The following is a 115,938-nucleotide window of genomic DNA, read 5'->3' as shown; positions in this document are numbered from 1 at the left end:
GATTGGACTAGATGGTCTACAAGGTCCCTTCCAACTCTGTTAATCTGTAATCTTTTAACAACCCCATAATCCCTTGCAGGGTGGCGTCTGAGCAACTGAATGGAGCTAGCAGAGTGTTTAGTGGCCAGATGCCCTTCCTGTCACCAATGCAGAGTTTTGTTCAGCAGATGTATTTTCATTGTGCCCAGAGAGAGAAATATCTGCCTCTACTTAGGATCAAACTCACTGCCTCCTGATTGTGAGGCAAGAGCTCCACATCTAGGCTACTGCATCACTCTTTTGCCAACCACCTCACTGAAGTGACATAAATAGATAGTATGACAACATTTGTATTGGGACAAGACAATTCCTTTTTAACAGCAGACCATGTACTATGTCAGGCTGCAAATGACTTAGAGGTGATGAGATTTCTCTTTAAAAAGTCAACAAGTTATCTTCACGTCCTGGTTAGAAGGACATAAAGATTAACCCAATGCCTTAAAGTAGAATGAGCAGGTTTGCATTTGTCTGATTGTGTGAAAAACAAGAAGAACCCTGAGGAATTGCAATGAAGGAGGATTTACGAAACTATCCGGTTACTTATTTTTCTTTAAGCATTTATGAAGTGAAGGCAACATCAGCCAAAGCCCAAGAACTGGGATAAGAGCATGGGTGAGAAGAACAGGGAGGATTAGGCAAGAATTTCTGACAATAGGAAAACAGACCTTTACTGCTGCCAATAGGAAGGGTGTTTCTGTGTAATTTACAATGCTCCGCATCTAAATCAGTTATAAATAATTTCAAATATCAAACCCAGATGGTAGCATGTGAACATAAAATCTAGAGTTGATGGTAGAGAGGTGCAAGGAGACGGTAGGCAAGTATCCTCAGCGACAATGAGAATCAAGACAGCTGGTGATGAACTTTTCAATCACTGCTGCTGTTACCAACTGAGCTGGAGTGCTGCCTCTTGGCTTTGCAGAGGCCATCATTTCTTGAGAGGAAGAACAATGGAAAGATCTACATTTGTCAGGCAGATCTAGATTCAATGAACCTGACTTACATGTGCTCAAGCTCACTACTTTATTATATTCTGCCTATTATACAGCTCTGAACCTTTTGCTACTGTGCAAGGACTCAAGGCCACCTCCTGCAATGGTTCAACTCCTAAAGCTACATCTGAGGCTTATGTCTGGTCAATAAAGCTCTTTGATGGGCCTGGGTCCTGGAGAAGGGGCTGTTTAGTAAAGAACTGTTTTGGCAAAGAACTGTTGGTGGTGCAGTGATTAGAATGCAGTATTGCAGGTAAACTCTGCCTATAGCCTGGAGTTGGATCCTGATGGGGCCCAAGGTTGACTTGAGGTCTTCCATCCTTCCAAGGTCAGTAAAATGAGAACCCATTGTTGGGGCCAATATGCTGACATTGTAAACTGCCCAGAGAGTGCTGTAAAGTATTGTGAAGTAGTAATGACTACTTCAGCTTCAACTGCAATAATACACGAGCACACAATAGATACAAACTTAAGGTAAACCGCTCCACTCTTGATTGCAGAAAATACGATTTCAGCAACAGAGTGGTCAAGGCCTGGAATGCACTAGCTGACTCTGTGGTTACATCCCCAAATCCCCATAACTTTAACCTTAGACTGTCTACTGTTGACCTCACCCCATTCCTAAGAGGTCTCTAAGGGGTGTGCATAAGAGCACTAACGTGCCTACCGTCCCTGTCCTACTGTCCCCAGGGCCGGATTTTCCTATAGGCTAACTAGGCTTCAGCCTAGGGTCTCAAGATCAAGAGGGGCCTACACAGTGGTGGGATTCGGGGGGCGGGGGAGCCAGCAATTTAACAAAGGGTTCGGTGTTTTTTTTTGTAATTTTATTGGCCCACGGAGCTTCAGCATAGGCTAATTGGCCTCCCGGCTCTCAGCTGATTTGTCTCCGCTGTTTTGCTCAGGGCTCTTCTGCTTCCTTGCAAAGAAACGAAACTGAAACTGCTTTGCTGTTGCTGCAAGGTTGGAAAATTAGGCAGGCAGAATTCTTTTCTTTTTCCTCACCAAAAAAGGTACGTGCAAACAATGGGAAATTTAGGGAAAAAGAGGAGAGTTCAGGATTTTAAAACACAAAAGAAAAAAAGCTCTATTTAACTAGGGAATTGTAATAATTGAGATACTATTAATTGTATATTGTGTTGAAAGCAGAAATGGTTAAGTTGTGGTTTGGAGGAATATATGGGGGAAATTATTTGGTTTATTATTATTGGTAAATATAATTAATTGATTTGTAAGAAATTGGATTGCATGGAAACAATTGGAATATTCATGTTCATATTGATTAATATACAAAAAAGGTAGTTATATAACTAATTGATTTATATTAAAATGTTGAATTTATATTAAACAACTAATATTACATAATTAACCAATGTGAGGATGGATATAAAAATAGATGACAATGGGAAGGGGTATAATATAGAATAGAAGGGAAAAATTGAATTTGATTAAGATTAGAGATGAGGATGAAGGGTAATATTGGTTTTTTACAAAAATAGATGAGGAATAAATATGGCAAAAAGGAAATATAGAAATTGTAAATTTAATTGAAATGACTAAACACTGTTTAAATTTGTGAACCGGCCAAATACTCTGTTCAAAGAAAATACATTGTATGTTTGTATGTGTGTTTCTAATTATTGTTATTTATTCATATTTGTTCTCTTTTATTCTTTAAAGTTTAACAATTCATTCTTTATCTTAATATCTTTATATTTGTTTGGGGTTGGCTTTCTTCCCTTTCATCTTTTTTATTGTACAGCAATCTTTCTCCTCAAACCTACCACCTCTCTCTTTTCTTTCCTTCTTACTTTCTCTTCCTCCCCCTCTTCTTCTCCCTACTTCCTCTTCCTTTCTCCTTGTCCTCCTCTCTTCCTCCCTCTCTTACCCTCACTCCTACTCTAATTTCCCTTCCCTTCCTTCATCCCTCTCTATTGCTGTATCCTTTTATGCATATGGACTACTCAGAGGGCTGAAAAAGTTATTTCTGACTGGTCCTCGCACTTTTGACCAGTCCTCGAACTTACGACTGTCCTCACATTTTACGTTTTTGCCCTATCTTGTCACCATGGTGAAGAGAAGCAGTTGTGAAATGAGTGACATGGTTGTTAAGAATGCTACAATGTGCATAAATGATGACCAGTCATAAGTGCGAAGACCGGTCAAAAGTGCGAGGACCTGTCAGAAATGACTTTTTTCAGCCCTCTGGGTAGTCCTTTTGTGCATATGGACTACTCAGAGGGCTAAAAAAGTTATTTTTGACTGGTCCTCGCACTTTTGACCAGTCCTCGAACTTACGACTGTCCTCACATTTTACGTTTTTGCCCTATCTTGTCACCATGGTGAAGAGAAGCAGTTGTGAAATGAGTGACATGGTTGTTAAGAAAGCTGCACGGGCATAAATGTGAGGATGGTCATAAGTGTGAGGACCGGTCAAAAGTGCGAGGCCCAGTCAGAAATGACTTTTTTCAGCCCTCTGAGTAGTCCCTATGCACATAGCCACGCCCACCCGGTCACATGACGAGCTACCCATGCCTACACAGTCATGTGACCAGCTAGCCACGCCCACCCAGTCACATGATTGCCAAGCCGCACCCCCAACCAAGCCACGCCCACAGAACCTGTTGTTAAAAAAATTGAATCCCACCACTGGTGAAAGGGCCTCATAAGTGGAATAGCCTAGGGCCTCTTTTCATCTAAATCCGGCCCTGACTGTCCCCATTTATTTGTATTCATAATCATTTTTATACTTATATCTGTTATCTTATACATGTTTGACAAACTAACTAACTAAATAAAATATATACATTGAAGTGCTATTGCTATTTAACTTTTCAAATGAAGATTGTTCTCTTTCTGTCCAAGCAAATTTCTCTTTCTGTTTCAGCAATTGAGTTGAGAAGCTTAACTTTGTGTGCAAAGTTAGGAATGAACTACCTATAAAAGTTAGCAAAGCCTAGTAAACACTGAACCTCCTTTGCATTATAGGGGATTGCCAGGAGAGTACTGCATGCACCTTCTGGGGATTCATCTGGATCTCATCCGTGGAAATGTGAAGTAACCCCAAAAGCCCAAGTGCTTCAAGTCAAATGCACGTTTCTCCACAAGAAATGTCTCCACGAGAGCACGGCTAGCTTGAAACAAGCAAAATGTACGACTTCCTCAAGAGGATTCTTCTTTTTTAAAAAAATATATATATGGGGAAGTATTTATTTCCTTCTTGACTCATCCTCCCTCCCCCACCTCCCTCATATACTGGATGAAAGACAGAATCAACACTAACCACGACGACTGACGCCTCGATCGACGCTAGGGGGCGCTCACAGCCTCTACGCTCGAACAACCCAGATCCCCTCCCTCTCTGAGGAGCGCCAGATCCCCAACCTTCCCAGCCAGCCGGCAGCCAAGCAGGTTCTTCCCCAGCCTGAGGCAGGGCGACCGAGGCGCAGGGCAGGGGAACGCGCGTGGAGAAGCCGACCTGCACCGGCGCGCCCTGGCCATGAAGAGCTCGGGAGGGGGCGGAGGCGCGCGTCTCTTGACCGCGATCCTCTTCGCCCTGCACTTGCGGTTGGCTGTCGGCGCGTGCCCGTGTCAGGATCCCGCGCTTTGCAAGCCTATCTCGAGCCCCAGAGACTTCGAGGTGAGATCCCCCGGCCCCGCCGGCTCTCGCCTGGAGGGGAAAAAAAGAATTCCGCGAAGTGCACGGATCCGGGTGGATTATCTCGCTCGGGTCAGTCGGTCCCCAATGAAAGTGGAAGCTTACGGGGCTTTGAGGCGTGCAGCGATGGGCATTTGGCTGGGGAAAGTTAAGCAGGCGTGGCCCGCGCGCGACCGTGGGAGCCAGAAAAGGTGTTCGCTTCTTTAAAAATGTGAAGGACAGGGACCCAGTGAGATCCCCCTCAGTCAGATCCCAATTATCTGTGTTTGCTATGCATACAAATACTTCCTGAGTCAGTCTGTTCTGTCTCTTAACATTGAGCCTACTCCACCTTAATGGATCTTAGACTTCCCGAGCTGCAGGCGGCTGGAAAATTCCCCGTGATTGGTTGTCCATTCCAGGAAATGGAATGATCGATGCCCTGCATTTTGGTGTTTCTTCACGTGGGAAGAAAAACAAAGAAAGGGAGGCATCTTCTAGCCTGAGTCTTGATATGTCACTTGTCTTTCTCTTCTTCAATTTCCTGGTGCTGGGGTGAAACTCTGGGACGGTGGTTGCAAAATGAAAGCAAAGGGTGACTAATCTGAAAATATTAGCAAATATTCATAATTGCCAGAAATAACTGGAGAGGGGAGAGATCCAGCCCTCAGCCTCTGCTTTGCAGGGTGCCACGGGGCTCAAACCTCTTCCTTTTCCTATTTACTACCTAGAGAAAGGACTGGGTGATGTCATCCATCCGCACAGGTTGAAATCCCATCATTAGGCTGATGACACTCCATTGTACATCTATGCCCTGAGCCAACCAGGTAAAGCATACTTGATGTGCTTTCCTGGAGCCTGTGAAGGTCTGAATAGCTAGGAACTGCCTTGGGTTTGACCCTCGGAAGAATAAATGGCTGTGGGTTTTAATGTCCCCCATAGCCAGTGAATTTTCATCAATGACTCTGAATGGATGTAATATTCCCCAAGGCAGAGTTTGTGCACAACCTGGAGGGGGGGGGGGGTGTTTCTCCTCAAAGAACAGGTGGCAGCTATGGCTAAGAAAGTTTTTTTTTTTGTGCATAATTACATTTTGTGTAGCAGTTGTACCCATTCATAGATTGAGAAGCGTTGCTCATGGTCATTTGTACTTTAGTCACTAGACTATTGCAACATGTTTTACATGAGGCTGTTCTTGAAGAGTGTTTGGAAGCTTCAGCTGATCCTGAATGCAGTGGCTCAGGGAATACTGGGCCCTCATACTACACCCACATAAGGTTGCTGCTTTGTGAGGTGTACTGGCTCCTGGTGGGCTTCCAGAGGTAGCTTGTGGTTCTGGTTGTCAGTTTTCCAAGTCCTGCATGGCATGGAGCTAGATTACTTGTGGGACTGTCTCTCTCTGATGATCCCATCAGAAAGGATAAAGTGGGCATCCTCCAGGTCCCATCAATGAAGCTGTGTCACTTAATAGATCCTTGGAAAGTATATTTTCTATCACGGTTATTGTCCTGTGGAACAACTTCCCCTAGAGATATGGATAACCCCAACCCTAATGGCCTGGGTATTCTTCCAAAGGGGTCAGGGTCTTAATGGAGCACACACACACACCTATATAATTATTGCTATTATAGGTTCTGTTTGTTGTTTTTATTAGTTTACTGTTCAGAGTGCTTTGGAAGAGAGGCAGGCTTGACATATAAATATGGAAACAAACAAACAAATCCCAGTTTGAAGAAAATAAAGAGAGATTACATATTTTGGTTGAACTGGAAAAGCCAAGCAGGATCATGTCTGATTAATACTTGGATGGGAGCTCACGAGGAAGTAGCAGAGCTGCAGGATAATCTGGGAAATAGGAAAAAAGAAAGCACGCCAGAATGTGGCAGTGGCAAGCTATTTTGTGGTTAAGGAAACTATACAGACATTAAGAGATGTGTTGGACTCATGAAGGAGGCTTTATTTTTTTAACATAAACAATGTGCAGTTGACAATAGCGTCCGTGGTTTTTTTTTTCTAGTCAGTTAGCATATCATGGTTCTTTTGGCATTTTGTAGGAATTTGACTTTAAACCATCACCAGGATGCTTGAACCAATGTGATGGGCCTTCCTAAAAGAAAATACCACAGAGCTAAGATACACAGTCTGCCTAACATTTTCTAAAGTCTTTACTGTACAAGCTTAAATTGCAATGGCCACCTACATAAACTGAAAGACAGGACAGTGTACAAATATATAGGTAGTTCTTGATTTATGACCACAAATAGAATAGAACAGAACAGAATAGAATTCTTTATTGGACATGTGTGATTGGACACATAAGGAATTTATCTTTGGTGCACATGCTCTCAATTGACCATGACAATTGGAAACCCTGGAAAGTGGCAAGAAATGTTGCAAACATGATTACTGACAGTTGGATGCTGCAACAGGTAGTAAATGCAAGCCAGTTGCCAAGGGCCTGAAATCATATAATTATGGGAATGGCATAGCAGTCATAATTTTAAAGACATTGTAAGTAACATTTTTTGAGTCTGTTGTAACTTTGAATGGTGGTTAAGCAAGAGGTTGTAAGTAGAGGATTACCTGCAATGTTTGTTTGTTTATTTATTTATTGGATTTGTATGCCGCCCCCTCTCCCGAAGGACTCAGGACGGCTCACAACAATAAGAAACAGAAAATACAAAAGTTAAAAAACAAATTAAAGCAGCATATCCAATAAATAAGGTTAAACGTGGGAATACAAATTCAAATTTAAGATTTAAGAATTTAAAAAACTACAAAATTAGTTTAGAGTCAACCCAGGCCCACCCGTTAGAAGAGCCAGGTCTTCAAGGCCTGGCGGAAAGTTCAGAGGTCGGGGATTATCCGGAGCTCCAGGGGTAACTATTCCAGAGGGTAGGGACTCCCACAGAAAAGGCTCTCCACCTAGGGGTCACCAGTCGACATTGTCTAGCCGAAGGTACCATGAGAAGGCCAAATCTGTGGGAGCGAACCGGGCGATGGAAGGCTAACGGGGGCCGGAGGTGGTCTCGCAAGTAGTCTGGTCCTAGGCCACATAGGGCTTTAAATGTGATCACCAGCACCTTGAATTGCACTTGGAAAACAACCGGGAGCCAATGCAGACCATGATGGAGTGGTTTGACATGGGAGTACTGAGATACCCCCATGACAACCCGCGCGGCCACATTCTGCACCAGTTGAAGTCTCTGAGTGCTCCTCAAGGGCAGCCCCATGTAAAGTGCATTGCAGTAGTCCAAACGAGAGGTGATGAGGGCATGAGCAACTGTGAGTAAGGCATCTCGGTCCAGAAAGGGGCGCAATTGGCGAACCAGGTGCACCTGGACAAAGGTTCCCCTGGCTACGGCAGTCAAATGATCTTCCAAGCTAAGCCGTGGGTCTAGGACAGCGGTTCTCAACCTGGGGGTCATGACCCCTTTGGGGGTCGCACGGCCATTTCACAGGGGTCACCAAAGCCCTCTCGCCCCCCTCCCGCGCCTTCACTCACCCTCATCCTTTGCCTCTGTTGGATCGTCGGTCGCGGTCGCTTACCCTGCCCACTCCCAATCTATTGCTGCCTCCTGAGTCCCAGCTGATGGCTAGAGGGAAACAAACCGTTTAAATTCTTGCCGCAGGGCTTCAAAGGGCCGCCCTATAGCTGATCAGTGTTAAAAGAAAACAAATGAGAAGACCGGTGCCTGCAAAAATAGAAAAAACAGCCCCTTTCAGCTTCAGCATAGGTTAATTACCATAAATTTATTTGATCAGCCTCCGAACTCTCAGCTGATTTGCTCTCAGCTGTTTTGCGGAGGGCTCTGTTGCTAGCTGCAAAGAGAAGTAGATTTTTTTCCTCCCTAGCTATGCTGAAAAAACAAAACTGAAAGTAAAGCAGGGTCTTTGCTGCAACGTGACAAAATGAGGCAGAGAGAGTTTTCTTTTTCTTTTTCCTCTCCAAAAAAGGTAGGTGCAAAACTGCAAACAATGGGAAATTTAGGGCAAAAGAGGAGGTTCAAGATTTTAAAACACAAAAGAAAAAAAGCTCTATTTAACTAGGGAATTGTAATAATTGAGATACTATTAATTGTATATTGTGTTGAAAGCAGAAATGGTTAAGTTGTGGTTTGGAGGAATATATGGGGGAAATTATTTGATTTATTATTATTGGTAAATATAATTAATTGATTTGTAAGAAATTGGATTGCATGGAAATAATTGGAATATTCATGTTCATATTGATTGATATACAAAAAAGATAGTTATATAACTAATTGATTTATATTAAAATGTTGAATTTGTATTAAACAACTGTATTACATAATTACATAATTAACCAATGTGAGGATGGATATAAAAATAGATGACAATGGGAAGGGGTATAATATAGAATAGAGGGGAAAAATTGAATTTGATTAAGATTAGAGATGAGGATGAAGGGTAATATTGGTTTTTTTAAAAAAATAGATGAGGAATAAATATGGCAAAAAGAAAATATAGAAATTGTAAATTCAATTGAAATGACTAAACACTGGTTAAATTTGTGAACCGGCCAAATACTCTGTTCAAAGAAAATACATTGTATGTTTGTATGTGTGTTTCTAATTATTGTTATTTATTCATATTTGTTCTCTTTTATTCTTTAAAGTTTAACAATTCATTCTTTATCTTAATATCTTTATATTTGTTTGGGGTTGGTTTTCTTCCCTTTCATCTTTTTTATTGCACAGCAATCTTTCTCCTCAAACCTACCACCTCTCTCTTTTCTTTCCTTCTTACTTTCTCTTCCCCCCTTCTTCTACTTCCTCTTCCTTTCTCCTTCTCCTCCTCTCTTCCTCCCTCTCTTACCCTCACTCCTACTCTAATTTCCCTTCCCTTCCTTCATCCCTCTCTATTGCTGTATCCTTTTATGCATATGGACTACTCAGAGGGCTGAAAAAGTTATTTTTGACTGGTCCTCGCACTTTTGACCAGTCCTCGAACTTACAACTGTCCTCACATTTTACGTTTTTGCCCTATCTTGTCACCATGGTGAAGAGAAGCAGTTGTGAAATGAGTGACACGGTTGTTAAGAATGCTACAATGTGCATAAATGATGACCAGTCATAAGTGCGAAGACCGGTCAAAAGTGCGAGGACCTGTCAGAAATGACTTTTTTCAGCCCTCTGAGTAGTCCCTATACACATGACCAGCTAGCCACGCCCATCCAGTCACATGACCTCCAAGCTACACCCACAAAATAAGCCACGCCCAACCGATAGTAAAAAAATTTAGAACCCACCCCTGGTTTGGGGTCACCACAACATGAAGAACTGTATTAATGGGTCGCGGCATTAGGAAGGTTGAGAACCACTGGTCTAGGAGGACTCCCAAATTGCGTACCTGCTCTGAGGGGGTCAACAACCTCCCCCCCTAGGGATAGCAATGGAACATAGTGGACAAAATGGGGTGCCGGTAACCACAGCCACTCGGTCTTGTCGGGGTTGAGTCTAAGTCTGTTCGTCCCCATCCAGACCCGTACGGCCTCCAAGCACTGGGACATCACGTCAAGGGCATAGTTGGGGTGATGCGGGGTGGAGATGAAAAGTTGGGTATCATCAGCATATTGATGATACCGCACCCCGAATCCCCGGATGATCTCACCCAGCGGCTTCATGTATATGTTGAACAGGAGAGGCGAGAGAACTGACCCCTGCGACACCCCAAAAGGTAGGGGCCTAGGGGTCGACCTCTGCCCCCCTGCCAGCACAAACTGCGTACGACCTGAGAGGTAGGAGGAGAACCACTGAAAAACAGTTCCTCCCACTCCCAACCCCCTTAGCCATCGCAGTAAGATACCATGGTCGATGGTATCAAAAGCCGCTGAGAGGTCAAGTAAGACCAGGACAGAGGAGTAACCCCTATCTCGGGCACACCAGAGATCATCTATCAACACGACCAATGCCGTTTCTGTGCTGTGACCGGGCCTGAAGCCGGACTGAAATGGGTCCAGGTAATCCGTTTCATCCACGAATCGTGAGAGCTGATACACCACCGCGCTTTCAACTGCCTTCGCCATAAGGCGAAGGTTAGAAACTGGACGATAGTTCTTAAAGAGAGCCGGGTCCAAGGCAGGTTTCTTGAGGAGGGGTCTCACCACCACCTCCTTCAAGGCAGAGGGCAAGATTCCCTCTCTCAACGAAGCATTAATTACTGCCTGGAGCCAGCCTTATGTAACCTCTCGGGAGGTCGAGACCAACCAGGAGGGACACGGGTCCAGCAGACATGTGGCGGTGCTCAATCTACCCACAATCCAGTCCACATTGTCAGGAGTCACAGGCTCAAACTCATCCCAGATAACATACTCAGGACCAGTCCCCATCAACTCAACGGACCCTGCCCAGTCAGAGTCCAGGCCCACCTGAATCTGAGCGATTTTATCCTGTAAATATTGGACAAATTCCTCAGCCTTACCCTGCAAAGGATACCCAGGCTCAGGCAACGGAGCCACAACAGGATCATCCCTCACTCCCACATTAAGAAGGGAGAGAGTCACCCTAAACAGGGTGGCCTGTTAATGATTTTAGAAATCTTATGGCTGCTATTAAAAGATGGCATATGAATGTCCCCATTTTTATGGTTAAGAAAACTTTGAATTTTAATTAATCTTTTTAATATATCTGAATCAGTAAATACAAGCAGACAAAATTTAGTTATGAAACCACTTATTATACAAGAGGCTTGTAGAGACTTAAAGTCACATTCTTTATTAATTGGGGAAGGAATCTTTATGCATATGTGAGTTGCTTGTGGGGGGGGGCTTATTGAACTGAGCATTTCTATGTCATTCCAAATTATCAGAATTTATACCAAGCAAATAGCTTTTAGGCCCCTTTCCCAAATTGATGGCCTTTGAATGTGTTGAACTTTGGACAGAGGATTATGGGAATTGATTCAACATACAGAAAATTAAATAAAATCAGGCTGTAGAAAGTCCACCCCCCAGTCCTAATTAAGATGGTTTTCTTTACCAGCTAAATCAATTAAAGGACAGTGATGAGAGTGATACTTTTTTTTTTGTACTGCTCCTCTATAGGTCTTTGTATTTGATGTTGGTGGGAAGACGTGGAAAAATTATAACTGGTCACTAATTACAACAGTGGCCACATTTGGAAAATATGATCCTGAACTTATGTGTTATGCTCATTCAAAAGGATCCAGAGTAGTTTTGAAAGGTAAGTTCTAATCAGGATAAGGAAAATGTTTTCTGGGAAGAGGACTTATCTGCACAAAAATGGACAGGGTTGCCATACGCTAAGTAAATAAATACATGGTCAGGGGTAAAGCTATGCATCTAATTGCTATCAATATTGACTCAGACCTCTCTGTCCATTATTGGTCAATAGCTTCAGTGTTGCAAAAATCACAGAGCAAAACTGAAATTCTCAGGACAGAATATACTTCAAAGGAATTGTGATAAGGAAAATGTTGATCTCAAAATACTTTTTAATGCCTTAATACTGCAGCAATTTGGCAAATCATCACCATTTTTATTTCAGGAGACATATCTGTGAAGAAAATTATTGATCCTGCAATTAGGGCAGCCTGGATAAGCCAGCAGGTAGACCTGGCCAAAACACAGTACATGGACGGAATCAATATTGACATTGAGCAACATATTAACCCATTTTCAGCTGAATATTATGCATTAACAGCTTTGGTTAAAGAAACCACAGATGCTTTTCACGAAGAAATTCCAGGATCCCAGGTAAAAATAGAACAGTGACTCTTCTCATGCATGCACTAGTTCAATTTCATGCTTCTCAGCTATGTACCAGAATGCAGCAAGACTTCTGGATATGATTCACACATGCTTGTTATCACACCTAAATCCTTATATGGCACAAGGCCAGGCTATTATTTGATCGCTGACTATTTCTCCTCCTCTCACTAGAATTAACAGGAATGCCATGTTCCATGTCTTGTCTAGTATATAATGTCATTTTCCTGGACATGGGAGTCTTTACCTTTTCTGTTGCAGCCATACACTGTGCAGCAGCATTCCCTTCAGGTTCCAGCTGAACCCAGCTCTACTCGCCTTTCAGAAAAAAATAAAGTTTTCTTGCAGATCCCTTAGGAATTTTGTCCAGAAGATTAAGCTCTGCTGGTTGATTGATTTTGTTATTTTTCTCCATTGTAAACCAGGAATGATCAGATATTGTTACCTTAATGGTTGGTTTAATTTTATTACTGTTTTAATTTTAACTTATTTTATGTTGCCCATGAATGAGTCATTATTATAAGAGGTTGGCCATATAAAATGTTGAAATAAATAAATAAATAAATAAATAAATAAATAAATAAATAAATAAATAAATAAATAAATAAATGCATACATACATACATACATACATACATACATACATACATACATACATACAGTTAGTTTAAAATAATATATTATGGTCTCCCAAATATATGAATGTGATTTGAAGTCCAGGCAGATATAAATCAAGATCAGTTTGGGTTGCTCCCAGACAGTGCCATTTAAGCTGGTAGCCTGCATTCGATTGAGTGCATAAAATGTTGTGCATCTTTGCCATTAGATCAGAGATGGGATTCAAATCCCAGCGCTACCGGTTCACTATCGGTAGTGCGCGGGCTCACTTTGTGAGCGTGCTGCACTTCTGCACATGCACAGAGCTTTTTTGATGATGTCTGGGTGGGTGAGCGGAGCCTCCCGCTGCTGCTACTGTTTCGCCCTAACCGGGGTGAACCGGTAGAAACCCACCCCTAAATTAGATACATTTTAGTTTTGATTTCTAAGGGAAAAATTGTCCATTTTTTAATATTATAGTATGTTGCATGTTGCCTTGGTTCCATTATAGTGTTTGAGCCTGTTCCACTGCACTTTAATATTCTTGTTAGTAATTTTATGGTTCCTGTGCAGTCCTATGATTTGTATTGCTAGTGCAGGATCAACAGTTGGTGTATCCATAAAAAGTGGTTGAATGAAAAATGATGGGTGTGTTTCTTTCATACACAGGTAACTTTTGATGTACCTTGGTCTCCTGGATGTATAGATTGGAGATGTTACAACTATACTGGGATTGCTGACTCCTGTGATTTCCTGTTTGTGATGTCTTACGATGAACAGAGTCAAGTGTGGTCACACTGCATAGCAAGAGCCAATGCTCCCTTTAACCAAACCTTAGCAGGTATGCTATAAAGCAAGGGAAAATGTTGGAAATCTTTTTTAAAAACCTACAATATATGCAGTATTTCAGATTTGAAGAATGTAAAGTATGTTTGTTTAAAGCATTTTATTCTGCCCTATGGTAAAAATAATCCCTAGGTAGTTTACAAAATCCAGAAATTAACCAGTCTGGGCTGTGTATACAATTAATAAATAATGACAGCTAATTTTTTAAAAAATAACAATTATATCCATAGTCTTTAGAGATTTAAGTGTCATTACTGTACCTGAAGGGATCTAAACATACTATTTAAAAAAAAAGCTTTTGAGAGTAAATAAGGTAAAAGATAAGTATCATAATAAATTGTAATATTTGTAGCTAGAGTTACAAATATTCTCCTTTATTGGAATCTTCAAAATATTTGCTGAAAATTACATTGAGGGCAATTTAACATAGGAGATAGCTGATATAGATTGGATGGAAGAGCTTACTTGGCTTCCCTTGCAAAAGACAATATCTCAGTTAATTAGTAATAATTTTGGCCATGTACTCCGGCTCTAAGGCTATGTACTATTAGTTCTCTACATTTTCATAAAAGCAAAATAAATAGTAAGAAAAACTAAAGATGTTCATCTAGAAAGAGAGGACCATATCTGAGAGATCTGAAGGTTTACTTGTATCTTGAATGTTCACCTCAGTAGCCTTTAATTGCTTGATGATGCAAATATAAGTATGGAAGTATACGGTATATACAGTAAGAGCAAAAAAGGCATGTGAATAAATTCTGAATTTTATATTAAATTAGGGTATGACGATTACATTTTCATGGGCATTAACCAAAAGAAGTTGGTGATGGGGGTTCCATGGTATGGCTATGATTATACTTGTCAAAATTTATCAGAGGTAAGAATAAAACAGATGACATCAACTCTGGGGTTTACTTTACCTGAGCAGTAATCCTTCTTAAAGTGTTAATACAGATCCATAACAAAAGTTGTACTTTTTCAGACTCATGAGTGCACCATTCAGAAAATCCCTTTCCGGGGAGCTCCATGTAGCGATGCAGCAGGACGTCAGGTTCCATATAAAATAATAATGTCTCAAGTCAATAGTTCTCTTTCTGGGATTCTGTGGGATGAGGAGCAGAAAGCGCCATATTTGGAATATAAGGTAAGTCGCTTATTTATTTATTTGGAACATTATTTTAATTAGTTTACTGCATTGAACCGATAACATAGCTATGTTGATTCATTTGCGGGGGGGGGGAATCACCAAATAAAAGTACTTTTACTTAAGTAAAAGCATTACTTTTACTAGGACCAATATAACAAAGTCACAAGGAAGCTTCAAATCAAGAGTCCTGGTGGCGCAGCATACTAAAGCACTGTTAATTAACAGTGTTATTAACACCAGCTGCCTGCAAGTACTGCAAGTTCAAATCTCACCAGGCTCAAGGTTGACTCAGCCTTCCATCCTTTCTAAGGTAGGTAAAATGAGGACCCAGATTGTGGGGGCAATAAGCTGACTTTGTATAAATATACAAAAGTATGAAGGCTATTGCTTAACACATTGTAAGCCACCCTGAGTCTCCGGAGAAGGGCGGCATATAAATCAAATTTTTAAAAAAATCCAGCGGCAATATGTGTAGAAATTAAAGAGCTTACAATAAAAGAAAGAAAGGGTAAGGGGAGGGGAGGGAAGGGAAGGGAAGGGAAGGGAAAACATGAAGGAGATGATGTAAGTAATCTTTCCTGGAGTTGGGTACTGAATCCAAATTATTCAGCTTCATTAAACTCACTGGGTGACCTCATCAAATAATTTGATGCAACTATTTTAGTGACTATTGATTTTCATATCTCATTTGCAGAAATTTGCTAGTGAGTTGAAGGGCTGAGGTGAAAAGAACATAATATATTTGTTAATATTTTTGCTGTTACATTCTCCTATTTTACAGGATTCACGTGATGTTTTTCATCAAGTATGGTTTGATGATCCCAGGAGTATTTCTCAGAAAGCTGCCTATGTGAAAAAACATGGCCTGAGGGGCATCGGAATGTGGAATGCAGATTGTCTTGAATATTCTGGAAGTTTTGAAATGCAACAACAGACAGAAGCAATGTGGGACGCCTTGATGCCAAAATAATGTGTGTGTGTACACTGCCATTTTAAATTTAATGCTGTTTTAATTATGCACCATTGAGTTTTAATTACACTATATTACACTTAATCTATTCTTGTCAACAAATAAAAGTTACAGTGCATTTAGAATGTATTCAAACCCCCTTCACTTTTGTCAATTTTGTTATGCTGCAGTCTGATTCTACAGTTGTTGAAATTCATATTTTTTCTCATTAATCTACACTTAGTACCCCATAATGACCGTGAAAACAGAATTTTATAAATGTCTGTAAATTTATTAAAAAGAAAAAAACTGAAATATCACATTGGCATAAGTATTCAGACCTTTCACTCAGTACTTTGTTGAAGCACCTTTGGCAACAATACAGCCTGGTGTCTTTTTGTGTATGACACAATAAGCTTTACACACTGGATTGGGGGATTTTCTGCCATTCTTCCTTGCAAATCCTCTCAAATTCAGTCAGGTTGGATGGCAACCATCGGTGGACAACCATTTACAGGTCTCCCAAGAGATGTTCAATATGGTTCAAATCAGGGCACTGACTGGGTCACTTTAGGACAGTCACAGAGTTGTCCCTTAGCTATTCCTGTGTTGTACTGGCTGTGTGCTTAGGATCATTGTCATGTTGGAAAGTGAACCTTTGGCTCAGTCTGAGGTCCTGAGCACTGTGGAACAGGTTTTCATTGAGGATATCCCTGTACTTAGCTCCATTCAGCTTTCCCTCAACCCAGACCAGTCTCCCAGTCTCTGCTGCTGAAAAACACCCCCACACATGATGCTGTCACCTCCATGCTTCACTGTTGGGATGGTATTAGGCAGAGAATGAGCGGTGCCCAGTTTCCTCAGACATAACGTTTAGAATTTAAGCCAAACAGTTCACTCTTGGTTTTCATCAGACCAGAGAATCTTGTTCCTCACAGTCAGAGTCCTTCAGGTTCTTTCTTGTGAACTCCAAGTGGTTTTTCATGTTTTGCACTGAGGAGAGGCTTCCATCTAGTCACTCTGCCATAAAGCCCCGATTGGTGGTGGGCTGCAGTGATGGTTGTCCTTCCGGAACTCTGTCCCATCTCCACACAGGATCTCTGGAGCTCAGTCAGAGTGACCATTGGGTTCTTGGTCACCTCCCTTACTAAGGCCCTTTTCCCCAGATTGCTCAGTTTGACAGGGTAACCAGCTTTTGGAAGAGTCCTGGTTGTGCCAAACGTTTTCCATTTCAGAATTATGGACGCCACTGTGCTCTTAGGAACCTTCAGTGCAGCAGAAATTTTATTGTAGCCTTTCCCAAATCTGTGTCTTGCAATAATCCTGTCTCTGATCTCTGTAGACAGTTCCTTTGACCTCATGTTATGCTACAGTATGCATTGTCAGCTGTGAGGCCTATTATAGAGAGGTGTGTGCATTTTGAAATCATGTCCAATCAATTTAATTTTCCAAAGGTGGACTCCAATTAAGGTGGAAAAATGTGTCAGCAACTATCAAAAGAAATGGGAGGCACTGGAACTAAATTTCAACTGTTGCTGCAAAGGGTCTGAATACTTATGCCAATTTGATATTTCACTTTTTTGTTTTTAATAAATTTACAGACATTTCTAAAATTCCTTTTTTCACTTTGTCATTATGGGGTATTGAGTGTAGATTAATGAGGAAAAAATGAATTTCAACAATTGTAGAATCAGACTGCAGCATAACAAAATTGACAAAAGTGAAGGGGGGTTGAATACTTTCTGAATGCAGTGCAAATTTAACTTTCTTACAATTGTATGGTTTCTTCTCTCCAACTAGTCTGGCTTATTATAGCCAATCTATATTCTGCTCAATTAATATAACCCAAGAATTATGAAAGCTCTAGAAATAATTGAATACGTTTGAATAATTGATTTCTTATTTCTAATAAAAGACAAGGGTTCTTTTATAATCATCTTCCATCTCCATCCTAAAGTTATAGCAGAACTGAAACTAATCTTTCCTAATTTAATCTGATTTCTAATCCAAACTAGCCAAGATGTGAAGCGAGGGAGAAGACTGAATAACAAGCACCAGAAGTGTGATGGGAAACATGAACAATAAGACAAAAACTCTTCCATTGATCTTAATTTAGCCATCACTATTGTATTCTCAAAGGCCTGAATTCTACTATGTTGAAGAAAACTCAACTCTCCCAATCCAGAAGGATTTCCCAGCTAGACAAGCCCCAACCAGATCAAAAGGAATAGCAATCTAATTTCTGTAGATTTTTTATGGAGTGACTTAAACAGCTCTCTGATGCTATTTCTTTTAGTACTATTGCCTATCATATCAGTAGTCAAAAATAGTAAGCAGAGGACATCACTTTGAGGCTGTTTAGAGTCTATCATCTCCCCCCCTCTTTTTTAAAAAAAAAACTCAGATGGTAATCTGAAAGATTGGAGTGGCAAAAGATAAAAGCTTTTCTTTGAACAGATGTCCAAAATGCAAGGGAGAGAAGAATATTAATGGTTATTGTACTTCTTTATGCCTTAAAGTCAGCCTTGCTTCTGACAACTAAATGCTGGAGAAGGGTTTGAATCTCCTGATTGAGTAGGAGGTTGGACTGGAAGACATCCAAGGTCCCTTCCAACCTATTCTATTCTATTCTATTCTATTCTATTCTATTCTATTCTATTCTATTCTATTCTATTCTATTCTATTCTATTCTATTCTATTCTATTCTATTCTCCCATCCCATCCCATCCCATCCCTATCCCTATCCCTATCCCTATCCCTATCCCTATCCTCTATGTGGTGGAGAAGTCCGTGCAGGGTTTTTTGGGGGGACATTTGCCATAAATTGCTTGTCCTTTGTGCTCAAGTCCGGATTAGAACTCAGTCTCCCATTTTCTAGCCTTGTGTCTTAATCATTACACCAAATCAACTTTCATTTTTTATAATTAAAAAATAATTAAATGAACAAAAATGTTATGTTGTACTTCCTCTCAATGCCTTCTTTTACATAAGTTTACACTGAATTATAATGCAGTATAATAATATTGTATTATAGTATATATTGTATTATAAAATAATATAAAATCCTTGCAGATTAACTGAAGTACCTGATTGTATTTTCTGCAGTCTGAAGTAGAGGCTTTGTCTAAGTTTAAAGTTATATATCCCTAGAAAGCAAAAGATAGAAAGGTGTTACTTGAGGCAAATGAAGTTCACATAATAAAAAACTATATACAATTTTCTGCAAACCAAAGGAATTGCAAGATTTCTTATTTTATACAAGAATGGAAAATAGAATGGCTGGTTAATAATACTTTCCATGAAAATGATAGTTAAGATAATAATTATTTTTTTATCACATGGAGGTGATTGAATTCTAACTATAGATACCTAAACCTTTAATCTCTGTGAAGTATTAACAAACTTTGCTTCTTATGCAATTCTTGTGTTTTTTATAAATTCAGGGCCAGAGCAAATATTTGTTTAAAAAAATAGAAGCTAATGAGTTAAAGTGGTTTCACAATGTAGCAAGCAAACCATTCATGTGACAAAAGCAAAACATTAATCACATTTTAAGTCTGCTTCTTTAAAAACAAGCTTATTAGAGATTGGAGTTCATTGAGACTTGTTTGCTTTTAAATGGATCCTTTTTTCCCTGCTACTTTTCAATGGAGCTGTTGATTGTGCTATATTGATAGCTTACAAATCAGGGGTGGGTTCTAAAATTTTTTACTACCGGTTTTGTGGGTGTGGTTTATTTTGTGGGCGTGGCTTGATGGTCATGTGACAATTATTTAGGATTTAGCAGAGATAATGGTCTAGCAGCTTTTTAACTGCTTGCAGAGCTGTACCGATCTACCCATTTATTTTTGCAGGCACTGGTCTACCCATTTATTTTTGCAGGCACTGGTCTACCCATTTATTTTTGCAGGCACTGATTTACTCATGTATTTTTGCAGGCACTGATCTACTCATGTATTTTTGCAGGCACTGATCTACTCATGTATTTTTGCAGGCACCGGTCTACTCATTTGTTTTCTTTTAACACTGATCAGCTGTAGGGCGGCCCTTTGAAGCCCCACGGCAAGAGTTTAAACAGTTTTTTTCCCTCGAGCCATCAGCTGGGACTCAGGAGGCATTAATAGATTGGGGGTGGGGCCAAATAAAAGGTAAGAATAACACGGGGGGGTGGGGGGCGGGGGGGCAGAACTGGTTTTGTGATGTCAAATTGTCACCGCTACCGGCTCGGCGGAACTGGGAGGAACCCACCACTGTTATAAATAAAGTTGGACTAGATCAGTGATAGTGAACCTGACACCCTGGTCAAAAGTAACACGTCACAATGTTTTGGGGGATAAACCAGTATTCACCAACACCAACATCTATTTTCGAAATCATACCTGTTCTCACAAATTATTTGCGGCGACTGTGCAGGCCATGCAAGACAGAGATGTCCTTCACATCGTCTCTGGAAGTTGTGTGAGAAAGCTATGCTCTTGCACAGTTTCTGCAGCCACCAAAAGATACAAGAAGGGGGCATATTTTCACACAGTTTTCAGAAGCTGCGAAAGAACATTATTTGAAGCTGCTTCAAGAATACAGGCCTTGTGGGACCTGAAGCAGCCTCGGGTAGCCTGCAGGGGCCTATCAACAGAAAGAGAGCACCTCCTGAAGATAAGTGGCACATGGTAGACCCCTTGGGGAACAGCACAAGGTGGTCTTTTTGAGTGGCAGTGGTGGAGTTAGGGTGAAGCTGATACCTATAGGAAATTATTTCTCTTTTGTTCCTGGGTAGTTTTGTGTGTGTATGAGACATGCCAAAAAAGTCAAGTTAGGCATTTTCTGAATTTTTGACATGCTGAGCCCAAAAAAGTTCCCTACCACTGGACAGATTGATAAAGTTCTTTCTGTTAGCAAAGAGGCTCTGTTGTTTTCTAATAAATTTCCTCTTATTAAAAAAAAAAAATCTGTGTGATCAAAATCTACCACTACTGTACAGCACTAGAGGGAGCCCATAGACATAAGATGAACCCCTGGGTTGCAGATTAATTTCAGAATACAGTGAAGGTTCTGAAATTAATCTGGATTAGAATGACAGCAACGACATCAAGCAAGAAGTGTGGCTTTCTACACAAACTGATCAAGTGGGGATTTCCTGGTTCAGGATTGCATTGTACTGCCCAGAAATTGACATGAGATTTTATTGGAAATCCAAAACTGCCACCTGAAACCTGTAATGAGTATAATTCTATACAAAAGAATTCAGATAGAGTAGCTTTTCTCAATTGGGATTCCATGAGAGACATGATTGAAGAAAAATGAACATTTTTTGGACTTGATCTTAATGTTGAAGGTATAACCTGGAAACCAGGAGACTGTTCTACACCTCTCTTATGTATGAAAGCTGGCTGTTGACTTTGGACCAGTCACTTTGGACCTCACAGGGGGTTGTTTTTGCGAAAAAGGCAGCAGCTTTATGTATATTTGCTGCCTTGAGTTATATATAAAAGGGCAGGATACAAATAGAATAATAATTCCATGGAATTCTGACACACCACAATATAATTCCAATTTATTCCTCCATTTACATGACATAAGTAAAGCAATGGGTAATCAGGACTGTGGCAAACATATAACATCTCTTTCCTATCTTGGACTAACTTTGCACAAAATGTGATATCATACACCATAGATTACAAACCACAGTAGTTTAACCACTCAAACATAAATCTCATATTAATAGAGTAGAATGAGCTGAAACGGATCTTAGAGGTCTTCTAGTCCAGCTCCCTGCTCAGGCTGTTAACACTGGTTAATTGTCCTCACTAGTACAAAGTTTCTCCTTAATTCCAGGTTGCTTCTCTCTTTGATTAGTTTCCAACCATTAGTTCTTGTCCTGCCCTCCTGTGCTTTGGAGAATAATTTGACCCCTTCTTCTTTGTGGCAGCCCCTCAAATACTGGAATACTGCTATCATGTCACCCAATTCTTCTTTTCTTAAGACAAGCCAAACCCAAATCCTGCCACCGTTCTTCATGTGTTTTAGTCTCCAAGCCTTTGATCACCTTAGTTGCTCTTCTCTGAACTTTTTCCAAAGGCTCAACGTCTTTTTTGTAGTATGGTGACCAAAATTGGTTGCAGTATTCCAGGTGTGGTCTTACTAGGGTTTTATGAAGTGGTACTAGTACTTCATGTGAACTTGATTCTATGTCTGCTTATTAAGCTTTAGTTGTGAATTTGACTATTGCATGCAACCATAAATTGGTTTGTTTCTTTTGGGTTAGCAAGGCCTACTACATCAGGGTTCCAATATTCTAACCAGTAGCACAAAGTTTTCTGAATCAATTTGTTGCCAGCTAGCAGTGGCTCAAAATATTGGTAAAGATGCTGGTCAAGTAGCCCAGAATTCTTTTTATATTCACCAGAACCTAGGTCCAGTAAACTTCGTGAACCAAATGGGATGGTGCTGGCGGTATTTGGTTCAGAGACTATGTGAACCCCAAGATTATTTGGTTAACAATACATCAAAGCCCAGGCGCCTTTGTTACTTGTGAGCATTTATCACTTTTACTTTTTTCAAGCGATGTGGAGGGGAGGGGGGGAGTGAAAAAAAATTCCATGCAGGGTTCTCAAACGCTCGAAGCGAATAGAATTGGCCCATCCCACTTTCCATAGCTGATTTCAGAGGCGGGGGTGGGGGTGAGGAGGACAAGAATGACCACCGTAACTAAAGACGCCGATTCCAAGCGAGGGTAAATCTGGATGAAGCGGTTGCTAGGCGGCGGAGGCGCGCGCCTCTGCCTCGTGCTCCTCCTCCGCCATTGGCTCTTGGGCTCCAGCGCGTGCCCGTGCGAGCAACCTTCGCTTTGCAAAACTGTCTCGAGTCAGCGCGACTTCGAGGTGTGCAGACGGCGTGGTCTTCTCAAACGGGGCAATGGGGAATTTCAAGGGCAGGGACGGAGAGACACGTGTTACTGCGATTGCTCCCTGTCCGCTCTTCCTTCTTAAGCTCGCTAAATAGAGCGGTCCCTTAAAAATGCCGAAGTGCATCAGCGGAGACCCCCGCGACTGCTGTGTCTCTCCCCCCCGCCTCCGCCTTTTGGAGTCGGAGCACAGTACCTCGGGGTGTTCTTAACAACGTGGGTAAAGTTAGTTAAGGATCTAGCATAGCAACCTGCTGAGCTTTGTCGGCATTAAACCTGGTCAGGTATTTTGTGTTGTGGTTTAGTGAATCATGGGAGCCTGATTTCTTTGGTGGCTTCGTGGTTCCTGGCATTCTTTGAAGCTAGATAATGGTTTATGTAGCGTTTGGGTTATTTATTTCAGTGCTAAATCTCTAGATTTTGGGTAGGTGGAAAAAACTCCATACTTGAAAACTGGCAAAGGACTGAACCTGAAACCTTCTGTATTCAAAATTAGGATTAGCAGCTCTCCGACTTCATTTAGGATTGATAGATTATGAAAGGTGTAAGGGTTTTGGCTGAGGAGGAATGGAGGACAAGAGGCAATCTCAATAATGCATTATATACAACTCATATATTCCACTTGTTAAATAGATAAAGCCTCTTATAACAAAATGCTAGTGTGGTGGCAAAATTGTGGCAAAAGAAGTCATACTAAACACATTTTACAATCTTTGTTATTAAATAGCAACTTAAATCCATTTTAAAAATTGCCACTCTACATTTTATGAAAAACCCAGTTTTATATTTGATCATGATTGTTTATTATGGAATGCATTAATTAAGGGATATGCCTACCATACTAGATCTAATTCTAATGCCAAAAGATTAACATGTCAAGATTAGGGAAAGGGAGATTATTTTTTTGCTGTGCCTTTCTAGGTCTTTGCATTTGATGTTGGTGGGAAGACCTGGAAGTTTTATGACTGGACACAAATTACAACTGTGGCAACTTTTGGAGACTATGATCCCGAGCTTATATGTTATGCTCATTCAAAAGGATCCAGAGTTGTTTTAAAAGGTTTGTTTTACCCAGAATAATATAAATTGTTAACAATTACATTTTATGCAGTTTGCTGGTATGGGTCCTTTGTACTGTAGTCTTCTGACTAAAGTCAATTAACTATATTCCTTGGAAATGTGCATAATTATAACCCATAGTAATTAGTCAAGAATGATGTTATGTTTATCACAAGTTTTTAGTGACTGCCATCAGTTTCCGGATAGCTCATGTCCTCTATTATGTGAAACTCTCCCCTCCCCCCCCTCAATAAATGGATTGAAATGCGTTAGGAATATATTTTAAATAGGAGAACATCCCACTAGTTTTTGAATATGTTTTGTCAAACGTGTCAATTTGGGTTGGCTATCACCAAGCCAGTCTGTTCATAAATAATATTAAACTGCTCAGCTCAGCATGATAGTTCGAAACACAGCTAAAGTGAGACCACATTTGGAATACTGTGCCCAGTTCTGTCATCGTGATACAAAAAAGATACTGAGATACAGAAAAGCACTCAAAGAAGAGCAACAAAGGTGATAAAGAGTATGGAGGTTATGTTGTATGATGAATGGTTGAAACATAGGTATGTCTTGCCTATTGAAGAGAAGGATCATGGGGGATATAACTGTGTCCGAGTACTTGATGAGCTGTCACAAAGAAGAGGAGATTGACTTATTCTCTAGGACAGTGGTCTCCAAACTTGGCAAAGCTGGCTGAGGAATTCTGGGAGTTGAAGTCCACAAGTCTTAAAGTTACCAAGGTTGGAGACCCCTGCTCTAGGATGCCACAAGGCAGGACAAGAAGTAACGGGTGGAAGCTTGTCAAAGAGGTACAACCTAGAAGTAAGGAGAAATTCTGACAGTAAGAACAATCAGTGCTAATTTAAATGAATTAAATATATATGGGTATTGGTGATATGCATATGGTAATGAGTGTTACTATTTGGAACTTCATTGTTGAATTATAACTGTAGTAGAAACACTGTATTTATTTTATTTTGAATCATTTTTTCCCTGCTTTGCTCCGCAAAAGCAATTCCAGATACTTCATTTAGGGATAAATGGAACTGAATTATTGTAGCAGTAATCTAAAACTCACAGTCCATGTCTGTTCTCTCTCCCCTCCCCTCCCCCGGTGATCTCTTTTTAAAATTTCTTTTAGTGGTGCATACGTAGTGGCAACTAATTGTTATTTGTTGTTTAGGAAATATATCTGTGAAGAAAATTTTAAAACTTACTGTTCGAACAGCCTGGATAAAACAAAAAATCAGCCTGGCTAAAAAGCAATACATGGATGGAATCAATATAGACATTGAACAAACAGTTAAAAAGTCATCAGCTGAATATTATGCATTAACTGCTTTAGTTAAGGAAACAACAGAAATTTTTCACAAAGAAATTCCTGGTTCTCAGGTAAACTAGAAGGAAAGATTATGTTTTACATTAACACGAGTTTCTTTTGACAGTATTTACTATTAATTACGAGCACACATTTTAGTGCTGCATATTTGTTGATGCAAATATATTGTCAAACCAGTATCAGCACAACTAAGGGCTTTTCTTCACTGACACTTAACTACAGCATGGGAATCTCTTTTTTTCACTATGTTGATGTCAACTTGCAAAGCTTTCAAGTTGCCATGAGCAGGAGGAAGGGAGAACTGATAGAGCTAATTGATTTCCATAATGGAAGCTACATTCCATACATGCTTTCTTCCGCAATCAGAAGAAGGGTGTTGGATTTCACAGCCAGCCAGTGGGTAATTGGAGAATGTGATTTATGACATGGCCAGGGAGGAAGGGAGAGACAGGGTCATAGGGGAACGTAAATCTACGTGGGATTAGTTCTAACTGCATCCGAACATTGCCAAAATGGTGCTCCTAATAAATGACTGTATTTCTTTTGAAGTTTGGCTCATGGCTCATGAATTAATTAGGGCATCTTTCGGAAACTTCACAGTTGAATCTTTTTAAAGATATTATATTTTTAAATATATTTTTAGCATTTCTAGTGTTCAAGCAATGTTTTCCCCTTAAGCAGACAACAACCATACAGTTTTACCATAGGTATCATCTGTTGTGCTTCACCAGCCATTTTGTTGTTGGGATCACCATTCAGTGTCTCAATACTCAAAGGTGGCCACTTCAGACTGGAATAAGGACATTTCATCTGTATCAAGCACCTGTCTCTGTCCTGCTTTCAGCAGCAAAAGAGCCTGGTTCTTTCAGACTTGGCTCTCTCCCTATACCTGCCCGGTTCCAAGCTGATCACTGGCTCAAGACCAGCCATGGCTTCATAGTACAGTCCACCTATTGAACCTATTAGCTGTTGTTTGGAATTTTAAACATGGGTGGAGTTCTGTCTTAAATCCCACACTAGGAGCTGCTATTGGAATTATTCCAAATACGCTCATTGTTAACCATAAGGTGTGCTGCTGAATAACACCTTTAGCTGGTTTCAAAAAAGGATCAAATCAATTCTGGGAAATCATGCTGATGCATGGCTACTAGCTTTGATGGCAGTATAATTATCTCAGACAGCCATCTGCTGGGAGACTTTTGGGTTTCTTGTGCAATTGGTTGACCACTGTGAGAATAGACTGCTGGACTAGATGACCCAAGGGTCCCATCCAGCAGGGCACCACTTAGGTTCTTATGATCCAGGCCTCTGAACTGGAGATTGCCTGTTGGATAAAGATCTCCCTTCTCCCTGTCTGGTCAGTTGTTACATAAGAAAAAAGAGGTAGATAAAGCAGAAGCACGTTTTGACGGATGGCTAAACTTGCAGGCATGGCTTAACTATCAGTGAAAACCATCAACAATCACAATTGTGTTATGATTGACAGATGAATTTTCCACTGGTTTGGGAAAGGGGGGAAGGTAGAGACCAGTGCTACGTGGGAAATGTAGACACCCACCTAACGATTGCAACCCAGAACAAAAGGAATTGGGATTTGTAATAGGAACAGTACAATCTGTGCTGGTTTAGGTTTCTGCTGGCTCATCAACAGAAGGAGAGCGTTTGAACTGAGCCATGATGAAGAACGGAAAGGTGACTAATGATAGAGTCACACTAGAAACAAAATAATTATATTTGGGAGGCCACAGGAATCTGAATTTTAATTTTCAGAATGAAATATTCTACCCTTTGTAATTACACACAAGACATTTTACAAATAGTCATAAAATTAAATTAAAATTAAGCTAGTAGCAGGAAAACAATGTAAATAGCCCTGTTTTCATTAAAAATGTAAAGGAAAAAATATTTTACATGGCATTTAAAAGATACAGTTGAGATATATATTAAACCTGTCCCTTTCTTCTAATTTGGAACACCAAGCTATAGCTTGCTTTTTTTTGGCTATTCAGTGCTATTACATCATGTTGTGAGAATGGAATCCAATAAATTCACATACAGGTAGTGCTCAACATATGACTGTTCACTGAATGATCATTCGAAATTACAACAAATTCCCCCCAAAGCTATTTCTGACCTGGTTTCAAAGTTACGATGGCCACATTCCCACACAGTCATGTAATCTCATTTTGGAGGCTTGGCAATCGACTCACTTTTATGGCTATTAGCAATGTCTCACAGTCATGTGACTATGATATTTGACAGTTGTTTTGCTGGTTTACTTCTGATTTCCAGCAAAAAAAAAATCTCATTGTATAAAATGGATTTGCTTAGCAACTGCAGCAAAAAATGCAGAAAAATTGGGTCTAGTCGCATAATGCCTCATTGTATGACTGCAGTGATTTACAATTATAATTTGAAGCTCAACTGTGATTGTTAGTGAAGGACTATCTATGTGGCAACTCCAGATTAGCATATAGTTTTTCTGTACCAATCAAATAATAATGCCACTGAGTGCTCTCAACCAACCTAGAGGATTATATTTAAAGGATAACCAAGAGAAGAAAATAAATGCTATTTATTTTTTAAATTTCCATATAAACTGCCTGAAATTTGGATTGGTATCTTGAAATTAACAGATTTAAAATTGTCTGCCTTTGACTTTGAACAGCATAGAAAAAAAACAGCTGGTGAGGAGCAGAATGCAAAATTAAATTCTCAGCATCCTTTATTGCACTGATGTATAGGAATATGGTTGAAAAATATATGCCACAGTCTTTTCTGGTCAAATTGTTGGTTTGGATAACATTTTGTAACATTTATCGCTCATTGTGAACTATACTAATACCCCGTTTCCCTGAAAATAAGCCGTCTCCCGAAAATAAACCCTGGCATGATTTTAGGTGTGCGCCTAATATAAGCCCTACCTCCAAAATAAGCCCTACTTAAGAGCCTGCACAGATGGCCACCCGCCCATTCCATCTGGTTGTTCGCGGTGCTGCGGCTACGAGGCAAGATGGGGTGGTGGAGCTGCCCCACATGCCCCGCACCAGCTTACCTCAGGGCCTCTGCAGTCAGGCCATCCTCACTCCGATACCTGCCTCGTGGCAGCAGCACCAGCAGCCATGTGCAGCAGGAGCCCATGTGGCCACTGGCCCACTTCTGCTTGTTCATAGCCACAACGGAACAGGAGGCTGAGCGGTGTGCTGGTGCCATGGCTGCAATGTGTCAGAGCATGGATGGCCTGGCTGCCGGGGGCCCCTGCGGGAAGATGGTATGGCGAGTGGAGCACTGGCAGGCTGCGCAGCCTCCTGCCCCACCATGAGCAAGCAGAAGTGGGCCTCATACATGGAAAGAAAATAAGGCACCCCCAGAAAATAAGCCCTAGTGCTTATTTTGGGACCCAAAAGAAAATAAGACCCGGTCTTAATTTTGGGGAAACAGAGGTACATTGAAATTCGCAAATCAAGTGAACAATGTTAATGTAAAGGATATATAATTAAAAGTTTCTTCATATTGTATAGCAAGGCTGTACAAGTTTTGAAAAATAACAAGAAAAGATGGATCAGAATTTAATGACCAAATGTCACTTTTTTTCCCCAGATGCAGCTGCTTTAAGGAAGTGCTGGCACTTTGTTTATTATAAAGTATCTCTTCCAGTTATTTTCAAAGCATACATATCACTATTATGTAGCTTAATTAAATATGTTTAGATTTGTTTTAACCACATTTTAGGCAACTGCGTGTTTTGCAATAAACTATGGAAGAAAGGAAATTGTTCCAGCACACCTTTACTCATACTAGAACCTTTGGAGTTTACTAATTAAATCCCTGATACTCAGCCCATATTCCCAGTCTGTGTGCCAGGTGTGTACATTTTAGTCTCCCCAGAATCCTCAGTAATGACTGTGGACCAGTGTTTTTCAACTTTAGTAACTTTAAGATATGTGGATTTCAACTCCCAAAATTCCAGTTGAAGTCCACACATCTTAAAGTTACTAAGCTTGAGAAACTCTAATGTGGATTAAGGAATTTTGGCATTTGGTTCACTTGTTTACAGATTTCCCAGATTGAGGAGTACAGTTTTAGCCTAAACTACTTTGATACAATAATTCTAGAACAGATTAGTCAGATTACTACCACAAATTACTTTCCCAAGGTTAACATTATTAAAAAGAGTTTCAGTTATAAAGTTTACTAAAATTATAGGGCAGCTAGCTTCTACTAAAAGTATGTGCTGCATTTAGACTTTGTTGATGAGCCTTGCTACAACAATCTATCCCTAATGCTTTTTTACCTTGCATCTTTTCCTCACAGTATTATTTTGAATGGCTCCCAATTTAGACAACTAAGGTTTCTCTTTGTGCTGGGTTGGGAAATGCAAGCTGGAAGATCAACAGGGAGCAGACATCCACAAGACCTAAAGCAGTGTAATTGATGTGGATTATAACCCATATGTGATTCTTGATTTATTATTGGATTTATAGTCTGCCTTTGTCTTGTGAATGTATGGCAGAACTTACGGATAAACTGTGAGGTTTCCTCACATTTCATCCCTGCACTCTTATAAAATAGATTCGGTTGAGAGAAAATGACTATGTTGAACCCACTAGTGAGCCTTTGGATCAGGTAGGTTTTGGGGGTCTGTTCTGTTTAGCCCATGTTTATCACCTGTTTTCCCTCCCCACCCAAAAAAGTTTATAAAATATACACAAAAGTCAAACCTAATCCGGAGGTTTGCAAGCTATATATATAAACCTTTGTAGAGAATGCTTATTCACAGCCAAATCTGTACAGCAAGCTTGTGGGGAGGGGGGAATTCCAAATATACAGTATTCCAACTATAAAGAACTGATTTTTCAAAGAGCAGGATGTTGAGATAAAGGAATATTCTGTGAAATATAGGTTGCAGATGGAGAGTCTATGAGATTTAATTGGATATACATTTTTGAACTCTTCAAAGTTTAAGAAACACTTAGATTGTGCTATAAGACATAGAGTTTTATCCAGGGGTGAAATACTTCCGGTTCGGACCATATTGCCCGATCCGGTAGCGATGGGGGCGGGTGGTTCCAAGAACCGGTAGCAAAAATCTCTCCCCACCGCCATGCCCAGCTGAGCCACGCAATCATCAGAGGCTTTTTATTTTATTTTTAAAAGCATTTTTTCTACAACCTCTTCGGCTGAAAAAACGCTTTTAAAAGTAAAAACAAAGCCTCTGCTGATCAGGCAAGTCAGCTGGGATCGTCAGAGGCTTTTAAAAGCATTTTTTTACAACCTCTTCAGCCAAAGAGGTTGTAGAAAAAATGGTTTTAAAAGTAAAAAAAAAAAAAAAGTTGGCCACACCCACTCAGTCATATTAATCCCTCCCCCCCCCAAGCCACGCCAAATGTAACAAATTTTACATTTCACCACTGGTTTTATCACAAAATGTTTCCAAAAGAAATAGCATATCTCTATTCTTTTTAAAATACAAGTAGTTGCCAATGTGCGACCATAATTAGGATTAGAATTTCCATTACTAAGCAAGGCGTTATTAAGTGTGCCCTATTTTATCCCTTTTTTGCCGCGGTTGCTAAGTGAATCATTGTGGTTAAGTGAATCATACAGTCGTTAAGCAAATCTGACTAGTATTTATATATTGTTTATCAAGAGGCAAACTTGACTGAAAGGAAATTTTACCTAACACTTTCTTCTTTGTATACATTAGAAATGATTAGCAAGGAAAAGAGATGTACTGCTTGTGCTTTTTTAAAGACAGAAGTGCACCCATGTTGTGCTTTTCTTTCCCTGCAGGTAACTTTTGATGTACCATGGTCGCCTGAATGTGTAGACAGTAGATGTTACAACTATACTGGAATTGCTGACTCCTGTGATTTCCTGTTTGTGATGTCTTACGATGAACAGAGTCCATTGTGGTCCAGTTGCATAGCAGGCGCCAATGCCCCTTACAAACAAACTTTAGTGGGTAGGAATCAGTTTCTTCAGAATATAAAGTATAATTAGCTTCTTTAGTTGGGGGCGGGGGAATAAAGACTGGGTCTTTGTCTAAGGTGCCATAGTGGATTGAGTCAAAATCAGCCCTTAGTCCTACAAACTCTCTGCAACCAGTTTCCAAACTGGAAGGCACATTTCGCTTTTCCAAGTATTAATCACATACTGCAAAACCTGGATACAGATAGTTTCAGGCTACTTGTATAGATCTTTAATGGTATTCTGGTCCTCTTTTTACCTCCTATATGTATCCTTTTGATTTTCAAACTTGTGGTAAGCTTTTTGGATAGCCAGATTGTTTTTTTTTACGTTGGTTTTTCTCTTATCTTCCCTCCCATCCTGTAATTGTTTGCAACTCTGCTTTAATATCTCCTGTTATAGGATTGTCCACCCATTCTCAGCACCCTTTCTCCCCCTAATGCCTTCTGCCATGAAATCTTGCTTACCATTTCTATGATATTGAAATCCAAGGTATATGCTAGATTACAAATAGTTTTAGCTTTCCTAAGTATCAAGAATTACAGCTCTCTCCCGGATTTTCTACTAATTCCACTTTGTATACTTCAAGCTTCCAGTTTATTAGGATAAACTGCGGAGTGGCTTATGCCTTTTTTTCTTCTCTAATATAAAAGTTTAGCTGGCTGTAGCAGGTGTTCCATTAAAGAAACTCAGCTAATGCTTTGGGCAGAGAGGGCGTGAAAAATGAAAAATCTCATAATCTCTTATAGGACAACCAGTTGTGATTTGGGGGATCTGAATGTTTATGCCTCTTTCCTGTGAGAATTGACTATCAACTTTCTGTCCTTTAGATAATTATCAGATGAAGAGGAATTTTTATCTTATCTTCACAGCTGCTAATTTGTTAAGGAGTTTTCCTGAGGAATTTTGTCAAAGCCTTTTTGAAAATCAAAATGAACCTACCTGTTTTTAATTTTCTTGTTTATAGAATGCAAAGTACTACAATCCAAGCACTTTTTTGTAAGAGTTGGGAGGCAAGAGTTTAGTAAATGGGTTAATAGGAATTGTAATTGTGTACAATCATTCTCTGAAATCTTTAAATCTATTGACATCTCTTTCTTTCATGAATAAATATAATCATAAATAAATTATATATAAATTAAATGTAAAATTCAAAAACAAAATGCTAAATGAAAAAACCCTCTATTGGTTTAATTTTACTTTAAATGTCTATTTTAATGACTTTTTTTTGGTCTGATTGATATTACAAATGTAGATGCCTGAATGTAAATAAGCATAATGAGCATGAGAGTATATTTCTATATTAAATCAGGATATGATCATTATATTCGCATGGGCATTAATCCAAAGAAACTGGTGATGGGCGTTCCATGGTACGGCTATGATTATATATGCTCAAATTTACATAAGGTAGGAGAAAAACAGTTCATTTCTATGATTTTGTGGGCATGAATTTCACCCCAGGACTATACGTTGAACAATGTTAATAACCAGTTTGTCATTTATTAAAGTAGTTTCTCTCACTCTAAAATCTTCTTAAAGGAGCTTTTGTATTTAAGCAGAAAACCACAAGAGAAAGCTCCAGAATTAACCAATGGGGTGGAGTGGGAAAGAGAAATAAAATGTTAAAAGTAAGAAGAATGGTTAGGAGAGGACGGCATCTTCCTATTATATATTTAACAAAAAGGGCCACTACTGAAAGAAAGAAATCCTGTAAAATGAGATGTGTGGATTTCAGTTCCCAGCTGGCGGGGGAATTCAGGGAGTTAAAAGTCCACATATCTTAAAGTTGCCAAATTTGAAAAATACTGATCTAATGTCACATGGATTTTCTTCTGGAGAAAATAGGGGAAAAATCCCGGTGATGGTGGCTATATCCACATTTAGGCTGCATAAATTCCCCCATAGAAATGATTCAAACACTGCTGAATAAAAGGCTAAAGTGATTGAAGGAACCTTATCAATGTTTGAAACTCTGCTTAGATTGCAGTCTGAAGCATGTGGTTTTGAAATCAGTAAAACCCATTTCTGAGGTAATATTGAAAGACCTGAAGTTCCATTCTTGTTTTAGATAATGATTATTCTTCAAAATACCTATCTTTTTATAATAATGCACAGACTTAATCACCTAATTTTGGAAACTCAGATTTTCTCCTGCATGAGACAAATATAGAATAGAAATAGAAATAGAATAAAATTCTTTATTGGCCGAGTGTGATTGGACACACAAGGAATTTGTCTTTAGTGCATATGCTGTCAGTGTACATAAAAGGAAAAAGAGAAAAAGAAAAAATACATTCATCAAGAATCATAAGATACAACATTTAGTAATAGTCATCGGTTACTAATAAGCAATCAAATCTTACTAGGAAACAAACAGAACAATATAAATCATAAAAATACAAGCAACATGATTATAGTCATAAGTGGGAGGAGATACGTAATAGGAAGGATGAGAAAAATAATAGTAATACAGTCTTATAGTTTGACAGTGTTGTGGGAATTAGTTGTTTAGCAGAGTGATGGCATTTGGGGAAAAACTGTCCTTGTTCTAGTTGTTCTGGTGTGCAGTGCTCTATAGCGTTGTTTTGAGGGTAGAAGTTGAAACAGTTTATGTCCAGGATGCGAGGGGTCTGTAGATATTTTCTCAGCCTTCTTTTTGACTCGTGCAGTATACAGGTCCTCAATGGAAGGCAGATTGGTAGCAATTGTTTTTTCTGCAGTTCTAATTATCCGTTAAAGTCTGTGTCTGTCTTGTTTGGTTGCAGAGCCAAACCAGGCAATTATGGAGGTGCTCAGTAATTCCTTTGTAGAACAGAATCAGCAGCTCTTTGGGCAGTTTGAGCTTTCTGAGTTGGCGCAGAAAGAACATTCTTTGTTCTGCTTTTTTGATGATGTTTTTGATGTTAGGTCTTGAGATACGATAGAACCTAGAAACTTGAAGGTCTTTACTGTTGATACTGTGTTGTCTAGTACTGTAAGTGGTGGTAGTATAGGAGGCTTTCTCCTAAAATCCCCCACCATTTCTACGGTTTTGAGTGTGTTTAGTTCAAGATTGTTCCGGTTGCACCACAAAGCTAGTTGTTCAACCTCTTGTCTGTATGCAAATTCGTTGTTGTCTCAAATGAGACCAATCACTGTTGTATCATCTGCAAACTTCAGTACTTTAACAGAGGGATCTTTTGAGATATAGTCATTGGCGTATAGAGAGAAGTGGAGAGAGCACAGAGCCCTGGGGGCTCCTGTGCTAATTGTACAGGTATCTGATGTGATTTTGCCTAGCTTCACCTGCTGCTTCCTGTCTGTTAGGAAGCTTATGATCAATTTACAAGTGTGGTCAGGTACAGCCAGCTGATTTAGTTTAGTTAGAAGAATATCTGGAATGATGGTATTGAATGCTGAGCTGAAGTCTACAAAGAGGACCCTTGCATAGGTGTTTGGAGATTCAAGATGTTGTAAGATGTAGTGCAGAGTCATATTAACAGCATCATATGTCAATTGTTTTGCTTGGTAGGCAAAGAGATGGTTTGCAGTGCCCCTTATTTGAGAAATGAATGTGTGTATGAATAACAGAACCCTTTTGAAGTTTACCATAACTACATAATGGAAGTTATCCTTTTTTTCAGGATCACGTTTGCTTCTTTGCAAAGAATGTTTTCCCAGGGGCTCCATGCAATAATGTCACAATGAGACAAGCCCCATATAGAATCATTATGACATTGGAGAATACTTCTACTTCTGGGATTCTGTGGGATGAGGAACAAAAAGCTCCCTTTTTAGACTACAAGGTAAGCTGTTCTAAGGATTCCTTTGCACAGAAAATACACATTTGTAAAAAAAAAATTAAACAACAAAAACATATTAGTACAAAATTTAAATTATTTTCCCTACTGCAGCTGACTTTCTTTTGTATACTTCAAGTTTCTGTATTCAAATTTTAAAATTCCTACCAGTCTTATGGATATATATATGTGTGTGTGTGTGTGTTAGTTCACACTAAAAGGGAAAGGTTATGTATGAATTATGAACAATAGATCACAACTCAGGAAAGAAAGAGAAAGATAGAAGTGTAGGCAATAAGAAATGGATACTTTTTAATTTAAAAAATGAAGAAGACAATATAGTCATGCCAAAGTCTCCACAGTCTCTAGTATAACTACATTTTAATTCCTCTTAACAGCCAATTTTATCAGTGGCCTTAACCAAAGGAGTTAGGTTTATTAGTGAAAGGAGTATTAGTGCACCCTATTTTATACATCCTATTCAAAGACACATTCAAGTCCATATGCTTGGCTGAGTGAATTGGTTAACTGGAAAATGTATAAAAAAATAACATTCTGTGAGTTAATTAAAAATTACATTATTCTTCAGACTATAAACTGAAGCCCTTGTTCATAGATTGTTTTAATAATTTATTGTATGATTTCAGAAACTTCCTTATTTTATTCAGCCTGCCTTCAAAATGAAACTATGAAGATGCCTATTATTTTCATTTTATAGAGAATAAAACCAGACTGAAAGAAAGTGATTAAATCCAGTGTTAAAAGTGTTGCATAAGATGATTGGATGAAAATGTGTCACTATAATCAAGACATTGTGTAGCAATTCTTTTTCTCTTTTCATAGGAATATTAAAAATGAAAGACATTCCTTTCCCATGAAAGCTTTATTTTTTTACAATAATTTAACAAGTTCTCCTTCCTCCTATTTCTCCAAACCCTGTGAATTGGATTGGGCTGTGAGAGAGTAAGTGACTGGCTCAACATTATCTAGCCAGCTTTCATGCCTAAGGCAGAATCAATTAATTTCAAGATTGAAAGCTCTTTTTGCTTAGCCTGGCTTATCTTGCAAGATTCTTGAGAGTAAAACTGTGTGTGAAACATTAGCCCTATCAGCTCCATTTTAGTATATTTGGTGGCTATGTCACAAAGTGGCATTTCTCATTAGCAGCATTTCTTGACCTGGATAACCAGTTAACACGTTCTCTTTCTTTTGGCTTTTTGTAGGACTCAAAGGGTGCTTTTCACCAACTGTGGTTTGACAATGCCAAGAGCATTTCTCTGAAAGCAGCCTACGCAAAGGAACGTGGTCTGAGGGGCATTGGGATGTGGAATGCAAATTGCCTGGATTATTCGGCAAGCATTGCAGCTCAACAGCAAACAGAAGCAATGTGGAAAGCCTTGAAAGGCGCATAATTTATACAATAGCCAGACTTGAATTCAGACAGCAGTGAATGATTAATTAAGTTTTTAAATGGGTACAGTATAGTGCACAGTAAAAAGCTGTGAAGGCTACTTGCTGTTCATTTACCTTGTTTCATTAGATAAGTGCCGTGTTCCTAGGGTTGAGGTATTTTATTTCTCAATAAGAAAAAGAATTTACATCAATCATTCTAAGCCTGTCCTCTAATTCCAGGAAAGGAATGGGAAAATGCATGTCATAAATACAGCAAATAAAGGTTTTTTTTTATAATTACATAAAAGCTTTTTGCTTAACGCTTATAAAATCAATAATTGGAGGGGAAGAGAAGGGAATGAAAAATGGTTGCATTGATGAACTTTTTTTAAATTTACAGTTTGGTTGAGAATATGTTGTTCTATGTACCTAGTAAAGTAGAATGATTTTTTTTTTGAAGCAGCTTTAATTTTTCAGATTATGTATAATTGTTTTCATTTAATCCCTAGTAATTGTGGCAATTGAAAATGGCAATTATTACTTATAAAATCAATATATGTTGAGATGTAGGTAGTTTCTCAATAATGATATTGAACTGACCCAAAGCACTATGAACATATTTAGAGGAATTCCAGTGAAAATAGAATCATAGTAGTGTGAAATTTACATATAGATGGCTGTAAAGTTACTCAAAATGGCAATATCAATATTTATACATTTTATACTTATGGCTTTCATTTTAAAATTGAATTGGTTGTTTCTGTTACAGACAATATACACTGCACTTACATTGTTTTGCCTTTAAGGAGGCAAATAATTTCTGTGGATTCTGTAGCATAAGAATCAAAACTCAAACCGTTCATGGTATGAAAGAAAATTCAATTTCTTTAAAATATGTATAAACACTTAAAAAGAATGTGTCAACTTTTTAAAGAAAAAAAAATAAAATTTCAGCTTTGAATTTTTTAAAAAAATAACGATTGATTTGGCCTTTCAAATATTTTAATGTATTGAGAGTTTATTCTTTACTGGTATTTTGAGTCAGTCATTAATAAGATAAAGATTCTATCCTTTATCCATATTGTACTTCCTTACTCATAACAATACACTGATGGTACACAGCTATATGTGTCTCTTTTCTGTCCCAAGCTAGAGGCTGTCATAAGACAGAGCAGGCACAGAATGAAGAGCAGGAAGATGGAGGTGTTATTTGTTAAGGAACCCTTCAGGTTCTAGAATTTTCTCCAACTTTATCTCTGAATAATTGTATTACCGCTGGAAGAGGTAGTCTGGTTGTCTTTCAATTTGTGGCTCCTTGTATAGCAGGTGGAACTAATAGCTTTACAGAAGACAGTGACAAATTATCTCATGCCTGGATTTCTGCAATTTGCTTCATATGGGACTGCCCCTGAGGCTTCAGTTGGTCAAGAATGCTGTTGCCTACAGGCTGACTGCTTGAATAAAACCAATTTTATAGGAGCTGCCCTTGTGTACTTCCAGATCTTAATGTTTATTCATATCTCTGCCTTTCCTTCAAGAACTCAAGGTAATATATATAGCATGTGCTTCTCCACTTTTTCCCTGCAACAACACTGAGAAACATTGGCTGAGAGAGTGACTGCTCTAGTCAGTGACCTTCCGTGGCTTACGGTGGGCTTGAACTTATCTTTTTGGTTAGTCTTTCACCACTATACCAGACTAGCCTTTCATTACCTTCATAATTTAAGATTAAAATAAACACTCCCCACAATGTTATAAAACATCAACCTTTAATAAGGAATCCCTTATTGAAAGGATTTATTTGTTTTAAAATATAGTATATACCAGTACTAAAGGTATTTGGAATATAAAACTCAAGTTCCTCTGGGAAGTATTGCAAAATTTTAATATCCTTTTTCTTACCTTCTTTTGCTCAAAGTAATTAGTACTTTTCTATCAACAGCACATTGGCGCCTAATTGGTTTACAACTTGTCTTTCAGGCTGAAGAACTTGAAGAAAGAGCTTGTCTAGGTTTACCACAATGAGTTTGTATTCCAGAAACTCATTCTCTAAGGACAAGAAATGTCCCAAATCTAAGTGCCTATTTTTAAATCAAGCTATTAAATATCCTGTTATCTCTAGATCGCTTGGCCTTGTAAAATTGATCCTGTTTCAGTCTTTCCAAAGGAAAACACACTTGTTAACCACAACAGATTCTGAAGCCAAGGAATATGTGTAGACTGGTTCATAGTATCTGCTTCTTACGATTCTTCATTTCTTTGTCATAAAGAACATTAAAGTGTTTCCATACATCTATATGAACAAAGTGCCTCACCAATGACAATTCTGGTAACACAAAACCCAGACCATTTCTGATGCAATGTAAGTCATGTTGTTCTTAACAGCAATAGCAGCTTTTGTATCTTTTCAATGTGTTCTTTCTGATGATATTATAATCACTAAGAAGCTGAAAGCAACAATGCTGCTATTACGAGGACATTTGCATTGGATGGTATTTTTACCTATTCACACATGTGCTCAGTTATACCATTTTATGGTGAATTAACGCAGAGTGTCAATGATCTTGTGTTTTGGTAGTATTTCTGTAAAGCTTTGAGAGCTCATTGGCCCATATCCCTCCTTCCCTTTTTCCTGCGACATAGTCACAGCAATTCAGAAATATGTTTACCACTAGTTTATCGTTCAGCCTCCTTTAGGTAAACTTGTTCCTATATCACTTTAATGATGTAATGATTATGTATTAGCCATTAATTTTACTAATCTGTTGCAGGAGAATATAATTTTGTTAATTCAGGACTAGTAAAATCCTTGAGACGAGAACACACATTTATTAGTCAGTTTGGAAACATCAAGGGAAAGCCCTAATTTTTCTGCTACAAGCAAAAATATAGACATACTTGAACTTCAAACATTTTAATATTAGAATATAACTGAAGAAAAAATTCATTTCTCTGGCTTCATTTTATAGTAGTTGGAAACTGGCAGTCTTGATTGTCTGAAAGTGCCTTTAAGCTTGAAAGCACAAAAAGAAAAAATGTTTGGTATTATGACATAAAAGCAATCAATCTTCCCTATACCAAAATTGATCTGGATGGAGGGAATTAAATGTGGCTTTTTAAGAATCCAAATAGAATTTTGCTACATACATTAAAAGTTCATGATCCCACTCTTATCACTTTGCAGGATAACTGGCACCTACACAAACATATATGTAAAGGTCAATAAAAAAACAGGAGAGTTCTGTTTGCCCAGGTCAACTTCCCATATTCACAGATTCTGAGTAGTTAACATTTGTTCATACAGCTATACCAGGAACCAAAACAAAACACAAATTTACTGTATGTAGTTATTGGCTTTTGTACAGTAATAAAAATGTATTAGTATATATGACAATTAGCACAGTTATCAAATGAATGTGGTTTATAGTAAAAAAAAAAAAGTAACCAAAAAACCTGAAATGAGATTGAGGAATTGTAAACAAAATTATTTGCAAAACCTTAAGATTTGCAATGAGAAAAAAATATTGAGTAATAATTCTGTCTTTAACAGTTATTGTTATTGTTGTTCTCAACCCAGGTGTGCTTTAGTTATAGCGAACTATTCAGTTAAATAGACAAAAGTCATTCTACCCCAAGAGATGATAGACAATGGAGGATAAGGGCTTGAAATCAATCTAGCCATTTCTTCACCATGCCCCAAGATGTAGTCCTTCCAAATATTTAATTGTGAGGCTTTCTCCCTCCGTCAACAATGCTGTTGCAATGGATGCAACGGGGGTTATTCCCTCCAAGCTTGTTATTGCTGGTTTGCAGTGCTATTGCCACATCAGAATAGAACCAATGAGTGGTTTAGCAATGAATAGCTTTTCACTACATACAAGCTTTGCTATGTTTAATCAAAATTAGGTTTTGAATAGCTACAGACTGAAGAATTTCATTAAAAGGGTTAACTAAAATATTTGCTTTCCAGACAGAAATCTTAAAGATGACTGAACCTTCTTGTGCACCAGTTCTGCCTTCAGCGCTTGTAAATCAGAAATTGCTTGTTTTTTCATCTACAAAAGATCCAGAGATTATGACAGGAAGAATTAAATTACAGCTATTATTTTATAGATAAGCATCAACTTTTATGTGGTTTAACAAGTGCAATTTGGTCTTCAAACTTTCTAGCCTAACCAGTTATAGTGCAATGCATTCTGAGACATGTTAATGCCTCAAGTGATGGTGGATCTTAATATACATAAGACATGTTTGATTTAACATAAATGGGAAATTGGCTAAAGAAACATGCAACTATGATTATAAAGAATTTTTTGGTGTATTGTTATGACATGACAGGAATTCTGGGAGATGAAATCCACACATCTTGAAGTTGCTACAGTTGAGAAACACTGCTGTAGATTGTATTACATATTTCCAATACAGATTTCTATTCATATCATTTTTCTATCTATGGCAAATGCCTAAAATTATTATGATTATATAATTTGTACAGTAGCATCAATGTATAACATACTAAAAAGAGTATAGAGAAGAGCAACAAAGATTAAGGGACTGGAGCAGGGGTGAAATCCAGCAGGTTCTGACAGGTTCTGGAGAACCGGTAGTGGAAATTTTGAGCATTTCGGAGAACCGGTAGCAGAAATTTTGAGTAGTTTGGAGAATTGGCAAATACTACCTCTGGCTGGCCCCAGAGTGGGATGGGAATGGGGATTTTGCAGTATCCTTCCCCTGGAGTGGGGTGGGAATGGAGATTTTGCAGTATCCTTCCCGTGGAGTGGGGTGGGAATGGAGATTTTGCAGTATCCTTCCCTTGCCATACCCACCAAGCCACACCATGCCCATTAAGCCATGCCCACAGAACAAGTAGTAAAAAAAATTGGATTTCACCACTGGACTGGAAGCTAAACATAAAGAACGGTTGCTGGAATTGGGTATGTCTAGTTTAATGAAAAGAAGGACTAGGGGTGACATGATAGTGTTCCAATATCTAAGGGGTTGCTGTAAAGAAGAGGGAGGCAACCTATTCTCCAAAGCACTTGAAGGCAACACAAGAAGCAATGGATGGAAACTAATCAAGGAAAAAATCAACCTAGAACTAAGGAGAAATTTCCTGACAGAACAATTAATCAGTGGAACGAATTCTGGACCTGCCTCCAGAAGTTGTGGGTGCTTCAACCCTGGAAGTTTTTAAGAGGTTGGACAATCATCTGTCTGAAATGGTATAGGGCCGTGATGGCGAACCTATGGCACACGTGCCAGAGGTGGCATGCAGAGCCCTCTCGGTGAGCATGTGCACTGTCGCCAGCTGCTCTTCTGGTTTCCAGTGCATATGCTGGTCTTCGCAGGTGCCGGAAAATGACTTGAAAATGGTCAAAAAACCAGGCCAAAAACATCCCGAAAAACATCCTGAAAATGGCCCAAAAAACAGCCAAAAACGTCTGTGCGCCGACTAGCTGATCATCGGGTTTCTGGCACTCCGGTGTGTGCACATGCACATGCGTTCCAGTTTGGGCACTCGGTGCTGAAAAGGTTCACCATCACTGGTATAGGGTTTCCTGCCTGACCAGTGGGTTGAACTAGGAGACTTCCAAAGTCCCTTCCAACTAGTGTTAGATGAAAATATTTCTTCTGAGAACCAAAACAAAGTATCTAGTGTGGAACAGTGATAGTCACCTAAAGGAACATTGTTAAATGTAGCCAAAGAAGTGTGCATGTGCACAGAGTCTATCACTTTGATAACCAAAACAAACAAGCAATCCTCCTCCCCACAACTATAATGAAGATTTCTTAACTGAACAGGAGTATGTACACCTTGGAAATCAGCCTATGATTCATTTTCAAATATGTCTCAAAGACTACTAATATTTTCCTTGATTTCCAATTGGGTTACGTGGCGTGTTAAAGACCAGTCTTTAAAAAACCTTTGATTTGTTACTGGCTTCACTGATTATATGCGTGTATATGTATATGTGTACAAATGCAAGCACACATGTAATAAATTAGTACAGTACCTTGATTTCTATGACAAGCTTCATTTTGGCGTTGTCTAACTTTCTCTTTAGCTGGTCAATTTCCCGCTCCAGGGTTGTAATCTGGATTATTACATTATTCTGTCAAACAAACAACCTCCCAAATTAATTTAGAATATAACTACATATATAAACAACTCACACATTCCATAATATAATTACTACTCAATAATATTAAGTTAAACTGATGCCTAGAGGCTCTCCAGGAGTTTCTTTTTAAATATATTTTAAGTTCTTTAGCACTCTGGACACCTGTACGTTGTCCTTCTTCAGAAGAATATAACTACTATGATGGTATCTCTCACATAACTGGTCAGATGATGGGATTGACCATAGAGCAAAGCAATGCTTTCACACATTGGCTACAATAAACTAGGTCAGTATTTGAATGTTTGTTTTGCTATGGCCAGCCTAGATTTACCCAGCCAAAAATGGATTTGACTGTCCCTTGTGAAATTGCCATTATTTAAAAATTGAGAGATTTTCTTTAATAAGAGAAAATGTAATCCTGCAAAGATGAGGTATAGCCTCTGGGTTGCCTCCAAAAACTGCCCCAAGTAGTGTGCATTATAACAATCCAACTAGATGATGATTAAGGCAGGGGTGGGTTGTAAATTTTTTTACTACTGGTTCTGTGGGTGTGGCTTATTTTGTGGGCGTGGTTTGATGGTCATGTGACAATTCTTTAGGATTTAGCAGAGGTACTGGTCTACCAGGCTTTTAACTGCTTGCAGAGCTGTACCGATCTACCCATTTGTTTTTGGAGTGTTCTGGTCTACTCATTTGTTTTTGGAGGCACTGGTCTACCCATTTGTTTTTGGAGGCACGGGTCTACCCATTTGTTTTTGGAGGCACCAGTCTACCCATTTGTTTTTGGAGGCACCGGTCTACCACCACACTGCCTTTTAACACTGATCAGCTGTAGGGTGGCCCTTTGAAGCCCCGCAGCAAGAGTTTAAACAGTTTTTTTTCCTTCTAGCCGATCAGCTGGGACTTGGGAGGCCGTGAATAGATTGGGGGCGGGGCCAAATAAAAGGTAAGAATAACGTGGGGGGTGGAGGTGGGAGGGCCCAGCTCCCGAACAAAGAGAACCGGTTTGGTGATGTCATATCGTCACTGCTACCGGCTCGGCCGAACTGGGCCAAACCGGGAGGAACCCACCACTGGATTAAGGCATGAATTACTAACCTCGGTGTTTTGGTGCAGATACGGATATAAAAGATGCGCCAGCCAAAGCTGGGCAAAGACAATCCTGTCCACAGTCCCATTTTCTGTTTAAGGAGAAGCTGAAGTCCAGGCAGAACTCAAGTTGTACACCAATGTCTTTACATGCAGCACAACCTCAACTAGGATAACCCCCAAGATCAATGTTTCTAGAAATTTATTTTCGTATAGCACTTTATTTAATCTGAGTTTAGTTTGCTTCTTCCAGACTGTAAGTCTCTAGGTATCAGTTTAAACTTTCAACAATACCCCTGGCTTGACTTGCGATGGCAATGTACAGTAACATCAGCATACTGATGACAATTTACTACAAACCAATAAATGATCCCTCCTCCCCAAGTTCATATAGTTATTAAATAGAATGGGGGAAAGCAGCCCATTCTGAGGTACCACAGAGTCAACCAATGCCCTGAATGCTGCTCCCCCATATCTATAAATTGAAACTGTCCATTCAGGTAAGAGTGGAATTATTGCAAAACAGTGCTTCCTTCTCCCAGCCCTTGCAGGCAGTCTATAGTCAAGGGTATTGAAGGCTATTGAGAAGTTCTATTGTCCCAGGAGAGGTACCTCCTTCATTGTTAGTTTCTGACAATGCTATCAATTGGTATGTCACAACTGAGTCTGAATCTTAATTCATAGGAGACTAGATAATGTCTTCCCTGAAGATTCTCTGAAGCTGAGCCACATCTTTCTGAACAACTTTTCAAAAAACAAAAATAATTGTTCTTGTTTAATTATTATTGTACAATGATATTTTTGTTCTCTTATTTATTTGGACATGGTGTGCAAATAAACACACCATGGTGTGGTGTTTCCTTTAAAAGTTATACTAGCTCTGGTAAGTATGTGCTTTAGACTTCTGTGATTGTTGTGTCTGTGATCTTAATATTTATTGAAGATATTAATCTTTGTTTTGGATGAAATCTTTGTCTTTGGATGAAAGATGTAACAAATACCTTTGCCAAGGATAACTGATGTCCTTTCCTCCTTTTTTATTCCTATCTGAATTTGTTTTCTTTACCATCATTATTCTTTTGTCTTGTTTTAGTTTTTAAATGTTTATAACAAATGCAAACCACCCAGAGTTCTTGGGATTCAGTAGCATATAAAATTAATAAATGTTTATTATTATTATTAATAAATTACAATGCTAAAAATGATCCTAGGTCAAAATAATGTAGTGATCTTTGAGATGACCCTGTTGCTATTAGTACTATTAGTCTTCTTAAATAACCCTTTTTTCCCTACTTAACATGGTCTTAAAAAATAGCTATAAGGAGACCATTGTATACTTGAGCTACTTAAGTTAAAGCTACCAAAGAGAAACAGATACAGATATTTAAAACATAGCAATTGCATTTTTTAAAAATAATTTTATAGCACCATTTTTTTGTGAAACATTGGACACAAACTAAAAAAAATCAGAATTGGAAAATTTCAACTTCTTCCCCCTCCAAAATATAGTGAGAACTTCACTGCATTCTATGTTCTTTTTCATGTTGTGATCAAAACAAAACAAAAATGGAATTCACATTTATCCTTAGTCAGAGAACTTTGCTTCTTTATCAGAGAAACAGTAAATGAATTATTGTGAATCTTAATTAAACCTTCAGAATGTTCTACAGTGTAATGCAGATATTTAATTCAACTGTGGGACTGAGTAGACACCACAAAGTAGATTTTCAGTATCTTCCTTAGAAATAAACATAAGAATAAGCATAAGGTATTCAGCCAGAATATATGAAATTGTGATTTAGCTGGAAAATAACCTTAACATTAGGAGAAAGTTTACTATGTGGGGAAAAAAACATAATAGAACATTTCTTAGACTAATTAACCAAATTGTTTTGATATTAGGAGGTCATGATTCATATGGGAAGTATTTAATTAATTTTAAACTTCATTCTCATGAATTTTAATGTTGAACTAGGAAGAAAATCTTATGTATACCATATTATAATGAGAGAATGAGGATTTAAATCATTTTAGCAACTTGTAACATTAATTCAACTCAAGGGAAAAGAACCTGCAAAATATTCTTCTTCATTCTTGCCAATAGTACTTTCTTTTTATTAATTAGAATCATGACATATTTATAGTAATTTATGTTAAATCATTATTAGAACATAAATATTGTTGTAATATGAGTTGAGTTAAATTTTTGAACAGCTTCAGCTTTAGGCATTTTTAATATATATCAGCAATCAGTCTGATTAAAACTGCATTAAGATTCCAAGATTTGCTGTACTGATGAACAAAATTTAGTTTTTATGGGCAAGGAAAGTTTAAAAAAAAATACTTACTTTTGAATTGGTGGTTTGGGTTAAATTATTTCGTTTTTTCTTGGTATCTCTAGCTTCCAGCTGCCTCATTAATTGTTGATGGTGTAATTCTAATTTTTCCTGTAATTTATTTAAAGTTTCCTCTGAGAAAACTGTGACTTTCTTCATTTCAAAATATTTTTTTTTCCAGGAATCACGGACTGCAAGATTAAAACAACAAAACATACATCATATATTCCTCAGAAAAAGATTCCATGCAGTTCAATAGCAGTTCAATAATTTATTCTAAACGAATGCATATAAATTACAGCTAAAGAATCAGGGAAGTATATATTTGATTCAACAAGTTAAAAAAAATATTTTTATAAAACTCAAATCTGTTGTTGGACAATATTTTTTATAGTTGTTGGTCAATGAAAAAATTGGATGTATCAACCTTGAACATACCATGGCATCTCCTGAGCTTGTGCTGTTCAATCAGGTTTTTCACTTTTTTAACCAATTCCTCTCTAGTTTTTTCCAGATGTCTTCTTTCTATCTTAATATGTTTCAGTTGCTTATGTAATTGATTGCCTGAGGAAGAAGAAATCCCATATTTATCATATTTGTAAAAGTTAATAATGAGAACAATTCTGAATAAAATTAGAGTAAAAATGTGCCATTCTTCTATTGGTTAACACAGGGTTGATCCACTACAATAAAATAAAATGAATCTAACCAAAGAGTGATTTAGTGGTTAGTGCTGGGTTGAAAAGGTTTATCTGTGTATTTACATTTGAAGCAATTGTCTGGTATGTGGGATCTACAAAAACAGATTACAGTACTCAGGAGATAATATGAAGGAACAATGACAGTGTCCAAACCTCTGTACTTTTATCAAAAAATTTTCCCCATACTTTGAATCATGACTTAAAGATGAAAATATATATATATTGACCTCTGCAAGAACGAATGGCAGAACACTGGAAAAAGTAAACTTTGGACATGTTACACGTTGCGCTGGCCCTCCAAGCCCATCGTACTACGTAGTTATGATGTTATTTTGCATTCAGGAGTCTGACAGCCCATGGATAAAAGCTGTTCTTCAGCCTGGTTGTGTGGCTGGCTATGCTTCTATTTCTCCTTCCCAATGGTAGGAAGGTAAAGAAGTGGTGACCAGGATGAGAGTTGTCCCCGAGAATTTTCCTCACTCTTCTAAGGTAGCGAGCCCTAGCGATCTCATCTAGTGGTATCAGGGGTCAGCCCACAATGTTTCTCTGTAATGTCTGTTTTTCTATCCACGGCTGTCAGGTTTATAGAACTTAAACAGAAGCTAACAACAATGTTTTAGTGTAAAATATAGATATCTGAACTATGGTCAGCATTTGGGGACACAAGGGGAAGGATAGGGAAGAATATATTACTAGCAACTACTTTTATTTTTTAATATGTAAATAGTTATTCTTCAGTTTTCTCCTATTTTGTCTTTCCCTTTTATTCATTTTTAGTAAATATTGTTAAAAAACTAAAAATGATGAAAAATTCATACACATACATACTAAATATATATACTTCTGTAGCTAAACTGTAAGTAAAGAAATGAAGACTTGAAAAACACTTTAAAGGATGCCTAAACTGATAAAAACAATAATACTCCTAGAATGTGTCTTGGACACACTTTTATTTTTGAAAGAAAATAATAGAAACTATGTAAGAGTCATTTATTGCTAATCTTATTTAGATCATGATCTGAATGTAAACACAAGGAATGCAAAATGCTACCCATTCACAAGAGGTAATTACTGTTAGGCTTGGAGAAGGAAGAGGACGCAACAACAACTTCAGGGAGAAAAACAAACAACCCAGTTAATGGTGATTGTCATCAGTGGACACAGAATGAGGACCAGTTGGTGGGGGAAAGAAAGAGAGGGTAAAGAAAAACAACAACTGAGTAGACCGAGTACAATGCTTCCATTCCTGAATAGAACTACTCCAAGTAATATGCTTTTTAGAGCAATAGTATGTGGGTTGCAAAAGTCCAGAGCACCACAAGAGGGCAGCAAACTCTTTCTCATATAGTTCTCATCAAAATTTTTACATTCGAATATCCTGTGCTTGGTAGATATGGAGATAGTGGCTAGACCAGTGATGGCTAACCTTTTTGCCATTGCGTGCCAAAAGCGTGGGGGGGTTGTGTGCGCGTGTGCCCACACCCATAATTCAATGACACCTCTCACCCCCGCACATGTGCACGTGACCCCCTGTGCTACCTCCGCTTTTGGCACATGATGGCAAAAAAGGTTAACGGTGGGCCCAATAGGCCTGGTAGGCCCATTATTTGCCCTCCCCAGACTCCAGAGGCTTTCTTGGAGCCTGGGGAGGGTGAAAACAGCCTTCCTCACCCCCTCCCCCGAGGCCCTCCGGAAGCCGGAAACGGCCCATTTCCTGACTTCCAGTGGGCCTGGAAGGCCCAAAAATCAGCTGGCCGGTGCGCACATGCACGCTGGAGCTGAGCTAGGGCAACGCTCACGTGCCCACAGGTATGGCTCCGCGTGCCACCTGTGGCACCCGTGTCATAGGTTCGCCATCACGGGGCTAGACAAATTCTATACCTGGAAAAAAAACCCATTTAGCCTTTTCCAGAAGTCACTTAGACAAAAAGAAGACATGAATGACACTGTCTGAATTATTGCCTTAAGAAAACGGTTGACAATCACAAATGACCCTTTAGAGGCTTTTCGATTATGTTTAGTAGACAAGTGAATACTGTACACACCATTGCTTTTGTTGCCTTCAAGCAAACCTGATCTCTTTCTTTAAAGGTAAGAGGGCAAAATCTCTACGATCCCTGCTGCTGAAACCTTTTGTGAAACCCCTAATCTCATGAGAGGTCTTGGACAGATTTCCTCACCTTCTGTTGGAAAATCTTTGTGAGGAAGTTGAGCTCTATTTACTGAGACAGCCAGAAGAGGTGGAGTAGGAGGGGAAAGATAGTGACTAGGATATGCGGAGTCATTTAGGTTATTCCCATCAGCCTAGGATCAAATAAAAATGTGTCAATGTTCAGTGTTATTTTTAGGATATAAGAACTCCAGGGCTGTAAAATCATACATGTAAAGTTCAAAAAGTCAAAGAAAAAAAAAGAAACAAGAGGGGCCTTTATGACATCTTAACAGAAGATGAGCCAAACCACAGGAAGCATTAGAAAACGACTTTGCCTGAAGTCAAAATGTCTAGAGCCAGCCCTGAGATCATGTGTAAGTGCATCTTGCATTACAGCAAATTTTTTCATTTGAATCATCTCTCAAACGTTAAGAGTGCCTAATCTACTTTAGATTTTGAATGTAGTCCAAAGGGTTTTACTCCTAAACAAACAGGCATAGGCTCATTCTGTCCCTATCTGTTACTTTATTATATCTATATTGTATACCTCTATTATATATAGAAAGAGAGAGGCAGAAAGTACTCACTGCTTGTAATGTATGTCCTACTTCAAAAACACTGCTTTCAAAATACAAAATTGGCTAGATATGATTAATCACAAGAATTATATGTAATTATAGTAAACCTTAATAAATCTTAAGTCAAAATTAATTCAACCCAAGAGACAGAAATGTGTTAACAAATCATTTTAACCAACTCAGTTGTGGTGCTAGACTCCCCTGGGAACATACCTGATTATTCTGCACATTACCAGGGTCAGTAGCAGTCTTGGTAATTCCAGGATGTTGTTGGCTACAGATGAAATTAAGGTAACAGCTACATTAGAAATAAGCCTCTGATTAAACTTGTTGGGGTTACAAGTTGTTTTGATTGAGCTATTAATCTGGAAATTAGCATAGTGAAATCAGACTGGAAGAGCCTTTTGGTGACAAACTAGATTAACAGCAAGTATTCTAAAGGTGCACTAACCTCACGCACAGGAAATTAAGCTAGATGAACTAGTTCTCATGCTTAATTATATTTATCTGAAAGCTAATTAAAGAGCTAGCTTTTTCCATTATTGAATATGTTAGAAGTTCTTAAGATGACTTCAATGACTGACATTGAATACTGTCAGCAGAAATGGCATATTTATTTCCGTACCTCCTCTTCTTGGGTGAGTATGTTATGTCTCGGTTTTCCAAGGATTTTGGGATTCCAGAATCAGCAGTAGTAGTATGCCTTCCATTTCCAATCCCTGTCAAATTCCCTCCATTTTCTGCATTTGTGTCCAACATGAGAGAAACCTCTTCTGCATCAAAAGTCAAAATATTACCTGCCTGTACATGAACGTATATGCACATATACAAATAGAGGAACACAGAACTTTTATTTTTGTCAATTGCCAACTAACAGCCTTAATACAGAGCAAAATTAGCTACTTTTTCATAGTCATCAAAACAAAAATACTTCCAATATTTTGAATAAATGAGAGTTCTCCAAACTCCACATATTTTCTGAATTAGTTAAGATACAGTTAAGATCTCATCAGATAAATGCTATCCACACCTGGATTTAAAAGATCACAAACATACTGTGGTGTTATACAGTATGCTCCCTTCCTAATTTCATCGATTGTCTTATAGTTTTCTGTCTATCCTTAGCCTTATTTGTTGTGATATGAACCAAACAGCTCTGGTTATTTCCAAACCCCAAACTACAGACACCATTCCATTTCAAAACAATCTCATGTCACAGATTGAAAGTTAAATGTAATCACATTTTTGCTCTGTTTTGATATCACTGCAAGCAATTATTGGAGAAGAGAGAACTGTGGCTAAGCAGAAATGATTTTAATTAGATGTGGTATTTTACAGGCATTTTACAAGAGAACTAAACTAACTTTAATATTTTCCTCTGATGTTGCTCTCAGCTTATCCCCGGTTCATGATTTAAGCAATCATCTATAATTAGTTTGTGTACCAGTAGTTGTCCCCCTTAATTTAACACTCCTGCAGCGCAACTTCAAAATGTGTAATATAATACTTCGCTCTCTATTAATTTACAGATGAAGTCAAATGAAATGACACAAAGCATGTTTGGGGCAAACTGGAAGGTGCTGGCATAGCCCCTCCATTCTGGTCTTCAGTCAGACAATCATATGACCATTTCCACCCCTAGATTCTGCCTTCCAATAAGTGCTTTGTAACCTTTTTCAAAAGCCTATTTTTTAAATCAAATCTTTATAAGCTTCCAGCCAGAGGGGAAGGGGAAGGGAGATGTCTCCCATTTGAGGAAGAGGACACATATTTTGTTCTTGAATTAATGGGATTTCTACATTCCCCCTTGACCCCTTTTTTATGGCAGTGTTTGCTTTCCTTCTTTCCAAACTATTTCTGCCCTGTATTTTTCTAACGTAATGTAAAAAAAACAAAAAAAACAACAACCCAACCACCCCTAATAGAAGAAAATTGCAAAGATGCATTTATAATTGGGATTCCCCAATTATAAATGCATTCTCCCCCCCCCCCCCCATGTTTCTTTAGTTCACTTTCTTTTGAACTAGAAGGATACCCAAATGAGATACAGGAACAGAGGCAGGCAAACCAGCCTATGGAAGCCAACAGGAAATCCCCAAACTGTGAAACTGGTAATAACAATGAACCAACCCCATTTATACTATAGTATTCCAATTGATGGATATTTTCCTAATATTAGTGATAAGTTGAAAGGAGTAGTAGCAAAGCCAGAGGAGAAAACAACGTTATATATCATATCTAATAGACCTAAAAAATTAGACATGGTTTGGCAGAGAGTTACAATAAGCACAATGAAGGCAGGATAGAATGATCTGGACAACCACTTTTATGATGGCATTGTTTTCTGTAAAGTCAAGGAAGGATGAATAGTGGTTTAACTCAAAGGCACATAAAATAAACATTAAGTATGAACTTTATCCCCCAACCTGGTATAAAATGAGGTTTTATAGTCCCTCCAAAAAGCATCTACTAACTGCAATGCACTTATCCATCTGAAGTAAAAAATTAAAATTATTAAAGTACAGAAAAGTACTAGAACAGGGATAGACAAATGGTTCCCAACCACAATCCAAGTGCAAGACACAATCCTGAGATGAAGAAGTGTTAAAAACTAGTGAAAGCATGTAAAGGAATACAGCCCTGTAGCACAGGAGGCGGCAAAAACCAAGAAATGGGATGCAGGCTGGATTTAAGCCATCAATTTACTATTTCCTGGATTGCATTTTCCTCATTTGTACACAACTGTCATCTACAGAATCTGAATGTAAAATTACAAAATGTAATTTTTCAATTACATCAAGAGCAGAAATGGTCACTTCAGGTTTCTAACGTGGTCTCATTTTAGGTCACCTAAGTATATTTCCAATACAGGTATCCTTGTATGAAACCTAGATCTACACCACCATTCATTCAAATAATTTATTGTAATCAACATATTAATGAAATGTTCTTCCACTTGAAATATCAGTATTCTCTATCATCAGGTCTTAGAAATGCCAGCTCCTTACAAAATGTATAAATTAGGAGAACAGCAGATAAAGTTATAACTGAATAAGTTCCTTACACTGCTAATAGCAGATACAAATGCAAATAAACATTATACGTGATACTTTATGCAATAAGGTATACCTTTTGTCTTCTGTGAGGTGTGACTTAGTGGAAACTGGTTGTTTTCCTCCTTTTCATGGTTCTGATCTATCTTTGGAGATGCAACTGTCTTTCTGTATTTTTCATCCTTTCCTGGAATATTATGCCTTTCTGGGATTGAAAAATCAGTCTTTTTCTGATATATTTTCACTGGTGCAGATTTCTTTGCAGAGTGCTGTTTTGATGATTCTATTTTGTTGATGTTACAATTGATTTTGCCTGAAAATGACACAATGATAAATTAATATACGTAGTTTGACATAGACAGTATTGTAAACTTCAGAAATCACTTTTTACTTTCTAATATAGAAAGTATATATATTTATATTTATTTATAATGTAAAGACGACATAATGTTAATAAAATATAAGACAAATCTTTTAGATATCCTATTTTCTAGAATATATATGAGAAACAACAATCAGATCAGATTAACAAACAAATATATGTTTACAAATATATGTATATATGTTTGTTTCTTCTGTCATGTTCTCATCATACACTAAATAGTAAACAGACGAAAAAGACCAAAATCCAAGATGCTTCTGTAACATGGCAGAGATGTCGGACACTGTCATAAATTATTATAAACTATATAAACATAAGGCAACCCAAAAGTTCCATTGCTCACTAATTGACATGTTTCTAGAATATCCTTAGGTACCCAATGTTCCAAGAGCTCATCTTAATCAATTATCTCCATGCTATAAATGTAACAATACAGAATTTTAGGAATTGAAACCAAAGAAAGCAGAAGAGGAAATATTTAAATTCTAAAGTCTCACCTTTCCTTTGATGTGAACTACTTTTTCCTTGAATACTTTCATTCTTTTCTTGCTCAGAGCTTTGCTTTTTATGTAGAACTGGAAGAGTTTCCTTTTCATTCCACTCACCAAAATCAGCTTTTTCCCGAGTTTGACTGAGATTGTTTTTGAAGGAGCTATCCAACATTATTGAGTTTGGATAACTATCAGGATTTGGTGAAATTAAACTATGTGGCCTTTCATATGATGCAGATGTAAGCACATATTCTGGATTATTATGGCGTTTCTCTGGAGTGGATGACAAAGATGAATAAATACTTTCTATTCCTGATAACAAATACAGTTCTGGATGAAATGCCTGCAGTATGGAACATGGTAGAAAATAAACTAAGAACTAAGAATGTTAGCTTTGTTCTTAAAATTGAAATAATAATATACTATACATACATATGGAGGAGCAAATGATTTCAGCTTCAGTTCCATCTCTTGTTTTGCTTTCACCTTGGAACATTACAACAAAGGCAATATTATCAAAATGCTTTCAATCATCCCATCACCTTTATTTATAGAAATTGGGCAAGATTCCAATTTCACATGAATAAAAAGACAATTTTGTCTCATTCTCCTGAAGTTCTATATAACTCAAAAATTTACCAGGAACAAGGGTTTTGAGCAGACACCTTTTCTTCTCCAGTAAATTATGTCCCAATCATAAAATATTACAGTGGTTTAAATGTCATATTCAAGAGTTATCAGAAAATTATAGATGATAATTGTAAAGAGTATTTGTATAAGATTTTATTTGTTTGCTTAGAGAAACTTTTTTGTGTTAATCCATTATTTTATTGATTTTTAATTTTAATTTTCATATCATTTTTTCTTCTCAATGTGATTGTCTTATACACTGTTTTGTGTAACCTTTATCCTTTTTTTAAAAAAAAAGTATTTCATAACACTTATTAAAAGAAAAAAAAATACTTTGGAAAACTTTAAAGCCCAGAATAATTAGAATTAAACAAATGTGATATAGATATAGCTACAGAGTTGCTTTGCAAATTATGCAGCAATTTCAACATTCTCAGAAATATGCTTATATTTGTAAAGGCCCAAATTGAAATGTATAAAAATAAATGACACCTGCAGAGAATACACCTAAGGCATGTGTTTTCAGCAAATTATAGTTTGCAGATTGGGACATATCTTTCGAATTTGCAAATGTCTATTCCCAACTCTTTCCCCCTCCCTTGCAAATTTTTTTTTATACAGTTTAGTTTGCCTTTAGTTTGTATAGTTTAGTTGAAATATTTAATGAAAAGAAGGATAGGGGTGACATGATAACAGTGTTCTGATATCTCAGAGAAGAGGGAGTCAAGCTATTCTCTGAAGCACCTGGTGACAGGACAAGCAATGGATGGAAATTAATCAAGGAGAGAAGCAACCTAGTACAAAGGAGAAATTTCCTGACAGTTAGAACAATTAATTAGTGGAACAACTTGCCTCCAGAAGTTGTGAAATCTCCAATACTTGAAGTTTTTAAGAAGAGATTGGACAACCATTTGTCTGAAGTGGTGTAGGGTTTCCTGTCTGAGCAGGGGGTTGGACTAGAAGACCTCCAAGGTCCCTTCCAACTGTGTTATTCTATTCTATTCTATTCTATTCTATTCTATTCTATTCTATTCTATTCTATTCTATTCTATTCTATTCTATTCTATTCTATCGTCCCCAATTTAGTGCTGTCAGATATGCTTCACTTCAATATCTAAATTGTCCTGACCACTTGAAATTACAAGATATGCAGTTCAATATATCTGGATATATAAAATATGATTTATGTATTATATTTACAGACATAAAACATGATCAACAGTAACTAGTTTCAGCATAAGGTAGGAGTTTAAAATGTAATTTTAAGTGTGTTTTGAATATTAATTAATGTCAATTGTAATTAACACTAGATACAATTGACATCAATAAAGATGCTGCATTGTATTACTAAATACAAACATCTCTGTTCATGAGGCTAACTGCAAAGCCGTAACAATTATTCCTGAGAAGTCTGAGGTAATACACAAGTTAGAAATGATTTCATTGCTGCTATTGCAGTGAATAAGATTGCAACTGGATTCCCTTCCTCATATAATAAAGTGTGTACCAGTAACCAGTGTCACTTCTGTACTTGTTTTGAACTTGTTACCATAAATCACACACACCATACTTAGGCAAATGAAAATTTAGTCAAATTTATAATGGAGGCAAGTGAAAAGGAGAACTAAGAGTAAATATGATTTGTTGTGACAGTTTTATCGATTATTACCAGGACCATCATCAGAGTCAGATTTTTCAAGCAGTTTTCAAGGGAGATGGATAAAATATGATTACACATTTATTGTCCATGTGGAATAACCTGAAAAGCATGTGGCAGATCAGGCAATTTAAGGAAACATGTTGTATTTCGCACAGCTAAGATCAGAAAAAGAACTGAAAAAAAAAAGCAAAGGTGGCAGGAAATAGCAAAAGCAACCCAAATGTCCTTACCAGTGAGCGTTCTAGACACTCAAAAGAGAAGTAACATTTAACTTTTCGGTTTCAGAATTATTACCACTACTGCATCAGTAACTAAAAACAAAACACCACCCATATGTTTTTAGAATCTCTTGGCATCTTAATTAAATTAAGTGAAATGTATATACCACCCAACTCCCAGTTTGGAAGTTTAAATAACCTTTCAGCCTCTTTCATGGTACTTAAGGAAGTTTTTACTATTCCCAGAAAAGCAGCCTTTTAAATGAGAACAAATCTTTAGCTCGCTTAGCTTTTTCATTTCCTCTGCAAACTAGTTAGAACTTCTTAACTGATAGATTGCTCTTGGAGTTATATTATGCAACCTTATAGAATTTTAGCAAATAAGCTTTGAAAGTCATTGTGAAGAGAGATGCCGAATGCGCAGTTCTTTTCCCCAAGCAGTAGTGCATCAGGCTTATTCTGGATCTCCTTTTAAAACATTATTCATTGTTTTAAAACATCATTCCATTATGGAACATAGATATTTTCTTTAAAATCCATGAAAAGGGCTACCCTTCAGAAATCCCTCATTTCTTAAGACTTCTCTGAACTATTAGGAAAGAAATATGGTGCACCCTATCTATAAAATAGAGCGTTCCAAATTATATTGGCATCTCCATTGCTCCTGCTGCTTTGTTGTATAGTTTCATTTGGAAATGCTTATTTTCCCAACGATTATTATAGGCCACAGAAATACATAAATATTTAAATATTTCAAATAGAGAAAAAGCTATAGATTTGTTATTTACAAAGTGGCTAGAAATTGCCTGTGGACATTCTAATCCATGAAATTCAGGCAGAATACAAGGACTTGTCATTTGCTGCCAAGATTAGTTTCAGATGTCCTTTACAGGAGGCCTGCACCGTGGTTAATAAAATGTCAGAATATATTAATTGTGTCACACAGTGCTATTCAGAAGTCATTACCCCAATATCATATTATTAATTTTGTTCCTAGGTGAGATTCTTGGTTATATTATATATGTTGATAATCCTGTAGGGTAATCAGCAAGAAACATGAAGTACTTACCACCACAAGTTTCTCTCCAATGCATTTTAGAAAGACATACTTATCTATAACTGCATCTTCATCTAGGTACTCTCCAAGGTTTTCTCTTAATGTTTTCAATGTCATATGAGGTGACACCCTAGAACATCAGATTTTATTGTTGCATTAATATGGATATAAGATAATGCTTATATTGTACAGTATTTAGTTTTAGAGAAGTAGGAATATAAAGGGAATAAAACATAGATAGAAGGCACTTGAATGCTTTCTTAGAATTGAGATATTAACCCCTACCCAGTGGTGAAATCTGGCTGGATCTATCTGGCTTGTGTGAACCGGTACTGCCGGCGGTGGGAGGTTCCGCCACCCACTGGGACGTCATTACATCCCATTTTTGACCCTCTGTGCATGTGCAGAAGGCTCTGCACATTTCCAGGAGAAGCGCACATGTGCATAGCACGCATGCACTCCGTTCCCGAACTGGTAGCAAAGGTAAGTGGATTTCACCGCTGCCCCTACCTGTATTATGGAACTGGTACTTTTAGCAGCATTCAAGATTGCAGTGCAATTTCATTAAATCTTCACTTTTATTGAAATAATGAAAAGGAAATCTAAAATTTAAAGGAGCGTGTAGGGCATAATAAGGTATAATACTCTTTGTATGAATAGCTTACAGCTATCACCCACTCTAAGACTAAATGTACATGTATGGTCTCTGTGGTTTGATATGATAAGATAGAAAACCAGTTTGGTATAATGTTTAAAGTGCTGATACAAACCAGGAAACTGTGAGTTCTGGGCTGCCTGGGGCAAGCTGGCTGAGTAACTGGAAGAAAATCACCCACTATTATTCTGTTGCATCTCACCTTATAAATCCAGCTGAAAAGAATTTGCTAATAACTTCTATAGAAACTGTATTCAATTTGAAATTCCACACTTCTTCTGGAACATAAAATACATGCAGCTCTAAAAGCTAAAAAATATATAAAAAGAAATTGTTTAGTAATTAGCATGGCCAATTTTAATAATGGATTTTATATCTGACAATATATGTCAGTGATTTCTTCTTAGGCAAAATGGTGCAAATTATGAGAATGCAATCCATCATGCCATAAATGGACATGTAATTTTTAAAACTTACTGTTTACATATTTCTCTCAGTCCAAAAATCATATGCACAAATGAATACTTTTGACAAGTTGCATATAAAAAGTGTACCTCTTGAAAAACTTGTAAAAGAGGGTTACATGTTGAAACTATACAGAGATGTATATTGTATATTGTGCAAATGAAAATATGGGCCACATGATACTGTTGTGAGCAACTTGGAACTAGAATCACTTGCATTCATTTTACTTTGGATGTCATAATGTTTACAGACCTTGTGGATGAATATTTGATCTCTTTTGTCCAATTAGAAAATATAATTTAAACCTGAAATAGGGCAAGATCTTTGACAAGATGAGATCTATTTGATCCTTCCATTTCTAGGTTATAAAAGAAGCAAAAGGTGAATGATATGAATAGACCACCTATAAAACACTTTCCAACAAAATAGATACTTGCGCAACTTTATCAAAAAGTTCCTGATCACTAAACCCTGGTAGGATGACCAGCACAACCTACACAAGCTATGAAAAGGATGACACTACCATAGGCAGAATTATAACCACATGTCATCACCGTAGCACATAAACCAACTAAAACTCTCCAATCAGGTGTGAAATGCTACCAGTTCGCTGCAGTTCGAGTGAACCGGTAGTAAAAAAAAATGCTTTAAAAGTTTTTTAAAAAGGTTCCAACAACCTTTTTTTTTTTACTTGTTTAAAGCATTTTTTTTTTACTACTGGTTCTAGCGAATAGGTAGTAAAAAATGCTTTAAAAACGGTTCAGACTCTGAAAGAATATTTTTATTTCCTTTTCTAACATCAAATTAAATTCTTTTTCTTTACATATTTTTTGATTCATCGTCCATCTCTTACGTCTTCTTTCCCCTTTCCAGTTTATGAATAGTGGATTGTGGTCTGCCCATTGGTTTGTGCCTATCTCAGTTTTTTCTACCTCTATTTTGATATTTGGGGTCATCCATGCCATGTCCAATCTTGATCAGGAATTATGCGTATGGTAGTAAAAAGTGTATTGGGCCTCTTCTTCATACATCTTCATACATCTTCATACATCTGCCAAGTTTAGTTCTTCAGCCATAGTAAAGAATTCTTTTGGAAGTATTTCTTTTTTCCTTTGTTTGTTTTTTTTGTCAGTTTTGTAGTCCTTATTTGCATTTACTATTGCATTATAATCCCCTATTACACAAATATCATCATATTCTAATTCTGCTAATTTTATGTGTAGATCTTTAAAAAAAATCTTGTAGTTTTTGGTTAGGTGCATAAATCACTACAATTAACATTTTCCTCTTTCCTATTTCTAATTATACCATCACCACTCTACCTTGCTCATCGGTATAAACTAATTTAGATTGTATTTTTTCTTTTACATAAATCACTACTCCTTTTTTCTTTTTTTGGGCCAGAGATGAGTATAGTTTTCCTAGTTTGGGGTTTTCTAGGATTTTCTGATAGTCTTTTGGAATGTGTACTTCTTGCAGACATATCTGCTTCTAGTTTTCGTAATTTTGTGAAAATTTGATTCCTTTTCTTTGGAGCATTTAAGCCATTAATATTTAGCGAAAAGAGTTTGATCGGTTCATCCATTGTCTATCGTATCTGTCTTTTTGTGTTTCTTGTTTCCATCCGTGCCTTTGCTTTTGCACCTTCTCTCTCTTCTCTCTCTTTTTCTTGCCTCTGTCTTATTTCTTTTTCTTGATTTGTTTCTATTGGTTCTTCTTCTTGACTTCTACTATCTGATTCCTCCTTGCTTTCCTGTTCTTCTTCTAGTCTAAAGTGTGTGTTATGAAATTCTCTTGCCTTTTCTAAAGTGTCTATTTTATATTTTTTGTCTTCCCACGTAATTAAGATCCCCTCTATTGGCAGCCATCTGTATATTATTTTATACTTGATCAATAATTGTGTTAAGAACTGATATTGTTGTCGTAGATTTCTTATTCTTCGGGGTATCTGTTTTAGAATTATAATTTCTTTATCATTATAGGTCATTGTTTCTTCTTTAGATTTCTTATAGACTTCATCTCGAATAGATTTTTTTGAGAATTTGACATGGACTTCTCTCGCCAGTCTGCGTCTTCTTATATAGTTTGTTTGTACATGGTAGGTTTCTTCCAATTGTCCTTTTATTTCTTTTGGCTCTTTTTGTGTCATTCCTGCAATAATTTCCACCATCTTCCCTTCTAAATCCTCATTTTTTTCTTCTGGTATGTTTTGAAATCGCAGAAAGTATGAGGCCTTTTCCATTTCGAGCATGGCCAAGGAGTTTGACATTTCTTTATTTAGTTGTAAAGTTTTTTGTTCCATTGCTTCTACTTTTAATTCCACATGATTTATTTTCGTTTCCATTTTCCTAATTCTCTGTTCATTTTCTGCTATAGAATTTTGAATACCCCCAATTTTATCCTTCATGGTCTTAATATCCTCCCTAACTTCTCCTATTTCATTCTAATCTCTGCGTGGAACGTTCTCATTTCTTCCTGATTTTCAGCTATTTTTTCTTGTGTTTGGAGCAATGTTTCCTGGATCTTTTGAAACATGTCTTGTATTACATTTGGTGCCATTTCCAGTTTTTCGTTTTCTTTTTCTTTCCCCGTCATGCTATCTATTGTTTTTTATTGTGAGGAGGAAGGAGTCATTACTATCGTATTGGTTGTAGGTTTTTTCCCTGTTTTTGTTATGGTGGATGTTGTTGACATTTTCAATATTCGTGTAAAGCTTTCCAACCTTAACATCAATTTTTAGGTTATTCCTTAGTATCTCTTTTCCCCTCCAAACACCGCTTATACTCTACACAACTTATATATATTATATTATATTATATTATATTATATTATATTATATTATATTATATTATATTATATTATATTATATTATATTATATTGCCAATTATCCCAGTTGAGCAATTAATTCTTACTTACAATATAAATCAATTTACTTATGGTTATTTCATCAGTCAAGGTTTGGTTTTCTTAATTTTCTAATTAGCAATCTTTTCACTTACTCCCTTTTCCAATCAGTCTATCTCAAACATACAGTCAGCTCATTTGCTATTTTGTATTAAAGTTCCAATCTTTCACTTTAACAATAATTCCTTATCTCTCTCTTTTTTTTAACCACCGTTCGTAATTTCAGAATACAATTAATAGCTATAAAAATATTATTACTTATATATTTCTTTTAAATGTTAAACGTATTGGCTAATTAAACAGTTCAAAATTAATAATTCACTTTCCTCTTAACTTAATTTTTATTTCTTTGGTCTTTTGTTATCTTCTTCTTTTACCTCAGATAAATAAATAGAGGAAACCTCTTTACAAAACACATGGGATACTTTAAAAGCATATATAAAGGGCCTAGTAATAGCATATACGAGGAAAAAGAATAAAGAGAAGAAAAAACAATTAGAGAAATTAGAGAAAGACCTAAAACAAATAGGACAAAAACTCCAGGAAAAGCCCCAGGACAAAATAATAAGAGAAGAATGGAAAATGACTAAGCATAAATTGAATTTGATAAACCAAACAGAACTATCCCAAAAAATAAAAATGGCGAAACAAAACTATTTCGAACACGCAAATAAAACGGGCAGATAGCTAGCCTATAAACTGAAGAAAGAACAGAAAAAAAGAACGATATGCCAACTGAAAGATGATAAAGGGGAAACTCAACATAGTAAAGAGGCCAAAAAAGAAATCATTAAGAAATTTTATGCGAATTTATATAATCAAGAAGAAATAGAGGAAGACAAGATAAAACAGTACATAGGAAAATCAGGAATGCCAAAAATCACAGAAGAACAAAGAGCAATTCTCAATAGGCCAATAACTAAATTAGAATTAGATGAAGTACTGAAAAAGCAAAAAACAATGAAACACCGGGACCTGATGGGCTACCGGTAGAATTATATAAAACAATGCAAGAAGCACTGGGAGAGAATATGTTGCGATTATACAATGAAGCCATGGAGAAAGCCAAAATACCAAAATCATGGACAGAAGCGATAATAACAATCATTCCGAAAGAAGATACAGACCTCCAGTTAATTCAAGACTACAGACCTATTTCATTACTGAATGCCGATTATAAAATATTTGCAGCAATCTTGGCCGAAAGGATTAAATCAGTACTAAATACATATGGATGGATTTCTGCCGGGACGCCAAATAAAGAACAACATGAGAATAGTACTTAATACTCTAGAATATTATGAATCACATCCAGAGAAGCAGGCTGTGTTGGTTTTTCTTGACGCCCAAAAAGCTTTTGATAATCAAAATTGGAAATTTATGATTGAACAACTACAAAATATGCAAATTGGGGAAAAATTTGGAAAAATTATAGCAGAAATCTATACCAATCAATCAGCAAAGATAATTATGAATGATGATATAACAGATAAATTTAATATAACAAAAGGAGTCAGACAAGGCTGCCCACTTTCTCCCTTACTGTATATTCTATCATTGGAAATCCTGTTGAAAAAAATTAGAGAAGATCAAGGAATTGAAGGTTTAAAGATCAATAGAGAAGAATACAAAGCTCAGGCCTTTGCTGATGACCTAGTATTTTTGATAGAAAATTCTATGGAATCGATACCTAATCTGTTCCAAAAAATAGAAGAATTTGGAGAAGTGGCCGGACTAAAAATCAATAAAAGTAAATCGAAACTAATTGTAAAAAACCTTACAGAAACTCAAATAAAAGAATTGACAGATAATATACAAATCCAAACAACGAAAAAAATAAAATATCTAGGAATCTGGTTATCTACAAGAACATCAGCAATTAAAGAAAATAATTATGACAAATTACTAGAACAAACAAAGAAAGATTTAGAAAAATGGGAAAATTTACATATCTCACTCCTAGGAAGAATTTCGGCCATCAAAATGACTATTCTACCTAAATTTTTATATTTGTTTCAGGTTACTCCAATAAAAATAGATAAATCGTTTTTTGAAAAGCTGAATAAAATAACATCTAAATTTATATGGCAAGGGAAAAGGCCACGAATAAAATTTAAGCTGCTTCAGAATACAAAAGATAGAGGAGAAGCTGCACTCCCTGACTGGGAGATATACTATCAAGCAGCAGTACTATCGTGGGTCAAAGATTGGATAGAACTAAAGGACTCTAGAACTTTAACAATTGAGGGACACGAACTCCAAATTGGCTGGCGCTCCTTTATGTGGGATGAAAAATACAAAACACACTCATATTTTAAAAGACACACAATAAGAAACTCATTACTACAAATTTGGCTTAAAATTAAAAAACAACATTATATGAAGATACCAAATTGGTTAGCACCGGTAGAATCAATTAGACACACAAATTTAACAGAGAAGACAAAAATAATTAGATATAAAGATATAATTGACTATCAAGGCAAATTAAAGACAAAACAACAATTGGAGACAGATTTACACAGAGAAATAGACTGGTGGACTTACACTCAAATACAATCTAAATACAGAGAACATATAAAAACATATGAAATTCATAATCAAAAGCAAGAAATAAATAAAATTATATTAGATTCAGAAAATAAATTAATTAGTAGAATCTACAAATTTCTTCTACGCTATAAATTTGCTGAGCACATTGTAAGCCGCCCTGAGTCTCCGGAGAAGGGCGGCATATAAATCAAATTAAAAAAAAAAAAATTGGAAGAAGAGACAGTCAAAGAAACGATGATTAAGTGGGCTCAAAACATCAAACACACAATACCTTTGGAAAAATGGGAAAAGTTCTGGCAGGTAAATCTAAAATTAACGAAAGTAACAGTGTACAAGGAAAACCAACTGAAAATGTTTTATAGGTGGCACATGTCTCCAACCAGACTGGCAAAAATGCAGCCTAAAAATAGCCCGATCTGTTGGAAGTGTAAAAAGACACAAGGGACTTTTTATCATTTATGGTGGACTTGCCCGGCAGCAAAGAAATTTTGGTCTAACATTAAAAAATGGTTGGAACAAATAACAGGAACACAGATAGAAAAAGAACCAGAAACATTTTTATTAGGAATCTTTAACAAATCATACCCTAAAGATATTAAATATCTCACAATTCACATATTAACTGCTGCAAGAATAACTTACGCAAAAAATTGGAAGCAAGAAAGAACACCAAATTAAACAGAAGTAATAGAAAAAATCTTAGAATGTGCTGAAATGGATAGGTTAACCAAAGAATTACAAGAAAGAGAAGAATCAGAATATTATAAAATATGGAATAATTGATATAATTGGTTAAAAATGAGAAATAAACAAAAAAATATAGGGCGAAATATTACTGATTTAAATATATATAAAAAAATGTTATTAGATTAAGGAGAGGTGAAGGAATATATTATAAGTAGAATTGTAGAATGTCACTTTGAAAAAATGCTTAAGAAGAAATCATAATCTTTTTGTGTATATGTTGTATAAATGTTTGTTGTGTATATGTTATGTTCTGTCCTTTTTAATATTTATACTCAATAAAAATTATTTTTTTAAAAAAGGTTCAGACAATCACAGCTATGCCATGCGATTGTCGGAACCTTTTTTTTTTTTTTTTTTTACTTTTTTAAAGCATTTTTTAACTACCAGTTCAGGCAAATAGGTAGTGAAAAATGTTTTTAAAAAGTAAAAAAAAAAAATTGGTTCCGACGATCGCGTAGCACAGCTGTGATCGTTGGAACCTTTAAAGCATTGTTTAACTACCTATTCGCCCGAACCGGTAGTAAAAAAATGCTTTAAAAGTAAAAAAAAAAAAAGTTGGCCACACCCATCGTCACATGACCCCCCCCAAGCCACACCCACAAAACCGGTAGCAACAAATTTTACATTTCACACTGTCTCCAATGTATCTTAAGTAAACCAAAAGACCCAGCAGCCCAAGAACAAAAACCAGGAGTCATTTACAACATACAGTGTAAGGACTGTAACAGCCGCTATGTAGGACAGACAGAGCACATTCATGAACATCAAATAATACTCAGAAGACAAACTGAAAACTTAATTTTTCAATACCTGGATAGATTCAGCCACAGTTTCAAGTAAAATCCAAAAGTGTTAGGGAATTCCTGGAAGCTTGGCACTGAGACACATCAGCCATCAATTCACACATAAAATAAACTACATTTATATGCCATTCAAGAGATAACAAAAAGAGAAGGAAAGAAAAAAGACCAGAACACATCCCCTCCAGAGACCAACACCCATATAAACAGGGACCATTAAACAATCAAGCAAACAAAAACAAAACTCTTAATCAAGGAACTACCAAGGAGAAAAGCACATGCCCACCAAAACTGGCAGGGCAAGCTACTATATATAAATAGGGAGGAAACTCCCTCATATTCACTAGCACTGATGTTGTCACCTTATTGAGTAATGAAATGTCTGCAAGGAAATAACCAGGCTCAGAGACCACCAAAGACTCTAGAGGTATCTTTTAAAAATAATATACTATTAAAAAATAAAAATATTTTTTAAAAAATCTCTCGTTCTGTCCCCCTTCCTTACACAGGCAAACGTAATACCAAGCACGCCTGCCAATATTTTATTAGGTAAACAGATTAGAATTCTTGGCAGACCAAGGTTTTGGCAGCAAACTGCCGAATGCCTGCCAAGACCGTTTTCACTCCCATAAAGTAGAAGAGGACTTATCTTCAGTCCGTTCCAGGAGCAACAAATTATCCACGAGATAAGAGTTCAGTCAACGTTCAGTCCAAAATATATCCAAGACGAATTTCAGAGATCATGATGTGACTTTCAGGGTTTAACTTTGTCCGTCACAAAGCCTGAAGAGCAATCCCACCCACTTTTATTCCTGGTGGGGCGTGACTCAATGACTCAGCTCAATCTCTGGCCCTCCCACGCATCTTCCATTGCTGCGCACGCTTCTCCCTCTGACGCTGCCTGGGATCAAACCAGGATTCATCATCCTTGCTCCCTATCAATTGGTGCTCCGATATGCCTTCCTCCTGGCACATCCCAGGCTGTTCCTCCTGGCCTTCAGATGGAACCTGAGGCATTGCCAGAAAGGAGGGTCCTGGAGAGGGAGGCCTTGTCAGTTCCTCCCCATCACCTTCTAAGTCCTCTTCCTCTGTTAGGACAGGCTCGGGAGTCGGGGTCACAACACTCCTTGAGCTCTGTCAAGTTGTCCCTATATTACATTTTTGGACAAAGTGCTATAATTTTGCTGATGTTCAAGGTTCATTTTAATCTTTCTGGATTATCTCAATTGCCGACCTAAATTCAATCTATCTTTTGTCTTCATGCCAGAAAAGTGACAAGGAAAAAGCATCCAAGATGGTTTTGACTGATTTCTTAGCAACTTTCCTAATGGTATGAAGTTCCACAGGTATAGGGAATAAAAAATTATTAATAATTGATAATTAGTTTATTTTATCCTTCATGTTTCCCAGGTACAAACTGTGTAAGGGTTTGAACTTCAGAACCACTACTTTCATATAGATTCTTACCAGCAATCAAAGATGCTGATTTAAAAGTAATGCTTATACTCCTGAAGCTATACAAGCAATAGTAACTGCTGCATTTTGGTCTGAAATTTCAGAATTGTCTCTGTGGCAGACACATGAGACTGGACTGGACTACATTACATCTCTAATAAAGTGATACCACTGCCCTCTGATCAGATGTGATTATATCTCTGTAAAGGAGGTGCAGTTATTCCTGAGACAAATAATTCCTAAATATGCTAAGCATAACTGAAGTATTTTGATATCATACAGAAGATGATAAAGGGAAAGAGATAAGAACTCCATTCTTCAATTCATTCAATCCTTTAAAAATATGTATTTTCCTTAGACTTTAATCTGGTATCACTAGAAATTTTATTGCCTATATTTAGGTCCCTGTATTATCAGGGATAAGAAATCTGTGGTCAAGGTGTTGATGAATATCAACTCTAAGAATCCTTTCACTGATCATGCTAGCATGGAGTATTGCAAATTGTGGATCAACCACATTAGAACAATCATACAATCCCTATTCCTTATGTAGGTGTTACTTTTCCTGCATAATTTCTTTACTTAATATTAAATTAAGAAAACACAGATTTGACATTCCCGAGAAGCTATTCCTCTTTTTAGTATATTTATAATTACTGCTACTAGTGCTGGGTCAAACCCAGCAATAGGGTAACTGTTCAGTGTGGTACTAGAGAACCTGATACTTATGACATTCTGTTATTAATATATTTTTGTCTCTATTAGTCAAAGAGCACTGGAATCATTCCTGTGTGTACCTAGTAGCAGGTGCAACCATATTAATTTAATTATTTCTGATTGCAGGACCATGACCCTGTGCTTAAAGTTAAAATGGCACCAAATAAAAGAATAGCTATGAAACCAATTGTTCTTGCAATCTCGATGGAAGAAAATTATGGTAATCACGTGAGTAAAAACGATTAAATCTTAATCACTGCCTTTGTAATTAGTATAACTATATACTAATAATGTTTTCAAATATTATACTTTAAAATTATAGCCTATATGTAACTGCATTATTGACAATAAGAAAGGATTAGAAAGATCTAACAAGTTTTAAAATATATTTTTATTCTTATCAACCAACAACAGAAAATATTGCACTATAGCATACATAAAATTTATCAGTGATTATTACAATCCATTATTTCTTACCTCTGAAGTGTGTGGTCTGTTTTGATTGGATAGCATATTCCTTGATGTCATTTCTGATTTATACAGAATTCTGGATATTGTTTTTTTAAATCACATATTGAATTCCAAGTATTATTTAACACTGTAATGATAAATCCTATAGGTATTTAAGTTGCAATATTCCACATTTTAGAATTGTTTCCATATCCTGCAAATTTGGACATAAAACAGGGACAGCTTCAGGGCAGAATTTTTTTTTGTTTCTTGCTAACTAAAAGGAGCCAAACATTTGCTAATGTAGGAACTGAACCACCTTTGAGGTGACCACTCCCTCTGTGTAAGTAAAATCACCTTAGTAACACGATAAAGTACCTAGCCAGGACTGTGCACCTGTGATTTGTTGCAGTAATCCAAGTCTGCTTTACTTGTACTGCTTACATCAAGGTATGTGTTTCAACAAGTATTCCATAATCTGGGCAGTGCACTTTAGGAAATGAAAAGGCTTGATCAGAACTCTTATGTAAATATTTACTCAGTACTATGAAGAATTAAGGGTATTACTGCTTCTTTTCTGTTCTTTCCCTTCAATGGCAACAGTAATTATATCTAGTTTAATTCACGCTGATTAAAATGGATCTTATATCTCCCTTAAAATGTATACTTGACCAGACAGGAATGAATACCAACCAATTTTAAACACAATATTCTGGTTCATTACAGCATCCTCAGTGTGTATTTATTTATTTAATACCCGACCAAAATCTTGCAGAACTCTTATCGGTGTTGGAAGGAAAATCCATCTGCTTCAGTTCCAAGCTGGGAGAATGACGCTGGAAACAATATGGATGGTGATTGGAAAGAAAGTTTATTGATGAACAGAACCACACACAAAGACAGCCTGCAGTTCTGGATCAGCTGAACAAATGGCTGAATAGGTGGATGGATCTTTATAGTTTCTGTAACTTTGAAGTTTGGGCTTTGTACAAAATGGGCTTTGTTTCTATAAGTGTGTTGGGCAATTCCTATTGTGGCTAATGGCTTTCATCCTTTGTTGGATCTTGGGTGAGGGGCTGCTTGTTCTAATCCTACCATTCTGCTTTTGTTAGCTGTCAAAGTTTGCTCAAAGAAGTTTTGAAATATCCTGTGTTGAAATGGCATGTTTTTCCATTTCTCCTTTAGGGAAATATGATATCCTACTTTTTCAAATATTTACCAAAATGTTTCATTCTTCGGGGGGCCTTCCCATAATAGCTTTCAGGAATACAATAACAATTAAAATATCATGGGCAGTATTCAGATGCATGCATACATATATTACTAAAAACATATGCAGTAAACAAAAATCCCGAACACTCTCTGGCCTCTCTTTTCAAATGATTTGAGGAAGCAGTTGGGTAGGAACTAAGCCAATCTCTTTATGAGAGGACATTCTAAACTAGAGGACTGGTGTTCCTACTGGGAAAATTACAGTGGCAATTCTAAGTCCAGCCTCCCTCATCACCACATGAAAATGGGAATCTACCACCTGTTTACCCAGCAAGACTGAATTCATGAGGCCAATTCTAGTGGGCAAATGCAGTCCTGAAAAATAACTTGGTGCTAAAGCTTGGGCTTTATAGGTTAGAAACAAGACCTTTAAATTGAAAGTCTATGATGGAAGCCAGTGCAGGATTCAAAGTGAAGGTATAATATATGCTACTTGTAGAACCACCAAGCCAATCTTTCCTCTCTTATCACCAGGTAGAACCATTCATTGAAGGAGCAGAACCACTGCATAACAGTACTTCCAATTCCCAACTACTGAAGTCAGTCAAGAAGTGTACCAAGGTCACTAATAATGAAGGCCGCTGAAAGATCTAAAAGAACTAAGAGAGGCATATTATCCCATCTAGGTCCCAACAATTATAAACTGGATCAACCAAAATTATCTGTTCCATGCCCTGACTGACAAGGGTCCAGAAAATCTGTTTCATTTAGGCTTTGAGGTTGATTTCTTCTCATTGTCTCAAAACCCTTTGTTAGTAAAGAAATGAGGAAACCAGGAAGTAGTTGTCTAATCTCTTTTGAACTAGATTCTAGAATATGTCTTAAAACTACTGGCAGTGGTTTCTCCTAAAATAAGGCACCAACAATTTCCCAAATATAGGAACTATCCCCCCTCCAAATGCTTGAAAAAGCCAAGAGGGGCAACAAATCTGCCTCCATGTAGCAGAGGATATCCTAGAGAGCATCCAATCTACTTTCTCAAATCACAAACCAAAAAGGAATACCAGATAACATGGAAGACAATTCCCTATTCACTGGTGCTGCATTCTTCAGGGACCAGGCCAGTGATGGCTAACCTTTTTGGCACCGAGTGTCGAAACTGGAGTGCATTTGCGCGCATGTGTGCCAGAGCCTGGAAGACAGCAGCTGGCTGGTATACATGTGTGCGCTGGAACCTGGAAGAGTGCAGCTTGCAACAGTGCACGTGCCCACAGAGAGGGCTCTGTATGCCACTTCTGGCACGCGTGCCATAGGTTCACCATCACTGGACTAGGCTATGAACGGTTTGAAATGGGTATAGAACTTGGTAGTAAGGCAAATATTCTAACTCCAAATTAGCCACTAACTGGACCATTCCTGAGAGATGTTAACAATGGCTACTATTTATTTGTTGATTTGTAACAAATAAATATTTTTTTTTACTGCTCAAGATGATGTCCATAATGTTCAGTAAGCAGAATGTAGATTACATCCAATGTAGATTAGAACATTACAGTAGAACCTCTGGTCACGAATGCTTCTGACCACGACCAAATCGGGTTCTGACCAAAAAATTCACAATTTTTTTTCCACGCCCAATTTCCCCTTCCACGTCATTTTTTTTGTAAGTGCCAAATTTCCAAAATTAGGTTCGGGTCACGACCAAATCAGGTTGCGACCAAAGTTATGGAACGAATTATGGTCATAACCAGATGTTCTACTGTATATGGAAAAGGAAATTAGTGACAGACACTGGATAATTGAGAAAGCCAAAGTATACCATAGGTAAACATAAAGGTTCCCCTCACACATAAGTGCTAGTGATTCCTGACTCTAGGGGGCGGTGCTCATCTGTTTCAAAGCCGAAGAGCCAGCGCTGTCCGAAGAAGTCTCCGTGGACATGTGGCTGGCATGACTAAACAGCGAAGGCGCATGGAATGCTGTTACCTTCCCACCAAAGGTGGTCCCTATTTTTCTACTTGCACTTTTTACATGCTTTTGAACTGCTAGGTTGGCAGAAGCTGGGACAAGTAACGGGAGCTCACTCCGTTACGTGGTGCTAGGGATTCAAACCGCCGAACTGCCAACCTTTCTGATCGACAAGCTCAGCATCTTAGCCATTGAGCCACCACATCCCTATTAAAGAATACCATATTGAAGCTATTAAGTGACACAAATGACACAAGGCAGAACAGGATAAAAAAAGTATTGATGCATTTGAACTTTGGTGTTTGAGAAGATTCCTAATACTGAGAACAGCCTAGAAAAGAATTCAGTGGCTCATCAAACAAATTAATTGAGTTCTCACTGAAGGTCCAAGTAAAGACTTAATTTAGAGAAGGCTGTAATGCTGGGAAAGCTGGAAGGAAAGAGGACAACCAATAGCAAAGTTGATAGACATAGTTACAGTGGCAATCAGTGCAGATTTAGAAGAGCTAAAATACCAGTTTATGGACAGGTTGATATGGAAAAAATCTATGTGATCACTAAGAGTGAACACTGACTTGATAGCACATAATATATTACATACGTGTTGCAGTGGTTAGAATGCAGTCAACTTTGCAGTTTGACTCTCACTAGGCTCAAGGTTGACTCAGCCTTCCATCCTTCAGGGGTCGCTAAAATGAGGACCCAGATTGTTGGTGGCAATATGCAGACTCTGTAAACCACTTAGAGAGGGCTGTAAAGCACTGTGAAGCAGTATATAAGTGCTATTGCTATTGCTATTTGATACCAGAATTCTCAGTAAAAGTAGTTAAGAAATACAAATAGGAGAATTCAACCACATACATTCCCAGCTTATAGGCTTTTCATAGCCATATGACTGGTCGATGAAGAGCCAATATATTTTAATTAAACAGCTTGGCATGGCTCTTATTATGAACTTAATCCTAATAATATACAGGCTAGATTTGCTGTGCTAGCTGTAGATTAACTATAATCTTCTGATTAAATCTCAATTACCTAGGTTTGTACAATACACTTAAGCTATTAATTGTATTTACAAGCAACATGGCAACATTCATGCAATTTCCAGTAAGCCAAAGCCAACTCCATTATGACTTAGCATGTTTTGTGAACCATGCTACGTATTTGTTTAAAGCCTGAACTGAATGAAGCTCACAATCTATTGACATAATATACTTCTGGTCACACGCACGTTTTCTTCATTTTAAAAATTCAATTTAGGGCAGTGGAGATCATGTTTATTAATACTATTGTTTAGTATTTTTGTTATTGCCATTTCTGTCAGTTGAGCTGTTTGTTTTCTCTCAATAAATCCAGAGATGTATTGTTGGTATTATGATGAATAGTACCAGGAAGGATTTATTCCAGCAAACGAGGCTATTATTAAAACTGCCACTTAATCTTAAATGTCTGAGATTAAAAAAAAGTGCATAATTAAGGTGTTTTACTTTTGCATAAATGTGCACAAGATTATACTGGGCAACAGAAGAGAAATAAATCATAGTTTTGGCATTCGTGAATTCTTTTAACCTGAAATTGGTAAACGTTTAAGCAATTTGCACTGAAACAAAAAAAGTGTGCTGACTAAAGAGAGGGAGAGGAAAAAAATGAAGCTTATTTCTTGAAGTTGTTCCTTATTGAGGAAGCAAAACCTTCCTCAAAATCTTGGGCAGTCCATGCAGAGAGAAATTGTGGTTTACCAATATCTGGTTCTGACCCTAAATGTTACAACGTGTGGAAGGATGTACGTATGACTCTTATCTATTAGCAGTTGCTTATTGCCTTTAAACTCCATCTCGATGATTTGAAGAAGAGTCCAGACTTCCTCCTTTTAAAAGCCGGCTTCACAACTGCTCACCCATCAGGGTAGCATGACAGCTTCCCACGTAACAGGAAGTTGGTTTGTATCTTCGCTTCACTCTGCTCGCGCCCGAGAGCCGTTGAAAGTGGCGGGAGACCACCTCTCCCCCCCCCCAACTAGAACGGGGTGGGGGAATTAAACAGAGGTCCCGTTTTACGGTGAAGCTCAGCTATGTGTCGTTTTACGATTAAGCTCACCTATGCGCGGCCTCCGCTGCGACGGGTAGCAGGGGGTAAAAAAGTGGATCATTACACAGCTGGTTCCGCCTCGCCTCTGTGTTACAGATCAAGCGTTAAGTTTAATGTTTAATAAATGTGTTTAGGGAAATCTTGCTTTTCCCTTGCAGGACAGACTTTAACACCGCGGGCCCGTTGGAAATGCAAGTGCAGAGATTATAATAAAACAATTACAATATTTGCAGTGGAGCTAACTAACCATCTTAACCTTGCCTATCTCCCGGCTGCGTAGACATCTGTAGTTCTGAAAGGTGGGGGAAGTTTACAACAAACCTATAAATGTAGCCATTTGCAGATTATCGGTGACGGGGTTGTAATTTTCCAGTCCCAAATCTCGGGATTTTTGCAGTTATTAAAACGCGCTTTCCCGCTTTTTCTCGGTCCCAATCCAGCACTCGATCGTATATATATACAAAACCAGCCTTGTGCGACCTAATTGGCGCGCAAATAGAACAGCCAGCTGGTTATTTGCACTTGACTGCCGAAGAGGCTGGGGAGAGAAACCATGCACAACGTTTAAATATATACGGTAGGGTTGCTTGAACGTGAACGAATGTACAGGCTTGCTCATAGGCGCCAACACTAGTGCGATAATATAAAGAAGGGAGCCGACTCCATGCAACTTTTTTGCAACAGTTCCGTCCATCATTATTCTGGCAGTACAAAGCCCGCCTTTATGGGCGAGGACCGCCCGGGCGACGCTCCAAAGTTACTAGCAAGGAAGCCGGAGAAAAGCACGTCGCGCGGCTGCCTCCCACCAGCAACAAAGGCGCGGCAACTCCTTTTCCGCCGCTCGAGACGGGACTCGAAGCCCCGCCCCGTTCAAGCTTCTCAAACTTAAAAAGTTTTCAACGGGCGACTTCGACTTCCGCTTCGGGGGAGAGGTGGGCAGCGGGAGGCCGAGTTTGCGCAGGGAGCTTGCCAGCGCGCGCTGATCGCGAGCCTCTCTCTTCCCCCCCCCACCTTCTCTCGAGAGTCTATGGGCGGGGGAGTTTTCCAAGCGCCGGAAACTTGCCCGAAAGTTCCGAGAAACCCCCCCCGCCCCCCCACAGCGACCCGCCCGTTTGCCACAGCAGCAGCAGCAGCAGCAACAGCGGCTCTTTTACGGGTTCGACGTCGCGCGGAGTTGAAGTTGAGTGAGGGAGGGGGCCATGTCCGGCGCCTCCAACGTCGCCGCTATGAAGAAAGTGGTGCAACAGCTGCGGCTCGAGGCCAGCGTGAGCCGCGTGAAGGTGAGCCCCGGAGTGGGGCGGAGACCAGGCCCGTCCGCCCGCTCGGCCGCCATTAACGCACCTCGGGAAAGGCTGCGTGGGCGGCTCGGTCGCCTCAGAGACTTTTTACGTCCTTTCTCGGGCCTGAGGAGCCGTGAAGAAGAATGCTCCGGAGCTTGTACAGAGTGCTTTTTCTTTTAAAGTACTTATTAAAGGGTGACCCTAGGATTCCTGAGGGACCCCCCCCCACCCACCGAGACCCTCTTAGAGGGGTCCACGAAATCGAAATTATTCATCAAAGTTAGGTTGAAAAATAATACAGTATTGAAATCGGGCAACTTAGGAAAGTAAATGTGCCAGTTTTAAAATTTAATGCGGTAAACATCGATTAAAAAATAACCCACGCAAGCAAAAGTTCTTTGGGGCTTCTTAATTTTTAAAGGTGGGAAAGGAACCCTAGAGACAAAAGTTGAAGAAACACTGGCCTATGAAACGCCGTACAATTTAACTCCGGTTTAAGCAGCCCTAACCACAGTGTGTGCGGCCCCTCCCTGGCGAGCCAGATTTAGCCCGACAGCTCTTGATTTTATCATACATTTATCATAAATGTATTTATGATTAAAAATACATTTTAATGTATGGAACCAAGCCCCCCCCCCAAATAGCATTTTCCTCAAAGCTGTGGGAGTTGGAGGGAGGGCACCGTGCCGGTCCCAGTCGCATTGGATCCCACTTGGATCAAGTTTTGCTGATTCTGATCCTTTTGCGGGTTCGTTCAGGGTTTCCCCGTTTAGGTTCGGGATCGCTGTGAAAGAAAGGACGCAATTTATCATCTCGATCTAGAGCTTTCTTGTTCTTCAGAGGAAAAAGAAAAGAATAAACGCCATCTGGCAAACCAACTTGGGACTCCACCCTTGTTGCAAAATGGGGAGTGAGTTATTGGCCAGGAAAAGCTTTTCGAAAGGAAGAATTCTTTGCTGGGTTTTGTTTTTCAAACCTGATTCAAAACATTTGCTGTCTTCGTTAATTAAAACGATTGTAATAATGCTGCTTGCCACCATCTTCATCATCTTCAAAACCTGAATTGTAACACATTTGCTTTCTCCATTAATAAGGAAGACTCACAATAAAATATTTGCTAACGCACATTTCTTAAGCATTTGAGACCCTTCAATTCTTTTACAAGAATTCTGAAGAGCAAAAAATGTATTGTCATATTTGACAATAGCCTAACATGAATTTTAACATTGAAAGTTAGCTTGTTGAGCAGTTACTGAACTTTTAATATACTTTAGTAAACTGACTAAATTTTCATTTGATGTTCTATCAAAAACAATATGCTCTGAAACAAATATTGCAGTCTCTGATTATTACTTTGAGATAGTCAGGAAATGACATAGAACACCTGCAACTGATTTAAAAGCTGGTGATTTTAAAAGGCTGAATCTGGGACTTATACCAATTGGCAGGAATTTTATGAGATTTTGGGGAATTCCTGCCATTGACAATAAACATAGTCTGGTTGTGAAGATGTTTTTGTATGAAGATAGGGTATGCATTTGACAATCCCAAATGTTCTTATAGACTGTTGATGGGATAATTTTGGACAATATTGTAATTAATCTACTGTACACATAGTCTTTGATTTATGATCATAATGAGCCTGGAATTAGACTCATAAATTGTTGCAGTCATAAATTGAGGTATCGTGACTAGATTTGAAGTTGCAATCATTTTTCCGATAGTTGTTAAGCAGAGGCAGCAGTTAACTTAGAGGTGTCAAACTGGATTTCTTCGAGGGCCAGATCAGCATTGTAGTTGTCCTTGGCTGGCCGGGGTGGGGTGGGGGACGATTGGGGGAGACAGGATGGATGCCTCCAGCACTCTGCTGGCCAAAATCCCTGCACCCCATTTTGGCTGCCAGAGTGCTGCAGGAGGCTGTCCAAACCCAAAACAGGGTGTGTGGGGCGCAAAAGGCCCTCCATGCCCTGTTTTGGCTGCTAGAGTGATGGAGGCTGTTCAGGCCCAAAATGGGGCATGGGGAGGCAGCGTGCAGCCATTTTGGCCGCCAGAGGTACCGCGGACCGGTCCTTTACTTTTTCCAGGCCAGCCCCATAGGCCAGATCTAACCACCCTTGAGTTTGACACCCTTGAGTTAACTGAACCCATTTTTCCCAATCAGTTTTTTATGTCACTATCTGGAAATAAACATGAGAAACTGGCAAAAAAAAAAAAAAAATTATGGTCACATGATCATATACTGCAGATGATTGTCAAGAATACTGCAGATGATTGTCAAGGTGAGCTAGTTGGCCAAGTGCTCAAAATGTGATTACATGACATGAGTGTGTCTGCAGCTGCTGTAACTTCAAAAAATTTAGTAGCTCTAGGTAGGTCAGTTGTAATTTTGAATGGTATTAAATTATTGGTTATAAGTTGAGGCACACCTGTATAGTCAATTGGGGAAGCAAAACACTTTTTTGATGTCCAGCCAGTTTCAACATTAGTTATTAATTATATTACTAAAATCCATTATTGCATTATGTAAATGTGGTTTTCTGTTCATAGGTTTCACAAGCTGCAGCTGATCTGAAGCAGTTTTGCCTTCAAAATGCACATCATGATCCTTTATTAACAGGAGTTTCATCAAGTACAAATCCATTCAGACCACAGAAAGTCTGTTCCTTTCTCTGATTTGGTGAGCCACTGGAATCTTTCACTTGTAAAGCTTTAAAGTTAACTATGACTTCACTTTACCTAAAGCAGGGGTGGTGATCTCTGGACTTTTTTTGCAACCTTACACAATGTGTGCTTGGTCACAGTTGTAAAAGTAATCAGAAATTCTGTTTCTGGAAACAGGAAATAAACACAAAATAAATAGAGGCTTATTTTTAAAAAATAAATTTTCCCCTTATCTCCTTTAAAACCTAGAGAACCATAGCCTGATTTATGTGTCTCCTAAAAGGCATTAAGTGTCCGTCTCTATCCATCCAAAAATTGCTACCCTTATCCTCAGGTATAGTAGTTCATGACTTATCCTTCAAAATATGTCACATGCTTTCCTATAAGCTAATTTTATACAGAATAGTACAACTTTTTTGTACAGAACTGGTACAATCTGAAGGAAGTAAGTGCTGAATAAAGGGGGACTTCCTTCCTTCAGATTGTACCATAAGTTTTTACTTAAAATTTGTAGTTTTAACAAAATATCATTTTTATTGAAAGATACATGACCAATATTTCACAATTTATTATGATTTTGAATACTGAAATACAGTCTTTCACAGCAAAGTTCGTTCTTATTAAAAGAGGTAAAAGAATCCTGAATGTTCATCTTGGACTTCCAATAACTACATACCAAATACTTGTAATATTTTATAATAAGTAGTTGGACATTGCATTCTACTAGGATGGTTTTTTCCTAGACATTCTGAAACTCTGGGATTTCCTATGGTTTTCCAATGAGGTGGTATCCAGATTTAACTGTTTCAGCATCCATCATGCTTGGCTAGATGCCATCCCCTGATCTCTTTTATGGAAATAGGATATAGGTAGTCCTTGACTATGACTATTTGTTTAGAATCATAACTTCGATGATGGCACTGAAGAAATGGTAGTTATGACCAGGTTCTTGGACATCTGGCTATCTCAGTACCCCCATGGTCATGGGATTGTAATTTGGATACACGGTAACAGGTTCATACTGAAGCAGGAGCTGTTGGAGCTCCCTGCAATCATGATTGTCATTTGCAACCTTTACTGCCAGCTTCCCCAGAAAGACAATGAGGAAGCTAATAGGGAAGGTCACAAGTCACTGAGGTCAGTCTCCTCCATCTGCGCATCCTCCCTCAGCCCCTCTGCTTGCACTGACCACTTGTGCACCTTCCACACTTCCCAACCCATGCTGCACTTTATTCACTCCTTGCATTCTGCCTGACCTGTGCTCTTCTCCCTGTCCAACCCACAAAACACCTCCATGCACCCTTCCCAACCTGCACCTCTCACACAAGCCTAGTCCACCTTCCTTGATCTGCATTGTCTCTGTCATGGGTCCCCTTATGTCTTCCCTGACCCTCCTTCCCCCACTCAGCAGCTTATTCGCCACTTATCTGCCTGCTGGCCTGGTTGATCTTGTAGGTCCACTGATGTTAGCTGTGGGAAGTCAAAATATTTGCCTCAACTAACGACTGTGGGATTCAGTTAACCATAGCAAACTAGACTGCAGCGATTGCCATCATTAAGTGATGCAGGTGTTTTACGGCATTACTTAGCAATGGAAATTCCAGTCCCAATAACCATTGAAAGTCCAGGATTATTGGTAGTTTGAACCCCAATAGTGGTTTTTGTACTATGTGCCCATTTTGTTTTTCATGATTCATTGATTTTCTTTTATTGTCCTTTTATGCCATCAATTAACAGTTTTCTGGATGGTATTTTGTCACCTCTATTAACCTCTACTTCTAAGTTTTCTGGCAGACCAAACATATCCTATGGTCCATTTTTTCTCAGACATATCTTTAAAAGTCTGACAATTTCTTTCAGACTTTGCATTATTGGGAAACATAATGAAAGGTGACTATTATATCTAAATCTACTTAGAAACAAATGATGTAATTCAGCAATTTTATAAAATATTGCATATTATAGTTATAATATACTTTATAATATTTTAAATGGATTTTAAATATTCATTTTATATGAATATCATTTTTAACTGAAAGTTTTTCCTTTAGCTTTTTAAGTTAACAATTTAAACTTCAGTAAATAACATCTTGGCTTTCTTGTATTTCATTGCTACCTTTATTGTTCCTAATTACTGGTTTTCCATGTAATCCTATTACAAAACTGTTATTCTGGTCAATGATTAGAATAGAGATGTTCTGTTCTTGCAATCATCTCAATCATACAAAATCACAAAATCTCATGTTTGTGGGTTTTTTTTTTTTTAAATAAGTCCTTCCTGAATATTCTTAAAGATTAGAATTACATATGAGGGTGTTCTGTTAATAACTCTTTATGGGATTTTGTTAACAGCAGTTTAAAAATTATGTGGTCATTACATAAGACATAACTACCGAGTATGCTCAGCCTGACCTAAAGTAGCATTGGACAACCCAACAAACCGGTTTGCTGAAAAGGAACCATCTTGGCTGGTACTTTGATCATCTTTACCATATGGACTGTCTTCCCTTTCTAATTTGTTCCTTGGTGAAGTAAAAATGAGTATTTCTGTAACAAAGCACGGAATAACTCGTTTTCTGTCCCCATCTGTCTCTGAAATACACATGTACAAAATAATGGAAACAAATCTTAGGGGAATTAGGAGCCCCATTTTGTGCTGTTTTAGTGTCCTCTCTCTTGGTTTGGAAGCCAATAAAGGGAGTAAATAAGTTTAACCACAAAGTAATGTTCACTTCTGTTAGCTTACATTATAAATGAACATGGCCAGCATCTGATTTCTGTGGCTTATTTTGATTTGTTCTATTGTATTGCAGACTATTAAAATTGTCATATTTAAACATTTGAATGTAAGTAACATCCAATTTAAATATTATGGTTAGCTTTGTTCAATGAGTTTATGTATTCTATTTCTTGCAGATCTAACAACTTTTCCTAGCTGATTATGTTGAATATGGAAATGAAACAAGATGGCTTGGAACCTGTACAGAAACTTTGTATTAATGTGCCAACTTTGAGCTTGTAAGATTGCTACTGTTTCAAACCCCCTTAAAATCTACCTCTCTAACAAGCTGTATGCTAGTTGCTATTACTCTGTATCGTGAGGGAATCAATTTTATATTCAAGCAATAAAGAGTTGACATGATTTTGAATGTTAGCGTTAAGCATTTGAACTTGTCCTAATACATTGAACTGTGTATTCAAAGCTTCACTATTCTAAAAATACTATAAAAGTTAGTGCATTTTGTAAAAATATTCCTGCTTTTCTGAAACAAAATAGCATCTTCAAACAAATTAATGGTTTACAATGAGTATAGTTCTTGTTCTTTCTACTTTAGTTGTTATATAGTCATAACTAATTTGGAGTAAACTGTATTTTCCTCTAGAAGCATCCTAAATTGTGAATATCCTTCTATAAAGTTAAAATAAACAAATAAATGCCTTGTTATATACTATTTACCAATCTAATACAATTTCGTTTCTTTTCTGTTTTACATCAAGCTAGAGTGGCATAAATTAGTCAAAAAAGGAAACCAAAAGATTAAAATTGATTACTAAATACATAACATAGAACAAAAATAAATTTATAAAATAGTTTCGGAACAAACTCTGTATAATCTTAAATAACTGGCTGCATATAGTTTTTCTCATTTACAGGTGCATAATTATCATGCCTGACAGGTCAAAGCAAGATCTGAGTTAACTAAGCGATCAGTTTATATTAAGTGCAGAGGTGATTAGTTGAGTATCACATTCATTTGAAACAATTTTTCCATGGAGACCATTGATTAAATTTTCTGACCTACTTGAACAGTGACTTTTAAGGTGTAGTTCAGTTTCATATCTTCTTGTGCCATGTCATCAGACGTTGGCTATCATGTTGGCGATCCTATTTTTATCAACAGCTGCACAAAAAGATGCTGTTTTGTCCAAACCAGTCCCTTAGATTTTAAAGCCATGGTCTTTTTCTTCTGCCTGGACCTCGTTTACCTTCAATCTTTCCTTGGAAGATTAAGTGAAGTATGCCGTATTTTTCTGGGTGTCATATCACATGTCCAAAATATTCTAACACTCGCTTTTTTATGGTTTTGATTATTTCCCTTGGCTTTTCCAGGTGGCTTATGACCTCATTTCTGATTTTATCAACCCAATTTATACATAACAGCCGCCTGTAAATCCATATTTCAAATGCTTCTAGACTCTTCAAGTGGCTTTCTGCCAGAGACCAACTCTCCACGTCATAGAGCAGGATAGAAAAGCTATAGCATATGACAAACCTGATTTTCAATCTTAGGCTTATGTCGTGACTGCAAGACCTTTTTTCATTTTGAAGAATGCTGTTCGAGCTTTCTCCATCCTTGTTTTTACTTCAGTGATCATGTTCTAGCTTTCATGTAAATTAGAACCAAGGTACATGATCCTTTCAACTTTTTCTAATGGTATTCCTTCCAAAGTTATCGGTGGTAAATTAATGATTTTGCTGATGACCAGGATCTTGGTTTTTGAGATGTTAAACTTCAAGACGTATTTTTCAGATATTTCTGTGACCATTGATGAGGAACTGAAGTTTTATATCTAAAATCCTTTGTTTTTCTTCGTATATCTGGGGGACAATTAGTGAAAAATGGGGAGTATAGTTTACCATTGTGTCCAAACTGGGAACTGATTTGTAGTACCTACATGTATGTAAATAAATATTAATGCATTTAAGGTTACTCTGTAGATTAGAATTACATATGAATTAAGTAATATTGATCAGATTATATTCAAGAGAACTTTGGTTTTCTTTCAGTCCATAAGGAAGCCCTGTGATTATAGATAACAGAATTTCCATTATCTCAAGTTTCATTAAGATGGGCAGAGAAAATGGGGTATTACCTAATTTCTTCTTCCTGTTAAAAAAAAATCATTTCCCATTTATTCTTTGGATAGGTACTTGGCAGAATATTTCAGTTCCTTATTTAATTTTAAAATAACTTTAATTTAGCTTACTGAAGGCCAATTTTGTATAGCCACTATATCTGAAATTGTACTGTTCTGCATTAATGAACTATATCACCAATACACGGTAATAGTATTTGACATGTAGAATGTTTATTTTGGCAAATAATATATTCAACACAAAACCTTATTTTAAGATCCAGAACTAGATATACTTTAATTCAGGATAAGATATGAAAGAATTAAATTACAAAACATTATTTCTGAGAAGGATCCATGACTTAACAAAAGGAGATAGTGACTGATGCAGTCTTTTTCCTCTTACTTGAAGTTTTCTATTATTTATAAAAAGTAACTGAATTTTCAACCCTGAAGAGAATAGGGTTATGGTCATGTTCGCAGGGGTGGTGGTGGTGATGGTCCATTTGTAACTTGAATATCTTCAAGGATATTTCAGAAGCTTTTGTTGGTGTGAAAAATACAAAAATGGCATTTCTGTGTTCATTCTTATAAATGAAATTTTCTTCGGCTTGTGTCCATTTCACGACGCTGAAAAACAGCAATGTTCATTATGGTTTGCTACAAAAATATAAATATTTGTAAATTCCTGTAATACAATTCAGATTATGGAGCAATAAGATAATACCAAATTACAAGATTTTTAAGGCATGCCTGAAATGAAAGTAATTACAGGTTAATATATCACAACAAATTTAAGCCTGCCTAGGTTTAGTCTTCACCTTTAGATTTCTTACTGCCAAACAATGTCCGTTAATAAAGGTTTATTGGACATGATCTTAAACACACAGGAAGTCATCAGATTACATTCCCATTTTCTGACAACCTTAAAGCCCTGAACTCAAATAGAAATCTTTTTAGTATGTAATATAAGTGCAAAAGCTTCATTTATTTCTGTCCTCACCACCAGCTTGTGTATTAACACAGAATTCCTATTTATTTGATCTGCTTTCAATAACCTGTTTTTGAAACCTTGTTTTTCTAAATAATTTTAAATAAGTAATCTTAAAATGCATTGATATGAGGATACTCCCTTGAAACAGTACTGTTGTAAATAGGCAAGGCTCTCTGACTGTATTAAAGGCCATCTAAACATTCACAGCACTCTGACCTCTGTTCCTTTTCAATTATATTTTGAATACTTTTGAAGACTAGTGTCTCTAATATGGGTGGGGCATGTGCCAAAAATAACTTATACTGGTTTTCAAAATTATTCTATTCTTTAGAATGCAATTATTGTAATCTAAGTTTACCATTTTTGAGTGACTTTTTATTAATGAAATCATGGAAATCTTGATGTGTCTCAAGTATTTAAAAATATCTCAATTATAATCATAGGTAGTGAGAACATGAGAATAATTGTGGATAAGACTGAAGGCCAGCTAGTCAATATTCCATTTCACTGAATGTCCACCAAATACAATTATAGATAGTACTTGATTTACAGCCATTTGTTTAGTGACCGTTTGAAGTTATGAAGGCACTGCAAAAAGTGACTTATGATTGGTTCTCACATTAACAACTATTGCAGTATTCCTACAGTAACAGGATCAAAATTTAGTCACTTAGTGACCGTGTATACAGCAGTTGCAGTGCAGTGGTGTCCAGTGATTGCTATTTATGGCCTTCCCAGCCAGCTTTCAACAAGCAGACTCAACGGGGGAAGCTGAATTCACTTAACTGTGATGTTAATGATCATACCAAAAAAAGATTGCAAAACTGGGTGCAACTTTTTAATGATCACCTTAGCAACAAACATTCTGATTCCAATTATAAGTTGAGGACTACCTTGGAATGGAATGTATTGATGACCTTGGAGAATGAGAGGAAGAGACGCTGCCTAGGAAACAACCAGACAAGAGATGCAGGAGCTCCCTGTAGCTTAATGGTCAGAAAATGAAATTTAAGAAGAACCTGCCCTACTTGATCAAGCACAACTGGTGGTAGGAAGTGTGTACTTTCAGACTAAAAAGGTTCCGTTAATGTAGCCTTAAAATAAATTATAATTAGTTAATCTAGTTGTGTTTCCTATGCGGTTTACTTGAGAGGGCTGACAATATCTGTTAACTTGCAAATAGGAAATCAAGCAGCCCTCAATTGCCACTCACATGCACCTAGTGTATATAGGCAGACTGCATCCATGTCTGCAAGCATGTGTGACCACTATTGGTCACACACAAAACACTTGGTAAGAAATTCTTTAACTGCAAAATTTAGCCAAATAGCAGTATATAAAATTCTGCAATGCTTTGTTGAGGGATACTACCTTGTGAATCCATTCATATTCCCCAAACTTGGAGTCAAAAGTTCCTTTTTGAAGAGACCTTAATTTTAGGGTAAAACGTGGGCCTAGTTCTTGAATGGCCACTTTTTTCTCATTTTTGAAGATGTATCTGTTAAAGGCAATACACAGTATTAACAAAGCTGTCATACAAAAATCACTTGTAGCATAAATGTTCAAATACTTGCTTACCTATGAAATCTGAAAAAGATATAATCACGCTGATTGTGAAATGTAGCTACTTGTCTGCCAACAAAGTGAGGATCATGAGGAAAGAGAGAAGCAAACATGCGACCAATGGAATGGCCCAATCGTGTTGTAAAGTTATTCAAGATTATTTCAGGCTGATGTTCTGTGGGATTTTTCCCTTTTCGCTAAAAGTTAAAAATGAAAACACTGTATTGAATGTTAACATTAACAAGCAAAGAAATTGGCTATTGAAGTAAACTCACCTTTATTTCTTTTCGTAAACGAACACTGCTCATCTTAAAGTGAGCAGTTGGGCCTTCAGGCAAATGACTTAATACAAGCCCATCTATTTCAAATATGTTAAGATATAATTAAACATGGGAATTATAACTAATGCAATTTATGCAGAAAACATTTTCCCAGAAAATCCATACAGTAAAACATTTTTTGTACTTTATGCCCAGCTTCAGTTTTATTAAACATGCCATACAGAAACGAGTACTAAATCCTTCTCTTCTAATCCAACAGTAAATTTGCTGCTCTAATAGAGATGTGCCTACAAATAGCACTGCAGTTTTCATGAAGGATACTTGGTATTTTACGATCTTCATTGATAACTATCAAATCTGTAAAATCCCTTGAAATACACTGTGGAATAATTTTTTTTAAAGCCAGTCCTCTTCTATAATAAACATGTGAATTTGGAACACATGTGGATAACTGTTCACAGAATCTCACAGTTCTCTGCCAAAACAAAAAAAGTTCAAGTATAATTCATATACATGTATGTATATATCAAATGTAATTCATTACACACACAAACTTTAGGCTGTCTCTTTTTTTTATATGGAAAGAAATACTGCTATCTGCAGTTCATGAAATTAGTGACATATTGACAAGATGAAACAAATACATCCAACTTGGGCAGTAAAACCTGTAAGACATTTACCTTCCCTCTCACTGAACTTAAATAATAAATAGTCAATGCTTATTTAAACTTAAAACTCTTAAGTTTACCAATGACTGACTATCTCAATCAATTTTGGCTATAATACAGTATCCAGGCAATTTAAAGCAACAGTGACTGATTGCTATATAATTATTAAATGTTTACTGTCCAATTTATCTTACTCACACACAACTATTTTACAAAACAGTATATTACAGCTAATATATTCCACAATCCATATTTTTAAGTATATAAATTCCTCAATCAAAGCAAAATATTATCAATCTTAAAAAGTTAATTTACCCCACGAGGTCTGTCAGATGTAGTGATGAGAATTTTTGGAACAGTTTGCCTGTTGAAGTAAGGAGCAAATTCATCTGTAGCGTCATCTAAAGTAACCTGGAATATATAATAATGACATTTGTATGAAATTGCAGCGATAGTCAATTTGCAGGAATCAGAACCTTCCATTTAAAAATAAAAATAGTTGTGTCAGCATTTATAATGTACTTGTTACAATAAAAAATTATTTTGGAAAAAAGAGTTTGAAGAATTAAATGTTGACAAAATGGATGCATGTACTTCAAAGAACCATCCTGCCAACTGTTACAATGTTACAGAAAGGTGAAAATGTGTGCCCAAATTCATTGCCTAATTATTTATCTGCATTTCTTTCCTTTAAAATGCTTATAGAAAAACTACCTCTTCATCATTTGGATCAACTGTGGTTTCATCATATACCCGCTGGTTTTCAATGGTTTTTGGTTCTGGTTTTGGTGGTGCCTATAAAACAGAAGTTGAGATCTGAAATTAATAAATTTCATATTGAACAACTGTTCCATTTAAAGAATATTGAAGTAGTTTAGTAATAGCATCAAAAAAATTAGAAAAAAGGTAGGCAAGTTGAGCTATCGGCTGAAAGATGTATGAATTACAGAACAAAATAAATGGAAAACAGCAGATTACCCAATTAGTAGCCAAAGTTTCAGAGTGATAGTGCAGTACAAATATTAATATTAATATTAAATATTGAAAAGGGCAAAATCCTTGCTAGGGATCAATAAAGGGACTGAAAATAAAAGTATCACTATTATTAATGCCTTTAAAGAAATTAATATTGCTTCCATAGTTAATATTACAATTCTAATCATGACATCACAAAGAATACTGTAAACCAGAGAATGCTGCAAAAAGATGGATTTTGATCTTATAAAAAAAGAAATTGAGCAACATTAATATTTTAAAGGAAGTGGATTAGAAAAAATGTCTTTCTCTTTTACACTATAGAAACTGAAAGATATAATTGGGTTCAAAAGAAAAAGTCATTCTTGACATAGCCAGACATAAATTGGAATTTACGATTACAGCATACAGAGGCAAAGGTGGAAGAGAAGGCAATCATGATAGTTATACATAACATTTAGTAACAGATGAGTAGATGAACCAATTCACAGGAAACATGAAATTGTGTTCTGCTTGTGGGCTCCCACCCTGACCCCAGCAGAATTAAGTGCCAGAGCAAGTTACAATTGATCTGATTAAGTCTCTCTTTCTCAGTCACTCACTCCTTTTTACCTTATCTCCAAGGGCTTCCCGCTCCTTCTTCTTCTTTTTCTTAAGGGCTAATTTTTCCTGTAGGAGTAAGAAAGTTGAACAAAAGAAATTAGATGGATTATAAAAAATTAGTCACATGTCACCATACAGACGAAAACCCACCATGCATTGCTTTAACAAATTTCCAAGTCTAAGTCCTATTCTTTCTTCTCATGTTTCTGAGGATAACAATTTGCTTATCAATCTCTGAGCCCCCACCGAGCAACTTCAGACTCGAAGGGTTCCATTTCTCTTATTTTATTAACATCTGCCCTTCCCAATTAACTATACGACTACCAACCACCCTCCTTCCTTCCTAATGAACAAGCTCGGGTTTAAACGCGAAAGAGACTCAAAGCTCTGCGACCCCTTCCTTCGCACCTTCTTCTGCTGCTGCTTCCAGCGCAGGAACATGAAGTGGCGCCGCTGCTTGTTCTTAATTTCGGAGACGCTAAAAGTCGGCGGGAACGCGGCCTCGCTGGGTTCCGCGGGGTTTCCATGAGCCTTCTCGCCATAAGCAACCTCGCTCGTTGCGTCAGCATCAGGTCTCCCCTGAAGAGGTTTTCCCTCCTCAGAGCCGGCCGCCATGCCGTCGCTTCAATAGTTGACCTTTCACCTCTTCGTTCTCTTCCGGGTTATCCAGCGTCCTGCCGTTTGACTACTGCGCATGTGCAAACTTTCCCTGTGTCCTTCCCCCCCCCCCCCTTTATTTGAGATGCACCGCGGCTCAGTTTATTTAATCAAACACTCCTAGCATAATATGATCCCGATATTGATTTATATATTCCTTCTTTTTAAATTACGGCAACTATTTTCTATATTGTCTTTCAGGCAACTTGCCAAAACAACAACCACAAAAAACCCACCAGCCAAAAGATCGAGATGTGCACGTGGATGCTCAAAGTGTCCTCATATTTGCTGAAAACGGGCAAGACAGGATTGGAAGATAATTTGCGCATGTGCGAAATGACGAAGAGAAGAAACTGGATGTTTTTATTTATTTATTTATTTATTTATTGGTTCGATTTATATGCCGCCCTTCTCCGGAGACTCAGGGCGGCTTACAATGCATTAAGCAATAGCCTTCATACATTTGTATATATCTGCTTAGTAGGGCTTTCGCCCTCCCCCCCCCCAAGTGGTGTTCTTTTTTATACAAAGTCAGTTTATTGCCCCCACAATCCGGGTGCTCATTTTACCTACCTCGGAAGGATGGAAGGCTGAGTCAACCTTGGGCCTGGTGAGATTGGAATTTGCAGTAATTGCAGGCAGCTGGCAACTAAGTGCTACTTTAACAGCACTTAGTCCACTGCGCCACCAGGCTTCTATGTTAAAAGGGAATTCTGGTTTTTCTGTACCTGAAAATCTGTTGCGTGGGAAATGAGCCCTGACATTGGAAATTATACTTTTCGCTACTTTGGGGATGATTTTAAGGATGTTCTATTAATTGTGCACCATTATTGACTGTTAACGACCACATAGATTTTCTTCATGATAATCTGTCCTACACTCCTGTCTTCCAATGATGCACCCATATCCTCCGTAAGGGATTGCTGCTGGTCATCCTCTCTCTTCTATCTTCCCAGTATTAAAGCTTTCTATAGAAAGCTGGGCGTTCAGATAATGTGTCTAAAATAGGATGATTTGAGCCTAGTTGTGCCTTGAGTGAGAACTCTGAGTAGGTTTGTTCAATAACCCATTTGTTACTTTTCTTCGCTATCCACAGTATTCTCGGGAGTCTTCTCCAACACCAAAGAAGTTCAAAGGCACCAAAAAAGTGTGCTATAAATATTTAAATTCAGAATGAAATAAGACATCGATCAAAAAACGTTTAATGTTCTTTTTTCAAAATCTTGCTAATGCAGTAAGCCACCAGCCAGGTTATAGCAATAGCAATTTAGATTTATTATACCGCTTCACAGTGCTTTACAGCCCTCTGTAAGCGGTTTACAGAGTCAACCTATTGCCCCCAGCAATCTGGGTCCTCATTTTACTGACCTCAGAAGGATGGAGGGTTGAGTCAACCTTGAGCGGGTGAGATTTGAACTGCCATATTGCAGGCAGTCAGCAGAAGTAGCCTGCAATACAGCATTCTAACCACTGCGCCACCACGGCTCTTAAAAAGAGTTTCTCCTAATGGAATGGCTCTTCAATGGGAATTGTGTCTTCTCATTTTCAAAGTAGGGAGATATCACACATTTGCAAGTTTTATCACTTGAAAGCCATTATCTTATGCCAGTATTGATGACTGTAGATGTTTTCAAGCAGCAGATAATTTGAATTGCACTCAGTAACTCAGCCATGAGAAAGTACTCCCACAGCCAAAATTGTTTAATACCTTGTCTCTCAGTCAGCATTTTCTTACCAGAAGAACAGCCCATCTGCATATCTGAGAAACGAATTTAGTCCTGGGATCCTATCAGCTGATTGACTTGTAAGATAAAGGCTCTTAACTCTTCTCAGGAACTAATGTATCTTAAGCAGAGCATCAAATTAAAGGCAATAAAAGAAACATAATATTGTTTTGCAAAATGAGGCATGCTTTTGAAGCATGCTTTATCAGATTATCTGAACAGAAGTTCAGCCCCAAAACCATAAATGCTAATTTTCAAACCAGAAATACGTCAGGTAGGAATGGAAGGTCATTTGAGAGCATCTACAGAACAACTTACTCATCTGAACTGAAATCCATAACTAGCATCTTTTAAGCATTTGGCTAATATGATTCTGAAACATTCTAAAACATTTTTTAAAAATCCCAGACCATGTTTTTCCATTGTTTTGTGCTGGTTTTTCTTTTTTTCTTTAAGGTTTAAAATGTGTTTAGACAGGGAGCCAATATACAAGAAATCCCTATACTTATACTACTCTTATATGAAGGGATCCTGAGAAATATACTTGCACCTTAGAATAGAATAGAATAACAGAGTTGGAAGGGACCTTGGAGGTCTTCTAGTCCAGTGGTTACCAACTGGTGGTCTGTGGACCACTGGAGGTCTGTGAGAAAATTTTGGTGGTCCATAGAAAAATTATTTGCATTTTTTATATTGCACTAAATCAAACTACAGCCCCTGGGCTGAATACATGCAATGAACGTTTGGGTTGCTGCAGAGAGTCTCCCCCATCAGGCTCTTTTTGTCGGGTTGGAGGGGAGGAGAAATTCTGACTTGAAATTCTGCTTCAGCCTCCTGGTGCGAGGCTTTGGCAAAGGCTGGAGGGAAGAGCCGGAGGGCCTTGTTCCAGAGGGACTGCATCAAGGCCTGGAACTGGCTGACCATTTCAGCCCACTGAGCCTCCAGGCACTCAGAACCTGGCCTTGCACTCCCGCAGGTCTTCCCTCTGCTTGGAAAGCCTATGCTCGTAGTCATCAATGAGGTGCTTCTGCTGAGCCTCTTCCTCGGTCAGATCCAATTTGAACTGAGCCAGCTGTTTTGCCAATTCTTTCTTGTGGCTGCTTAGCTCCAACAACTGCTTCCAATTGGGCCCTAAGGAGCCCAGGCGGGCAGGCAAGGAGTAGCTGGGAGGGGAGGGGTGAATAGAGGCTGGCAAGGCGCCTCTTGATATGAGTGACATTGAGTTAGCCACACCCAGCCAGTCACATGACTACCTAGCCGCGCCCACCCAGTTGGTCATTAGGCAGATCATATTAGTGGTCCACGGGATTTAAAATTATGAATGTAGTGGTCCCTAAGGTCCAAAAGGTTGGTGATCCCTGTTTTAGTCCAACGCCCTGCTTAGGCAGGTAACCCTACACATTTCAGACAAATGGTTATCCAATATCTTCTTAAAAGCTTCCAGTGTTAGAGCATCCACCACTTCTGGAGGCAAGTTGTTCCACTGATTAATTGTTCTAACTGTCAAGAAATTTCTCCTTAGTTCTAAATTGCTTCTCTTCTTGATTAGTTTCCATCCGTTGCTTCTTGTTCTACCCTCAGGTGCTTTGGAGAATAGTTTGACTCCCTCTTCTTTGTGGCAGCCCCTGAGATATTGGAATACTGCTATCATGTCTCCCCTGGTCCTTTTCATTAAACTAGACATACCCAGTTCCTGTAACCGGTCTTGATATGTTTTAGCCTCCAGTCCCCTAATCATCTTTGTTGCTGTTCTCTGCACTTTTTCTGCACTTCAGTGAGAGGATGGGCAAAAATTGCTTTAAAAGTTTTGCATCCCTATCAAGCTAGAGTTTCTTCTCAATCTTTGGGATATGCCATCTTGATTCTAAATAGTGAAACACAAACATTATTTGAAGGTTTGTTACTTTTCATAAACTTTTATGAAAATTATAAAATACAAATGAAAATAAAGATGATAGGAACACATGAAAAGGGAAAAGAAAGATGTTGGTATAGAGTTTGTTATTTTCAATAGATCAAAAATGGCCCAGATATTTATTTTGATCTTGAAACAAATCTAACAGTCTCTCAATCTGTTTTATCTACAAACTCCAACCAGACTGTTCAGTTATCTTTATACTAGGAACAGAACAAAGCCCTATTATGCTGGAGGGCAGCAAATTTGCTTTAAGGTTGCAGAATTTTAAGATGGCAGAGCAGAGAGCTTTATTTACCAGTCGCTTATTGCCAAAACAGGCAGCTTGTATTGCTGGCATCATAAATTAGGTGGGATATCATTGTGATACAGTAGTCAGCCTGTACGTACTTGGACATTCCTGGTCCTACTTTTAGGATTGAAAGAGAGCAGCTAAAATGCTGTGAACAGAAAGAATTTTACTATAGGAGATTTTTCTATTTTTATGCAGGCTTGACTGGACTATCAAAACATCACAGAAGGCAGAATGGCATGTCATTGTTACCAAGACAACTTATTTACATGACAAGGAAGTCACCAGGAGCTACTTTAAAAGAGAACAAAACAAAACAAAGCCCTTTATTTATCTGCGTGTTAGTTCTAGTTTTTCCTATATCGTTATCATCAAGATGAAACATAGCAAGTGTCACAAAACATCTGGAATGTGCAATTCAGGAAAAGCCAGAAGTATTAATAAATTTAATGGTTGCAAATTGGCCTCATCAGAGTCCTGAGGTAGAAAAGTGTGGAATTCCTAACAATTACGCTAATTACGACTCCAAAATCAGGATGACTTGAAAAGTGCATTATGTGAAATTGTCCGTGTTTCTCTTTTTGCATATGGTTGGCTATTCTTCAGAGAACAAAAGGAACATTCAAGGAAGCTTCTGAAAACAATTTATCAAGTGCTGACTAAAAATTGTACTACCTCTCCCAAATTTGTCGCCTGCTTTATAGGCAATTTGAGTTGGAAAGATATGACGTGCAATTCTTTTCTAGTTTGCAGTTCTTCATCTATTGTAGCAATGGTTGGAGGGAGATTGGATGAATGAATAAGAGACACAGGGAGATCATTGGAAATCCCTTAGAGAACCACCCTCCATTCTATCCAGTTGAAAACAGCTCCCTATTGATAGTCAAATATTAAGTCTAATATTAGTGAATATTAGTGAACTGCAGCAATTCTGTGGGAATGAGTTTCTCCAGGTCTTCAGACATGTACAACTCCTACACCAGCAACCACACCACATATATTCTTGTGTTGAAAAGAAATGTCCAGATTGATGCAAGAGAAAGAACAGAACTTGTTATTTTCAGTACAACCAGTGTCTTTTTCTTTTTCTCACTCTCTCACACATTTAATTAATAACACTTAAACCTAACCTAATTACACAAAAATAAAGCTTAGCATTTACCGCCTTTCTAAAAAGCCACTAAATCTAGAAGACACCTGGAGGGATTGTTCGCTTAAGTCTTTGGCTAGACTTCATTTTATAGCCATTTTCAAGACAATTTCTCCACTATTGTTTCTTTCCCCAAGGACTCAAACCTGATTCTCTTTAAGTAATTTGCACTAATGTGGGGATTGGTTATAGGCCTGATTGATATTCACAATGTGATCTTTTGAGGAGCTGAGTCAGGTGTTTTTTGTTTTGTTTTTTTGAGTCCTGTGATTTTTTTTGGAAACGGCAGCAAAACTGACATTTTCCTTTGGATTATTGCAGCTTTCCAACCCTATGGTTGGTCTCAACTGAGAACGAAAGAAGTGCATCAACCACAATCCTGAAGATAGCATTTAAAACCAACAGGCTCCCCACTACGCAACAACTAAAATCACAACCCATCAGCTCACAAGAAATCGAACCATGTCTCAGTAACAAAAACCAACCATTCAAACAGACCAAAACCAGATTATGATTTTAGCAATACTTTGTTGTGGCTCGTCAGTGGCCTGTGCAGCTAGTAGCTGATTCCTACAGTGAGGAGGCTGGTGTGGTGCTGCGCCAGCAGCCTGTGCAGCTGGCACTCGAGTCAGACAATGAGGAGGCTGGAGATGTGGTGCCAGAGGCGGGGATTCAGCCAGGGCCGTCAGAACCTACAGAAGCTCCCATAAGTGAAGAGGAAGAGGAGGAGGAGTCTCTTCTTGATGCACAAGCGCGCAAAGCTGCCAAAAGGCAGGAGTGGCTCCTCAGAAGGAGGTCTCCTCGAGAGTAAGGCTTGGGGCTAATTGGCCACTCCCCTAGCCTATTTAAGGAAGGATGACAACTGAGGCAATTTGCAGGAAACAACTTCGTTCATATTCCTTTGTGTCTTGATTCCAGAAACGTCTGATCTGCTCTTGCTCCTTTCTTGTCAGTTTTCCTGCAAATTGCTTCTGGGCATTCTGCCAACCACAATAAGATTACGGTTATCTGAAATACTGTGTTTCAGAATTGAGTTATTCTTTGGATTCTTGTCAGCTGTTAATGAACTTAACTTAACAGCCCTTGTTCAGAAAAGACTGATTTAAACTGTACTTCTGTTTGAACAACTACTAAGAAAAACTCATTAGTAGTCCTTAATTGGTAAACTAAGGTTTGTACGGACTTTGTGTGTGCTGCGTTCTTTGGGGTCCGTAGCTGGGGCAGAACATACCTGAACAAACATTGCCAAAAAGGCATTAAGAGTTCTTAATCTTGCGTAGCTTCTTCTCTGGTAATATTGTACTACTAACTAGAGCATACAAAACATTTGCTAGACCAAGTCTCGAATACAGCTCATCTGTCTGGAACCCGCACTGCATATCGGACACAAATACAATCGAGAGTCCAGAGATATTTTACAAGAAGAGTCCTCCATTCCTCTACCCGCAATAAAATACCTTATGCCACCAGACTCCAAATTTTGGGCTCAGACAACTTAGAACTATGCCAACTTCAGTCTGACCTAAGCAGAGTACATAAAATTATCTGCCACAATGCCCTACCTGTCAATGACTACTTCAGCTTCAACCACAACAATACACAAGCAAATAATAGATACAAACTCAAGGTAAACTGCTCCAAATTCAATTGTAGAAGATATGACTCCAGTAACAGAGTGGTCAATGCCTGGAATGCACTACCTGACTCTGTAGTTTCCTCCCCAATCCCCCCAAACTTTAACCTTAAACTGTCTACTGTTGACCTCACCCCATTCCTAAGGGGTCTGTAAGGGACATGCATAAGTGCACCAGCATGCCTACCGTCCCTATCCTAATATTCCTTTTTACTCTTACTCATTTCATATATTCAAATTATGTTTATACTTTTACCTGTTATATATGCTTGACAAATAAATAAAATAAACAAATAATAAATAAATAAATAACACTAATTTACATCACACAGATGATATTTAAAACCAAAGATCATGCCTCAGTAACAACAGCCAGCCGATCAAACAGCCCGAAGTCAGACCATGATTCAGATGTAGCCGAAGAAACATCCACACTAACTTGCATCACATAAGAAGGTATTTAAAGGCCAGTGCTCTGACAGACGAGGACAATTCAAAGTGCTCTGTCGATGTCTTCTCAAATGGTGATGAAACATTTGCAACCAAATTGCCAAGCTCGGATCTCAGACCAACAGCCCAGAATGCATTCTATTTTATCTTAATTATAATTTTTGAGAAAGACTAAATATAAGTGATATTTAACAATAAGGCTTTCTATGTTTTGTGAAATTCAAAGGCACTGCTTTCAGATATAAATATAATGATGCAATAAATGAAAAGGATTGGTACCTTTCATGAAATAATTGTTATTGTTTTATAAAGCTATTTTTGGTTTTAGTGGTTTTAATTATGGTAAATCTGGGAAGTATCAAGAACTAAATGAAAACTTTGAAAATGTTATTCCTTCAATTCTTTCTACAATTCAGTAAACATCTTCACTTAAAAACTTTAGAGAAATGCAATACCTAGATTATACAATGTGTAGAAATTGTATTATTGATTGTATGTCAGAGTTTGGTGAGACAACCATGTTGAATGATGCAATCAGGAAGTCATTGAGTTTTATCAGACCATTCTGAAGCTTGTACATATTCTGCTACACACAAAATTGTAAATGCAAGTGGCATTTTTTTCCCTTTGCATGTACAATAGATCCAAATTTAGACTACTGTATATTAGAGCCAAATAATTTTATAAATCAATTCTTTTCAGCCAAATATTTTTCTAGAATAAAACAGATTAAAAATGCTTTTATGAAAATGATGTTTCAAGTCTGGAAGAGTATATACATAGCTTTGATAAATGATTTTTTAAAAATTCATTTAATAATACATATAAACCAGGATAAACATTGTGGTTGAGCTAAAATTAAATTTTTGAATTAATATAATATTTATATATTATAAGATTTTTATAGTAATAAGGAACTTTTCAATAAAGATCAGATAGAGCAATGCATAGGTGATAAGTTACCATGATTCTTTTGGTCTCAACTCAAATCTCTTTGGGGTAATAGAAATAGTACAATAGAGCTTCAAGCAACATGGCATTATACCAACTTCTAGAATTTAATACTTTATTAATTAGATCAACCAAAAGGAATAATCTCCAAAAAGTATAGGTTATTACTGTAATTAGAAATAGGTGATCCATTCGATGGTTTAAAGGAAGCTTGGGATAGTGATCTTGGTTCACACCATACAGGCAGAAATTATGGAAACCTGGTGAACTTATTTTTGTTTCAATGCAAGAACTATAGTGGAAGATTATACATAGCTGGCACTTGATTCCAGTTAGAATAAATCTGTCTGTCTGTCTGTCTGTCTGTCTATCTATCTATCATCTCTCTCTCTCTCTCTCTCACACACACACACACACACGCACACACGCACACACACAAATTATGCTTACAAAAGTTAGAGAAGTTTTAAGAAAAGTTCACTTTTTAAAATTTGTATTTGTCATGTGAGAAAGCTATACAGGCGATCTTTGGGTAACAATTATTTATTCAGAAACCATTCAAACTTGGATACTGCTGAATGAGGAGGATTTATGACTGGTTCTCAGAATTCCAATTGTTGCTGTGCCCCTGAGGTCATAGAATTGTGACGCTGGTGCTTGGTATACAGCCTGTAATTATGGTATTGAAGTGAGCTGCAGTCATATGGTCACGATTTCCAATGTCCCCTGCCTGCTTTCCATGAGCAAATCAATGGGGAAGCCGGCAGGAAGTTGAAAGTCATGATCATCTGAGTGGTCCTCACTTAACAACAACAATTGGGACCCCTGGAATTGGGACCCCTGGAGTGACACAGTCATGTGATATTCAAGCTTTACAATCCTGCTATTTAGGAATGGCAATTCTGGTCCCGATTGTCTCTGTAATTTGAAGTCTACTTTCACCCTTCTGGGATTACATTTTTCTGAGATAAGAATACGGTAATTGCTAAATAAAGAATTGAATGCTCCCCAGATTTAGGCTTACTGCATTTATTTATAGTACCAAACCTCAAGCTTAAAAATAAGGACCTTATTATCTATTTAACCTTATTTAATTTTACAGCTAAAATAATAATTGCCCGATATTGGAAAACTCTGCTTAGCATAACAGTTAAGATGTGGCTTAACAAGGCCTCTTCAATTGCCGTAAAACTAGGGAATAAGAGCCATACAACACTGTCATCTTTTTCTCTCTATTTCCAATGCTGTGTGTTAAGAACAATGTTGGCTCAAGATATATGGTATCCCTAGATCACATGGATGGACGGTACCACCTCCTGCTGATGCCAAGATCTACAGCTTTATCCCAAAGGTGCTTTTTCAGGAGGCAACTGGACTTTCTTGGTTTTTTTCTTTGAAGGGTGTTTATCCCATAGCGTTCGAATGGTGTGGGAGTATGAAGGGATTTCCAGAAAAAAATTGCAGACTACAGGAACCATTTGCACTTCAGTTTGAGATGCAGACAACACAGACTCATCCCCACCAGCCTGCGCTTGTCTTCAACAGTGAAGGGACACAGGGCAGGAAAATATCCTGCAGCCAAAAAGGCTCCACACCCATTTGCACTACTCAGGTGACCCTGAGGACACAGATAAACCTCCAGTGTCTCTCTAAAAGGATGCATTCCATTCCCCACCATCCAATTAGAGCTGAAAAAGCATCTTGGATGAGAAGCGAAACGTCTTCAAAGACAAAACAAGGAAGTCCAGTTGCCTCCTGAAAAAGAGGGACAACCTTTGGGACAACCATGACCTGGATGACTGAGAATCTCCATAGGCATCTGCAGCTTTAGAATGCTTCAGAAGAAGATGTGCCCCACACCCTCAAGCTTTTATGCCCTAGGTCAGTATCTACTTGAGATCTGTGCAAGGCTCTTACTCCTTGGTTCCTACTTAAAGAATGTATAATGGTTGACATGGGAAAAAAAGAGCCAACGTGCATAATTTGATAATAATATTGGGACCAATCAAAATGTGTCAGACTAGTGAAATTATTTTTAAATTCTCAAGAACTTTTTAATCTAATACTATACAGGTAGTCCTTGACTTACAACTACAATTGAGCCCAGAATTTCTGTTGCCAAGTGAAACCTTTGCTGTTGAGTTTTGCCCCATGTTATGATCTTTCTTGTGACAGTTGTTAAGTAAATCACTGCAGTTGTTAAGTTAGTCACATGGTTGTTAAGTGAATCTGGTTTTCCCATTGACTTTGCTTGTCAGAAGCGCAAAAGGGGATCACCTGACCCCAGGACACCGCAACCGTCATAAATACTAATCAATTGCCAAGCATCTGACTTCTGATCATGTGATCATGGGGATGCTGCAATGGTCATAAGTGTGAAAACCGGTGATGAGTCACTTTTTTCAGTGTCATAACTTTGAACAGTCACTAAATGAACTAGTAAGTCAAGGACAACCTGTACAAATTTGGGAAAGAGGGATAAATCATAAGGGGGCAATAAAAACAAGAAAAAGAAAACAATGCTCTATTTCTCAAAATATTAATTGTGGAATAGGTTAGATAGTTCCTAGGTTAGATAGGTTTTGCAGATATTAGGAATAAGCCATGAGAACCAAGAGATGATCTGTGTGTTTAGAAACATAGATAATATAAATCAGCTGTTACTTAGTTCAGTCTCCAGGATGGTTTAATAAACCAGATTCTAGTTTTCCCTCATCTCTAGTTTGGAGATTCGGGTTAATGTTAGCATTCCAGAAAAAAACCCAACTCCAAGTAAAAACTCTGAAGCAAGGATTTTTCAAAGTTCTATTTACTAGAATAGGTAAACTGGCACATCTGGGAAAACCCGAATCTGAGAGGTCTGAGTTTTCCCTCAGTAAATCAAAAACCCTGAAACCATCTCCTCACTCCTCAGTTGATCTCATGCTCCAATCACCATCCGTCCCATCTCGAGACAGCACTCCGACCACTCCTTCTTCAGCTGCAGGATCAGCCTGACCTTGACCGACAGGAAGAATGCTATTATGTCTAAAGACAATCCCCCGCTCCTACTTTCCCACACATGAGCAGGTGGCACATGGAAGCTTCCGGTCTAATATGGCTTCCAAAACTGACAGTTCATTCAATTATCTAAGCCTTAGTTAAATGCAGTCAGACTGGTATTAAGACGTTTGTATCCCCCCAATTCCTGATATGTATACTGTATATTTTGCCTGCGGTAATAAGCAGTGTTTGCTGCTCTCCAAATTACTCCTGTTATCTGTATTTAGAATTCCACACTCATTGCATCTGAGCAACATGTGGATGATTAGACCTTCACACTTTGTGATGTGACTTCATGTATTCATAATTACTTTTCTCTCTATTAAAATTTTTTCTTTTGTCTTCCTTGCATCACACAAAACGCAGAGCACGTATAGAACATGAAATGTGAATTCTGTTAAATGATTGTAGTAATTTATGGACTTGGGTGTCAACAGTCGAAGAATTCATAAGGATCTGCTATTAATCCCCACCTTCTTTTTTTGTTGTTCAAAAAGCACTCTTGAATAGAATAATTGCAAGAGTCTTTTCATGTTGAAAGTAATGCAAACTCATGAACATACCGTAATTTGATGACACAACAATGAGGCCACTAAAGACTCCTCGCCATAATAGAAATAGGCAGAGATAAAATTAGCCATCCCATTCAGGGAACTTATATAATAAGGAATTAAAGGAAATGAGAACTAAATTAAAGCCGCATAGAGGACTGGTGTGTCTCCTAGTAATTCAGATAGAATGCTCCGTCTTTGAAGTTACAGTCCTGAATAGAAAAAGCAAAACCTTCGCAGCAAATGAAACAACTCCCAGCAGGAAACAACTGGTATACAACACGAATTCAAGGATAATTTGAGTCTGGGAAAGGCCCTATTCACCTCCTTCAATGATATGGAATTAAGAAAAATTGTCTGCAATATATGGCAAAAGGAAGTTCCAAGGAGAAGGGGAAATTAATGTGCAAGTGTATTTAGGGTTCCACCTTGTTGTTTGTTTATCAGTGTTTAACTTTGTAGGGCTTACTGCAGATGCAAATGGAAATAACATTATCTGGACTGCCCATCACATTCATTGAATAAGTCAGTGGTTCTCAACCTGTGGTCTGCGGACGCCTGGGGGGATGCCACGATGTCATCACAGGAGGCCCACGATGGCTGGAAGAAAGGTTATGATTTAAATCTTGAATTAAGTCTTGGTGGTCCGTGGCCATGATCTATGGCCACAAAAGGTATTTTAAGGGGGTCCATGGCAGGGGTGGGTTCTACTTACCTTTACTACCGGTTTGCATCGTGCCCTCGCACGCGCACTTGCTTCGTTCGCTCGCGCGCGCTTCTGCACATGCACAGAAGCTTCTGCGCATGCGCAGATCACTTCTGATGACATCCGGGTCAGTGGGCGGAGCCTCCCACTGGTTTTACTACCGGTTCTTGCGAACCAGTCCAAACCAGGGGCAACCCACTACTGGTCCATGGTGAACAAAAGGTTGAGAATCACTAGAATAAAGCAATGTAATTGCAGGAGGAGTTTTCTGTGGAATTTACTCCAAACTTTTATTCCCTTAAAGACTCTTGGAATAAAATTCATTAGATATTCCATTTGCTGTAGCCATCTTAGATATCCTCCATACCATGTGTCAATAGTTAAGACTACTTTAGATATAAAGAGCTGCTCCCAGAACTCCACTGTTTCCTAATAAAGTTAGAATTTATTTCTCCATTGTCCTGCTCATCATTGTGAAATGAAATGACTATATGAAGGAAGAATTAATATATCAAGAAAGAGAAAGCTGAGAAAGACAGGATGGAATATCCTCAAAAAGAGAGGTGAGAAGTTTAAAGGAGAAGAGTAATGGTGGGTATGGAGCAGTGTATGGATATGGTGGAAGAAGATTAGTTTACAAGAATAGACAAATATGGAGAGGAATGATGCTGATTTAGCTATATTTTTTCTTAAATAATTTCTTTGACTTATATTTTGTACTCCATTTCTGTGCCCTGTATAATGGTAGTTTGATGTACATTTGCATAATCATATTTAATAATAATTTTATTTATTATTATAAGTTTATATAATTCTATATATAATAAGTTTAGAGAATGAGTGACACAAAATCTGGAAGTTAATCAGCTTGTGTGTTTCACTATCCTTGTCCCAATGCTGAACTTGTGAATTTATTTATTTATTAAATGTTATGCTGTCCATTTCCCCTATTAGGTGACCCTGGGCAGCTTGCAAGTTATAAAATAAGTAATAACTTCATAGATTGATCATAAAATTATACTGAAACCAGAACCAAGAGATGGATGGGATAGGGATGAGGTCTTCTTAGCCCATCAGCCACCTCCAGCAGGGAGTTCCCCCCTTAGGGCCCCAGACCAACTGGCACAGCTAGGTTTTGATACCCTAACAATTGATATGAGTTTACTTTATTGATTAGCCCTTGGGCCATATCAAAGTGCAGAGTTCCAGACACAAATTATTACTAAAATCTGATAAAAACAATTTAAAATGGAATTGGAATAAAATACAGTTTAAAATGAAATTGGAATAAAATACAAATAATTTAATATATAGATAAATAAAATATGATAAAATTATATTTCGGTCTCACTCCTACAATCTACCCCAATCAGTCTCACATATGCGAATCTCAACCAAACTATTCTGCTTAATTACTGGGCTGTGTTAAATGTTATTTTCAGATTCTGGCTGCACATAAGGTAAGTTGTTTTGATATGGGAATCCCAATGGGTCATTCATTTGGTATGTAGACCAAGGTATCTGTCTCTCATCCTATTATACAGGCAACCAATATGCCTCCAGTATGCCTCCAATATATTGCTGCTGGTATAAAAGAATACATTTAATTTTTAGGACATTTCTCTTTGGAGTTTTGTTTTTTATTTCCAACAGTCTAAGAATACAAACTGAACAGTTGGTTTATTAATGAAGACAGAACCTATGATTGTACAGATGCTGCTGGGTTCCATAAGCACCAGCCATCATAATCAGTTATCAAGTATGATAGCAGCTGGTTTATAGAAAGCAAGATATTCCTCATCCCTGAATTAAAGTCCTTCTATGATTACTATTAAAATGTAAATAGAAATAGAAAGACTTTCATTTAATTATCATATTGCCTGCATACAGTTGATCCTTTTTGGATGTTATGTGTAACTTCCATATATTAACTAATAAACATTTTTGGGGATAAACAGCAAAGGGGTGATTTAGAATGTTGACTTTGGGATAATCAAACAGCATATAGAGATGAAGCCAGAAATATTTTTATTAGGGAATACTCCCAGGGACTTACGAAAAAAATACAATATTTAATTATACATTTTATAACAGCACAATAATAATATATGCACAAAATTGGAAAAATAACAATTTACCAATGGAAGATAATCTGATTAGAAAAGTTTTGGAAATGGACAAACTTACAAAAGAAATACAAGAAAAAGAGGAAACAGAATATTATATAGTGTGGGAGAAATGAATGGTTAGAGGAGAGGGATAAAAGGCAAGGAAAGAGCAAATGAGGAAGATATAGGAATGGAAATGCAGTAACAAACAAGAGGAAACAGAAAAGATGCAGATCATAGGAACGAAATTGTGTACACTGTTATCTATATGTATTTCTCTTTAGAAAACAAATGTTATCTATATGCATATATGTAAATAAATCAATATTAGAATTATATGTATAAAGGATAAATTGAAATAAGGGAGAAAAAATGGATATGTAAAAAATATTTATCGATGCGAAATTGTTGAGAAGAAGAAAATTGTAAAAGATTCTTTTTTGTTTTCAAAAAACAAAACAAAATTGTTTAATAATTTTATTTTATTTTTTTAAAAAAAAGAATGTTGACTTTGGAAAGTTTTTAATGGACTAAAGTCCAGATGTATTTGAAATAACATTTTAAAATTAATTATAATAACCCTTCCCACGGGAAACAGCTGTTGTTTTGAATTCTTTAAAAAAAATAATGTTAGGTTGGGGCTTTGAAGTTTGGACACTAGAGGGAACCAGAAAGAATTAAAGATTGCAATTAAAAGAGTAGAACACTTCACATTTGACTTACTAATACAGCGTGAAACAAAATACTTTAACACTGGACATATGGAAGGCGATTTGTGAGTGATGGATCCAGAAGTTAACTACAGAGTATCCGCCATTATAGATAGACTGTGTTTAAAAGATGTTATAGAAGACAAATAATTTTTAGCAGGCAAGACTGATTTGAAAGAGGATTTAAAAATGATACAGCTACAAGAATGAAATAGAAAAAGATGCTACACTGGATATACAACTCAAACTAGTCGATGTCTTAATAGTTAAAAGAAATATCCAAATAATAAATCAAAAGAGTAATGTGGATAATTTTTCTAAAGTGAATTTACAAAAGAAGCCTGTGAAAGAATTCATGAGAAGAAACAAAGAAAAAAATGAAAAGAGATCAAGTTGTAGCACATTATTTAAAGAGATTAAAGACTTAAAAAAAACACTTTTAACAAAGGAGGGAATACAAAGTTTATTTATATGTTATGTTATCTTTGGTAACCTTTACTGGACTGTTGTCAAATGGGACTGAATAGAATAAAAAGGATTTAAGGATTTGTTTATACTTAAGAGATAGGAAAATATTATTCGTTTTATTTTTTTAGAGAAGGTAACAAATTACCAAAATAGTTTATACTTGTTCTGATGAAAGTTATTTTGAGTTTTTTTTTCTTTACTGTATTCTAATTTTTCTTTCTTTTCTATTTTTCTTTCTATTTTTCCTTATTTTCTGCCCTTTTAATTTTTTTTATTCTTCTAATTTTTAGCTTTTGTCCTTTTAATTGTAGTGTTTAATAAAATTATTATTAAAAAAGGAAATAGCTACGATATATGTGAGGGTTTTCAGCCTGATAATATTAGTTGAGACATTAGTTGTAAAAAAGAATCTTACAATAGTAGTTGATACAAAATGAGTAAGAGTTAGCAGTGTGATATGTTTGAACCCCCGCCCCCACATGTGCTCTTTTAGGCTGCATTGACACAAATATGTTTACTAATCATAGCATGTATAATTCTTTTGTATTCTACTTTGGTCAGCCCCACCTCAAATCTTGTGTTCAGTTCATACCACTACACTTTAAGAAAGATTCAGAGAGACTGAAAAATGGATGAGAGAAAAGTAATGAAGATGATCAGTAGACTAGGAACTATGTCTTATGAAAACAGATCAAGCTTTGCTTGAGAAGGGAGGATTGAACAGGGTTCTGATAGCACTTTTATTATTTATTTTCAATTATTTAAATAATGTATAAGGCAGTCCAAATCATAGTTTGTGTCTCTGGCCAATGTACATTGATTAAAAAACTAAAAACTGCAAAAAGTAAATAAATACTAAAAATCCAATATTGCAAATCCCAATAAAGATATGGTGACATAGTCAAGGCTGGGTGTAATAAGCATTGATTCTCACAACAGAGTGGACCCATCTTGCTCTTATCATCTTAATCTGATTTATAGGTTGGGAGGGGTTACACTTCCCAAGATACTAGTTTTCTTTTTTCTTTTCTTTTTGTATCAGTAGTGTAAATGATAAACAGCAGTGTCACTAGTGTTTATCATTTACATCTAATCCTGCTTCTACTAAAATTACATTTTTTAAAATTGGGCAAGAGTTATTCAACTTAAGGATAGATTAGATTGGACCTTGTTGTTGTTAGTCGCAAAGTTGTGTCCGACCCATTGCGACCCCATGGACAAAATTCCTCTAGGCCTTCCTGTCCTCTACCAACCCCCAAACAGTGATGGGTTTCAAAATTTTTTACTACTGGTTCTGTGGGTGTGGCTTGGAGGACGTGGCGGGGAAAGGTTACTGCAAAATCCCCATTTCCTCCCGATCAGATGGCACTCGGGAGGCAGAGAATAGATGGGGGCAGGGCCAGTCAGAGGTGGTATTTACCGGTTCTCCGAACTACTCAAATTTTCCGCTACTGGTTTTCCAGAACTGGTCAGAACCTGCTGAAACCCACCTCTGCCCCCGGAGTCCATTTAAGCTCATGTCGACTGCTTCAGTGACTCTATCCAGCCACCTCATTCTCTGTCGTCCCTTTCTTCTTTTGCCCTCAATCGATTCCAGTATTAGGCTCTTCTCCAGTGACTCCTTCCTTCTCATTAGGTGGTCCATTAGATTGGACCTAAACAGGGTTTATTCCTACTTTGCATTGATAAATTTCTTGTTTATTACAGATACACGTGCTGAGATGAAGTACATCAAGAAGCAGCTTTTTATACTTATTAGTGAAACCCAATCAGTACCCCTGCCAGGAAGTTATATAGTGCCCGCCAAGGTCCTGATCAGCCACTAACAGTTTCTTGGTGATGTAAGGTTTCAACCAAAATAACCTTACCAGGGTTTGCGTGTAAACTGGTCTCACAAGCTTAGGGAAGCTGTGCTAAGAAAGCACTAATTATTATACAAAATTGACGCCAGGCTTCTAATTATTTCTTTCAAATGCAACCACTGTATAGCATCACTAAGGGTTTGCTTTTATATTTTTAATCTAGCCAGTAAGTGTTGCTGGCTACGCCTACCACGTAGAAGGAAGCAGGGACTTGATTATGATAGGATTGAAAAGAGCAACTATGACATGCTTTTTGGACCATCGTTTGCCCCATAGGGAACGTAGTTAGTATGAAAAATGTGGGTGTGTTTCTCCTGTATTAATGGCAGTGGTTTTTTTCCCATAGCATTTTCCCATAAGTGCAGGATTCACTTTTTTCCCCCAGATCAAGTGTTGATCCAGTACTCGTAATAGGAATTGACCAACTCGCTTTGTTGCCCAAGCCTGACCTTGTGGGCCAAGAGTGACTGACCCAAAAGTCATCCAGTAGGCTTTCATGACTAGGGTGGAACCAGAACTCATAGGCTCCTGGTTTCTCCTGGTGCTTTAACCACTAGATTAGTAATTAGTAATTATAATTAGTATTAATGGTAATGTATTGACTATTAATTTAAGGATTTCTATATTGCCTTCATGATTGCTTCCTAGTTCCTTTAAAGTTCTTTGAAGCCAGCCCTGCATTCTTCTCCATTTCTGCCAGCCTCAAAAGGCTGAGGACAGAGAATCAATATCTTTCCATCTGACCAATAAGAGAGACTCTTAAGAGAGAAGTGCACTGGTTTTAGTGCAGTTTCAAATGCCAATTTTAGTTTCAAACCCTGAGTTGCTGCAGTTCCTGGAGCAATAAAAATCCTGCCTCTCCTGTGCAAATGGGAAGGAAAATGATCAACTAGTACTCACCTCCATTCATGTTTTCAGCGCCCATTGGGTGCATTTGTCTGACCATTTGCCCCCTTAAATCTGAATAACAATAATTTTTCATATTTAAAAAAACCAAATCTTCACTGCAAGGAAACATCTTTAACCCAAATACTTCTTTTTCTCTCAAACAACACTACAAAGTGTGAAAACGAACAATTTCTAGCAATAAGAAGAGCGTTGGCCCCAATCTTGGTCAAATGCTAAGAACCCTACGGTTGGATGCTAAAGAAGAGAAAACAAATGATTTTGCACGTATCACCACAGTTACAGAATAGTAAAGCAGCTCAGCCACCCAGTGGTGACAATGAAACAAGACCACATGGAACCAGCACGGATCCAAGAAGATCTAGAACCAAAGCCCCAAATACCAATATTTATTTAATTTATATGATGCCCATCTCTCTTTCCAAAATATCTCTGAGCTCTGGATGACAGAAATCCTTTGTAATGTGTACAGTATCAAATCCAGTATTCTCTGTTTCTGTTTATACAAATTTAGATGCATACATATAAACACATAAATACACATCAGGCTAGAGAATGGGCTTTATCTGACTGCTTCTGCTGGCTGCCTTTGATGAACTGAGCAGTATAGCAATGTATCCCTATCAATTTGAATGTTTTGAGTGTTTTTATATTTTTGTTTTTCTAGTGTTGCAAGCTGTCAGGAATCACTTGGATAGTGAGATGGGCAGCATTTATATTTAATAAATAAATAAAAAAACAGCCACCCATCATTGTTAAATTTTCTTATTATTTTTTTTAGAAATTGCTATTCCAGGATGGACAAGCCAACGGAGTTACCAAAAGAAGTCTCAAGTGAGAGATATCGAGAGGGGGGATATTAGAAGAGAACAAATGCCACAGGCAATGGCTGTTGTGGCCCACCAGCGGCCTGTGCAGATCGTGGCTGATCCCGACGACGAGGAGTGGTGCTGCTGGTGTGGTGTCATGTCAGCAGCTGGCACAGCTGGCGCTTGCGTTGGACAGTGAGGAGGCCGAAGAGGATGTGATGCCAGAGGCAGAGACTCAGCCAGGGCCTTCAGAACCTCCAGAGGCTCCTTCCAGTGGAGAGAGCGAAGTGGAGGAGCCTCTCCTCAATGCTCGGGCACGCAGGGCTGCCAAAAGGCAGAGTGGCTACTCAGGAGGAGGAGGTCTACTCGAGAGTAGGGCTTGAGGATAATTGGCCACTCCCTTAGCCTATTTAAGTCACAGGGCAGCTAGTGCTTTCTTGCTAGAAACAATGTCTCATTACTACAGAGCATCTTGGAGAGCGAGCGACTTCTCATATCTGGTTTTCTGGGCTGGTTGCCAATCTTTGTTGGACTTTGTTCTTAATAACTTTGATAAGGACCCTTTGCACCGGAAGCCTGCATTCTTGAAAGGGGTTTGTTTGGAATTAAACACTGTTTGCGAAGCTTGGTGTGTGTCACATTCTCTGGGAATCCGAAGCTGGGGCAGAACAATGGCATGCTGTTGCAATGAAAGCTCCTTTTGTATATGCCATTGTGATGTTGCACACATTTATCTAAAGGGTAGACTTTACATCTCAACTGAATAAAGTACTTTCATCATTTCAATTAAATCCAGATGGACAAATCTGCTGAAGGTAAATGAATTACTCCAGTGTCTGCTGCTCTCCTGGGACTGTTTGTTCTTGTTCCTGGAACATACTTAATTGTATGAATAAAGACAATGTTGCTCTAAACAGAACAGGGATGGGTTCTACTTACCTTTACTACCGGTTCACAATGTTACCGCATGCGCAGATCACCCATGATGACGTTGTGGTGGGTGGGCGGAGCCTCCCGCCGGTTTTACTACCGGTTCTATAGAACCGGACTGAACTGGCAGCAGCCCACCACTGAAACAGACCCAGTCATGTCCTCGCTCATAAGAATTGCTGCTGATGAGATTAATTAATTAATAATTTCCTTACCTCTCACAAGAGACCTACAGAGAGTTGGTAAAAGTGAAGGTTCATTTTTATGGCTGGGCTGGTGTTCACCTCCTCTTGGCTATACAGGGAACTAGAGAAAAATGGACAGAAAAGGCGGACAGATAGGAGAGACCTGGTTTTTGGAATACTACAGTGTTATCAACATTGGCCATAGCAAGAGACATTTTCTTGTTTAACAAATGTCTTAACTCTCTGTGTTCTGGTTTCTACTCTCCCCTTGTATGCATGTGTGTGCATTGGGAAGCATAAGACCAGCTGCATATGTTTGGTTGAGGATCATATGACCAGAAAAGAGGGGAGGGGGCAGTCATTCACATTCTGAGCTAGTGCCCAATTGCCCTCCCCAAAAAGAGGGCTTTATTCTTAGTTGTTTAAACTGAGCAGGACATAGTCCATTTTGAAACCCACTTTGTCTTTTGCCAGTTTCTCCCCTACGCTGAATTTGGTCTTCTTCTGTTCAGTTTTGAAGAATTATCCTGTAGATGGACAATCTGACAAAGTCTGAAGCCAACACAAATTCAGCTATTATTTTTGTGCTTTCACAAGTAGGCAGCTGTGATCCACTTGACCGATACAGGGGCAGAGGTGGGTTTCAGCAGGTTCTGACCAGTTCTGGGGAACCGGTAGCGGAAATTTTGAGTAGTTCAGAGAACTGGTAAATACCACCTCTGACTGGCCCCGCCCCCATCTGGTGTCTGCCTCCCAAGTCCCAGCTGATTGGGAGGAAATGGGGATTTTGCAGTAACCTTCCCCTGGAGTGGGCAGGGAATGGAGATTTTACAGTATCCTTCCCCTGCCATGCCATGCCACACCCACCAAACCACACCCACAGAACGGGTAGTAAAAAAAAATTGAAACCCACCACTGTACAGGGGGGTTTGTTTTGAGAACACAACGTGTTGGGCCTCCTCAGTGGTGCAGTGATGGTGGCTATTCCAATTGACTAGTTTATCCCCCTGAATCATGACGCAACAACCTTTTTCCTGGTGATCATATTAAGAGAACTTTTCTGGCAGATAAGGATGGTGCATATATAACACACTAACACAGTCACTGCCTCCAAGACAATGATACACATACATGTAGAAAATAAACACGGTTTAATTTTAAATGTGGAGAGGAGAGGAGAACCAATTTTTGCTTCTCCTGTTCAAGTAACTGGATCCACTGAGGAGTTGTGACACCCTTTTTAGGTGCTGATTTATCATTCTGATCTGGTTATTAGATCTGTAGACTGGGAATGATGAGGCTGACTCTCCTCCAACACAGAAGATACCAAGCTACAAATATGTAACCTTAGTGAAAATCATTTTGTGCTCAATGTAATACTGTTATAAAAAAGGCATTCAAACGATATCCCAAACAGGAATTTGAACCCCCCCAAAAGAAGAAAAATAATTTGTCTTTTGTGCGGTTTCAAGTTCTATCTCAAATTAATTCATCGTTCAATCTAAAACAGAATTGTAGAACACAGGATGCTCCTGGCTAATGATCTCTCATGATGTAAGTTGGTAGTCAGCCTCCATTCCCACCGCCTGAGTTTAGCTGCGGGATGATAGCCAGATAGCTCATCTCCCTTCCATCCTCCTACAATTAATTGAGGTATTTGTGGATAGCCACTTCTTTTCCAAAATGAAAAACGCTGTGGTTCAACCTACTTGAAGGCTACACCCCATTGACTCTTGTTCCTGTGCAAACAGTAGAAGTTTGATCTACAGATGGGAACAGGTGATAATTCCTTTTTATATATATATAATGCATGATATATATATATCATGCTTGAAAGTCTAACCTGTTTATTTATGCTGATCAAGCTGTTGTTAAGAATCTAAGAGATGAAAAAGCCATTCTCAAGGGCAAGTCTGTACAGCTTTCTACATGGATTCATGGGCTGAGACAGTATTTCTATGCTGATATGCTACAGAACATGTCAATTGTCCAATTCTTCCAAAATCATTCTCATTTCAATTGTCCCCCTCATTTTTTTTTCCAGAGGATCCTGGAACAGAGATGCCATTGTACAATTCCAGCATCATGGATTGACACTCCTCTAATGGGATCATAAGCCAAACCAAATCTTAGTCAACCGGGCAAGAAGAAAACTCAGCCAGGTTCAGGATCTGTTGGAATTGGGTCATCTTATAGTAAATGACCCATAAACTTTGTTACTGACGCAGCATGCAAATAGATTGATGAATAAATAAACACATAAACAAACCACCTCCAAGAACAGCTGTCCCTCAGTCTAATATCCTGTATCTTATTTACTTCTTTCACAGACTTCAAAACAAATCTCTAAGCATCAGGGCATAGCAGTCAGAAAACAAGATGAGGCTAGTACAATAATGTGAAATTTGGGCAGAGCCAGTTGTACTTTACTTATTTACTGTGCTTATGTGCCACCCAATCTGAGCAGATTCAGAGCAGTTTACAATGCAGTACAGGTAGTCCTCAATTTACGACCACAATTGAGCCCAAAATTTATGTCGCGAAGTGAGAAATTTGTTAAGTGAGTTTTGCCCCATTTAACGGCTGTTCGTGCCACATTTGTTAAGTGAATCACTGCAGTTGTTAAATTAGTAACACGGTTGTTAAGTGAATCTGGCTTCCCCATTGACTTTGCTTGTCAGAAGGTCGCAAAACGGGATCACATGACCCCAGGACACTGTGTCCATTATAAATATGAACCAGTTACCAAGCATCCAAATTTAAATGGGGATGTGTTGTGGCCCGGGTATTTACGAGACCATCTTCTGCCACCGATAACCTTCCACCAGCCAATCCGCTCCCACAGAGAGGGCCTCCTCAGGTGCCATCGGTCAAGCAATGTCGACTGATGACCCCCAGGAGGAGAGCCTTCTCTGTGGGGGCACCCGCCCTCTGGAACGAGCTACCCCCAGGAATACGACTGATCCCGGACCTCTGTACTTTCCGCCGAGCGTTGAAGACCTTCTTATTTCAGCAAGCCGGGCTGGCTTAAAATTTTAATGGGCTATTTTATGGGTAAAGGGTTTTAAAATTTGGGGAAGCCAAACTGATCTAATTTTGTTTAAATTTATTTTAATTTTTATACTGTATGAATTTTAATTTTGGCTGTTCACCGCCCTGAGTCCTTCAGGAGAAGGGCGGTATACAAATTTAATAAACGTAAACCTAAACCTAAACCTGTCAGCCGCCAGCTCCTCCAGCAGCCAAATCAGATGAGGAGAAGGTGTGGGAGTCAGTGTCAGCATCCAAGCAATCTGCGAGCTCCGAGGGGGATGAGGGAATGGAGCTGTCAGAGAGAGAGAGACAGAGGCAGAGCCAGGGCCTCAGATGGAGAGTCAACAGCCCCCAGGCCTGGAGGTGGCTGATGAAGAAGAGAAGGAACAGCTGGTTCCAGTGCCTGATGCATGTTGCGCAGAAGGCAGAGGAGAGGAGAGCAGTGGAAATTTATGGGCCAATCCTTGGGACGGAAGAGCCACCGCTGCTGGCAAAGCCCCACCCTAGCTCTGGGGATTAAAGGCAGGGGGCAGAGATGAATAAAGGAATCATTGCTTCAACTACAGAGGGTTTGTTGTGTTTGGAGAGCTGGGTTAGAACAGGATGTTGCAATGGCCATAAGTGTGAAAAATGGTCATTTTCTTTCAGGGCTGTTGTAACTTTGAATGGTCACTAAGCAAACTGTTGTAAGTCGAGGACTACCTGTAGTCATGAAACATAAACTCACAACTGAAAAATCACAACTAAAATCTGAGTAAAAATATGCATAATGCCAGGCTTCCATTTTGTAATCCAAGGAGCAAATGTCTCAGAGGTCAAGTTGACAGCATTTTTAAGAAAGAAGGTTAAGTTCATAACACAAGGGTTCCATCTTATTTTCAAACAAGGCTTCCTGGATTCACAGGCTGAGACAGTATTTCTATGTTGATATTCTATAGCATATGTCAATTGTCTAATTCTTCCTTATAAATAGGCAATTAGGGTGGCAAAATTCTTATCCATTTGTTCACGCTCTTACAACGAAAGGGGTTCTCTTCTTTTGGGCAGAATGTATCCATTGACTATTTTTATCTTATCCATGTAAGAGGTAACTCTTAAAATCATTTGTTCAATTTGTGTCAACGCCATCCAAACAAGACAATACTTTTAAAGCGCTTTCAAAAAGTTCATTTTGGCGGTCTTTCCACAATGCCTGGGTAGGTGCCATTTGGACTACTAGGGTAGGAGGAGGCTGTTCTCCAAAGGGATGTTTGCTGTGGAAAAGATCTACCTCTGTGCCCTACTTACGGTCTCTAGCATTAAGTGGGACGAGCACATAAGACAAGCCATGCTGACGAATACATCTTTAAGATACCTAGAAGCCAAGAAATGTCACTCTTGCTTTCCCAGATGTGAGTTCTGCATGCAGGAAACATATGCATGAATATATTCATTTAAGTGTATCTGGATCTAGATGCAAAGGCTCATTCCATCTGAAACAGCCAAAGCCTCTTCATTGCTGCCATGTCTTCAACCACTTTGACCTTTTGCTCTTATGTGTGAGCATAAGAGCAAAACCTATTAGACTACACAAGACTCTTTCTAGAACTCTTGGCTAATTTGGCCAAAGGATTACTAAGAAGTATGGTTAAGGAGCTCTTTAAACGCATGTATGGTATTGAGGAAAAACATGCATATTTTTCTTCCTCTTTCACAGATGGGTCAATGAAAGAAGCTAAATAATACTTCACAAAGCACCAAGCCTTCAGTGGAATTCAATTCGTGGATGACCACTAAGAAATATTGCTCTAAAAGCCAATTAAATGGTATACCCCTGTTTATGGCTATTGATGTTTTTAAATGAGAATTCATGCAGCTGAGTGCTGTTGGAACCATATTCAAGTTTACTATCTGCATCTGGCTGGCCACTGTAAAATAAGGTATAATTAACAACATTTAAAAGAAATAAAATTCACAAGGGAAGAAGGAAAGCACAATATATTCCCCCTTCTGGATATTTGCATCAGCAGAGGAACTGGACCAAAAACCCACATATGATAACAATTAGTCCATTTATTTTTTTCTTCAAAGATTTTTTTTTGTCACATTATTCTAAATAGTAGCTAGAATCAAGAAATACAGACTTGGAGAAAGGAAGTTGGCAATATGGTAGCGTGTGCTGCCAACAATATCTTGTTGCAATCTTGAACTCATGTCAAATAATTACTCAGTTTGATTGGTCTGCCAATATTCTTCTGAAATATTAATCTAGTCTAGGCTGTCTTTAGAAGAGCATATGAAGGCCGTGGCCAGCGGGGCCTTCTATCAGGTTCGCCTGATACGCCAGTTGCGCCCCTTTCTAGATTGGGACTCCTTACGCACGGTCACTCAAGCACTCGTCACTTCTCGTCTGGACTATTGTAATGCTCTCTACATGGGGCTCCCCTTGAGGTGCACCCGGAGGCTCCAACTGGTGCAGAATGCGGCCGCGCGAGGGATTATGAGAGCGACGGGGCGCTCCCATGTGACTCCTCTCCTGCGCGAGCTGCATTGGCTTCCGGTGACATCCGGGTGCGCTTCAAGGTGTTGGTGATCACCTTTAAAGCACTCCATGGCTTAGGGCTGGGGTATTTACGGGACCGCCTTCTGCCACCAATTGCCTCCCACCGGCCAGTTCACTCCCACAGAGAGGGTCTCCTCAGGGTGCCGTCGGCCAGATAATGTCGGCTGGCGACCCCCAGGGGGAGAGCCTTCTCTGTGATGGCGCCTACCCTCTGGAACAATCTACCCCTAGAGATACGAGTGATCCCAGACCTCCAGACTTTTCATCGGGCCCTTAAAACCTATTTCTTTCAGTTAGCCAGGCTGGCCTGATTTTATATTGGTTTTTAAAATTAATACTGATTTTAATTGAAATGTTTTAAATTATGGGACAAACTTTATTTAATTATTTTAAAATTATTTTAACTTTTGTGTACAAATGTTTTATTTTTGGCTGTTCACCGCCCTGAGTCTGAAAGGAGAAGGGCGGTATAGAAATTTAAATAATAAATAAATAAATAAAATGATGTGCCAATCACCCTATAATTAAGTTATCTTACTTCAATCAGCACTACTGTTCTTAATCCTGTCTCTTGTCCTTCTTTGGGGCATATGCATTTTAAAAATGTTCTTTCCTTGAAAACAATCATATCAAGAAAACTAGAACAAAACATCAAGCTGAGGCAGCTACAGTACAGATGATTTTGCATTTTTCTGGTACAAAAGCCAGGGGTGGGCTGCTGGGGGTTTGCAGGGGATTGGGAGAACCTCTAGCTAAGATTCTGTGCAGTTCGGAGAACCCCCAAATCCCACTCCTGGCTAGCCCTGCCCACCCCACCCCGCCCCTCCCAGGAGTACCCACGCGGCCTGTTTTGGATGCAGATAAGTGCAGGGCGCATATGGAGACTCGGGGAGGGCAAAAAACGGGCCTACCAGAAGTTCAGGAAGGCCAGAAATGAGCCCATTTCCAGCCTCCAGAGGGCTTCTGGAGCCTGGGGAGGCCGTTTTTGCCCTCCCGGAGGCTCAAGAAAAGCCTCTGGAGCCTAGGGAGGGCTAAAACACCCCCCCCACCATGGTGCAGGAGGCCGACTAGGCCACACCCACCATGGCCATGCCCACCCAGCAACCAGGCAGAGAACCCCTTGCTAAAATTTTTGAAGCCCACCCCTGAGAAAAGCATCCAGTGAATCATTGCAACAAATAATTTCAGTAATTGATTCTTCCTTTTTATTAAAAGAAAAGACAGGGAGGAGGTATAATGACAACAGTGCCCTTCTACTTTTAGCCAGTTTGCAGCCAGCAAAGGTGGTAGAACCTGTTGGAGTGCACCAACAAAAGCATTCAATTCTCATGGTGTCATTCTTCATATAGATAACTAGGATTTGCTTAGGTGTGGCATTTTATTTACCCCTCCCTCATTTTCTTGTTCTCGGTTTCTGATAGGATTAGATTATCATGTGATTTCTTCTTTGAACATCTAAAAATAAGCAATACCTTTTAGTCCTGGGTTTTTCAAAACATACAGAGCAACACTGAGCAAATAATGAGTTTTGAAGGAGATGCTGCATCCCAGTACAGTTGGGATGACTTGAATACAGCAGTGGCTGTTGAATATAGCAATAAGTCTCTATTCTCAGCTCCATTTGACAGTAAGGATGGATCTGTTTGACAGTAAGGATGGACTGATAGGAAGAGGTAGACACACATCTGCAGTAGAGTTTGTTTCCTGCTCATTGTATTGTAAGAAATTGCTACAGTAGTGACTTCTTAAAAAAGGTTTTTGAAATAATTTAGTAACAGATGCACACTTAAAGTTAAAATTGCCCTGGAATTCCAAAACAATTCCACTGTGGTCCAGTATTTAATCTCTGCCCTTCTCTCAGTGTGCCACTATATTTAAAAAAGGATTAATTTGAAACAGTATAAATGATAATAATTAATTGACAGCAACATGTACACCAAATAGATCTCCTGAAATAATTTTGTCTGGTCTTTGGTGATTAAAAGTTTGCTGATGGTTGCACTGAGAAACATGTTTTAAACCTGTCTCTGACCTGATTCACATTTTGTACACAGCATTCACAATCCCTTCTTTTCTCCTCCTCTAGTGTGGCTGACAGATCAGAATTATTCGCTTTTATCAAATTAAGCACATTTGATAATTATATTGTTTCAACCCAGCCGCGATTAATAAAAAAACATGCCAGTTTTGTAAACATTAATCATAGTTCATCCATGTTGAGGTATTGCCATGCTGCAGTTAATGCAGAAAAAAAGCTAAGCTTTTAAATTCTTTTTTTGCAACCATTTCGAGAAGTGATGGGCCACTGCGTTCACTCTTATAACATTGACCCATAGCTTAAAATTATTGTGACAGTTTTTTGACTGTACATGGGACAGCAGCCCACATATTTTGATTTCTTCTCTTTTCAAAGAACATTATCTAATGTTTTTGCAATGTCTCCTGTTCAGTCTTTTTTTGTTGACATCATTTATGTTTGGAATTACCGCCCAGAACAATTGCAAGATGCAAAATTCTCTTTCTTTCCTTCCTTCTTTTTATCTTCTTT

The 115,938-nt window shown here is 38.0% G+C and overlaps 5 protein-coding genes across 7 annotated transcripts; 3 read left to right on the top strand and 2 right to left on the bottom strand.

The window, feature by feature from the left end:
- The first annotated feature begins 4,345 nt into the window (after window positions 1-4,345).
- LOC117677135 (di-N-acetylchitobiase-like) lies at window positions 4,346-18,904 on the top strand. Of its 2 annotated transcripts, none has more exons than XM_034437113.3 (7): window positions 4,346-4,668; window positions 11,732-11,870; window positions 12,195-12,403; window positions 13,682-13,853; window positions 14,638-14,735; window positions 14,841-15,002; window positions 15,787-18,904. In XM_034437113.3, the coding sequence occupies exons 1-7, from the start codon at window positions 4,528-4,530 to the stop codon at window positions 15,973-15,975; spliced, it is 1,110 nt and encodes a 369-aa protein (XP_034293004.2). In that variant the 5' UTR covers window positions 4,346-4,527; the 3' UTR covers window positions 15,976-18,904. The 2 variants fall into 2 exon arrangements, with proteins under 2 accessions (XP_034293004.2, XP_087746010.1); XM_087889884.1 differs by having other exon boundaries at window positions 4,387-4,758; window positions 15,787-17,890.
- Window positions 18,905-22,609: 3,705 nt separating this feature from the next.
- On the top strand, window positions 22,610-37,374 carry LOC117677134 (di-N-acetylchitobiase-like). Its single transcript, XM_034437112.3, has 7 exons — window positions 22,610-22,832; window positions 23,777-23,915; window positions 25,101-25,309; window positions 31,050-31,221; window positions 32,539-32,636; window positions 34,853-35,014; window positions 36,232-37,374. Exons 1-7 carry the CDS (start codon window positions 22,695-22,697, stop codon window positions 36,418-36,420), a joined length of 1,107 nt encoding a protein of 368 aa, XP_034293003.2. The 5' UTR covers window positions 22,610-22,694; the 3' UTR covers window positions 36,421-37,374.
- Window positions 37,375-39,209: 1,835 nt separating this feature from the next.
- On the bottom strand, window positions 39,210-73,897 carry SPATA1 (spermatogenesis associated 1). Of its 2 annotated transcripts, none has more exons than XM_034437109.3 (14): window positions 73,206-73,897; window positions 67,644-67,830; window positions 57,727-57,833; window positions 56,882-56,999; window positions 53,737-53,790; window positions 53,311-53,647; window positions 52,508-52,744; window positions 50,004-50,151; window positions 49,592-49,652; window positions 48,829-48,952; window positions 46,386-46,511; window positions 45,960-46,138; window positions 42,415-42,513; window positions 39,210-40,455 (listed from the first exon to the last, which is right to left on the bottom strand). In XM_034437109.3, the coding sequence occupies exons 2-14, from the start codon at window positions 67,692-67,694 to the stop codon at window positions 40,351-40,353; spliced, it is 1,746 nt and encodes a 581-aa protein (XP_034293000.2). In that variant the 5' UTR covers window positions 67,695-67,830; window positions 73,206-73,897; the 3' UTR covers window positions 39,210-40,350. The 2 variants fall into 2 exon arrangements, with proteins under 2 accessions (XP_034293000.2, XP_034293001.2); XM_034437110.3 differs by lacking the exon at window positions 73,206-73,897 and adding an exon at window positions 72,536-72,775.
- On the top strand, window positions 73,835-80,277 carry GNG5 (G protein subunit gamma 5). Its single transcript, XM_034437111.3, has 3 exons — window positions 73,835-74,164; window positions 76,712-76,841; window positions 79,742-80,277. Exons 1-2 carry the CDS (start codon window positions 74,084-74,086, stop codon window positions 76,835-76,837), a joined length of 207 nt encoding a protein of 68 aa, XP_034293002.1. The 5' UTR covers window positions 73,835-74,083; the 3' UTR covers window positions 76,838-76,841; window positions 79,742-80,277.
- Window positions 80,278-81,894: 1,617 nt separating this feature from the next.
- RPF1 (ribosome production factor 1 homolog) lies at window positions 81,895-87,717 on the bottom strand. Its single transcript, XM_034437107.3, has 9 exons — window positions 87,175-87,717; window positions 86,776-86,832; window positions 85,903-85,983; window positions 85,504-85,599; window positions 84,842-84,995; window positions 84,515-84,597; window positions 84,255-84,436; window positions 84,048-84,174; window positions 81,895-82,312 (listed from the first exon to the last, which is right to left on the bottom strand). The coding sequence occupies exons 1-9, from the start codon at window positions 87,379-87,381 to the stop codon at window positions 82,271-82,273; spliced, it is 1,029 nt and encodes a 342-aa protein (XP_034292998.1). The 5' UTR covers window positions 87,382-87,717; the 3' UTR covers window positions 81,895-82,270.
- Window positions 87,718-115,938: the final 28,221 nt, after the last annotated feature.

The sequence above is a fragment of the Pantherophis guttatus genome, chromosome 3, assembly GCF_059756535.1.
Source record: "Pantherophis guttatus breed Tessera chromosome 3, ASM5975653v1, whole genome shotgun sequence".
Classification (NCBI taxonomy): domain Eukaryota; kingdom Metazoa; phylum Chordata; class Lepidosauria; order Squamata; family Colubridae; genus Pantherophis; species Pantherophis guttatus.
This window is presented reverse-complemented; position numbering and strand designations above follow the sequence as displayed.

What these genes read in the sequence shown, in the direction of transcription:
- LOC117677135 (XM_087889884.1), top strand. Translation starts at nt 4,528, where the DNA reads ATGAAGAGCTCGGGAGGGGGCGGAGGCGCGCGTCTCTTGACCGCGATC. An exon ending in AAGAAATTCCAGGATCCCAG is followed by an intron (nt 12,404 to 13,681) that starts GTAAAAATAGAA and finishes TTTCATACACAG; the next exon opens with GTAACTTTTGATGTACCTTG. An exon ending in CTTGTCAAAATTTATCAGAG is followed by an intron (nt 14,736 to 14,840) that starts GTAAGAATAAAA and finishes GTACTTTTTCAG; the next exon opens with ACTCATGAGTGCACCATTCA.
- LOC117677134 (XM_034437112.3), top strand. Translation starts at nt 22,695, where the DNA reads ATGAAGCGGTTGCTAGGCGGCGGAGGCGCGCGCCTCTGCCTCGTGCTC. An exon ending in CGAGTCAGCGCGACTTCGAG is followed by an intron (nt 22,833 to 23,776) that starts GTGTGCAGACGG and finishes GTGCCTTTCTAG; the next exon opens with GTCTTTGCATTTGATGTTGG. An exon ending in TATGCTCAAATTTACATAAG is followed by an intron (nt 32,637 to 34,852) that starts GTAGGAGAAAAA and finishes CCTTTTTTTCAG; the next exon opens with GATCACGTTTGCTTCTTTGC.
- SPATA1 (XM_034437109.3), bottom strand. Translation starts at nt 67,694, where the DNA reads ATGACATCAAGGAATATGCTATCCAATCAAAACAGACCACACACTTCA. An exon ending in TAGTTCACATCAAAGGAAAG is followed by an intron (nt 52,745 to 53,310) that starts GTGAGACTTTAG and finishes TGTCATTTTCAG; the next exon opens with GCAAAATCAATTGTAACATC. An exon ending in CACCTCACAGAAGACAAAAG is followed by an intron (nt 50,152 to 52,507) that starts GTATACCTTATT and finishes CTTTTGATGCAG; the next exon opens with AAGAGGTTTCTCTCATGTTG.
- GNG5 (XM_034437111.3), top strand. Translation starts at nt 74,084, where the DNA reads ATGTCCGGCGCCTCCAACGTCGCCGCTATGAAGAAAGTGGTGCAACAG. An exon ending in CCAGCGTGAGCCGCGTGAAG is followed by an intron (nt 74,165 to 76,711) that starts GTGAGCCCCGGA and finishes TTCTGTTCATAG; the next exon opens with GTTTCACAAGCTGCAGCTGA.
- RPF1 (XM_034437107.3), bottom strand. Translation starts at nt 87,381, where the DNA reads ATGGCGGCCGGCTCTGAGGAGGGAAAACCTCTTCAGGGGAGACCTGAT. An exon ending in TTGATCCAAATGATGAAGAG is followed by an intron (nt 85,600 to 85,902) that starts GTAGTTTTTCTA and finishes TATATATTCCAG; the next exon opens with GTTACTTTAGATGACGCTAC. An exon ending in TGAAGATCGTAAAATACCAA is followed by an intron (nt 84,598 to 84,841) that starts GTATCCTTCATG and finishes TATTTGAAATAG; the next exon opens with ATGGGCTTGTATTAAGTCAT.